Source organism: Dryobates pubescens, chromosome 1 (assembly GCF_014839835.1).
Source record: "Dryobates pubescens isolate bDryPub1 chromosome 1, bDryPub1.pri, whole genome shotgun sequence".
Taxonomy (NCBI): domain Eukaryota; kingdom Metazoa; phylum Chordata; class Aves; order Piciformes; family Picidae; genus Dryobates; species Dryobates pubescens.
Window position 1 is genome coordinate 7,260,378 of NC_071612.1, and position 143,671 is coordinate 7,404,048.

General features: G+C 42.1%; 3 protein-coding genes across 8 annotated transcripts; 1 reads left to right on the forward strand and 2 right to left on the reverse strand.

Moving 5' to 3' along the window:
- Positions 1–483: 483 nt before the first annotated feature.
- Positions 484–11,893, reverse strand: THOC7 (THO complex subunit 7). Of its 2 annotated transcripts, none has more exons than XM_054161106.1 (8): positions 11,742–11,893; positions 11,125–11,242; positions 10,159–10,280; positions 9,176–9,262; positions 7,734–7,791; positions 4,226–4,292; positions 4,044–4,113; positions 484–2,833 (listed from the first exon to the last, which is right to left on the reverse strand). In XM_054161106.1, the coding sequence occupies exons 1-8, from the start codon at positions 11,758–11,760 to the stop codon at positions 2,760–2,762; spliced, it is 615 nt and encodes a 204-aa protein (XP_054017081.1). In that variant the 5' UTR covers positions 11,761–11,893; the 3' UTR covers positions 484–2,759. The 2 variants fall into 2 exon arrangements, with proteins under 2 accessions (XP_054017081.1, XP_054017073.1); XM_054161098.1 differs by having other exon boundaries at positions 10,159–10,286.
- ATXN7 (ataxin 7) lies at positions 11,886–99,093 on the forward strand. 5 transcript variants are annotated; one of them, XM_054161069.1, is made up of 14 exons: positions 11,923–11,997; positions 20,560–20,647; positions 29,906–29,998; positions 38,047–38,307; positions 38,964–39,032; positions 61,883–61,987; positions 89,188–89,443; positions 90,086–90,348; positions 91,091–91,173; positions 92,885–93,150; positions 93,569–93,767; positions 94,690–94,811; positions 95,836–96,793; positions 98,420–99,093. In XM_054161069.1, the coding sequence occupies exons 4-14, from the start codon at positions 38,058–38,060 to the stop codon at positions 98,435–98,437; spliced, it is 2,589 nt and encodes an 862-aa protein (XP_054017044.1). In that variant the 5' UTR covers positions 11,923–11,997; positions 20,560–20,647; positions 29,906–29,998; positions 38,047–38,057; the 3' UTR covers positions 98,438–99,093. The 5 variants fall into 5 exon arrangements, with proteins under 5 accessions (XP_054017023.1, XP_054017036.1, XP_054017051.1 ...); XM_054161048.1 differs by lacking the exon at positions 20,560–20,647 and having other exon boundaries at positions 11,886–11,997; XM_054161061.1 differs by lacking the exon at positions 20,560–20,647 and having other exon boundaries at positions 11,886–11,997; positions 38,050–38,307.
- An 8,967-nt stretch (positions 99,094–108,060) lies between these two features.
- Positions 108,061–115,543, reverse strand: PSMD6 (proteasome 26S subunit, non-ATPase 6). The gene is made up of 8 exons (XM_054161086.1): positions 115,355–115,543; positions 114,448–114,653; positions 113,638–113,783; positions 111,447–111,666; positions 111,241–111,349; positions 109,940–110,108; positions 108,529–108,606; positions 108,061–108,375 (listed from the first exon to the last, which is right to left on the reverse strand). Exons 1-8 carry the CDS (start codon positions 115,497–115,499, stop codon positions 108,279–108,281), a joined length of 1,170 nt encoding a protein of 389 aa, XP_054017061.1. The 5' UTR covers positions 115,500–115,543; the 3' UTR covers positions 108,061–108,278.
- Between the last annotated feature and the right edge of the window lie 28,128 nt (positions 115,544–143,671).

Here is a 143,671-nt window from a genome sequence, read left to right on the forward strand (position 1 = left end):
AGCATGGTTGTTGACATCCTGAGTTTATATGTGTACTGACTTTTACATATTTTAGAGTTAGATCAGGTAAGCAGCATCATAGCAGGACAGCTTTCCAGGCAGGGATGAAAGAGTGACTATCATATATGCCTCGGAAATATGACGCAGGAAAAACTTCAAGAGAAGAATCAAGGAGATGCAGACAGCTATTTAACATACACAGAGCAGTCTGGAACCTGGAACATAGAGTTTAGTAACAGAGCAGGTTAAAGATTGCCCAGTTTTAAGAGTTTCATTTGATTTTGTTTCTGTTTTGGCACAAAACTAATCCTCAAGAGGTTAGAGGTATAAATACTGAAAAAAATAGGAGCAAAAATTTCTGGATGTCCTACCAAGCTGCGTTTGCTAGGAACTGACATTGGGGTTTTCTGGCACTCTCCAAAATGATGTGACGACATCACCCTCTTGCTGCCACACTGCACAAGGGCAGCTTGGTTCTCTAGGGCAGCAATTGCTTTTCAAGATTGCATCACTGTAATTTCAAACAGGAATACATCCCTTACTTTGCTGCATGTTTCTATAGCTTCTCTCCTGTACAACTTTTGTTTCTATGTATGCATTCCTCACCAGCAGGACAGGCTCAGGCATTGGCATATTTCCAGTCAGGTTCTGTATGGAGCAGCACAAGTTCTGAGAGAAGATATTTGAGTGATCCAAGTAAAATTCCAAAGTACTGGGTTAAAAAAAAAAAAAAAGGAAAAATCTGAGGTTTTCATGGCAGTGCTGTTACCATTTTTAGCTTGTAAATGTCATCCACCTCTGCACCAATATATAATCCAGGTAGCTCAGGAAGAGCTCTGCATCTAGATAAAATGCTACTATGCTTTAAAAGTGTCTTGAGACTTTGTCATTTATGATTTTCATAATTCAAATATTCATGAAAGTGACTCCTCCCAGATTTGGCAATTTAGTGTTGCTGCTTCACAACATTTTTTACTATTGACTGTTGTTAGGAGGGTTAAAAACATAGAACAATAAATGTTCTTATTTGGACTGCATTTTTTTGTATTCAATCCCTTTTGTTTACTTATTCCACACAATCACAGAAACATTCAGGTTGGAAAAGACCCTCAGGATCACCAAGTCCAACCAATAAACCTTCTCTGCAAAGTTCACCCCTAAACCATATCCCCAAGCACCACATCTAAAAGACCTTTAACTAATCCACCCCACTGTCTGCAAAATTTGAAGTGCACAAGAAGCACTGCATGTCTACACAGACTCAAACCTGAGCTTCCCCTGTGTTCTGAGTTGACCAGCTGTGAACTAGAAACCTTTTGACAGTTTATTAGTCTGGGGCTGCACTGCACTACTGAAGCTGTGCGAGTCCTTGGTCAGTTGGCTTGCCTTCAGCGAACTTTGAATGTGAGCTAAACAAGCTCAGATATGCCTGTTCAACCCAATGAAAACAGATACACAGCCACTGAAGAGTGGGAATTATATGGCATTTAGACTGCAAAAGTCCAAAGTCACAATCCTGGAAAACCCCCTCAGCTGTCACCTAGTTTGAGGAGGTGGCACTATTCTGTGTAGTATCATTATTTTACTTCAACCACGTACACCTATGACTCAGTCTGAGTGAGATCCAAAACATGTTCCTTTACGCAAGCCAGTGGAAGGCCTCATTTAGGAGGTGTTTTAGAACATGGCTAAGAGGTAGTGACAGGACCCACTAGTGCCCCTTTTTCCTTCCCCCTCCTGCCTTACAAAAGCTTAGAGCATACTCCATTCTTTTCTTTTGTTGGGAAGGTTGAAACCTGTATTTCCTAACTCCAAACACTGTTCAGTCTGCAGGATGATCCAGGTGGATAGATTACACTCTCCCTATTAAAATATCTGAGATTCTTTGCTGCTGTACTCCTTCAGTTTGTCATCATGAGAAAGGGAGGCTTCCACTACCTGGTTCAGGAGCTACAATGTATTCCTAATAGTCACTTGAAAGATAAAATCCAAAAGTAGATTACAAATGGTTACAAGGTTACATTCCTACTTCTCCAAGTACAAAGCTTTTAAATCATAGTTTTAAAAGTGTCATTTCAAAATGTGACTTTTGATGTGGCCACACAGAACACAGCATAGCAAGGGTCACATCACTGCAATTATTTGCATGACCTTAAGGAAAAAAAAGTAAAGCTAGTCCAGTAAGATTTTTTTATTGTTTTCCACATCTTGACAAGCACAAATTGTATAGAAGCAATTTGTTTTGTATGAAAGTAGAAATTCTAGTCTAGTCACAGGTAACTTCTAAAATGGCAGCTACTTTGAAAAATTAAGACCCTACTTAGTTTAGTTTTAGGTCCCATCTGGACTTGGGTATGGAAACTGGAACTTACACAAAGATGCACTGCCTGCAGTCCAGTGTCAAGTAAGGGGAGCCCATACCGTTAGGCTCAATGCCTACTGAAAAGGGGAAACTATTTGTAAACGCCTTTTATTGACTATGTTTTGCAAACACGAGTTCACAAGTACTGTGCAGAAGCTTCATCCCTTGTAAAACAAAATCTTTGTCACAAATTAGGAAGTTGGTGGATTAACAGAAAGTGCCTGTCTGCACAGATCTGTAACTGGTTTCCCCTGAAGCATAAACAAAACAACTATCTTTGTAAAACAATTCACAGATGCAGCAGAAAACTATTTTTCAGCTCCATCTCTCTTACTGTTGGTTTCAGTACAAGTGAAGACACTTGGATATTCTTAATAGCGTGATCAGTAGTCTTCTATTACATCTGCTGTTTGGTCTCTGTTTCCATCTGTGTTTCTTGAGATTCTTCAGCTTCTGAAAGCTTTTCATCATCTAAAAAGTCAATATTACTGTTGGTCAAACATTCTTGGTTATATTTCCAGACTATTTTGCAGAGCCCTATCTCAAGTTTAAGTACTTTACACTGATTGCCTCAGCAGCATAGTTGGGTACCTCATTATATAAAATCCTATGTTCAAACGAACTAAAAAAAAAAAACAACAAAAAAAATCAAAGTTTTTAAGGCTGATACCTTGTAACAGCTGATCCAGGAAACAGGGGGTACATCCTACAGTATCAATTCAAGCAAACAGTTATCAGGTTGCTTCAAATGAACATGCCTTCTCTCTGTTAATGGTTAATTTCAAGCCTGTGCTTTCCACTACAGTGTTACTTCACAAAATTTTAGAAGGTAAAAGGTGATCTATACATTAATGTGAGACTAATACTTAAGCAAGTGTTAGTAACACATAGTAACAATAACTTCCTGCTAAAATGCAGCTAGTATTAACTGTTCGCTCTGCTGATCGAGATGCCATTAGAGAATGAAAGACATCTGCTCTTATGGACATCTCTGTGTGCCCACCAGGTCATGCTCAAAGGCTATGCCGCTGTTCAGTCTTGGAATGACAGAATATATTCTTAAAAATGTGTTTTAGATATTATCCATATTAAAGTGTGAAAAGTTAGCACTGATTTGAATATAGTAAGTATTTGTATGACAAAAAATGAGCACGAATGTGACTGACTCTAGCTAAATTCCATGAATTTAGAGTGCGACAGTTTTAGTCCCTGCTCTATTACAGGCTCACTGTCTGAGCAGGTAAATCACTTAGCTTTCCTCTAGTCCAATTTCTTTTTAGTGAAACCTCAAATGATGCCCTGATGGCAGTGACATGTTCAAAACTACTGAAACAGGAATTACACAAATCAGTTTGGAAACTATCCACAAGAGTACTTTTCTGTAAGAAATACTTTTTGTGTTTATAAAACCCAACCTTATATTGCTGTCCTCCATACCTACATTTTAGAGGTCCATTGACTACAGATTAATCTGAAGCTAATTAGGAAATGACACAGTAACTATCTTGTAGAAAATAAAACTCAAGCGACTATGAACAGTCTCAGGCTTATGATTAATAGTGGAAAAAAAGTGCTGCTAAGGCCACCAGTCTCAATTGCACACAGCTGGCCCACTGCTGGAAGCTGTGAGTCCCTTGGACCTGCTGAAACCCAACCCAGGTTACCCAAGAAGAGCACTTACTTTCTAAGGTTTGCTGAAGTTCATGGATAGTGCTCAGGAGAACGTGGAACTGCTTTCTTCTCAGCTCCAACTGGAATAATAAAATATCTGTTTTAGGAAACAGCACGTACAGCCAAACAACACATAACAGATTCTCCATTAATTATGTTCCTATTACATAAAAACATCTAAGGAAAGCCTACCTTATCCTCAACATTTTCTTTAATGTGAGAAAGATGTTGCAGTTCTTTCCCCAAAGCTTCTAGCTGCCTGAAAGGAAATTGTCATAATATTTTAAGAGTTCTGTAAAATTCTTGCTAAATAGATTTGAATCAAGTAGACAAAAAAACAACCACTAAATAAATAGTACAAGTAAACAAAGCATAGCAAATGAAATGACATAGAGACATACATGTTAAATTTTTATGTCATGAACTTGTAATTTCAGGCCTTTTATAGAAAACAAAGCCTGCAGGCTTGCATATACTTGACTACAATTGTACACTGGGCATGTGAATTGTAGCAGTTCGGTCCTGCCACTAACACTTTATTTGGCCATGCAATGAAAGTTGGAAAAAGTAGGTAATACCAAACACCAATGGCATTTTCATAGGCTTTGCTACTTCACAGGTTTCTTTATTTTGACATGAGCAAGATTAAATAAAAACACAGCATCAGCAAGGAGAACATATGTGATAAACCTACATCCCCAACATGGAAACACAATTCCCAGACACAACTGACCAAGCAGTCAACTAGTTGCCCAGACAGCGAACTAGGGAACACATGGGCCTTACAGTAGATAAGTAGAATAATCCATGGTTTTAGTGAAACTATATGATTTAGTTCATGACATAGCTTCAACATACAGAATTTAACACTGTGATCCATATAAAGACTCATTTCCTTCTCAAATGTCATCTTTTATTTTAACTGATTGCCTCTGGTGCTAAGAGATAAAGGAAACACGCAACACCTATAATCCTCATTATTATTAACACCCTTTTGAAATACATCATCTTTCAACAACTCTTTGGGATCTTCCTGCAAGCACATGGCTTTTCTGTTCTCACTTGGAGCCACCACAGACCACCACACTCCTTTCTGAGGTAGGGCAAAGAATGACAAGTATACTAGCTTTAAAATGAGGGTGGAACATCAACTCTTATACTCCAACCTCCAATTTGGCCCTTCTACATTTCCTCAAATACCTACCATAATTTATGCTCCATGTAAGAAGAACAATCTATTTCTTTAAAGGTGAAGTGAACTGAGGCTGACCATCCCTGATTAATTAGCAGACAGAGCCATATAAAGGTCAGCAAGGAAATAAAACTTTTATTTCCTGAAGAACTGGCAACTGCTGCAACTACTCTAGGCAGAGAACCATGAAAAGGCCTCTAGTCCTAAGTAACTCACAATGGCTGGGAAAAAGGTCTGGTTTAGTGCTACCTGAGGGTGTTGTCTTTTTTGGAGCCAGTATGCTTGGTACCTTGAAGAGAATGCCTGAAGAGGGGTTGGCTGTGTGACATTATTATTCCTTTAATTGAAGCAGGTTAACAGCTTGCAAGCTTGTACAGTGATTTTGCAAGTATTTGGTTTCTAGTTTCTGACAGACTTGTTTGCCTAAACCTTGCTGTTTACACCGTGCTGTCAGGTATAAATGGACTGTGAAGACATGCAATTTCCTTCTAGGAATCTGAAATGTTACTTCTTTTACTTTCCACTCTAGAGAACCTTTGCCTAGCCTTCTCATTTTTGTATTCCTTTTGTAAGAGCTGGTGTCATTTCTTGGTCCTCTTAACAGCTCTTCTGATACTGTACCTAATTACACTGTGGGCACTGCCCTTTAGTAGTTCAGTTCCTGTCACTTTCTGAATTGGCTCCTGTGCATTACTTGTGACTAAGCTGGTAACAGCTTTTTCTTTTGTGCTCTATGATTAGTTGTTCCAAGAAAAGCATAAAGAAAGTATTTTTCTGAACTTTGTCCTATTGTGCCATATGATCTGCAGAAGCTATAAATGTAACTGTTGCAGTAAGCCATTACATTTCTCCCCACAAGAAGTTTTCTCAAGTGTTTTAAGCGATTAAGGGTTCCACAAAAAGCTTGACATTGTTAGAGAGATTCCATTCTGCTTTAAGAGTGGCCCTTCTTGGTTCATAGTATGACTTTCTTTATACTTTCCACAAACTGGGGAGAAAAGAAACCTTGTAATTAAAACACCAGACGAAAACTTCTGCTAGTTCTTATATTTGAAGTTTGTTCATTTGGAGAGGCCAGTTAGAGCTAAAATACCTATGAACCAAGCTCCCTTTAAAAAAATGTTCCATTCTGTTACCATGTCCTATTTTCTCATCTGTAAAACAGAGGATCACAGCTCAAGTCTGTGTCTTAGGCTAGAGATGATAGAAAGAACTACGGACAAATGGGCATTCTTTGTAGCCATTCTTCCAGCAGATGAACACACTGGTATTTAAAAGTGCAATCTACTCTCCTAAAGAGATTATAAAATTAAGAAAAGACAAAATGCCAAATTTACTAACTGTCACTTACTACTATTTCTAGCTTTGCTGAAAAAAATGTATACTTGGATATGTTAACAACCATGAGAATAAGCCCTCCAAGCCTAAACACCTGGCATTCCCTAAGAAAAGCAGTATTATTGTTTAGTTGTTTCCATTCTTAATGAATTGACTTAACTGAAAAGCTTCACTTTTGATAACTTTATTATGAAGCCCCCCTTGAAAAATGGCACAAGCTGACTTATGAAATAACATGTAGTCAAGCCTCACGAGAATTGCCTGTAATAAAGCTGTGGTAATGAAATCAAGGCACAGAAAAACAACACACAAGAAAGAAATGTGTGAAATATTCCCAGTGGCTTATGGCTATGAAAATGTTATTATTAGGGTAATAATATAATAAAAAAATCCTCCTTTGGCTGTGAAAGACTATGGAATATGAAGAGAACCTCCCCCTGCAATTTCACTTAAACTGGGCAACAAGACTGGCACAAGCTACACTTAAATGAGAACAGTAATCCTGCAATACATCCTTCATCAGGTTAAGAACAAACTGGTAGAAGCAACTTAGAATGTTCCTTTGGCTTGATGAGGTTAAAAAAGATGATCTTCCTACAAGTGCCTAAAATGACTCAAAAGCACAGCTCCAACAATGACACAAGCACTACTCTAAGTTATGTGCAAGATGAGTTGGCTAACAGGTAGGTCTATCCTGCATGTCAGGGCAGGTTACACAGTGGGTCCACAATGTAGTAATTTATAACTGGGCATGCAGGAACAACTACTACAAGGAAAACATAAAAACCCTTAAGACCTTTCTCCTCCTTTCTCTTATTCCACCTTACTTGCTTGTGTGTTATTTTGTGTGACTACTGGATACTTTGCTGGTGCACTTCACAGCACTTCCCCACTATCTTTCTCATATTTCTGGTAAACTGCCCTTAGATGTGCACTTACAGCTGAGTTCACTTCATTCACCCTAAAAATGGAAAGATTTCAAATATAAAACTAGTAGCAATAGTCCTGAACCCGTAAGAAAGTTGCTAAGGGCACAATTTTAAAATGAGACCCACCCAAGATACCCAAGTTTTTCATGTGTCTAAAAGTGAGGAGAGGTCAAACTGAAATAAAAACAAGTGTCAAGTCTGGTCACTTTTAGCTGCTATTTTAATGTAGTCCCATACTTACTTCAGTGTTTCGTGTCTGTCTGGATGCTGCTGTATGACTTTGGCCAATGCATCATATTCTGAAAGAAATTTAAATAGTCTAAGTAATTCTGAAAGTCTAGATTCAAGAAACAAAATTCAGATACCATAGAATGGTACAGATTCTTCCTCCTTCCTGAAAGAAGAAATGTTTTAACACTTTTCTAATTCATATATACATATATAAAAAAAAGTAGCTGCAAAATACCTGTATAAAAATGTATGCAATTTATACCATGCTGTAACACTTCAAAGGAGATTATTAGATGAAAAGAGATTTAAAATAAACTATAGTTGACTGTAGGCCATTATCTACTCAAACTTAACCAATGCCAGTGATTTGTAAAGGATGGAGCAAGAAAACCTTTAGGTAGCTCTGCATGCTTGGTCTGTTGTGCATGATTCAGAAGCATTAGTTTTAGATACGGTGTAATGCCTACACACAGAAAACAGTGCTGATAAGATGATACCTATTTAAGATTTACTCTTTTTTCCAAGTGTAAAATGCTGCAAATGAAAAAACAAAGATTTGTTTTTTAAACTGTATTACACAGTAACAACAATATTATGGTTGTACTGGCAACTAACTTAGCCATTTCCTGATAAGAAGATTGTATACATGCCAACTGCTCCATAAACATGGGGAAATCTGTGCTGCAGGCAGGACGGAAAGATCAAAAAGCAAACACTTGACACAGCTTGTCAAGATGCAAGAACTCCACATTCCTATTGGTTAAAGTTCTTTTAATTCCTGAAGTTATCCACGAAATGGATCAGTTATACTTTTAAAATATTTTCTTCTTTCATTTCATTTATCAAGAAGAAAACCAAATTCTTCCTTTTCTTCAACTGCTCATCATTTGATCATAGTGTTACAGGGAAAGCTTTAAGTTTCAATGAAATTATCAGCACATGCTTTCAAGAGCAGGTTAAAAATACAGCTCTCCTAAAAGGTATTCAGTAAGAGTTGTTGAGTAACTGGCACTGCTGTCTCTGCATAAGACAAGACATTACCTTCCCTTAAGAGCTGAAGGGATACACTTGCATGATTTTCAGTGCTGGGTGTAAGTCTGTCCAACTCTTGTCTCAGTTAATACTGTGCTTTAGTTCTTGTGAAACCACCTGAATTGTGATAGGATGCTTTGGGTTTTTTTCTTTGGCCTGAAATATCTCTCTGATCTACTCTTTTAGGTTTTCCTGATGTTGCATGTCATTGAGATCTACTGGTTCAGCCCTGCCTGCCTCATCCACCAAAAACTTTCAGCAGTTGAGTGTGGAACCCATTAGACTAAATACACTATTCTTGATCCCACTATATTCCCTAGCACTTTAAAACATTTGGAATCTGCTTTCCAATACAACAGCATTTTAAAAGACAACAAAACAATGAAACTGACCAGTGTAAATACAGATACTGCTCCTTACCCTGGCGATTCTTCCGAATCCTTTTTGCTTGCAGGATTTGCTTTTTGCATTCAGAAATCTTCTCATGTGCTGCAGCGATACTGTTTTCTTTAAAACAAAACAAGAGTATAGAGAGTTATGCTGAACTCAAATACATGTAAACAGGATCTGCTAAAATATAAAAGGAGCTGCTTGTGATATGGTGGCCAGCAGGAGCAGGGAAGTCATTGTACCCCTGTACTCTGCACTGGTTAGGCCACACCTTGAGTACTGTGTATAGTTCTGGGCCCCTCAGTTTAAGAAGGACATCGAGACACTTGAACGTGTCCAGAGAAGGGCAACAAGGCTGGGGAGAGGCTTTGAGCACAAGCCCTATGAGGAGAGGCTGAGGGAGCTGGGATTGTTTAGCCTGGAGAAGAGGAGGCTCAGGGGAGACCTCATTGCTGTCTACAACGACCTGAAGGGGGGTTGTAGCCGGGAGGAAGTTGGTCTCCTCTCTCAAGCAACCAGCACCAGAACAAGAGGACACAGTCTCAAGCTGCACCAGGGGAAGTTTAGGCTCGAGGTGAGGAGAAACTTCTTCACTGAGAGAGTCATTCGCCATTGGAATGTGCTGCCCAGGGAGGTGGTGGAGTCACCGTCCCTGGAGGGGTTCAAGAGGGGATTGGATGTGGCACTTGGTGCCATAAGTCTAGTCATGAGGTCTGTGATGACGGGTTGGACTTGATCTTTGAGATCTCTTCCAACCTTGGTGACACTGTGGCCTGCTAGCTCCATCAGCTTCAAAACTTCACGCACTTTAACACAGTAAAATGCTTTTATTTGTATGTATTTTATACACTGATAAGATGCTTACAGGGTATGGCTGAATGCTGCCTATTAAGAAAAGAAACTACCCAAACCACTCATCATCTGTATATATTATGCCCAGCACAAGTGGCTCAAGCTTGTTCATAAAAGAGAAATTGTCAAACTGAAACCAGGAATAATTTTATCATCTTTACCTATATCCTTGTAGATTTTTTCATAGTTTTCCATCTCTCTCAGGTTCATGTCGTACACCAGCAGAGTTTTTCCCATTGAAAATTCACACTGGGATAAAGTGCTCAGCATTCGTTGGTACTGACTGTAACTGAAAGCAGACAGGATTATTTATTCCTAAGCAGGATAAAAATACTCCCTGCATTTACAAAATAAGAATGCTGCACCAAGGAACAGCTGAATAACAATTACCAAATAAACAAAAGAGTTTAAAGACTGAGTGTCTAACTTTTTTGACAACACAGTTAGAAACACTGTACCCATTAATTCTGCCATCATGTCCTTAGAGGTGTAAAGTGAGTATTAAAGCAAGGGGCAGACTGATACAGGGTTTATAAACCTCCCAGCTAGGGCTGTCTCTGTGACCATGGGCATTAGTATTTTAATACTGCGGTGCTGTATTAAACTACAGAATCACCATTATTGTGACCTCTGGGAATTCATATCCAGTACTACAACACACCTCATAGCAGAACACCACGTTGTCTTTCATCCCTTACTACTTTAGCCTGGTTTTATTTATATAAAAAAAACCGAACAGCAGCAGCAGGAACCTCAGCAGTACTACTCTTTCCTAACAGAAAAACTGCAGAACTAAAATATTCAAGCCACGATCCTGTCAGAATAGCAGGAATCCCGACTGGATCAGGCAGCAGCACGACAATCCCGAGGGCATTTGGGCGGCGCTGACACATTTCGTGATAGTGCCTGCAGCCTTCGCTAACTTCTGACCTGTCTCTAGTCCTCATCTCCTGTCGCTGTGCTCGGCGTTTGTACTGGAAATACCACAGAGCCAGACTGAAAGGCAGATGTATACATTTTAACATGCATCTTTTGAAAAACTGATCAAGCCCAGTCCTCCACTGAAATGTCAGCTGCACAGTTCCAAGACTGAAAAAAACCCACCCAAACAAACAGAAAACAAATACCCTTCCTCTTGAGATCCAGAATTACACCACTTAATAAAACTCTTCACTAGCAGATTGATCCGTCTGTCGTCACCAGCACCATCGCCATCGATCAGAAGTCGCTTGCGGATAACTTCATCTGAGGAAAAACTCCTCGTTAATGGCAGCCGCAGCCCAGAGCGGAGCGCGGGTGTCACCCCAGGCCTTCAGGGAACGATTCCCGGGGCTAAACCGGGAGGATCTGTTGAACACGAGAAGTCCTAGGGCCCTGGGCCGGAGGGCCCCTGGGGCCCGGGAGAGGGAGGTCGAGGGGCGGGGGGCGCCCAAAGGCCCGGGCGTGAGCCGGCATGAAGGGCCCGGGAGCGGGGCCGCGGGGTCGGGGCCAGGATGGAGGCCGGTCTGCGGGTAAGAGGCCTGGGATCGAGCTCGTAGAGAGGACAAGGGAGGCCTGGGGCCGGAGGCGCGGGGAGCTCTTCCTTGGAGGGAGGCTACAACCGTGCGGCGGACAGCGCCGCGGCGGGCGGGAGACGAGGCGGGCCCGGCGCCGAGGGGAGCATAGCGGGCCGGGCAGGGGTCGGGGCGCGGGGCGGCAAGCGCGGCGAGGGAGGGAAGGAAGGAAGGAAGGAGGGAGGTCTCACCGTCGGTCACGGCCCCCATGGCGGCGAGTGCCGGAGCCGGCGGGGCGGTGGCAGCAGCGAGTGAGGTCAGCTTCCCACAATGCAGCCGGCGAGAGCGGCGGCCATGGAGGGGGAGGCGGCGGCGGCGGCAGCTGGGGCCTGAGCCGGCTGGCGGCGGACGCACGGCCCGGCGGCGGCTGCTGCGGCGGGGAGGGCCGGCGGGCGAGGCCTGCGCCCCGCGTGGAACCGGCCCCCTGGCGAGGGGCGGCCCCGCCAGGTGAGGGGCCGACGGGGGAGGGAAGCGGCGGTCCCCGCGCCCGCAGCCAGGCTCCACCTCCCCGCCCCCGCCACCGCGCCCCCAGCCCCGCCGCCCCTCGCCCGGGCCGCCCTGCCATGCCCCCGGCACATGCTCCATTGCCCTCGACACGACGCGACGGGGAGGCCAACGGGCCGGGGCAGCCCTCAACTGCCCCCGTGCCACCCCTCAACTGCCCCCGTGCCACCCGCCTGTCTCAGAGTGTCCTCCTGGGACCACCATCACCCTTGGTGGTCCTGTCCTGCCCTCACAGAGGGTGCTGTATGGCCTCACGCTGCAGTGATGGCGGGACAGCACAGGAGCAGGTGGACGGTCCCTCCATGGTGCCCAGCACCAAGGCAATGCTGCCACGAGCATAGTGGGACTCACGGTGGTGGCTGGCTGATCTGTGTGGTTGGAGGGAGCGGGACTGACGGCACTTTGGTGCTTGCTCCCTGGCAAGGGTGTGTAGGACAAGCCAATGGTAAAGGATCCAGGCTGGTCTCCTTGTGCCACCCCTGGGCACATTACCACTCGATGCTGGGAAGACAAGAAGCAGGGCCCAGGGTGTGCAAAGAATCATTACACATCCATCTGGATGTATTCCTCTGTGACCTGAGCTAGACGGTATGGTCCTGCTCTGGCAGGGGGGTTGGACTCAATGATCTCTTTGGGTCCCTTCCAACCCCTGACATCCTGTGATCCTGTGATTACTCCAATATGTTGCCTAGTGAGTTTGGCTGTCAGCGGTGAATAGGAACAAAAGTTGTGTCTTCCTATCCAGAGAAACTAAGCTAGCACTGGGGAGAAAAAAAAAAAGACTAGAGGTGACTAGGGCAAAAATAAGATGTTAGCGATACTGAGTGTTGAGCTTTAGATATTGACACTTGGGCAGTGATAAAGCTGGCATTGTCATTGTAGTGGATGTCATGGTAGATGAGATGTAAGTCCTGGCAACCTCCCATCCCCTCTTAATTTTGGTTTGGACACTTAAGTGGTTTATGGACTTGTTCTGCTCAGCACTTTGAACCGACAGTTTTAGTGTGGGAAAAATCAGGGTAAGAGCACAAAGAGAATGTGTGTTTTAATCTGTGCTTTCCTGGTTTTAGAGCTGTGAGTGATTATGAGGCACTTTTTTTGTTCTGGATACTGGCATTTAACAGCTATTTATAGATTTGTAAATTTTTTCAAGCTGGTACTTTGTCTTCAATGGGCAGATTCTTTGGAAGGTGCTATTGGGAAAGCATTACATGGCATGGCCATTAAAACTCAGCCATAACTTGTAGGGTATAAGGATTCCAACATAGAAAATGTGGATAAGTTATTTCTGTTCTTGAAGTTTTTATCTATTATTGTGTGATTTGTGAGTTTTATAATTTATATGAAAACCCAGCTATTCAGTTATACAAAGTTTTGGCCAAAGAACCCGCTATGAATTCATGTAAGTGCTATTAAAAACTCTGAATTTGTTGATTTGATAAAACCCTTTGTTTTTACTAAGGCTTTGCTCACTGCGGTATAGCCCCAGTATTTTACCAAATGGGAGAAGAAGAGCTAGCTGAAATTCTCTACACAGATTTTATTCAGTGTGTTTTGTTGCTGCTGTTCGCTCTTTGCCTAGTGATCACCTTTTGGAAGCCTTAAGCATCTTGACACGTCCAGTTTTATCAAGATATAGTGTTCTTCTTGCCCTTCTCTGAGCTTTTTCCATTTTCTGAGCCTTTTCTGTTTCTGCTACAGAGAGAAGTTGATCTGAAGACTATTGTAGGTGAAAAATCCCCAATTATTTATTTAATCATGCTTGAATACTCTTGTGTTATTTTCTGTCATTTAATCCAATATCACATTTTCTCACTTCTTGTTCATCATTCTAGTATTGGTCACAGTCTTACTAAACTCTCCAGAACGGCAAATAGACAGTCTTTGAGTCATTCATTTAGAATAGAGCAGCCCATATGATTAGTTAATAATATTTAATGACTTTTGTGCTATTCTTGTCTTCATATGTGTTACTGATTACAGGATTCTTACAAATTCTCTGGTCTGGGTCTTAGGCCCATAAGAACAATTTTGAGAACAAAGCCATTATTATTCTTTTTCTTGATAAGATAGGACTTTCAGGCATTATCAATGTTCATTACCTTTTTCTCTTTCAGAAAGGGAAGTAGAACTTGGTAAATGCATCATCATAAATCTCAGTAAGGTTATGTATCAATGTAATAGCATGTTCTCTTTCCTGCACTATTTTGCCACTTTAAACATTCTTGAGATTTTTTTTGCTAAGGGAGCCAGTTCCAGCTTGCTGGGTTTCTGTATGCACTTGAGTATTCAGTATGCCTCTGGAGTCTTTTTTTGACTTGCTCGATTTCCAAGCAGAGTTTCTCATCTTGAAAGTAGGAAACAATCCTTGCTTCACATACATGGAGTGTGTGTTGCACTGGGATGTGTACAGATACTTTTTTTTTCCATTAATCCTGTGTCGTGTAGATCTCTGGAGCAGGGTTGACCTACTCTTATTTGTCCTTCACCGGTTCTTGTATTCAGTGCAGATTCTATCAGCTACAGTCTTTTATATAATCCTTCAACTGACTGACAGAAATAGTGAATGGCATTGGGCCTTCCTTAATGCATCAGCATTGGAGATTGATGCAACAGGGAAAAAATGCCTTGCACAGGGCACCCTACTCTGTGCCAGGTATTTTGGAATAAGTACCTGTGTGTGCAAGCTCCCAACCAAGCTAAACATGATGGCTGTTTTCTCTCTTCTGATGAGTTCCTTTATGTGTGCCATATGGTAAGGCCCTGAAACAGCTTATACATAATAATTTGTTGCACACCTGTCCTTGTCAAAAGTGTTCAATGATCCCTTGTAATGTTTCCAGGTGACTCAATACAGGAAGTAGAAGCTGGGTAGATTTAGTAGTGCAAGATGTTACACGTGTGTGGAACTGGCTCAGATTTTTCATGAGTATCCTTTCTTTGCTGAAAAATGGCTTTTCAATACATCAGTTGTTTTGGGGGTTGTTTTGGGGTTTGGGGTTTTTTTTGTTTGTTTGCCTTTTTTATATATATTATTGAGGAAATCTGTCAGTGTAAATTTTCTTTCCTGGAAAAAAAAATAATCTATGAAAGACAAGTTTAAAGTGACTTTATACCTCTTCTACCTCTTCTACCTCTTCCCCTTTTCTTTAACTGTGAATTTTTTTATTATTTTTTTTTCAACTGAAGAAAAAAGTTAAAAGGGAAGAAGCTTTTTGTAGTGTTTCAGGCTATAATGAGCTATGATTTTTAGAGCTAAGAAACAGCTTTAACTATTGATGAGGTGGATTTAAAATATTTTTCCTACGCCTCCCTAATAATTTATGAGGTGGTTTTAGATTCCAGGTTTTCTTCGTGTTGAATAACTTCTAAATCAGACTGTTGTGTGGCACTAAATCTTACAGAGATCTAAGTATAGTAGGTCAGAAACTACAAGGTATTTTTATCCAGTTCAACCTATATTCTTGTCAGAAAGCCATACGAAATTTATTTAGCCAGACCTATTTTCTGTCAGCCTGTGTTTAGCATTACTTTTTACCACTGTTCTTTATTTCTTTCTTGATTATGTTCCATGATTTTGTGCAAGACTGATATCCAGCTAACCTACTGGTCTCACTCTATTTTCTTGTGGTAAATTATATTGGGCTATTCTATTTTCTTTGCAGTCTTCTTTAGCCTCGGTGCTTACTAAAAATGAGCATCAGTGTTTCAAGTGCTTGTCATCTTGTTCCGTACAAATTCTTAGACTCTGGTTGTCTAGTTCTGCACCTATTAAAATACTTGCTTTTTTGATGAGAAACCTGAAATATTTCAATCCAGTGATAGGGGTAAAAATGTAGTAGGACTTTTTTTCCCCCCCTCCTTTAGATGCTAAGCAGTGTGGTTCTCAGCCTTGTAAAAAGCTTTCCTAACATGGACCCTTGTGTTTCTGCAGAGCTAGCACATTTTCACAGAATTACAACATAACAAGAGAAGGGAGAGTGAAAATACTTCTTGCTACTGTAGTGACAACAGCAATCATTTTAAAATGTAACATTTTATTATCCAAACAGCAGTCAATTTTGCTGTCCACTGCCTGCGTTACCAAGATTGATTACATGTACTGTTAATACTATACTTTAAAACCCAGACTCCTATCAGAAAGTAAGGTAACCACCAGTTGTGGTCTGCAGGATTGGTTTTGCTTCATGTTTTTCACATTGTGACTGAAAGAAGCATGTAAACTTCCAGAGTTTTTGACAGAAGCAGTTTGAAAAATGCAAGTACTAGAAATACTGTGTTTGTTATACAGGTGGCATTCTGATACTGCCCTTTTTACAGAGATCTTCACAGGAATTATGTAACAGCTTTCTTCATGTCCTGAATATTTATGAAGCTTGAAGATCAATTATTGTACATTTTAAGGTGATCTGTCACTAATTTGTTAAAGATTGTCAAACTGCAAGTTATTGCTGAGGTGAAATGCTACTGGTAATTTAAGGTATTCAGTGTAGAAAACAGTTTACAGCTGCAGGGAGGCACCCAGCAAATGAAAGCATGCCTCACACATCTGTCAAAAGGGGGTTTAATTGAGGCAGTGGAATTACCAGCAGTTAGAACTGATACACTAGGTCGTGATACCAATTCCCAGTCACTTGGCAAGAAAGTCAAGGTGTTGTAACAGGTATCTCACAAAACTTGGTGTGAAAGCATTGCAAGACAGATTAGACAGTTGGATTTTTCTTTTCATCGTAAAACCATTAACAGCACAGACTTCAGCTGCCTGTGCAACGCCTCAGAGCTCCCACAGCAAGTCTGCGTTCTGTGATGTAAAAGGCCTGTCAGGTAATTTTAGGGTGGTGTTTTGTTTGTTTTGTAAGGAAATGGCCATTTATTATTTCAGAATTATTTTTGGCAGGATTAGGCAGTTTCCTAGTAGCCTCTTAGATTGCTGGCAGGATGTTTTTAGTGTGGCTTTCTTTATTTGATTTTTCTAATTAAAAAAAACCCCATAGCATGTTTTTATTTTTCCTTACCCAAGCTTCCAATTCATAGGGTTGGTAGCATTTACATTGTGCCCTGAAGATCATCAGTGGCGTGCCAGAGTTTTCAGAGGAAGAGGTAGATGTTGAATGCAGTTCTAACGCTGACGGAGAAGAAGACTTTGTCTTTGTGGGCATTGAGCCAACTTGTAAATGTTTGCATTTAACTGTGGCTTGAAACATTGGATGAACAATATTAGAATTGTGACTATCATATTTACTTGTTCCATGTTTAAACAAATGTCAGTGCTACTGAGGAAATTTTCCACAGAGTTTAAAAGGGAAAACAGGCATTTCCTCCTTTGGAAAGCAGCTCTTGCCCGACTTCAGAGTGGTGTTTTCTGAATCACGTGGCCAGATGCTTTGACTCTGCTAAGAAAGCTGAATCAGAGCTATTGCGCAGCTTCTGAGTCAGCTTTTCAAAGTTTAATAAAAGTTAGTTGGTTTGGTTTGGTTGATTTTTGTTTGTTTGTTTTTTTTTAAAAAGCAATCCAAATCTGTGACAGAAGACCTAGAAATTGCACCAGGCTTTTTGCTTGGCCACATCATGGAGAGATGTTAGAAGAAATGCTTCTGTTTCAGGAGATGAAGAAAGAGGGTATCAGGTCTCTATTGATAAACATTGGCATCTCATTTTAAATTCGATACAGATTTTACTTTGGATTAATTTATGGTTTGTTTTCTTTTGATAGAATAACTCTGCCAGCGGGTAGTGCTTAAGTGCTGCTAAAATGTACGTGTCCCCTGAAACGTGATACACTTAAAGCATGTTCTCACCCACTGATTTCTGAGAGTTAGTTACAAGCCTGAGCAGACAAACAGAAATAATTGGAGGCATGGTTTCAAGCTTTGGTGATGCTTGCTTGGGTTAAGTATGTTGACTGAAAACACTGAACTTTGTTTCTGACTATTATCCTACCAGTAATGACTGGAAGAAGGGTGGCCTTCTGAGATAGAAGGCATTCTCTCCTCAGGTTCTTTTTCTGAGAGGGCCAAATGTGGCTTCTAGCTGTAGCTTCAGTTGCCATCTGATGGTCTGAAGTATTTCAAGAAATGTATGATGAGAAGATAACTGGTCTTTTCCAGTAGACACTCTCAGATCCAGAAGAGAGAGGTCTAGGTTATGGCATTTCCTTGCCTTTACTTAGGCTGGCTGTACCAAAGGGAAGGTTGATCTGGCTGAGGCCTGATGGATCATGTTTCTGTGAAGGTGGAGAGGGTCAAATGCTTTAGTGTATGCTGATGTTTCATTAAAATTATACCAACCACATCAGCTTGAAAGAGATGATGGTGTATCTGCACATTTTCAATGCAGTAGCTGAAGTAGGAATGTGCTTAAATCCAAGGCTAAGCACCTTTCTCTAGGGAGCATTTTGGAATCACGCTCTCTTCAAATTAGGATCATAAGCCCTTACTTTCAAGAAGAGAGCAAAGGTCAATCTTTGCTTTCAAAGCCCAGGAGGTGGCTATGGTTCTGGTTCCCTTTCTGTCATTAGCAGAGCTGTTATCCGCTAGACTGCTCACCACGTGTGGGAGACTTCAACCCAGCTGTCCTCCTTCCTGAGGGGATTAATGCCCATAATTCTTTCAATCAGAGTGAATTTTGTAATCATCAAGCTGTTGACTAGTGTGAGGTGGTGTTGCTGCAGAAAGATAGACTAAACATGATAGTATAGCCCAACACAGGAAGTACTGGATGACCGAGGTCTAAGGTGTTTAAGGAAATAATTCCCAAAAGTGAAATAGTAATTTCAGAAGTACAAGAGAAGTACATGCAAGATAATTTTTGCACTGCAGATCAGAATCTGTTCAAAGATGTGCCCTCCTGGCAATTTCCAAATATTACTTGCAAACAGATACAGAATTTAGACTGGGAAAGGATGGCAAACAGAAAAACACACAGTTTGGAATGAGATAACGTGCTTCATGAAATGTTTTGGCAAGTTGCTAAAAGTAGATAGAAAAATTAATATCAAACATTGGGGAAAAAGAGAAATTGAACAGAAAATACAGTGTCTATAAAGTATGTGTGCACGCATATGTATGTATATATAGATGTACATTTTCAGTTGAGATGCTAAATGGTTGCATATATCATAGAATCATTAGGGTTGGAAGGGACCAAGGGTCATTTAGTTCCAACCCCTCTGCCCTGGGCAGGGAGCCCTCACACTAGATCAGGTTGCTCAGAGACACATCCAGCCTGGCCTTAAAAACCTCCAGGGATGGGGCTTCTACCACCTCCCTGGGCAACCTGTTCCAGTGTCTCACCACCCTCATGGTGAAGAACTTCTTCCTAACATCCAATCTGAATCTACCCATTTCTACTTTTTTTTCCATTCCCCCTAGTCCTATTGGTTGGACTTGATGATCTCTGAGGTCTTTTCCAGCCTTACCGATTCTATGAAACACGTCATTACCTGACACCCTAAAAAGACCCTCACCAGAACATAAATGCCCCGAACATTAAGCCTCAAAAGTTATTTCTCTGAACAGTATTTACAAAACTTCCCAGGTAACTTTTCTTATAATAATATCTTAGTGGAGACTTGGTATAAACAAACAATGAGGATTGCTTGTGCTTTCTTTTGCAAGACATTAGTGCAGAGCCCTTGAAACCCACAAGCGAGTTTGCTTTGGTTCTCTGCCTTTTGCTTTTATTTTAATAAAAATGTAAATGCTGGTTATACATGGGGAGAATTGAACTAATAAAAGAGGCAAGGCAGATCAATTGGATTTTATAAATTAGATGAATAAAGATTGGCTTGTAAGGGATGAGTGTAAAACGAAGCCGTGCTAATAATAGCTGCAAGTCTGCACCTGGGATTGTGTGGTTTGTTGTAAACATTTTCACTTCAGTTTCACTCCAGTGTCTCTTCAGCAGTTAGGGGTTGGATGTTGGTTTGTTTGGGTTTGTTTTTTAGATTTTTTTTTGGAGACCTGCTTGTGGTTTTTGGAATGTGTGTAGATGTATATGTAAAGTTAGGATGGTGTTAAACAGTAACATATCCTGAAATAAAATTGGGGATGTGTGTATTAAAATAAGGCATATAGGAAGATTGTTTTAGAGATGTCATTGATTTGAAATTTGATTTTAAAAGTACCTACACTGCACTTGAGCTGCAGCCACTTTGCCCAGATTGAGATAGGAGGATATTTACTGTCAGGTTTTCTGGTAAAGCTTTTCTTTCCTGTAGTTAGGTAAAAGACTTGCATAAACAGGAGCATCTGTAGTTTATGTCATCAAACAAATGGAAGGAAGTAGCTGAAGAGCTGCTGCTTTCCAATGTTTATGTGAAAGAAGTCTGTTCTGGTCTTGCAAGCTCTTGAAGGAATTTTTAACTTTACTAGTCCTCTCAAATGTCATCGTAGGCTTGTAATGTGCTGATAAAACAGGTAACAAGTTTCCTAATGACTGGATTATTCTTATCAAATCTTTGTAATTACATCTTTATAGAGTCTGTTCCCCATCATGTCTTTCTAGGACTGGCCTACTAGATTTGGCACAGAGAGTTACACCTCTAAGACTGCCATTTTGCAACCTACAGTTCCTTCTCTTTCTGCTTGTATCAGTGAGTATAATTGCTATTCCATATCTTTTTCTGGTGATGGTTCTCCTTGTTGCTCTTCTGTGGAGATGGATGCTGTCAGAATGTGCTGCTCCCTCAGAGAGGCGTTATTGGGCAAGTATAGTCATCTTCAAGTAAGCAGCTGTTCTCTGCTGGCTTCTGTGCAGGTGGCATCTTCTAAGCAGCTGCAATACTATCATTGCTTGGGCAAAAATAAGTAACAGGTAGCTCCAGCACAAAACAGCTTTTAGTAGGTATGAGTAGCTGAGTAGGGTACAGGGCTGTTGAGTAATATGTTGCAAAAATTTCTGCCAAATATGTTAAGGTTTTTTGCTTGTTTGTTTGTTTTGGGGTTTGGGATTTGTTTGGGGTTTTTTTTGACAGAGCTGTAGAAATAGGAAAACACTACCTGAACTGTGTGTCAGTGTAGTTAAGGAAGAATGATTTCTTCTAATCCAGCTGTCAGCAGGGCCCAGGTTTTGCCAGGCTCCATTAACCTTTTTGTTGAGATCAGAGGAAAAGAGTAATTGAAAATTCCAGGATCTCTTTTGCCAAAATCACCTGATGTCAAGTCAAAGATCTTCCCAAGCAAGGGTCTTCATCAAGAGGAGTGTTGAGACTGTGATATAGTTGTCCATTACTCTCACAGAGTTTAAAGGTTAAGAGTAAAATTTACTCTAGAAATGCTTCAAAACCAAAAAATGTAACTATTGGGAGTTTATGGACAGAAATGCAATACTGAAAAATACAGACAAGGAAAAAAAGCACTTTTGTATGATCTTATTTTGTGAAGATTTACTTTGAAGTGATTTATAAACTTTTTATTTCCATTTGATGAGTATTTTTCTGTATTTCTGCTACATGACCAGTGCTTCTTTGTATACCACATGTGACATCAGCAGGAAAAGGCATAGTTTTGCTGCAAGACAGTGGGGTCAACCTAATTTTTGTATTTGTGCTCACATCATACATAATAAGGACGTTTTATTGTCTCAGGAACGTGACCTGAATTTTTAAGGTGATAGAGTAGCATGTGCACTTTTACTTGGTTTATTTGTAAGTACAAACCACTGCATATGGGTGGAGTGCCAGTGGTGTTCCATCTGAGCTTCCTAAACTTTGTCAGCTGGAAAGTTGCATACATTAATAAGAATCCTGAGTTTTTGCAAATTGGACTGCTCTGTCTCCATTTGTTTTGAAGTAAAGTGTTAATTAACTGCACACAGGCAGGGCAACAACAGGGCCTGTGTTGTTGAATGAAATTAGGAAAGAAGAGGTATGGAGACACCTGTGCAATTGGTTAAATATCTGAAAATTTGATGCATAAACAAGTGTCAAAAGAAAGCAATTCCTTAAGAGGGCACAGAGACTGAGAAGACAGATCTATTGAAGAGCATTGCAAAGGAGGGAGGCTTATGGCAGGTAGGAGAAGGAATAAATCACGTTTCAGCAACTAAGTTTCATCTTTGACAAACAGTTTTCTAGTGGGAGTACTGAAAGGTTGGAATAATTGCCTGTGGTGATAATGGCACCTCCATTGCCCGAGGTCTTTAAGAACAGGTTCGATTGCCTGTATTGTTACTGCCACATAGTTTAGTTATCATGCCCTGGGGCTGAGTAATGGACTGTCTGACCTTTGGAGGTTCCTTCCATCCCTCCTTTGGTTAACAGACCTCTAACTACACATTGCACAGGTTTTAATTGGAGCATGTAACTGATACATGCTGAAACCTATTTTCCACCTCTGTAACCTGTTTAGCACTTCTATTTCAAATGGAATTTGTTATAGCTGTAAGAAAGGCTGTGGTGGTTGCCAAATAAAGATTATGTTCTTCAATGGGTTTGGATTTTGGGGAGTTGTTTCTTGCATATAATCCTCCAGGACAATGCTATAGTGAGTACCTGTCCTCCTCCATTTAAACATACACTCTTCTCTGCATTAATGTTGCAGGCCAGTTACAGAATTATTATTCTGTGTGGTAAAATTAAGAGGATTTGTGGAGTGCCTTGTAGGGAAGAAGTGTGGACCAGAATGAGCAATTGTTCCACCTGGCTGTGTGCATGCATGAGGTGGGAATTACTGATTCAAATAGACTATAGTTTGATGTCTGGTAGCTGTGTTCAACAGCAAGCCTTGTGATCTCACATAATTTCATTTCATCGGTGAATATGTACTCCCTTAGGAAAAATTAGTTTCTTAGTGAGACTAGCAGTAAGAGGAGGCATTCAGTGTGTCCTGCTGGTTGTGTATCTACTGCCAGGACAAATGTGAGAAGAAATCGTGTGTTTTTATCTTGCTTCATTAGCAGTCTTCTTGACCATGATCAGAAGTATTGGGAAACTGGAGAACTGATTAGTTCCCACAACTTTATTAGCCATAGCTAATGAAGTATTGTAATAGCTAAAGAGTGTGCTAGCACTTACTGACACAGCTGTGACTTCATGTCGGTGTGTGGTTTGCAGAGGAGGTGACAGCTACTGGGAATATGTTAAAATGCAAATGACTGTATTCTCCAGGTAAACAATAGCACACCAAAAAAATCCTTCCCTTTCTTAAGTTAAAGAGTATCTGGTGGCTGTTTGATTAATGCTTGAGTATCGAGTGTCCTATTAATAGCAACATGAGTAGTAGCAGTTAGAAAAATACATGATTTTTATATAGTGTAATAAGCAGTTGTGAGTTATATATGGTATATAAATATATGTCAAATTTACAGGGCATAACAAGTGGTGGTGGTGTTTTGTAGGCATTGAGGACATTAGTATATTTGGGCCAGTACAACTGTATTTCTTACAAGGACCAAGTTAAAGCTTGTGAATTGACTTTCTCACCACTAGAAAGGCATTTTTCATCTCATTAGTATCAGTAATGTCATTAAAAGTAAAGCTTAATCAGCATTTTTGCACAGGTAGTCTTTGCAAGGTGACTGTTTCATCTTCAGCTGATTATGAGATGTTGTATTCCATTTCTTAGTAAGGCCTGCCATAATTTTTAGCAACTAATCTGGATTTACCTGAAAAGCAGAGCAGTGCTATTTTATGTGTATTTTCATCACGTACGCAACTTTAGCGCTTATAACAAATGCAGTCGCAGTTTTCCAGCAGAAGTGGGAAGATGTGGGCCAAATGCTCATTACTCAGGAGGCATGCTAAGAGAAGAGACCCAAATAATTTTTTAAAGATAGTTTCCAGAATGTGAGTTCTTGGTTGTTGTTTTTTTTAATTGGGTTAACATTTCTCTCATCAGTCTAACATTTCTCTTCTTGTTACCAGTCCTACTGTGTTGAATGGGAGGCAGTGTCCTCTGACTCTAGATGGCAGTCACTGGTAGGCAAAGGGAAGGATCCTTCTGGGGTGCTTGCTTGGGCCCTGCAAGTGTCTGCATCGGTAGGCTTCTCTAGCTGGAATTTTTATGGTTTTGGATAGCAATAAACGTGTCACTTCAGCTTCTCCCTCTTCCGAATTGCAACAGAGATACTGTGAAAGAAGGAAAGAGAAAACAGGCCAAAAGAATAAGAGAAACAGAAAATGTTGCAGTGAAACATTCACAAAGAGACCTTTAGTAATGTTGACAAGTAGTGAAGAGATTCTTTTATATTGGCAAGACCTTATCCTACATTAACAGAAATAAATTTGTTTATAATGGGAGAAATACCAACTTCCCACTGCATTCAGTTTTGAAGAGAGAAATAGATTGAGTGAGGTACAGCCAGGGGTAATAGGGGTGGAGGAATGTGTGACTGTAATCTCGTCTTAACAAGTGGGGATTTCCTCACAGTCTGATGAGGGCATGTTGTTAGAGAAATAGTTCATTTTGCTTAAGGTGTTGTGTCTCTCCCTACCTTTGCAGTGGCTATCCTCTCTTAATTTCAAAACTCCTTCTCATAATCTTAGAGGCAATTCCTTCATACCTGTTAGCAGTCTGCCTTTCGATTCTCTATTCTGTCTCTTCTCTTTAAAGCAGGATAAGATCTTCCTTTCTTTGTTTGTTTGCCTTCCAAACTTACCACTACTAAACAATTTGATGTAAAGTTGCAGTTAAAAAGGCCACAGCACTCTAGCAAAGGAGCAACAATTTTTCAGTGCTTGCTGTGTGGGCATGATTTCAATTCATGAGGTGAATACTGCTTGATAAGAAAGCTACTTGGTGTAATAAATACAATTCAAAAAACCCAGGAAATAATCTGTAGATTTGATTGTTCTCTGGTTTCCCACACAATGCCAAATTACAGTCTTGTTTACATATGTGCAAATCCCAAGAAACTCTTGGAAAAGCACTGGAGTCATTCTGGATTTACAGAGATATACTTAAGATCACGTTTGGGCCTTCAGTTTCAATAATAAGAAAATGATTTACTGTTGTATTAACTACCAGCATTACTGAAGAGACTGTGATCATATAAGCACTTGGCAAGGATTTGGTAGGATCTTTTTTTGCACTAAAAATGAATAACTGCAAATCAGAAGATCTTGTTCTTTGCTTAATAGAATCCTAGCAACAAGCTTTTAATTTCTTAATGTACTAGTTTAACTGTGGAAAACTGCTGATTTTTGAGAGGAAAGGTGTCTTAGTTGCAGAAGAATGAAAAATCAACCAAAGCTCTAATTAGATCTTTATTTTTACATGTTTGTCATGAAAAATACCACTAGTGTTTTATGCCAAGTTTTGAAATTCAGAGTCAAGTGCATTTTCAGAGCCAGTCTGAGAAATGTGGCATATCACTTGTGAGGGAAAGCTTTCTGAGAGTTAGCAGTAATCCAGTGCAGTTTTCTCTGTGAAATTCATGTGCAAGAAAGACAAGGTAGAGATAATTTTGGTGTTATGTCAAGATTATGTATTAGGATGACAGGTATCAGAGTCCCTAATAGATTGCAGAGTGTAGCAATAATGAAGAGTGATGCTTCCTGTTCCTAGCCCTGCGTTGGGCCTGATAGGTAACTGTGGACAAATCACTCCTCCTTCTTCAATTTCTGTCTGTAAAAATGATGATAATATGTCTATTCTTTTGTGTTTTACTTTGAGATCTAAAGGGAATACATAGAAATGAAGTGGTAGTAACATGATACAAAATCTAAGGAGGTGAAATAAGCATCTGTACTAGAGACAGCTTGGTACTGGCAACTGATTATAAAATTATTGATTCTGCTGTTCTTTCCTATTGAGGGTATTACTATGTACTTGTTCACAGGATTGCAGAAAAAAAATCTTGCAATTTCTTATGCTAGGCTATCTTTCAGCTTCTTATTCAGAAATTGCCATAAGGTTATTCTGCTTTTATTCCTACCCATTACCATCCTTGTGAGGGAGAGTTAAAGCTGTAGCTAATGGAGGATAAGGACAGCAAAGGTCTGTCTGTCTTTTTCTCTGTCTCCTCCCTTTCTATTTCTCTGTCTCTCTTTGGCCATTGAAAATGTAGGTCATACTGCATCACCATAAAATGGAACAGTCAGAAAGGTGTTTGAAAAATGCTGACATCCTTAGCCTGGGGTGCATGGCAGTGTCCTTTGTTTACATTGAGAATAGTGTTGTACCTGTGTAAGAAGCAGCATCTCTGTTAAGGTTAGTGGTATGGTACCTAAATTATGAGTCAGATTTTAAGATGACTTTCATCTGCCTGCAGTAATTTAAAATTAGACAGATAAAATACAACCACTCACAATAATGATATACATGAAGAGCTAATTTGAAATCTTTAATCTGCAATAACCGTGACGGTGTAGTTTGAATAATATTACCTTTAACAGAGAGGCTCAGTAATAAGTCTTGCAAATCATGTTAATCATGTACTCTGCATTGTCTTGATTAGCTGTGCCTTACAGTCTTGAAAAATATGTTTATATGATACAATTGTATATTCTTTTTAACATTACTGTTTTACTTCACGCACCCTGTTGGGGGTGCTGGTGGACGAGAAGCTGGGCATGAGCAGACAGTGTGCGCTTGCAGCCCGGAAGGCAAATCACATCCTGGGCTGCACCAAAGGATGTGTGGCCAGCAGACCGAGTGAGGTGATTCTGCCACTCTGCTCTGGTAAGACTGCACCTGGAGTACTGCACCCAGCTCTGGAGCCCCCAACACAGGAAGGTCATGGACATGATGGAGTGGGTCCAGAGGAGGGCTATGATCAGAGGGCTGGAGCACCTCTGCTACTTAGGGCAGGCTGAGGGAGCTGGGGTTGTTCATCCTGGAGAAGAGAAGGCTCCAGGGAGACCTAGTAGAAGCCTTCCAGTACCCGAAGGGGGCCTGCAAGAAGGCTGGAGAGGGACTATTTACAAAGTGATAGGATGAGGGGCAGTGGTTTTAAATTAGAGAAGAGTAGCTTTAGATTAGATGTTAGGAAAAAGTTCCTTACGCTGAGGGTGGTTGAGCACTGGAACAGCTTGCCCAGAGAGGTGGTTGAGGCTCTGTCCTTAAGAATACTCAAGGTGAGGCTTGTCAGGGCTCTGGGCGACCTGATCTAGTTGAGGATGTCCCTGCTTACTGCAGAGGGGCTTGGACTAGATGACCTTTGGAGGTCCCTTCCAAACTGAGTAATTCTATGAAATGAACTAACCAGGATTTTATTTAATTTTTGAAATGGAAAATCCTAATGTCCAGTATCTTATTGCCTGCTACGAGTCTTTAGTTTGTGTTTCTGATGTAATGCAAGTTGTACTTCCTATGAAATATTCTTACGGCATAGACCACAGAACATAGATTTTTCTTCTCTACAGTTGTATATAAATGCCATTCTAAAAGAAATGCCTAAATATAATTTCCACTGTCCTTATTTGTCTTAGATGCAGTAAGCTAATGTGGTTTATGGATTGAACTTTCAGATGGTGGCATAAATCATGCAGCAAGATGCAGGTGTTTTTGAAATATAAGACAAGATACTCCGTTACAGAATATTTTTCATTATTTCTGAAATCAAGTCCCTTTTTTTTTTTTTTTAACCTGTCTATTCTGTGCTTTATGTGGTTGTGCTTAAACAGTTGAAAGGCAGTATGCAAACGCTTCTTTATGGCTCTGTTAGTTTTACTGCTAGAGAAAACTTCAAATTAAAAGAGAAATTGTTGGGAGATAAAGGTAAAATTAGTGGTAACATGGTTTGGGGGGCATTTCCTTGCCATTAAGGCAAATGACAGTAGTCATAATTAAAACCCCTCAAATGCACTTTGTTGTGCATAACTTTTTGGGCAATTTTTATAAAGTTATTTGGAATTACTCTCAACAAGAGTCATTCCTGGGTTTTGCACCCATTATCCACAGAAAGAGTTCCCTTTAAAGGGTCATTAAGCTGTCACTTTACTCCTTTGAAACTTATTCTCTTGACTTCCTTCAAACTCAACTCCAGATGTAATCCCTACAGCAAAATTCACAGGTGGTGACACAGTATGCTCTGATCTCTTCTGTACAGGAATAAATTTTTTGCTGATCCTTCCTTCACCCTCATTTGGTCCTCTTTTTGTACCTAACACTTCTTGCCCTATTTCTAGATTTGTGAGTCTTTGGAGAAGATTTCTATTGTATAGGTAGTTTTTGTTTTCATTTTTGCATGAAGCAATTAACTTTTGTTTTATATAACAAACAACATTTATGTCAGGATGAAAGAAAGAGCACTTTGCATGCAGAGCCTTCATATCCCCTAAAGAAATTGGGGTGGAGATGAAAGATTAAGTTACTTCCAAAGCGTGGAGGTCATATGCTTGAAATGTTTGGGATCCCTGTGAAGGGGATGGTCTTGTATGAAGTCAGTCTCCTCTCCTAAACAAATGAAGGAGAAAAAAGATTTCTGACAAACACTGCATTGCCTTTCCCAGTCTTGCAGCAACAAGAGCTGAAAAGAAAATTTTTCACTTTAGTGTTCACTGAGCTTTGTATGTGTAAGAAGGAAATAACAATGTTTTCTGAGACATTGACTAGTGCAGAAATTTTTATTAAGCATAAAGCAGCAAAATAATTGCAGAGAAGAGAGAAAAAATTATGCTGGACTTGCTCTCAAGTGTTGTCCACTGAAGACAAGAAAACTTGGGATGTTAGGGAGTAACTAGAATACGGTTAAGCTTGGATGTGCTTCTTAGGATCAAGTATGTCACTGAGCAGAGTAAAACTTAGAAAGAGTAAATATATCTGTAGGTGTTCTCAGACAAGATAGTCTCAGCTAGTAAGCTGGAGGTTAGGAGGGAAAACGACAAAGGGCTGCTATCCTCAGTGCGTAAGAAGGGTTTAAAGACATGAACTCAGTTCACAGGCAGCTTCCCAGAGGAGCTATAGAAGCCAGGAAAAGGTTTGTTCTGCAAGCCTGTGGGATGGCATGGATGCCCTCTTGGACTGCATTCCTCTTGTCTGGACTTTAATCCTTGAGAGGGAAAAAAATAGTTTTCTCTGAAGTGTCATCTGGTCCCAGTGCTAGACTGGCTTATTTTTTTATCTGTCTTCATGACTTTTAGGTAGATGAAAACAACTGACCAGTTTAATTTCAGAGCACTTTAAAAAATCAGTTATTGAATCTTTACTATAACCTGTGCACAAGGATGGTTAAAATGTATGGCTTGGGGGTTTTGAAGTTTTAACAGGGCTTTGACTTAGCTTTAGCTGATTAGACATTGATTTATGCTACACCAAAGCAAACCAGGCTTAAATTTGATTTATATAAACAGTACATTTATAAGTATTGAAAGAAAGGGTTTAAAAAACCTGTGCTTGAGATGACAAAAGTTCCTTTAGTGGGAAAGGCCTCAGTCTGTACATCTCTCTAATTTTTGTTCAGTTCTTCACCAGGGGTACAGCAATAGTCACTAAGGACTGTTACGGGAGGGATCATTTTTAGCTATCCGCGCTCGATGACATGGTGGTAAAAATGTCAATGAGTGTGTACCGAGAGCCCCTCTCGTTGGAGCTGTGCTATAATTCTAGAAAAATCCTCTGCAGAAAATCCAGCACTGTTGTGTTACCAGCTTGTGACACAGACAGAACCGTCTGCTTGGAAATCTGGTCAGTAATAGTCGACGTAAGTGCAGTAACTGGGCTGAAGATTGAGATTTCATCCAATGCATACCTTTCTGGTAATGTCAGGCTGCCATTTAAAGAGCTGCTCTGCACATAAGAGTACATAACAGCTCCCTGCTTACCTTTCAATTTTAAATCCATTGCAGAAACTGCATTTGTAAAATTGACAGAATTCTTTGGATTAGGCTTTAAACAGATACAGTTACTGTTGTGAACCAAAGAGAAGGTTTCAAATGTCTCACTGCTGTCCTCTTTTTGTTTTCTTTCAGAATTAATCAGGTACAAGTTAGAGAAAGCTTCCAACATCTGAACAGATGAAGATCAATTGATAAATCAACCCAGCGATTCACCACACTTTTAAGGTACTGTGACACACTTACCCAAATATTTTCCTTAAGCATAATATTCACATACTTTAGATGTGAGAAGCGTGGAGAACAGGATATTAGCAGGGTTGCAAAGCAAGTCTGAAGTGTTACCAGATGCAGCAGGGAGTCCTTTTTTTTTTTTTCTTTAAGAAGCACAGGTGTTTAATATATATTTCAGTGGGAAATAAAGTGACCTTACAATCAACCTAAAAGGAGTTCAATGCATGGAACAGTCAGACCTAAAAAGATAAAAGTAAGGTGGGTTATATCTCTCAGTCACTAATATGAGGTGATTTGTACAAATAAGATGTGATAGACAGTAAAGATTTTCAATTATTTTTTTACATTTTAGAAGTGAACTACTTTTCCAAGAATAATTATTTTTGTCTACTTCTGTGTTTCCATGATATTTTAAAGCATCTGAAGACAGTTAGGCTCTGCTGTATAAGCCACAGCCTACCAGCTGCATCAGTTCTGTTATCTGACAAGTTCAGAAAGTAAAATTGTAAACTGAGGCAAAGACTGTACAGTTGCCTGGCACAGTGGGGTAATTCTTTATGACTAGTGCACCTGGCAGAATGTTAGGAAAAAGAGAAAATGATGACAATAAATGGAAACTTTTGGCTAAAAAGGTGCTAGTGCAGATTATTTTATCAGGTGCTGCTAATACATTGAAATAATATCTGGTCCTTTCTCTATTTCCCTTATGTTCATCTCTGTTCTTTGTCATCACATGCATTCCACCTTTTTATATATTTTTTGCTTGAAGTCACAAAAGAAAAGACTTTGCTCTAAGACTGCATTTTTCTTAGGCACAGACTTGAAGAATCCAGTCTGTTACAGCCTGCATAGCTAGTATTTGCTGTGCAAATCACCTTTAATGTGCTTTAAAATAGCTTACAGCAGCAAGGGCCATTTCAGTTAGCATGGAGCTGGTCTGCAGAACTTATTTCAGTGGTAGAGTTAACTTCGGCTCAAGAAAAGCCCGGAACATTTCTCATGATGTGGCTCCTGCAGTGTGTAATATTGGAAGCTCTAATATCTGAAGTTTCTGTAACAAAATGCTTCCCTGGATTTTTCAGCAGCCTGAGAAGTGGATTTTCCAGCAGCTATATCAGTGAGAGTACCTGGGGTTGCAAAATTTTGCCTTACTATCTACTCCCTTGCTCCTTGTCACTAAATAAGGGTCACAACATCTATCAGATTTTCACATAGCCATAGGAAGGTCTAGATTGGAAGAAATCTCAGGACATCATCTGACCAACCTTCTGTTGAAAGCAGGTTATCTGAGGCTTGGTCAAGCCAAGTGTTAAATATTTCCTGCAAGGAAAAGTCCACCACTTCTCTGGGCAACCTGTGCCAGTGTCTAATTGTTCTCACAGTGAATATTTTTTTCTTGTATCCAACAGAATTTCTGAAGCAGCTTGTGCCTGTTGCCTCTTGCCTTGTGTTTCTTGTGAAGAAATCACCTCCATCTTCTCTATAATTACCTTTTATTTATTGGAAAACTATGATTACAACCAACCTGATCCTTCTCTCTAGGCAGAACAATTCCTTCTTATTTCTTCTGTAAGTTTTCCCTTCTATCGCTTTGCTGGCCCTCTATTGGACCCTGTCCAGTTTTGTAACGTGTCTCTTGAACTGGCCCAGTCTTCCAGCCTGCCACAGTCTCTGTACATAGTAGCACTTCTTTCAGGTGTATCTATTTGTCTTCCAAGTTTTGTATCATCTGCAGACTTCATGAGGACAAATTTACTCCCATCATCCAGAAAATTTTAAAAGATACTGAATAAGACTGAGCACAGTATTGACCCACAGGAAACACCATTTGTATCTGATTGCCAGTTTGATATTGAGCTACTACCACCCTTTGAACACAGTAGTTTAGCCAGTTTATCAGCAGTCTCATGGTCCACATCCATGACCTTTCACACTAGCTCTCATAGCACCTTTGCATGCGTCCTGTCAAGTCCCATACACCTGTCCGTATCCAAATTGTATAGTGTTTTATTATTAACTTTGTGTGTCATCAGTGCAGCAAACAGTAATCAAATGTGAGAAGAATGGCATAAATTTAAATTTCCTTGTGCCAGGGTTCTCAGGATCCTCAATTTGATGTTAATCAGCATGTGAGACTTCTGAGGGTATGAGGACTTGGGCACCTTTGCATCATAGGTAGGCATAATTGTGGTCTCAAGGAACTCTTGAGTCTTGTGCCAGAGTCTTCTGCCTCAATGAATTGCCATGGAGCAATGTAGACAAGCTGGCAAGAAACCAGGAAGGGTTATGAAACCTTGTATGGTAGTTAGGTTCCACTGGAAGATCACTGATGTCAGACTGTTCCCATTAAGTGCTTTGGTTTCAATAAGTGGGAAGTCAGCGCTAATGTTGTGTTACAGCTGGCCTGAATAGCTGCACATTTTAATAATTCCAAATTGTAATATTGTATTCTCTGTGTGTAAATGAGAACTTAAAAGGTCATACCCATTTCTGATTCCTCTGATGGAAATAATTCATCTGCATAGTTAGGTTGCCAAAGTTGTTTTAGCATTTCCAAATTCAAAAGGTGATTTCAATGCCTTATGTAAAATTAATAAACATTTAGTTTGATTTAATAGTAATTAACTGGATGGACTTTGCATAGTTTTACCTGTTTAACACTTGAAAACTTTGTGTTTTCATTGCAATATTCTCTTCAAAGATTGACCATGTTTAGTGATATCCAAACAAGGCAAAAATATCTGTGTTCCTGTGTTCCTTGTGCTCCTTACTCTGCTTTAGATCTCCAAGCCATCAGTCCTTGCAGAAATTTGACTTGCATTTAAGACATATTTGATAGTTAAGAAAGAAGTGGCCGAAATGTTTTTCTAGATACTGTGTATTTTGTTAACACATGGCAGTGACACTGGCTTATAATTTGGGTGTTATAGTGTACTATCTTCAGTGTACTCATTGTGATGTTTGGATAAACATCTATTGAATTCTTATCCTAATGCAGAATTCTTTGCAGGTTTACATTTATTACCCTCCATTTCCCCATCCCTCCTCAGAAAATGGTACTTTAAGTTAGTCTGCTAATCTTAACAGTATTCTTCTTCTCCTTGATACAGGTGGTTTATAGTAGTTATACAAACTAATTTCATATTCCAGTATGTAAAGTGCTACCTTCCAGCACTTATGAGCATCTCCAACTCCCCCTTTGAAGTGTTACTCATAAATAAAATTATACACATCAACCTGTTCCCAGGATCTGGGGGAAAAAAGGATAATAGACTGGCATGGTTGATTGTATGATTTATTTTTTTTTATTGTGTGCTGCTCATGATTATTATTCTGTGATGTCAGAATACCTAGTCCTGTGTATAGTTATAAAGGGAGTTACAAAGGCGGAAGTTGCTTGATTTCACTGGAGGTGAGAGCCAGCTACAGATTACCATAATGCATTTGTCTTAATGTATTAATATTTTTCTGTGGTGGGGCTGAAATGAAATGGTCTGGTTTGTTATGGCCCAATAGTTCTGTCATCTGCTGGACGACCTGATACATACAACCTTTTTCTCTCTTCCCTACTTGCCCAATTACATTCTCATACTTCTCATATTGGAGACATATTTTGAAATGCACAAAATGTACTCACAGTTCCACTGCTGTCAGCAGGACCGGATAGGAGGGTCAGGACTTCACTTCAGCATATCAACTACTGGAGTTACAATTTCATCCTGAATCACATCTACCAAGTCTTTGCTAATTATATTTGTTCTTAGTTTTTGAGCCCTTCTTGATCATTCCTTCTCTTCTAGCTGAAAATAACTTTAGTTGATTTCCTTTAATGCTGTGATACCACTCAGATCTTTTCCTTGACAGACTTTTTAATGAATTCACTATTTTTCTTTCTTCTGAGCACTGATAAAGTGACATCCTTGTAGGTTCTCCCTCCCTGTCTCTGCCTTTGCGCTTCAGTTGTTGCATCCTTTCACTTCCATTGTGGAAAATCCTTGGTGAATTGTGTCATTGTACTTCTGTTCTTAAAAGAGTTCAGCAGCAGATTCATCCTTCCGTTTTCATTCGAGTTCAGAGTTATATCTCAGGTCCTGTGTGGAGGCTGTCTTACAGATTCTAACTGAGCAGCTGAAGTAGGTGTTCCCAGTTTGAATGGCTTTCCCAGACCACCTAGTGAAAGAATGAAACCTGCCAGTGCAGGTGAAAACACCTGCAGTGTCATGCCGCAAAATAACCACCCTTGGCACTTCTGAGCAGTTGCATGCTGTAGTATGATCAAACATATTCAATATGTTAATCTATTTAGTGAGCTGTAAAGTTGTGAGGTTTTGATATTTTTTTTGGTATGTTTTTTCCTCTTCTTGATGCCTTTTGCAGGCTGCTACATTTTTGGTTTGGTTATTTATGCTTTCTTCACCCTGTTATCTGTCTGGTTTCTCTCCATCTTCTACTATTTTCTGCTGTTTTCTTGCCTTTCATTTTTTGTTCTCCACTTTCTACCTGTGCTTAATTCCTCTTTGCTTGTCCCTCCCCTGAATAGTGGTTCACATCCACACAGATGAGCAGTCTGATTTTTCACACACTGCTACTTCTTGGCGTATTTTATTGCCTCATTCAAGCCCTTTGAACTAGTAGCATTGCTGGGACCCCTTTTTGTTCTCTTAAAGGTGCACTGGCTTCTGGACAGTGCTTGGCACACCTGAGTGTTCTGTGCAGTCCTGATCATATTCATTCTATGTTATTTGCAGTGCTCAATTTATGTCCATGGTCATTCTTGAGTGCTTCTGTGGTCAGTGGGAGGAGAAGGGCCTCTTCAAAAAGTCCTTTGGACCCGAGGGGACCAAACTGACCCCAAAAGCATCCACGTCTCTCTGCTGATTCCCAAGGGAGCATTGGATGACTGCCCTCCTAATCAAGATATCTCTGATTCGTAATAGTCACCTCTGTTCAAAATCTGTGGCTTGTCAATGTGTTCTCAACTCTGATTTCCTTCTAACAGGATGCATTTTCAGGATTTTCCCTATTTCCCTTGAAATCATCAATGCAGCCATATATAGCACTATGGAAACAGCTTAGGAGAGTTGCACTTGCATGCTTAAAATAAACCTAAACACATATTCAGCCTATTGACTTTGCAGGGAAACAAATTTTCTCCACCTCCAATCTTTGTAAAATTAGTTTTTAGTCAGAGAACAGGAATATGGGCAGATTGATCAGTGTTGTGCATCGGAGAGGTGAATCTTCCTGCTGTTGCTTTCCTCCCTCTGCTGGAATCCTGGTGTATTCACAACATAGTGGGAAAATGTTTTAGTAGCAGGTTTCCTAAAGGACAGCCTCGGGCCCGGACTACATAATTAGATCTTGAGTGGGTATGCAGAGGGGAAAAAAGAAAAGGTGTGAAAGAGGGAGGGGTAAAAAATGCAACAAGCAGTTTGAAAGAGAAAAAAACAACAACAAACAAAGAGCAAGAAAAAGGATTATCAAAGTTGTATGAAATAGCAGTGGTGTGTGCCTGACCTCTTTGGCTGGCACTTTTAATGCAAAGAGGCACTTTTGAGTAACTTGATGAGTGTCAGCATCAGAAACTGAAAAGTTGATAATATAGTGGCTTGTTAAAGTAGTTAGGTAATCAGTGTAATTTTGCCAAATTGAGCCATTTTACTTTTGTGTACTTTGGCATACATACATCGGTAATGTTTTTGAAAAAGAATCATGTGATGCGTGAACATTAAATTGATATGCTGGGGTAAAATCTGTCACTATTAAAAGGTAGATGATGGTGCTCTGTGGCTCTCTTTGGTCACCCATCACTGTATTTGCTTGATGGTCTATGTAAAATAAGTAATAGAAAAAGCCTCTATGAATTTGATGGATACTTGGATGTATTGAGGTTTCTTTGTCAAACTGCAGCTGAGCAGCTTTCTGCCAGCTTTCTGCAGAACAAAGGAGAGCTCTATGAGTGACGTTTATAGTAATAACCAGAATATTTGACACAGAGAAGGTAATTCTGTCCATAAGTTGCCTTATCCTATGTCTGGAGTCTGAATTCAGCTACAGGTGTTACGTTGGACTCCATTTATGCAGAGCTTGAAAGAGATCTGTCGTAGATTGTGGGGTTTTTTTCCCTGTCAGACTTTTATACTACAAAAGAGCTTGAGTTCTGTTGAGAAAGTGTTTTTTACCTTACTACACATTTTTCTTCCAGTGATGTTCTTAGTTTTAATATGTCGTTTTCTATGCTATAAAGAATACTGTTTGATAGTGAATCAAACAATAATGCCCTCCATTTCAGCATCTGTCTTTAGACTGTGGTTCCATAAACACCTTCACTCACACTCAGACTAAGATGAATGGTTATTTCACTGTTTTGGGAAGCTGCAGTTAGAGTTAAGAGCAAATGTACCTGCCAGAAAGATCAGGACCCAGCTCAAGAACTTGCTACTCATTGTTGATTAATCCTGTCACAGATGCTGCAGTAGAAGTCATTGTTGTTCTCTTTGTCTAAATCTCCTGGTATTTGCCTTTAGTTAAGTTAGACTTGCACGGATCAAGAGGACAGATAAGTCCCACTAGCTCTTCTGTATTGGATCTACAATTTTACCAGATACCTAATGAGTGTGACATAAGTTATCAGCTGGGTGTAACACTGAAACTATTATAATTACACCCTGTCCCCTCCCGTATGACAATTGTCTGATGAGCTTGTATTTGTACATCTTTTATAGGCATAAATGTGGAAAGAAGCATCTACAGCTTGCATAGTTCCATACTTTAAACAGAAGTAGCAAAGCTTTTGCTAAGTCTGCATGTAAATACAGCTCTGCAGGACTGGGACTGCAGAGTCTAAACAAATTTATTTACAGTTTTGATTTCTGCTGTCTAGTTTTGTGAATACATCTCTGGGGTCCATGAGCAGTTCCACTGAGGGCATGAGTCCCACGAGTGGGCTGAGCATCTATAAGGGAGAAACAGATCAGCTTTATATACTTTTTTGGCCTGTCACTGAAGGTGGCATCAAGTGTGGCCAGAAACACTTGGAAGATTGTGGCCCGAGAGATTGATATTAATGCTAGAATATTTTGGTTGATGGGAGATAATACCGTGTAAGAAATGTATTTCAAACCCACATAGTTTATTTTTTAATTTTAATCAAAGAACTTGATTTTGCAAAGTTTAAACTTTGTTACTAAGAGTTTGCAAGCAGGAGAGCATCCTTTAATCCTAGCTTTTAACACCGTTCAACGTCATCCCAAAGTTTAGGAAAAATAAAAAGGCTGTTGTTTAAAAAGCAATGAGCAATAATAATGACCAGACACCCCCACAGCCACCCCGAGAGACAGGTTAGGAGTATAGCGAAGGCAACAGCGAGCAGGAAACTCGCTCCGAGCGGGCGGCGCCTTTCCCCCCGCCTCCTTCGCCGAAGCGACGCCGCCCGCTCGGAGCGAGTTTCCTGCTCGCCGATGCCTTTAAGGAGGCTCCGGGTTTAAGGTGGACCGGCCAGAAGGGGCGGGGCGCGCAAATTCGACTCCTCCCCTCAGCGTCGCGTCGCTGGTCCACCCCCCCACCACCCCCCCCCCCGGCCTTCCCGGGGCAGCGGGTGCCAGGCGGGGTTGTGATGCGGCCGTTGTTTTTGTAGGGTCGTGGGGCCGTGGTGCGGAGGGAGAGAGAGAGAGAAAGGCGATCCATGGAGCTGGGGAGCGCCTGGCGAGCGGCATAGTCCTGTTCTTACCCCCTCACACCCGACCCCCCCCCCCCCCCCCCCCCCCATCCTCGCTCCCTTCCGCTGCTTTGTTAGCGCAAACACACAAACGAGCCTCACCTACACGGTGAAGAGGAAGGGAGTGCTTCCCCCTACAATAATGGGCACCCGGTTCCTGCCCCCCGGGCTGCCACAGAGGTGAGTGGTCGGCGGCGCAGGGCCGCAGGTTGCCCGCGGGGAGGAGGGAGAGCCAGCGGGCGGGCGGGCTGACAGCGCCGCGGCGCTTCCTTAAAATCGCGGCGCCACCTTAACCGCCCGATGACTTGTTCTCGTTACATTCTAGCAGCGGAAAGAATGTCGGTCCGGGCCGCGGGTGACGTCAGAAGGGAGCAGCGCAGCGCGGCGGCGGCCAGGCAGCGGCAGCGGCGGCCCCGCCACGGCGAAGGAGGCGGAGGCGGAGGAGGCGGGAGCGGCGCCGGCCCCGCCGCCACCGCAGCGGCAATGGCGGCTGTCGGGGAGCGCAGGTCCCTGCCCAGCCCCGAGGCGATGCTGGGGCAGCCCTGGAGCCATTGGGTCGATGCTGCTAAACTTCACGGGAACGACGGTGAGCGGCGGCCCTCCCCCTCCCTTCCCCCCCTTCCGTCTCTACCGGCCCGGCCCCCACTCCCTCGGGGCTGGGGGTGCCCTGCTCACGGCCCCGCCGAGGGAGGGACCATGGGGCGCCGATACAACACGGCAGGGTGCCCGGCACGGGGGCGTCCTGCGTCCGGGGTGGCGGTTGGGTCCGTTTCCACCACCACCACCCCCAACGTCGCGGCCGAGTTCGTTGTCCGGTACGCGGTTGCCGAGGTGGCGGCGCCCCCCGGCCGGGGAGTCGGATGCGGCGCGGAGCGGGCAGTGCTTGCCCCAGTTCCTGTAATCCGGGACATGGTGCGGGGAGGTCTGAGCCAGTCGTCGGAGGCCGGCACCTCCTGCCCTCGATTCAGCCTGGGCTCGGGCCCGGGGAGCTCTAGCTTCAGGTGAGGCATCCCCCGCCGCTGTCAGCGTCTCGGGCAGCACCGGCTCCCCTCTCTGGGACGGGACGGGACGGCAGGTCTCGGTCCGTCTGAAGCTGTATTTACTGCCGCAGCGGTGGGAGCGCATATCCCTGATGTGGTGGTCTGTTCCCTTAGAGGAAAGGCTACAGGTCAGTAGCGGAGGGGAGTCAGCCCAGCTCTCGGCTTATGCATGAATCAAGATCTTGTGACTTTTTGGTTTTAGGAACAGCATTAGAAGAAAGTTTCAAGGAATATGGAAGAAACCGAGATGCAATGCGACTTTGCCGAGAAGGTGAGTGCAATTCATTCCTGAAGAAAAGTGCACCGAGAAGTTTTCCTGATCATAACTATTTAGAGGACGTGCATGGGAATGAGAAGGGAAACATCAATTTTTTGGATTTGGGACTTAGAATTTGTCAGTGGTATTAGTAATATTATTAAATTAACATATAATCTCAAAACTATAAGGTAGGGCATAGGTTACTTATTGCCTTTGCTGCATTTCTAGCTGGATTTTTTTCTTTCTTTTTTACTATAAATAGTGCCAAGGAAGCTGTGTGACCAGGACTGATATATCTTGAGCTGAAATGTTTTGGTCCTTAATATAATCCATGTCAATATTTGAACACTGATTTCTTCCTCTGTCATGTCATTGTGTTCTGTTTATTTCTTAGTGTACTGCTAAATGAGAGTGACCTTTCACCTGTGATTAGCAAAAGCCCATTAACAGCCCAGTTTGTTTCAAGAGTAACAGATGCTGAATGGAAGCTCTAGATTATTGGTAACTTTGTAACAGGGAGTGGAAAAAAAACAGTGAGGAGTCTGATTTGTGATGTTCACTTTTTTTTTAGTGTTTATTTTTCCAGTTTAACAATTGTTGTGTTGCAGAGAAATGTTCTAAAACTTCCTTGGCACTAGCTCGGTTCCATTGAGCTTTCTGAGAAGTGCCACAGGATAGGCCTCCTCCTTCTAAATACTTGATCAGATAGACTTGGGTCATTTACTTGATGCTGTTAGAAATGGATGACTGAGTTTGTAAATGTGGTTTACAATCACAGAAGGCAAAATCTACGAGGGAGATGATCCATTTCAGCACTTGTGAACTTCAAACAGCAAAGGAAGCTTAAAGCAAGGTGTTATGGGCTAGTTAGGCTGGGAGGTGCTGAGGCTGAATCAAAATGCCTGTTTATTGTAGAATTCCCAGTGTTTATAAAATCACAGAAAAAAAAAATCAATTGCTAGAACCAGTCAGTGGTCACTGACCTGTGAGACAGATGTAATAGACAGCTATGCTGCGGCATTCAGAATTGTGGGTGCCATTTTGTCATCTTCTAAGTGTATGTGTAAGTTCTTAGCCATTTGAACAATCACTTTATCACTTCATTGCTGAGGTCCAGGCTAGCAGTTGGGTATTTATTTTTCTGAACAGGCAAATCATTCAACCAGCATTTATAACAAGAAGCATAGATGCTATCCTAGTAAAGATTTTACTAAGGATTTTCAAATATTCTTTCTTATTTCTATCTCTTGAAATGCATGCATCTAAGGTTTATAGATTTTAAAGATTACCTAACAGGGTGAAAAATACTTTTTTCTTTTCTTCCCCTCCTCCTGTCTGGAGAGAGATCATGAAACTGTTTTTGCATAGACTGACCACTAAGACACAGCTTCTCTGCACTGACTCCAACCATGTGAACAATTTGTAGGGTTATGAGTTGAAGGAAGTTCATAAAGCACTTGGAGAGTTAAAAGTGAAACTCAGTAACTCTGTGAGGCTTCCAGAAGTCTATTTATTTTGGTCGCTTTATGACATATGAATGAGAGACTGACTTAGTGTGGATTTGTAGCTGGTCTGAAGGGAGTTCAGACTACTGCAAAACAGAGCAAAAGAAAAAGTAGTATTAATAAAATCTGCAGTTAAAGAACTAGGGGAGCAGCAAAGCATGTCAGCATGTGTATATGTTGTGTCATCAACTAAAGTTTGGAGAACACTACAAATGATTTCCTTTTCCCAAGAAGAATTTTGCATTCAAAACTCAGGAAAAAACATTTATTAAATGATTGGACTACATAAACCATGGACCTTTATACAGAAAGGTGAACCAAAGGTATAAATTGTGCCAAATCAACTCTAACCAAGGTTTTGGTTGTGATACCACACAGTATTTTAAATCTGGCTAACAAAAGAACTCGTTGTGTAAGAAAGTTCTTTCTCTATGGATTGGGAGTTGACTCAGAGGCCTAACTTCACAAAAGGGTTTCAAGGTTATTTAGGCTAATTTAACCTTGCATTGCAACTCTTCCAGTTTGCATAAAAGAATTAAATATTCATGGCCTAGAGAGGGCATGAAGGAGAGAGCTTGACTTTTACAGCCCACTTACTAGAATTGGGTGCAAAACCAAGAACTGTTTTCTCTGTTTAACAGTTGTCACCTTTCATGTCAGGCTCCCACTGGCCAGTGTACACACTGGGTTGCAGGTTGTAGTTGTTTCCTTTCCCACATGCCATTTCTTCTAGTGGGAGCAGCTTCCTCATCAGCCTGCCTGGTGGCAAGAGATGGATTTAGGGCTCACAGGCAGTAGAGTCCGGGTCTCCTGAATTAGGAGTGAGAGTTCCTGTTGTTGTAACACCGTGTTAAAAAACGGCTTAACATTGCTAGCTTATCCTTTTGTTGCTTTGAAGGAAAAGAACGATGCCTGTTACTCTTTTAAAGGACTAAAGGACCTACCTCTGTAATTTCAAGATATTTGCAAGCTGTGGAGAGAGGCAGGATTTCAGACACACCTTTTGTTGCTGGCATTTCTTATTTGCTGATCAGGCAGCTCCTCTCTCAGCATGCTGGTGGTTGTGAAGCTTGATGAGTCCTTAATACCTGTCAGTGATGCTAGTTCCACGTAGGGATCAGGAAACTAAAATTAGTTCATAGTCTCAAACACTTTTTTTTTTTTTCCAATCTAACCCTGCTTGACGTAACCAAGCTCACACAATTTGGGCTTCCCAAATTCCAAATGTTTGTGTCTCACATTTCCCTGTTTCTTTTTCACTGCTTTTACATGTTCTCTATTCTGCTACTCCTTAATATGCAGTCATTCCTACTGGGATTGTCACAGACCTTAACCAAAGTGAGCAGCTCGCTGAACGCTTTCCTACATGTTGCTTCTTAAGGCAGTTATAGTGCATGGTGAGCTTCAACATGGAAATTAGAACTGTGGGAATAAGGGATGGGACAATGAACTTGGCTTGCTTTTGGTATGGAAAAATCCCTAACAGGTAGAAATAAGAAAGGAGCATCTATAACTGGGGGGAAAATTTTACTCTAAAGTACCCTTTACAATTTACTCTGACTTTATATGCTTTGGCTTCTTGTGATGAGCAATACTACCAATGTAATAGCATGTTAGAAGCAATTCCGTTATTTCCACATGTAGTTCACATGACAATCTTTTAGCTCATACACTCACTTAATTACTGACTGCTTGTGAACCAACTCAAGGTGTTATTCCCCTGCCACACAGCTTTTGCTCTGATGCAGTGAGTGTAGCAGAGCATGATGCATTATAATCTGTGAATGCGTTCTAAAACAGTGTCAGACAATCTAGTCCTTTTCTTACATTTTTTTAAATGGAGCTTTGCTGAAGTGCAGCTTTCAATCTTGTCTGATACTGGGAGCACATGCCATCAGATGCAGCTAATGTGCTCACATCACACAGTTCATCTTGGGAGATGTAGCAGGTCTCAAAAGGAGGTTGATGTGTCTACTCTCTGATCTGAAGAAATGATTCTTAACGTCAGGCTTTGTAATTAGTGTTTGAAATGTGGGCAAAGAAGTTGATTTCTTTCAGGAGATTCTTGCTAACTTGTATTGAATTTGGTTTGATTTTAAAAAAAAAATTATCTAGCCCATTATTGTTGTGAAGATGATCTCAAAATAGATCTCTTTTCACTCTGCTGGAAGAGTAGGGAAGCTCTGAGTAGAAACAATGACACCTAAAGGGACTGGGGACTTAACCCTTCCTCACTCCCTGAGACCCTCTGACTCTCCCCACAGTAAATTTCCATTTGCTGACAGTTATCTTGTTTTAAATAAAACCAAAAAACACCAAACCACCACCTCCAGGGCTATCTTGGAGAGAGAGAAAGAACCTATCTGATTTTAACAGAGATCATGATGATTTACAGTAGTAGTTGTTAATGTGTGAAATCCTTTCAAAGTGGTTGGGGTGAAAGTCTCTTAGATTCTTACACTGGCTCATGAAATAATTTTGAGGTATGTGTAATACCAAAGATTTGAAGGAAATTACAGCATCTCAGAATGGAAAATAAGTGTGGAGAGTTGTGGTCAAACAATTTAAAATTGTTTGTGTTTAATAAGGTATTCAGCCCAAGCTTAAGCATCTTGTTCTTTGTTACATATACACACCCTTTTTTAGTTTTGTACATTACAATCCTTCAAGAGGTGACTCCCTTGGTACTGCCTGTTTGAAGCACTTTGCTGGTACTGTCACCATAGTTCATAGCTAACTGGCCACAAGGTATAGGAGGAGGACAGAACCTTTGTCACTTGGATCTTGAGCTCAACCTAATCAATTGCAACTGAGCAAGATTGTTGAACCTTGACTAAAAAGAGATCTTTTCCACCCTTACAGCATCCATACAGTCTGCCAGTGATTTGTTCTAACTATTTGTACTTGGTGCTTCTGAGAATCCTGAAGAGGTTTCTGATTATGCTCTGTACCTAACTGAGCTCTTTTGGATGAGGTGGTCCTTGTGATAGTCATGTAGGGATATGCAAAGGAGGCAGTTACTTCATCATAGATTGAGGTTAGTTGAGGGATGCAGAGGTATCACAGGTCAGAACTGATACTGGCTGCATGGTGATGTATCATAGCACCAGTCATACAGTTTTTAGACTCTACTGGTCTTAGTAAAGCAACTGCTGAATTTTCTGTGGGAATGCAGATAGTTAGTTCTTGGTAGGCATCTTTAGAAGACGCTCAGATGACTTGGTGACTGTAGCAATCTATCAGGGGAGCAGGTGGGAGCAAATTCTGTTCTGCATCCTGTCGTCTGACAACAGTTTAACTTGAAGAGTTAATATATCCTGGGGAGATGGGAAGAGACTCTATGAACCTCGAGGGAATTCAGCAGAAGCCTTGAGATTTGGTTATATTAATTGTTATTAATGCAAGTTACTATTGCTGAGAGCTGTGCAGTGAACCTGTTGTTCTAATTGAGTGTGCTGGGCAGTGTTGAGCAGTGAATTCCAGGATCAGGCCAGGAGGGCTTACCAGAAGCATCTTTATCACATAGACCCAAGGTCTAGAATTTTCCCAGCAGCCGGTTCGATAAATAATTAAAGCATTGGTGAAACTTATTCCAATATTAAGTTGTAAATACAAGTAAGAGACAGCATCTCATTTCAAATTTAAATTTGTTTTTATTCAGTCTTGGGAGGTGCTCAATTGAGTTGATTTTTATTGTGTTAAATCATGTCAAAGATGCTTAGAGGACTCTATAGTCCTTGACTGTCTGCAAATACACTGTGAGAATTTTTAATGGATTGAAATAAATATTTTAAGGTAGCAGTACAAAGTGCCATGCTTCTTTTTTGACATTCTTCATAGCTGTTCTCGGTCTGTAATCAGATAAATCTCCTCTTCATTTCATAGCATTTTAATTGACTATTTACACTGAGTGTTTTAAGGATTTGTGGACTGGTTATTGTAAAACAATTACAGAGAGAATTTAAACATGCATTGAACTGTTCCAAGAAAACTGTAGAGATTTTGTGACATAGCTTGAAAAGCATGCAATGTGAAAGGATGCTACTTGTGAGATTATCTGCAGTGATTGGCCCTCGTTTTCTTCTTGTTATTCCCCCCCCCCCCTTTAAATCCAAGTTCTGTTTACAATATTTAATTATTTCTGGTGAGATGAGTCACATGCTATAAATAGAATATTGTGATGTTAGACTGCAAGTTAGAACTGTGTCATCTTTTATGCTTTAAAGATACTTTGCAGGGTTTAGATATTACCATAATGTTAGTGCGATATTGCGAATTCTTGGGAATTTTGGCTGGAACTGCAGCCACAAACCTGCCTCAATCTATCCATAACATGTGAGGAAGTAGGAGTTTTTTAAACATTTTAAGAACCCTTGAATAGTTGTCTATATGTAACAGTCAGGAATTCACTGTTGTAACACTTCTTAAGTGGTATGTACACTTAGCTAGGTTATCTCTATGCAGAGGAGAAGCTGTCTTGATAACCCTTGATTAAACATTGCTTTTTGTATAGTTTCTGTTCTATACTTCAACAGGAAATGCTAAGTAGAAGAACAATGCAATAAATATTGTGTAGAAATATGACTTTCACATGAGTTGATAATGCTATTGTCTAAGTAGAGCGGGGAAGACAAAAAGGCTTAGTGAAGGGTACTTTTAAATAAATTGGGTTAAGAGGATGCAGATTACTCTAAGGTAACTCTTTTATAGATCCACTGTGATGGAAGAAACAGCTTCTAAAATAAAAAGCAAATGGTTCTTACACCTTTTCTGATTATGCCTTAGCTATGGCTGTAACTGCCAAAGACTGGCCAGGGAGACCTGTGATCTCTTATCACTTCCAAGACAGGAACAGTTTCATCTTTCACAAGTGATTGTAGTATCTGATTTGTAATTAAATATTCTATATAGTCTATAAGTTGCTTAAAATTTTTTCTCTTCCCTTTTAATAAAGAAGGAAAAAAAAAAAAGAATCACTGCTGTTGGAGTTGTGTGATACTCAATGTTACTTCTTAGACTTTCTACCCATGTAGGTGACAGCGCAGAGCTGAATACAGCTTTGTACTTACACTTTCAGTTTTCAGCAGCGTTAAAATCTGGCCAAGGGAATTCAAAGTGTAATGGAGCAGAGTAGCACGACTGCAGAAGCAGTTGTGAAAGGCAATAGATTTATTGTAATTGGTGTTCCTGTTGCTAGAAGGCTTTGCACAGTCAAAAGCTCTCCCTGTCTGTGCAGGCTGCGTTCAGCTGTGAGCTGGGATGGGTGGTGTGGTTGCTCTCTCAAGCCGATTCTTGTGGTAACCCCAGATACTACAGGGTATGACTTCATCAAAGTAAACTGCACATGGAGCTGCTCCCACATCACTTGGAGTCATTATCACTAGCTTTGGTAATGGTCACTGTGATGGGAAATGTTCTAAATGATTGGCTCAAGGAGATTAGAAATACACCAGTGCTCGGTTATTTGTGTGTAAATGTTGCTTGTCAGCCCTTGTGGAATAAGCTATTTTGTGGTAACCTGTTTTCCCATGAGAAAGATCGTCTATTTGCAAGCTCACCTCCACCCTGATTTCAACTTTTGATAGCTTCAGTGTAGCCCATAGACAAACTTCACTGATAATAAAAGGTGAATAGGATAATTCCCTTCTCATCTCGTGGGATTATAACAGCCAAAAAATTTAGCATAGTGTTCTTGATCTGTTTTTCTGTGGTTATGCAGAACTTCTATCTTTCATCAACTGTTTGTAGTGGAATAGAAAATGCAATGTTCTGTGCTGGCACTGAAAAAATGTCTACAAAGCAGCAAAAGGCCTAAATTCCAATAGGCAGCAGCCTTGAGGTTGTAAGTTTGTGATGTGCACTTCTGTTCTGAAATTTAGAGCTCTCACATTTTATTTGAGATGAAGTTTATTGGATAATTTCACGCTGTTAGAGTTGCCTGAAAGTCTTAGAGCAGCTTGCATTGAAATCAAATGTAGAAGGTTTAACGAGTTAAATGTGAGAAGCAGTAACATGCTGAACACACAGTAAATTGGATGTTTGTTTTCCTTTGACATATTCTGTTGTATTTTTCCTTTAATAAATTCAGTATTCTGTCTATAGGGTTTTTTTCATTGACAGAATAAACAACGTAGCAGATAATGTCAGTGGGAGAATTGGAGTTCTGTTAAGTAGTATCTGGGGATGTGAGGTCGTACTGTGATCCACTGAAGTCAAAAAGAAAGGGTTTGCTTGTGATGGAGGGAGGATGTAGGACCAGGTTATGGGGAAAGTTTGGGTATGAGGCAGACACGCTGACCTTGTGATCCGTCAGAGATCACAAGGCAGAGATCACCTTGTGAGAAGGTACTTGGCTATGCAAACATTTTAATTGTCGGTCCCTAGATATTGTAGCCATTGCTTTGTCAAGGTGTGTATAGCCTAAATGACACCCTCTGGCTATTGTTTTAGGCTAAAATACAGAAGAAAATCTGTATCCATTTACATCTAGGGTGTGGTTCTACAGTGGTGGGTTTTTTCCTCCCAGTAATACTGGATTAAGCAGCTCCTCCATCTCTTGAGTGAAACATTTGTAAAACAGTGGTTGCATTCTAACTTTAAAATTGCTTCCAAAGCAAGATGATGGTTGCTTAAAGAAGGTACCAACTTTTCTATCATGTTTGGTCTGATAATCTTAGAATCTGTTGGACTGTGCTTGATTCTGAATCTTTTCAGAGTGAATCTGATTGGATTTTTGCATGGCTACCAATGTGATTGTGTAGCATAGCAGATCTTTTATCTTGGTTATCTTTTAGAGTGTTAGAGAGGCTGTATCAGTGAATAACTGCAATGTGAGTTAGGGTCAGATATAAGTAGAATATGGAGAAAACTAATCAGTGAGTAAGAATTAGATTATATCACTTGACATATTTGTTACTGGGTTTTTTGGTAGTTAATATGTCAGAAAGCCAGGTAATAGAGATCAAAAGTTTCTTTGACTGAAATTCTTGAGACAGTTTCCAATCACTTTGTGAACTGGAGAGAATACCCTTTGAATCTGGGTTATTCTGCTGAGGAAGTCGTTTATTTTTATCTCTTATTGGAGGTCTGTTGCAAAGGCTGCCAAAAGGGGAAAGAGACATCACCTATACAGTATATGTAAATGTGAACCATACCAAATACTCCTTTTATCACTTCAGAACAAATCTGTAGTAGTGTAGCATATCCAGAGGCCTCAAACTCTACCAAGGTTTGGGTTAACTGGCTTTAGTTCTGATGGATATGCCAAAGGAACAAGAATTTTTTTCTGTAGTCAGGGTGTAGGTGCTGAATTATGGAGACAACCATGTAAAATTGTTTGGAAAGCAGCTTCCAAAATAATGAATTTTCCCAGGAAATGTTAACATTGTCCATTTCCCTCCTGTTCACTTTGAATGATTTCAGAAATGTGTTAAAGGAGTTTACCTTGCCTCTGACGACTGGAAGGCTCTGGTGGGCTTTGATTTGTAAGGAATATAATTTGGGGGGTTTGATGATTTCTTTAGATAATTTGCTTGTTGGTTTTTCCTCCTTTTTTCAATGTGTAATCTATGTTTGAATGTGTCTGTTCTGATCTTCGAAGAGATGGCAGTCATCATGCTTCCACTGCTAGTAAAAGGAAGTGAGAGGAAAGGCTTAAATGACTTTCCTGATAGGCAGCATTTGCATTTCAGAAAGCAATTTTGTTTTCTTTTTCTGTGTCAGCTGTTTTACCCAAAGCACCTGTCCAGAAATCACACTTGAGGAGCTCCTGTTCCATGTTGTAGTTTGTAATTTACAGAAGAGAGGGTTTGAACAAAATTCACTATCTCTGTTGCCTACCAAAGATAGCGTAATACCTGCTTATGTAATCAATGGCCAGGTTTTGTCCTAAATATTATTTTTCTGTTCTTTTACTGCCAGTTCTGTTAAGAGATTCTTGGGGAAATGCTGTTGTCTGAACTATGCCTGTAAGAGTATGATAATGCTTTGTATCTAGGCTAGGCAGAGCCCTCTCCATGTCTGTTCCTGAACCTACTTTAATAGCCAGCTGACTTGCTTTGCTTTACTTAGCTGTTTCAACACCACTATTTCCATGGGTTGTTTGAAGAAGTCCAAAACACATCAACTTGTGTTTGGGAAATTTCATAATGGTTCTGCCTGAATCAGCTTATGCCCTGAAATGCAGGACTGTGGACCACTACATCATTTGCTGGAATAAAACTTGCAAGTCTCTTCTGTTGTTTTTGTGGCCTTAATTTAATGATCTGAAGTGTTAGCTTGATAGCCTTGGAGATAAGAATGCTATTTTTATCCATGGAGTAGGTAGAGCACAGGAGTAAAATCTTCAGTGCACTGTTAGTGTCTCTTATCTGAGGCTTGTTTACAACTGCTTGGGATGCAAAAGGGTTCTATGTGCAACACTGCAATTCTCTGTTCTCCTGCTGACACCACTGAGAGTTGATAACCACAAAGATGTGAAGGAAGGACCCTGTCCTGGGCAAGGTACAAAATCAGTCTGGATAGATGGTGTTCTTCATTGTAAAATGGGAGGATGTGATGGTAAGGTGCAGCATCAGCAGTGTTATTTATGATTTAATCACACTAAGAGTTGTCCTGTGAGTAATGTTGTGAGATCGAGGGTTCACAGGAAGTGCGCTGTTGTTTGTCATCACAGTGATTCAAGGTGATGTCACCAACTGACAGGAGCATTTGGGGTGTCTGTACAGTTATGGTGGCTCTGCAATACCCTTTCTTGGACTCCTTTGGCGTCTTTCCCCAAGTGCTCAGCACTGTTGCTGGAAGCAAAAGCTTTTGAGCAATTTCCAAACACAAAGTGGTGCATTGTGGGCCAGCACAGGGAAGACTGGCTCAACAAGTTTGGCAGCAGTGGCTTTGGCTTCCTGCCTACCCTGGATAGGTACCAGTAGAGGCTGCCGCAGTCTCCAAGCAGGTTTGAGCTGAAGACCTCAAGCCTAGGTCCTGAAATCCATGTGCGTGCAAATGCTGTCTGGCAAAGGATCTGCTTCTGTTGTAAACCACAATTTGGTTATCCTAGATATGTTTGCTGTAGTTATCTTTTGTCTGCTGTAGAAAGGTGGATGTGTTGCTTCGTGTCAGTGTACTGGAGGGTGGTAAACTCTATAAATTTGGTATAATATCAAAGGTTCCTGTTTACCTCTCAATTTTCTCTTGTCTATTTGATCTTACTTCTTGTCATTCTGAGTCATCTAGGGGCAGTTGCCTGCGCTATGCAATGTTCTTTTCTGTGCCTTTTTAGAAATACCAACTCTCTGTTCTTTGCTGTGCCTCTTGCTTAATCCTGACTCCATGTGTCTTCTGTGACATCTCTACAGACCTTTGCAAACACTCTTAGTCTTGTGTCACACTCCTACAGGACCACTGCCTGAGATCTGTGGAGTTCATGGGGGTGCAAGACACTGTTGCCTCTGTCTCATTGCATGGTCATACACCAAAAATGTCTAGTTTTCTGTCTGCATAAGGATAGCTTTGTCTTGCTGCTTGTATAATCAGGTTTATTGTTTTTGTGTCCTTTTTGATGTGAGGTGTCTAAAAATGTAAACATGTTTTGCTTCCTACCTGGCCTAGAAAAGGAGAGAATTTTATTTTTTTTACCACCTCCTGTGTATTTAGGTCCATTCATATGTATCCATTTACCTTCTTCCCAAGTGTTAACAAGAGCACTGTCAGATGTGGAAGGACCAGACAAGAGCAGGACTACTTGCTCAGTAGTCTGAGGAAGTTATTCTCCCTTTTCTTTTTATTTTGCTGAAGGTATTACCTTCTAATGCCTATCACGAGTTGGGTGATGTTCTGGTTGTCTTACAGAGGTCTAGATCATGAAAGAACAGAAAAGTTATTTAAAGCATGTTAGCCCTTTCAGACCCTCTGCATGTACAATATGATCTAAATCATCTTCTTTTTATATATATATATATATCAAAATTTTAAAATATTACAAGTTGCAGTCCTTCCCAACCTGTTTCTATTTAAGAGTGAAACTGATGATTTCAGTAGCAGGGCACAAGTGCCAGATACGAGAGAATAACACCTCGTACAGATTTGTTCTCCCAGTGTTTTCAAAGTCTTTTTTTATTCTGCAACAGGTATGATGTATTTTGTGTGTACTGTTTGGAGACGGAATTCTGGAAAATTTTGTGAAGACAGGCTTCTAAACCAAGGAGAATCACTCTTAACACTAAAGAAATGCATGTTGAAATAAGGATAGTGATGGGGTTATTCTAAAAGAGAGATGATGTGCAGAGGCAAACCCTACATTTCTTACTTAGAATAATTTGAAATTCCCTAACAAAAAAAATAATACTCACTTCCATAAAGTGTCTTCAGGTTGAACTGGATTTGTGTTGTCATAAACACCCAGCAGTGGAGTTACTGACCTTATACTGTGAACAGGTAGCCTGCTTAGCTATTTAGTTGCTATAACTAGGTGTCAGAGGACAACTAGCACTGATTTAAAGCCTGGCACTTCTGAAGGTATAGATCTCCTCTTGGAAGGGAAGCTCTGACAGCTCTCTATGTGCTGGAATATATCAATTGTTGGAAATAAAGATTTAGGGCTTACCAGTTCCTCAGCTAGATAGCTGAAATGGTCATATTTCTTTTTCTAAGGTATGCAGTAGTCAAGTTTAAAAGGCTTTGTACCATTATGTGTGTTCAGATACAGAAGTGAGTTAGCTCTTACACTGTGCTTTAACAACAAACCCCGTTGTTTTATTTTCCACTTTATATTTTAATCTTCTGAAGTATCACAGTGTTATTGGCTTCTTCTTCTAGGCTATAGCACATTGACAGGTCTGTTGCTGTGCAAACTGCGTTTATTTATTTTTATTAATTGTAGCAAATCAACTGCTAATAAATCTGGAAAGCAAAGGAAGTAAATTTTAATGGAAAAACTAATTGTGCCTGCCAAGTGGAGAGGGGTGTGGAGATTTAAGTTGGTATGTGAACATTGACAGGCACCAGTTTCCCTATAGCTATGAGAGATGTGATTGAAACACTCGTATTTCTGAAGTGGATGTTCCTGTGCGTGGAGGATGGGAGTGGCAGGGGTGGGGTGGTGTTAGGTAGTTGGGTTGCATAATAAAATGCTGAAATACAGTTTAGTTAGCAGGTCATTTGTATTATTTTCCTGACCTTTAAACATTTATTTTTATATATATATATATATATGTTGATTTGCTCCCTCAGGTATCAGGTGCAGGATGTAAAATGTACAGAGAATATTCTTTGCGTGAAGATGCTTTGTCTTTGAGCAATTAAAGAGTAGTGCCATGCTGCTGTCACACAGGGATTTGGGCCATGGTCAGGAAGGAAGAAGAGGGTGAAAGATGAGCAGTATCAGTTTCACATGTAGCAGGGAAAATAATGTATTACCTGATGATGTTTTTAATAGGAAGATTGCAATAATGCCATCGTACAAGCAATGCCTAACTGTCTCTAGTTCTTATTTTTATTGGTTGGAATGGATTTCTCTTTATAAGGACTATTCAAATGGATGTTTCTGATGTCACTTTTTGGTTTGTGGGGTTTTTTTATTACTGAATTTTGTTCTTTTCTCCTATCACAAAAGATATAGTCATGGGTACAAGGTATTCCTCTAGTTCTCAGTTAGTAGGAAAATGTGTAAACCTGTAAGTGACTGGTTGTCATTGCTCTACTTCCTTAATTGCTGGGCAGCCAGTACCCAGTTGTGTTGCTGTTATATGGACAGTTACATAGAAAAATGTGGCAAAAATCCCACATCAACTTCTTTTTTTTTTTTTCTCAAAAGCGTGTCTAGGTAGGAGATGGAAGAGGGTGAGGAGCTTGGAACACTTCCACCATTTCCAGCCATGATGTGCCAAAATATTCCTGCTGCAATAAGCAGTATTATGTAAATTATGGTTTCAGGTATAAATAAAACAAGCTTCCTATTTCCAACTACAAAAGTACAGCTGCTGCAGAATAGAATAGAGCAGAATAGAATTAACCAGGTTGGAAAAGACCTTTGAGATCGAGTCCAACCTATCATCCAACACTATCTAATCAACTAAACCATGGCACCAAGTGCCCCATCCAGTCTCTTCCTAAACACCTCCAGGGATGGGGACTCCACCACCTCCCTGGGCAGCACATTCCGATGGCCAGTCACTCTTTCTGTGAAGAACCAAACCTGTATAGAATAGAATAGATATTAAAAGTAGTAGCATGCTTTAGGGTATATGACTTGTAAGACACTATTTGGGCTGGTCTATGGATGATTTATTTAATTTGAATTAATGCTATGTTTTATGACTAGTTAGTTACTTATCCCAAACTTTTCTCCCTCATAACAGACCCTGGTTTTCTGCATAATGAGGGAATTGTGTCTGTGTGCACTTTTCATATTACATTAGCCCTGATTTTAATTTTGCTATGTAAACTTCCTTTTTTTTTAATTTTATTTTCCTTTTCCTGAATTCTATTTAATTTTGGTGTCATAATTTCAAAATTAAAATTCAACTTTGAGGCTTCCTTAAGCAGTTTTAGTTTGGATGTGTGACAAACGGGTGTTTATTTTGACACAAACCCATAAATAATAGTTTATTGGCTTCCCTGAAATACAGCAGTGGCACAATGAGATCATGTCACCTAAAAATAATGCATGACTTTGAAGACTTTTTTTTTACATGACAAATTGTGTTCAGCATTTCTGTAGTATTGATACAAATTGGCTGGAGAATTTAAAATATCTTCAACTTTGAAAACTCATTAAGGAGGAAATGGGAATAGTTTTTGCAGATGACTGACTTCATTCAAATTGCTGATGAAAACCTGATGTAACAGAATATACAGTGTGTGGGGGGAGACTTTCATATGCTGCAAAGCTTTAAATACTCCTTGTGTTTCATTGAGAAATGTATTAACCTTTCTACAGACAATCTGCTGTAAAGTGGCTCGCTGAAATTTTGTATTATTCTGTATAATAAACTTAGAAAACCTGTTTATTAGCTTTGAATGAACAATCTGACATATGTTTTGTGTTAGTTTTTCCAAAAGATTAATTGGCTGTAGCTGAATTTGTATACAAAGAATTTAACTAAATACTTAGATGTCTGCTTTAGTATGTGTTTTATATGTAATTACAGGAACATTCAAATCTTAGGAGCCTAAAATTAGAACTCCCAGCTGCACGCTAGGCTGCAGGTGCACGTGTGCATGACACACTTCGCTCTGGTATCTGCTGCTCAGTTTTTATCGGTGGGCATGATACAGAAATTTTCCAAGACTGTTACATTTGAGAGAACAGAGACTTAGCAACTGTCAGTGCTGCATTCTGCACCCTCGCAGGGGGAGGGAGGGAAGGCTGAAGGATCCTTGCAGTGATTGTGTGCTGCTAGCCTTGCAAAATGGGTTTGGATTTGCCACTTGGCTGTGCATGGAGGAGTGTTACTGCCTGCGGCGTGGGGCAAACCTTTTTGCTGGAGGTGAAGCTGGAGGGGTCTTTGCAGGGGATGGGATTTTGAAATGTGTCGTGGCTGGACCCATGGAAAACATAAGCTGGGAGAGGTAGGTCCTCCTCCTTCACCCCTTCAGGTTTCACTGGTTAAGATTCTGCCTTGAATTTGGGAAAGTGCAGTACTTGCATTCTATTAATACCTAAGTGAAAACTACAGAACCATAGCTTTGGAAAAATACAGTCTTGAATTTTGAAAGGACAGAGGACTGGGCAGACAAGACTCTGCTTTTGTTAAAGCATTCGAACACTAGTGAAGATTTATGACAGCGATCAAATCTTGTAGTGCAGCTCCTGTGCCTAGTTAAACTAGATTGTGGGGTTTTGGGTCTTGGAGTGAAAGTAGTTTCTCTGAGTCAAAACTTTGAGGTTTTGGTATTCTTGAGACTTCAATAAAATGCTGTGCAATTGCTCTCTTTGCCAAAGTGGAAAATGCAGTAAAAACATTTAATCAAGTCTTCAGCTGTTCCTTCCTTCATCTGATCAATCAGCAACTGCACGGTGAAACAAAGTTCATGCACTTGTGCTCAGAACCCAAGGAGAGCTGTGCCTTTTCCAACGTCTCAAATAGCTGGGCTTTCAAAGCTGCATGTGCACAAATGTAAGTTACTTAATCTATAGAGCAGAGTTGGCAAGGAATTTAAAAAATAGGTAACCTTGCCGAAAATGCTTTAGCCATGCTTCCCTCTGAACCTAATTGAAACAGCTTTGGGTATGAGAGCATCCATTTGTTTTCCTTTCTTTTGTATTAAAGAGGTTCTCCTGTATGTGAAGCAACACGAGCACAAACCTCATGGGACAGGTTTTTAGTTGATTTTATTTTTTGAAGTGTTTCTGTATATAAACTTGATTCGTGTTTGGTTGTGCGTATGCTCTTTGCAGGCACGCTTTCGTTATGCCGGCACATATGGTTCATAAAATACTTGCATTCTATTCATACCTAAGTGTTCATTAATTGAAATTTTGCAGGGAAGTATGTATATTTTACTAAAATCTGTTGTTTTGGTTTAAAACTCGTGTAAAGCAGAGCACTCTGCATATCATACAACTGGAGTTATTTTTATGTGCAGCATCTTTTTAGGAATATTTTTTTGTTGTTGTCATCTTGCCTAGCGATGTGCTTTCACATCTAGCACAGTGAAAAATTGGCCAGTAGTTTAGTGTCATTTCACACAGAATCACCAAGGTTGGAAGAGACCTCAAAGATCATCAAGTCCAACCTGTCACCACAGACCTCATGACTACTAAACCATGGCACAGAGTGCCACATCCAGTCCCCTCTTGAACGCCTCCAGGGGTGGTGACTCCACCACCTCCCTGGGCAGCCCATTCCAATGGCTAACGACTCTCTCAGTGAAGAACTTTCTCCTCACCTCGAGCCTAAACTTTCCCTGGTGCAGCTTGAGACTGTGTCCTCTGTGTCCTCTTCAGCATGGATAAGTATGGAGGGCCGTGCGTGTTCCCCCCAGGGCCGCACGTGTTCATGAATGATAAGCACTTGATATTTCTGGAAAAGAGCTTGGGGGGAAAAAACCTGATGCTTCAGTTGCAGAAAGTGAAGTGTTTGTGTATGATAGGTAAGTTTTGAGGTGCTAACTTCAATAACTTTTTTTTTTTTAACATTAATATAAATTAAGGAAATCTATGACTTGGAATTGATGGGAGCTTTGCTTGAGAGAACTGAGTTAGTTAAGATACTTTTGTGTTGCTGTTTGTGCAGGAAGCTGGGTGCCTCAGGCTTACACCTGATGATCCTCCTTGCACCTGAAGATTAGTTGTTATTGACAACTGGTGTTGGCAAGAGCTCTGGCAGGACTCACTTGGTGTGCAGATTTCCTGGCAGAACTTCAGCTTTTTGGGCTGACCTGGCTGTTAGTTGGGTCGTAACTAAGCACAGCTTTCTGTCTGAAATCTGCCCTGGGTTGGTGAAGGCTGTTTCAGGTGGTCCTCGATGCTTGTTAGTCAACTTCCTTCTCCCTCCTTTTGTCTCTCCCCCAAATCACAAGCTGTTAAGAACAGCAATTTGTCTGCTTTCAGATTTTAAAATGACGTTCATGTTCTCTACAACCATAAAGGGTAAAACAATGGAAGCATTTTTATTATTTTAACAGGATATGATAATACCTGGGACAAGTGTTTTAAGGGAGGTACTGGAGGTGGCACAAAACTTCCTTCAAGGCAACAACTAGTTATAAGTGACTACAGACATGGTGGGGGTTTCTCCCCCTATTTGAATTTTCTTCAGATACTAGTGAAAAATTGTGTTATCTTAAAGAAATGCTCTAATGAAAGCATGCCTTTAGAGAAGAGATTTACCGGTGAGCTCAACTTAAAATGAGATGTACTCACATGTGTTTTTTTTACCTTGGTATGATCAAGGCTAATTCTCCTCTAATGAGAAGAGAAAACACAGCTAGCACACAGCAAATGTGTTCAAGATAGCTGTTGTGGACATTGTTTGAACTTACTTGGTCCATGAAGTTCAAACAATTCAGGTTTGGCAACATTTCAAAACAATGGGATATATTTACAATTTCCTTATATAGTACCTCCAGAATAATTCCCTGATGTCTTAGCAGAGAGCCCAGGGAATCAATATAAGTTGGTACATTTGCTTAGGGTGGTTTTGGATCAGACCCCAGTAAAAAGAAAAATAAATTCCATGTTTGGGGAGTTATAAAGATAACAGAGGGGTATATCTGTTGTGGGTGTAAAGTTAATAGTCTTAGGCACCATGTTTTTATTGCATCTAATATCAGCTATAGTGATTAAAATATTCTGGAGGTACAGCCAGGTTGGTGTTGTGCCGAAGGCATTATGCTATGCTCTGGCTATCTTTGTAGTCAAAACATTTCACTGTTTGCATCAAGTATCAGCATGAAATGTCCATTGTCACACTGCACTAAATGGCAAGCAGTACATATGTATTTGTGATAAATCAGACCCAGCCTTTTGAAAATAATCTTAAGAAGCAGATGTTCATGCTGGGCATAGATAGGGAAGAAGTGAGCAATAGCAGTGTTCTGGCTTAAAAATATTTCTGCAGTACTTTTATATATTCTTGTCACTTTTTTTCCATCAAGTTTTCTATTCTTGTGCCCGAACTCTGATAGAGTTTGTTCTTTGCCCTTTCGCTTCTGCCCTTGCTGGTTTTGCTTTCTCTTCCTCTCAGTTTTCATTCTCCTTGTTTTTTCAGTCATGGTGAGCAGGCTTCTGCAAAAGAGGCATCTTGTGTTTTGCTCTCTGCAAACAGCCAGGATTAAGGCTTCTTTTACCTTATTCCTCTAGAGTTTGCTGTCCTGTAGGAGATCTTGAACTCTCTTTTTTTGAGGGTTTTCATTTAATTTATAGAAGGGATGTTGTCTTATTAGATGTCAGGATAGATGGACTGTGCAGTAGTCCCAGACTGAAAAGAGGACAAGGAGATTTGTAGGAAATCTGATGTTTTGGGGGCTTTAAAAAGAAGTTCAATAAAAATACACAGTGGAACTGCAGACCTTATCTGTGGTGGGTTTAGCCTGCTTTATTTGCTCTGTTGTCTGTAATGTGAAGTAATAGAATTGGAAGTACACAGACACAGTTACTTTTGATGGTCACAAGCCTGAGTTTCTGTAGTGTAACTGTTCTGAAAGAGAATGCTGGAAATACTTAGAGTTACTAGATAATGTACGTGTTTCTGTGTCCCTCCACAGAAGAGGAGATGATGGGTCAGTTTAAGGAAGTGTTTCAGAGCAGACATGCTGAGCTCCATGTTAGTTGAAGTGCAGTATGCCAGATTGTCCACTATTGTTTGGGTTTTTTTTTTCTTTTATTAGAAAAGATGCAATATTGACCTTTTTTCTAAATAAGGAAGGTTTTCCTTATTACATGCTCAACAAAGAATGCATTGAAGGTATCTCAGAATTGCCTATGGCATGGACTTGTTATAGTCTTGGTAAAGAATACAGCAATACATCATTTCAAATTGCCTTTTAAAAACCACTGTAACTAAGTTGCATTTGAAAGGAGAAGTGAATTCTGGAGGTCACAACATTCAGAGGTTTCACATTATGAGGGTAAATGAAGTTGGTTTTCTTTATGATGTTAAATAATGTAACTAGCAGCTCCTACAACAGTATTTGTATGTTGATTCTGTGTAAATACTGCATTTATGGAGAAATAACTTGAAAGCTCGAGGTCTCCGTTTAAATTTTTAGTTTGACCTTGAAAAACAGTCCCAGATGGAGAGAGTTAAATGAACCCAGCTTTGAAAGAGGAACATATGAATCATGGTTGCTAGGCTCTTCCTTGAGAGGCCCAGGCTTTACATTTACAGTGAAGTATTTCAAAAAGTAATCTTTAAACTCGGAGGAACAGTGCGTTTGAAATGACACTGGTGAAATACTATAAACTTCATTAGACTTTTAAATGGAGAATTTGCATGTCATTAAATGAAATGGGTATAAAGTATTAGACGTTAGAATATCATTTGCAAGACTTGTGAACTTTCAGAAGTGGTTCAGGGGGGAATAGAAAGAATAGACATCCATCTCCTACTTTTGGAATGTACTTCGTCCGTAAGTCTCATTGAAGTGTGCTGTATATTCTTCTCTAAAATTCACGTGCTTTGATTTGCCATTCTCATAACAGTACCATGCAGGTGTTTGTCTCATTGGAGCACAGAAACAGAAATAAGAGTTCCCTGAAACCTTCTCTAGCTCTGCTCAACTTAACTGACGGTGAAGCATGTTAAATACATGGGATCTTTTTACATACTTAACCCTGAGGTTCCTGGGATGGGATGTGTGGATTTGCATCTCTTCCAGTTGTTTTAACTGAGCTTAGTTGGGTCACAGCATCAAACCCATTGATAAAAATAATGTTTAGGACTCAGAGGCATCAATACTACTTTTTGCCCTCTTGTGTCTAGGCTGTAGGACTTAGGGGTTGATCTCCTGTGTTCATGATGTGCTCAGCATAGGCAGGTTCCAGTGGTATCGGGGGCCCGGTGGGTTTCTCTGATAAAAGTATTTGTTTTAAATAAAAGCTTTGATAATAAAAAACTATAGTTCATCTTATCTTGTATGAGGAAAAAAAAGGAACAGCATTTAGGACTCTAACCTTGACTACTCTCTCACTGGTTACATTTAGATGCTGCTCTATTATCAGCACTGCAGGAGAGTACTGCAGGGGTAGAAGATCTTTTCCATTGATTTGTGTGACCTGGATGTAATAGGGCACATGTCTTCCTTTGAAATCACAGTTTGCTTTTGGGTGTGCGGCAAATCCTCTTTGCTGTGTTACATGATTTTACTTTTAGAGTGGCACTTAAAGGGTTTGAGTATTTTCTAGTATTTTGGCATTGTTTTCTGTCCCTTAGAGCTTTCATTTTTTAAAACTCTGAGGATGTGCTTCACAGCGTAAAGGAGGCTTGCAAATTATTCCAGTGTCTTGGGATACCCAAAGTGAGATAGGGAAAACATTTTTGCTTGCATCAGTTTCTGCCAATTTGTTTCACTTGTTCAAAATTGCAGTTCTGTATTGCCAGCAAGCATAAAAGGGTGCTTACATAGAGTGAGTGTGATGGCTCAGACTGGTGTCAAGGAGGGCTTTATCTTGCAAGGGACACAGAAGTAGGCAATTCTTCACCGGCACTCATGGTTTCCCCCCACACACATTCTGTGCAAGCTGGTGTAAAGTCTGCAAATGCAGCGTTGTCTACAAGGTATGCTTATGAGAGCAGGTTAAAGGGTGTGGATTTACAGTTGGTTAGACATTATACAGTAGTAGCTTGTCTGTGTGCTATTAACAATGTAAATATCAGGCAGTGCACGCTGTTATTGTCCCATTCATCACCGTGTGTTAGTAGTCAAATGGAAGTGACCCCAGAGTATTTGCTTGCTGTGTGGAAATCCTTTTGTGCAGGCATACCCAAAGAACTGTTGAATGAAATATGAACAATGACATTTAAGTTTGTACACCTCCCCCCCCACCCCCCATATAGCTTAATAGTATGTCACAGAAAGTAGATATTGAAAACCAGAAGTTTGTTTTTCCTGTTTGTTTTTTTCCCCAGCACACATTTACTAGTTTTGCCTAATTTGCAGTAAATCAGGTGTGCTTGTGGTGTTAATACTTCTTAAAAAATAAGTATTATATTAAAAAAAAACAAGCAAGAGTTTCTGCTTTTTGAAGAACAAATCAGATGGCTATGTATTAATGTACCCTCAGTTGCAAAAAGCTGCCTGTGACTTATCTAAGGGTAGCTCTGATCTATCACAGCCATGTCGGGTTGCCCATGGTCATTGTATTTGCATCCAACTGTCAAATCCAGTTGCAGCTATTATTGCAGGTACCATGCTTAATTTTAATGTAGCACTAATGAGGGTTTTGGAAAACCTGGGACAGCCTTTTGAAAGTAATTAATATTTTACGTTGAGGATCTGTGCTACAAAGGGAGCCCCTAATTCTGGAAGCCCTTTGGTGTGGATGCCACCTTCTGTCTGTGAAGAACAAAGTGGAGTCTGTGGGGCTCTTGCAGGGCTGACAGCATCGTTCTGCCAGTGGTTACCTGGTGTGGCAGCATGTTCACTCTTACCATGAAGCCCACTCAATTTATCAGTATCAGTATCAGTATCAGTATCACTAAGGTTGGAAGAGACCTCAAAGATCATCGAGTCCAACCTGTCACCACAGACCTCATGACTAGAGTAGGGAGGACACTAGTGCCCACTGCAGGCTTGAACTCACGACCTTCCCCATTAAAGGTCTTATGTGCTACCAACTGATCTCATAGGTGGGGTTCTAGCATTGAACAGAAATGTGGATATTGAAAATACACATAGACAAATTAATAGCTTTAAACTAAAACTCTGAGGTCACTCCCAGCACAGAGGTAAATAAGTTTAACTTAATTTCTGAGTTACTGTTAAGATAAATTGCTTGAGCATTTTTTTAAGACGTTAAGCGTTCTTATAGAAGTTCTAAACCTTTAAATAGTGTTATGGATCTCTTAGCCACATGGTTGGCAGTAATGAATTTATGCTACTATGTCACAGTTTCCTATTTTTTTGTTGTCTGACAATTAACACTTTTAGTTGTATAAGTGCATATACCTTTGTGTAGAAATTGCTGTATTTAATGCTCCAGTGGTCTCTGAATGCAGTTTTAGCTGTTAAACTGTATTCATAAAAGAGCCCCAACTTGTAGAAACTAATTTTCTTAGTAAAAGTCTGCAAGTATGTGTGTTATCTCTGAAATCCACACATGCTCTGACATACTGTTATCTCTATTTCTCTCTCTCATGTAGCTGTTACACAGATCTCTGGCAGCAGATGGCTGGACTATAATGCACTGTTAAACAAATAAAACCATTAGGCATGTAATACTGCCTGGTAAAAGACTGCATGTTTCAAATGATTTTTAAAAGAATTAAATAGAAAATAAAGTTCATTTTTTTGAGTTCATTTAATGGAATTGGAGTAGATGTGCAAACCCCTTTCAGAACACATGAAACATCCCCTGTTATGTTGTGGTCGTCATTTGAAGTCAGTCTGGTTTTTTTGTTGCATTCTTGCATCTGGCATAAGATAATCAGTCCTAAATCAGTTTCCTAATAGATGTTTTCTACAAGCAATCACTCATTTTACATTTATCTTTGTAGGAAGATTTTATTTTTTTTGTTGCTTTTGTAATGCCCCAGCACAAAATTAGCTATTGCATTATGTTATTTTTTGCCTCATTTTCAAAATTGATACGAATGTATTGAAATTATGATTCAACACTAGTGTCATGGCTCTGTAATTAAACTGTTTTTCAATAACTGTCAGCAGCTGAGAGATGCCATTTTGTCTTTTTGTTTTTAGATATGCCAATATTTGGTCTTTGCCCGGCTCATGATGATTTCTATTTGGTGATGTGTAACCACTGTAATCAGGTCGTAAAACCACAGGCATTTCAATCACATTATGGTAAGTGCTTAACTATTTTTAATAATTAAGGGTGAGGTTAAATCAGGATTAAGCCTGGCAATTTCTTTTTTTTTCCTTTTTAATTGATGGTACATAGATCATTACATTATTTATAATGCCAAAGAACTTAACCTATGTTTAATCATTTTGTATGCATTGTGATGCAGTTATGTATGGAACTTGTTCCTTTTAATCTTTTTAATAGCTTCTTGAAATGCTGCTATGAGGACAGACTGAAGGAGTTGGGGCTGTTCAGTCTGGAGAAGAGAAGGTGACCTAATTGTGGCCTTCCAGTATCTGAAGGGGGCCTACAAGAAGGCTGGGGAGGGGCTTCTCAGGATATCAGGTAGTGATAGGACTAGGGGGAATGGAATGAAGCTGAAGGTGGGGAGATTCAGGCTGGATGTGAAGAGGAAGTTCTTCACCATGAGAGTGGTGAAGCCCTGGAATGGGTTGTCCAGGGTGGTGGTTGAGGCACCGTCCCTGGAGGTGTTTAAGCCAAGGCTGGATGAGACTCTGGCCAGCCTGATCTAGTGTGGGGTGTCCCTGCCCATGGCAGGGGGGTTGGAACTAGATGATCCTTGTGGTCCTTTCCAACCCTAACTGATACTATGATACTACATAGAGTTCAGTTTTGAAATGACCTATATATTGAGTGTATATATTTCACAGAGAGGATGGGTAGTGTGTTTGAGTCTCTGTGTGCTGTTTCTCCTTGTGTATTTATACAGATTATTTTTACATGGGTTCTGTTACAGCATGAACAGTGAACTTGAGCTAAAAGCTAATCTCACAGACTCTGTGGTAAAACATGGTATGCTTCCAATGGCCAGTAAGCTTGCTTATTTTCAGAAGTATCAATTTGTATTTGTTTTACTGCTCTGATGGTTTTGTATATAAACTATGCTAGGAAGCTCTTGTTGCGTTGGTTGGTGTTAGCCAGGGTTTATAGAGACCTGAGAAAATTAATTGCTAAACAAGTTCAAGTGCTCAATTACTACTATAAACCTCATCACTGGAGGGGACTGGAAGTTCATCTTTTCCACACTCCTCTGAAGTCTAGATATTAACCTTGAATATTTTCATGCCAGTTTTTGCACAGGAGGCTTTCCGTATTAATTTTTTTGTTTCTGGAGACATTTAGAAGCTGATTACTGCCCAAGTGCCAGTAAAAAAAGATGGACAGAGCATCTTCTTCCCCCTGTGTGGATTTGTATGCATTCCCTTTTTTTCCAGGCTAGTGCACCTGCTGATTGATTGCTTTGGTGTTAGAAGGGTAGAAGATGGTGAATGTGCTTAGAGAAGATCTTCCCCCTACCCTGAGAATAACGGCTAACTTTTCTTGCATCTTCAATAATCAAGCCCTTTGGCAAGAAAAGATGTATTTACTTCTGTTGTTTCCCAGAGACCTGGAAGAGGTCTTTGTATGCTGTACAGACGTCAAACTTATCTGTGACACCTTGTGTTTGGTTTCATGTTGTACTGCCTCACTGATGCCTAGTACCCCCTTATCCTTGCTGCTGGATTCTGCAGTAGTGTCACAGAGTGACTCACATAGTTGGGTCCACACAGAGAAGGATATGTATTTCAGACATAATAGTTTGTTATTCTGTGGATGGCAATGCTAATAAAAGTTTGGGGGCTTTTTTTGGTGTGCTTCGTGTTTGTTTGTTATGTTTGTGTGTGTGTTTGTTTTAATCCACAATTTTGTGGGCATAGGTCTCCAGACCTTTAGGGAGACGGAAGAAAAGGGCATCAGCTTTTCTTCCTCTCATTGCTATAAGCCTTTTTATCAGTTAAGAGCAAGTCCACCTCTTGTGAGTGTGATTCCTCACCTGTCAGTGTTATCAGTTTGGGATGTCTAAGAAATCCATCTAAAATATCCTATTCAATGGATTCTGACAGTTAAAATTAAATATATGTGGGAAGACTGGACAGTGCCCAGTTCAGACTGTTGGTATTTTGAATCTTCCATTTTGAGGTTAGTAATAATTGAAATGGCTCAGATTGGTAGTGGTGGAGAGCTGTGGGTATCTGCAGACACTTCAGGTTGTCTTTCTGAAATGATCAGGGGATCTTCAAATACTGTCTGAAAAACAGGTATCTGTAACTCTATGAGCCAATATCATAGCTGTTGGCATGACAGCTGCATGGGCAGACTGAAGAAGCAGTTCAGGAACTGCAGAAGTAGGGTGTTGCTTCTTGGCCATGGACGAGAAAACCTGGGGTGTTGTAATGCTGCTTGTACCAGTGTTTATCTTGTTCTGCGAAGCTAATTCAAACTCTTCTGTAAGCACTGCTTACAGTTTAAATGGGACAGAGTGAAGAGAGAAGTGCAAAATGAAGATATGGAAAATATTTTTTTTAAAAAGAGAAGAAGAAATACTATAACAGGATGTTCCCTTTCTGTACCACATCCTAGGAGCGTGATCTCTAGACGTGAAGCTTTCGTTAATGTAAACCTTCCATCAGCGGCACGTTAATACTTTGAGAGAAGGGTAGAAGGAGGGGATGGAAATGATGAGGTTATTCTTAGTATTTCTTAAGCCCATTCTGAACAATGAAGACGCTGCGGCACACAGAGGAAACAGGCGGGGTCAATCTGATGAGAAAAACAGGCTTGGGTGGGGTGAACATCATTAAAGGACCTCAGTTTGCCAGCTAATAGGCTCAGAAAGGTAAGGAGGCTGACTTAGTGATTTTTATGTAGCATTGCCCTCATTGTTTTTTATCAGCCTTTCAGATTCATGAAATCCTTACAAAGTTTTCCCTTGTTTTAACAAATTGAATGTGAAAGCTGATAAATGTGGCGAGTGATTACCAGGCGGTGTTGTATCTTATCTTTTTAATTGTTTTTAAACACTTCAGTGGTGGGTTTTTTTTAAGCATTTCTGAAGTGTACTTCAGGCAAAGGAAATTGCTGAAGCCCTCAAAACACACACAATGCCTTTAAAACAAAAAGGAGGCTATTGTGATAATAAGAAAGTAAAACACTTCTTGGATTCATCACAGTCAGTTAGCTCTGAGTTAGGTCTTTTATTTGTGGCATTGTTTCAGGCACTGAATAAAGAGAGATTACTGCAAATTCTGGAAAAGTGCAGGGCATCAGTGAAGCTCTACCTTTTTGGTGATGTTCTTAAGGTCTTCTAAAGTTATTTTTAATCATTTCCAGAGGAATAGTAATCTCCTCCCTCTACGACCCCTGGTGGTATGTGTCACTTGTACTTTGTGTTCTTTGGAACTTGTCACGTGGGATTTTGTTTTCCAAAGCAGTGGAATATGCTCCTTTTCTATGTCACATTTGTCACAGGAAGGTGAAACAAACTCTTAACTAAACCTAATGAGCTACTTAATTTCTTCCAAGGCATGTTTGTGATAAATGACATAACTAGGTAGGCTGAAAGCCCATTGCAGGATATTTAGTGGCTTTTTGTCTTGGACCACAAGTAGTCAGGAATAATTTAACTGTAAGTTTATTCCTCAGTGTATTTGACCTTTTTAGTAAAATACTTCATTGATCCAAATCAGACTTTTGTGTAACTGCTACTTCATATTTCATAGGTTTGACTATAGGAGATAAAAATTAAGTTACACTTCTTGAGACAATTTAGATATGCATTTGGGGTGTGGATTGCCTTTTTAATGATTTATTCTATATGTGCTATCATTGTTTTGTAAAATTTTAAGTCCTTTAGTGCTAGTATTCTTGATACTGCTTTTGGAATAGCTACATGTTCATGGTCTCAGCATCTTCCTTGGATAGCTCAAGATCAAGTCAAAGGTGAATGATAGAGGGGGAAAAAAGTATAGTGATCAGGCTTTCAGTTTCCCAGGTGAAGCACCTAAGATTGTTTATCATGATGACATGCTCTCAGAAGACAGTGTTTTCCTTCAGATGGAGTGTTTTTCTACACTCTTCATGACCATATGCCAGCCTCTCCAACTTATGTGCCCTCTCCATTTTGATCAAGAATATTTCTGAAGTCCTTGAATGGTTTCCTCTCAACTTATAAATTCTTACAGTAGAAATGACTTTGCTGTCTAACTGTGAACTGTCTCGCTCCTCAAGACAGTGGGATGTCCCTTCTATGTCCCCTCTCTCCTTTCCACAAAACCATGCTGGATACAGTTCCTGTGCTGAAAGGTTGCTCTTTGAGGAAGCCATCATGATAGTTATTTTGTGGAAACCTTGAAGTGGCATGGGTTTTGGGTTGAATGACCTTTTGTTGGCATTTTCTGTTCCATGGGCTTATCGCATCTCTCTGTGGTTATCAGTCTCCTGTCTGAGGAGAGCTGCTTCTCTCAACTGTGTGGACTGCTCAGAGAGAGGAGATTGCTCAGCAGTGTGGAAGTAGCGTCAAGTGTAGAGATGTGGGATTTTTTCCTTCTAATTTTGCCTAGTTTTTTTTCCAGAGTTCTTTCTTTTCTCTGTGCCTTGGTTTCTGTAAATGCAAAGTGGGGTTCAACTCTCAGCAGTAATAATAAGGGCTACCTGTGAAACTTAAATTTGGAGTGCCCATGAGTCACGGTAGTGATTGTGAAAACCATTAATACAGTACATACTGGAAAGAGAGGATGATAGTGTGTTGGGCTGTTGAGTCATTAAAAGGCTATGTCTAATGTTTTGATTAACTTCCATAGGTTTGGCATGCATTGGCAAAGGTGAGCCACTACTGTGAGCTTTGCTTGCTCTGAGCTGGTGGGGAATCACTTAAGCGTTTTGTTTTCCAATTGGTGCATGCTTAAACCTGAGGCATAGGATTCAGAAGTAGGATAATACAGATTTGCCCACCTTTTGTGATTTCTAGGAGGTTGTGAGACTGTACTAGGCAAGGTCATTGCATAGCCTTATGCTCAGCCTGGAGAGACTCAGAAGGCAGATCCTGCCAGCAGAGAAAGAGATGTTTGCTTGTGTCCATCCTGCAAGTCAGTGTAAGGGCTTGTGAGTCTCCTTCATCTAATGCTATAACCATACTTCTTCCTCGCTCAGCCTGTTCTCACAGCCACCTTTAGTTAGCAGGTTTACTACTTTGGATAGTCATAAATAGTCATAAAGGTGTTTTGTTTTGGTGTAGGTGTGAATAGAATAGAGTAGAATAGAATAGAATGTTAGAGTGCTTGGATTCAGAGAGAACTTGTTGTATTTATTGTGATATTAATTGGTGTAAATGATCTATTAACATGCCAAGATAATCTTGGATTTTGGCTATTATATGGAATTTAAGTGTTACAGTCCCTGCAGCGTTACATATTTGGGTTCTGATATGCTGTGAATAGAATATGTTTTCTTACCCTCTTTCTGTTGCCACAGGTTTGGCAGCAGCTAAGTGTTCTGAAAACATCTGACATGGGCATTAATATTTTTGAGTTTTAGCTTTCAAAGTTGTGCAGATGTTGCAAGTTTAGGATAGAGCAGAGAAACTGTTTAGCATGGATCACAAAGTCAAAGACCGTGTCTGTACAAGGTAGCATTTGAAGCAGATAGGAAAAGAAAGGAACGTACTCCATCTTGTTCCAAAACCACTGGACCTGAGGACTGGAAGGGGGGGTGGTGTTTGGTGTTTCTTTTATTTTGCTTTATTTTGTGAGGGGGGTTGTGTATGTGTTTTTTGCCTTCTTTTATTTTTTTTTCTTGTTGAGCAGGAGATTGCCTGAGCTCATCCGCATTTTGAAGGGATAAGCCTTCATTATGGCCTGCATGCTTTTGGCAGCCAGCAATTTGTTTCAGTCATTAAGTGTCCACTGTTCACTAATGTCTCTTTAAAGCAGTAATGAAAACGTTTTACGGAAATCATGAGAATTTTCTTGGGTATCAGTGGTCTTCTGGAGTAGCCTAATACTCAAAATAAAACTCAAATATTATGTGGTGTCTCACAGATGTGCTGGAGTAATCTGCCAAGCATATTGCCAAATGTGCACAGGTGGCATTTGGCATATTATGGCTTGAGTTAATGTATATGATTTAACAAATTGTCATTGGCAGCTTTCAACAGCTTCTGTTTAAATACACTCTTCTCTCACAGTAGTTCGCACAGTCTAGATTCCAGCAGTTGGATCTTAGTCTCTGGGTCCAGCAGCAGCTAGTTTAATTTCTTGGCAGAGATCTGTGAAATTCTGTAGCTTTTGCAAGAATCATCTTGGCATATTCCCAGAAGGGAATGGACTCAGAGGTCGGCACAGGATTCGTTTAAAAAACCCCAACAACCCATGCTTCAGTTAGTTTAGTTAGTTCTTGCATTATTAAATAAGAAAGTATCACCACCTGGCAGGAAACTCTGTACATATGTTTTGGGCTTTGAAATGTGTACCCCAAAGCCTTTAGCTGAATACCAAGAGTGCCATGCAGGTTTAAGGATGTTAGATGCTGTGGTCAAATCCTAACATTGCAAACGGTCCACATGCAGAGGCTTATTTTTGTGAGTGTAATGGCTGTGGTCTTTGTTTATTACATGAAAACACAAGGGAGTGTGTTTGAGAAGTTGATGGCAGTTTTCTAGTAAAACTTCCTCCTTTTTTGTGGGTACATGGATTTGTCAAGCTCTTTGTTTAAGACACAAAGTAATTGTACGTATCAGCTAGCAAAAAAAAAAAAAAGGAGTGGTGTTCCGCTTCAGATTTAAAAAAGAACTTGGTTGCTCAGTTACTGCTTACCATGTAACTCATGTTAATTTACCCACAGCACTGTGCATGCTAAAATAATACAAACTTAAAGTGCTTTGGTGTGCTTTTGGCTTTTCTTACCCTCGGTTAGCATCAATCAAAATTCCTGCAGTTCTGCCGTAGCAGAAGGCCTGCATGCAGAAATCCTTGTGGTCCAGTGTAAAAAAATATGCACAGGTTCTGTGAAAACCCTGCCCTGTCATAATGATCTCCTTGCTGGGCAGGTGAAAACTGGGCCCAAGTGTTCCCTTTTCCAGGCACACATTGATGGGGAAGAGCAAGTGGAAAGAAAGGACGACAAATATTTTTGTGGGAAAAGGGGAATTAGTGCTGCTTTCGCTGTCGCTTATAGAAACAGCTGTTCAGCAAGAGGGAGAAAGCTGATATTTGGATCAATAGATTGGAGTAAAATCTGAAGAAAACATGTAGTTCCAATAAAAAGTAGCTGTTGAGTGTATTAGACTACAGCTTCACTTTGGAAGAAGCCAGCTGAGGTAGTCATATCAGGTCTATAATTAAAAATGATTGACAATGAGAGAGTTAACCAATTGAAAAGTCAATGTTAAGTTTCATCATTCAGAACTCATTTTGGATGATGAAACGGCACGTGGAGCAGAACACAGATCTCATAACCAGCGTTTCAGATTTCCTGCAGGTTCAGGGAAGGCCGTTCTGCATCAGCTTACGTGCTCTACATCCTTGGAAGGTTTCCTTCACAGCTAAAAGGGCCCTTTCTAACGCCTAAGCCACTCCTTCAAGCTGGAGCTCAGCCAGAGGAGGTGGCATGCATTGCGAGGGCAGGCCATGGGCACGCAGGGTTTGGCGCACATCCCAAAGCTGAGCGCAGAAGAATGAAGCTGCAACCTGTTTAAAAGCCAGGGAGGTGGAAGAAGTCTGAATCTGAATAAAAAGGGGCAGGATTTCTGCTGTTGTGGAGGAGAGTTGGGAATGTCAGCTTGGTATTGGAGGGTGGAGTTGAAAATAGTTTAATTTCAAAAGCTAACCGCATGCAAATCAATTATTTGTAAGGACTTCCTAATTTATTTCTGGGGGAGAACTGCATGTTCTCATGAACTGTATAGATTATTCCAGGAACTGCAAACCTCAGATGAGCGCCACAGTGCTTGGTGATTCCAGGGAGAAATATTCTTGGAAGCTTGTAAAACAATGTTCAGTATTGAACTGTCACGAAGAAATTAGTTTGGGTTGTGTTTTGTTTGTTTGGTGGGTTTTTGTTGCTGGTTTGTTTTTTGGGTTTTTTTTGTGGAAGCACATAGTTTCAAGTTGCACAGACTGTACCATCTCATCCCTCCAGCCAACTCTTGAACAACTGTTGTATTTGGAAGAGAGAGAATTTGCACATAGTCTTTTTTTTCCCTGCAAGCACAGCTACAAAGGTCAGATAGGAAATCTCATCACTAACCATCATTATTTTTTTTTGGCCAAGATAGCACTGTTCCCAGCACAGAGCTGTGCAGCATGTGGCTGGGGCAGCAGTGCCCAGCTAGCACAGGCAGAAGGCTGGCAGCTTTGGCAGGGCTGGTTCAGCACAGCTAGAATTAAGTGGTTTGCAGTCTGAGTGGGTGTGTGTCCAAGGAGGGGAAAGAGAGGACATGAGGGAATAGCTGAAAAGGGAAATGGAAAACAAAGAACAGAAGTAAAATACATATAAAAAGAAATAGATGAAGACAATAAGGAGGAAGCTAAGTAAGGAAGGTAGGAGAAAATGACCTTGCAAGAGGGAGAATGAAGTAGGTCTGATGCTGGTTTTATTACTCTGTATTGAGGGAGGAAAAGTGGAAGAAAGGAGGAAAGGTTTAACAGGGCAAAACAAACAAAAGCTTTTTCACTGTTTTCTCCTCTATGTGTTTTGGCAGCAGTGCTATTAGTGTGCCTTGTGTAGGGTCATGACATTCTTGGATTTTGCACATTTGATGGGGGTTGGGAGGAACAACAGTGTGTCCTACTTGAGACATGTCTCCTGGCTTGAGACATTGACCATTCAGTAAAGAGCTAGATACATACATGCATGTGCACTTATTAGTAGCTTATGTTTGGTTTGTTTTCTTACACATCTCTTCTTCTTTTTCCTCCTTCTTGTTTTTCTGGACTTGTTAAAATTCTAGTTTTCAGTACTCTAATATTTTATTTTGTTACAGAGAGTAGGATGTATGTTTAGCTTACAGCACCTTTTGTAATTAAAAGAATGCCCACCAGATTTCTACAGGTGAAGAGCAGGCAGTATTATAGAAGATGCAAGAAAGCTACCTGTGCTGGACCTACTTAACAGCTGTGTTTTGTAGGAGCGCCTGCATCTGCTGCTTCAGGAAAAGGAGGCATTATTCTGAAAGCCATATCCTCACCTACAGCAATAGTGCACCACACAGAACCAGGCATGCATGTGAGGGTCAGGCTATGGGAAAAACTTAAGACAATGTTATTCTTGCCAGATTAAATGAACAACATTTCATTTTTAGCCACAGCTACAAAGTAGTTGTTACCTTATTTACTCAGGTGTAATGTCAAGTAATTTTCACCTGCTGTTTACTCATTTTTGATCATCAGTTTGGCATCTTTTTAAAAACAAACTGGCAGGTATTGACATGATACTGCTTTGGGTTTGTTGGTTGGGTATTTTTTACCCTCCAGGAAATATGATACACATAAATCTGACACATGATACACATAGTCTAGAAACTGTGTTTTTAAGGTATTACCAGAAGAGGGAGTGTATAACAATATACAAATACAATTAAACCTGTAAGTTTACTGATGAATAGCAGTCAATAACCATATGATTTATGTAATAAATGAAAATAAAAAGTGCAGATTGAAATTCACTTTCAAAAGAGTGCAATTGATGCCAACTTTGTAAGTCCCTTGTTAGGCTTAATTCAGTTTCACACTAAATCATCATATCCAAGCAATGTCAGCAGCCTTGAAGTAAATTCAGATTCCTAAATGTTTGGGTTATATCTGCCTGTAACAAAGATCCAGACAGCTTTTCAATTGCAGTCTTGGGTTAGCTCTTGCAATGCCTATCTCTTAAGAGCTTCATAACAATGTGAATCTCAGAAACAATTACAAACACATTGTTATATTTTAAAAAAAAGTAATAACAGAAATGTATAAATAGGGCATGACATTTTACCTAAGTCTGTGATGCTGTTATTGCCTAAATAGGCCATTATTAGCTATCACAGCCAGTAACAGCAAAAATACTTCCACACTTTATTTAGAATAGACTAGAATTAACCAGGTTGGAAGAGACCTTCGAGATTGACTCCAACCTATCATCCAACACTATCTAATCAGCTAAACCATGGCACCAAGCACCCCATCAAGTCTCCTCCTAAACACCTCCAGTACTGGATGGCGACTCTACCACCTCCCCAGGCAACCCATTCCAATGGCCAATCACTCTTTCCATGAAGAACTACTTCGCAACATCCAACCTAAACCTCCCCTGGCACAGCTTGAGACTGTGTCCTCTTGTTCTGGTGCTGGTTGCCTGGGAGAAGAGACCAGTCCCCACCTGGCTACAACCTCCCTTCAGGTAGTTGTAGAGAGCAATAAGGTGTCCCCTGAGCCCTCTTCTCCAGGCTAAATTTTCTGCTGTTGATGAAGCAAAACCATAATGTAGTGCTTGTATAGAATATCTTTTTACTCTATGCAGATGTCCCTCTGTTTCTTATGTAGCAAGGCAACAGGTTAATTGTTTGAAGAGTAACAAATGGATGTAGGAGGAAAGCCATCAGTGTCTGATACATAAACTGCCAACAATCTTTGCCTATTCTGCTGCCTCATACAAATTCTGCAATGTCCAAGAGTGCTGCTGACCACAAAAATTGCAATTATATTTTGTTTCCCCAGGTTATGTTGGAGAATAAAAGAGCCATCATCGAGAGAATCCTGTTCTCTTTTCTGTTCTCAGTTCCCCAGATAATGAGTTGCCTATGTTAGTATGAAGCTCTCACGCTTTACACTGCTTTGTAAAGGATGCAATTAGACCAGGCTCCTGGAGAGTTGAAGCAGGTCCTACATAACTGAGTTTTGGCTTGGTATTTTTTGGGTTTGGGGTGTTCTTGGTGGGGTTTTTTTGGCAAGGTTGTCAGAAAATCTTTAGCTCTCAATTCCATTCCGAGTAGCTTACAGACAGGAAGTGTTTTTTTTAGCCAGATCACCTTCTTATATTTTCACCCCACAGGATTTTCTTCCTTCACCAGGCAGAAGCTGTATTGTGCCATGTCCTCTATGTGTGACCCTGCCAGCTGCAAAGAACCTGTTTGTCATGTCTGGCAGTAGTAAAAGCCCCAGTTTCTGCCCTGCATTGCAGCTAATTCTGTGGGTTAGGCAAGTGTACCCCTTTTCACCTTAGAGCCTGAAAATTCCTGATTTTTTTCAAATTACTTGTAAAGCTGGATTTGAGCTGATCAGAAGTTTTGCATGGTATACTTTGATAGTTTTAAGAGCTGCTGTAGGTATTCATGTGGAATTAGCTGTGTCTCCTCTCTTATTACAGGGATGAAGTATTCATTTGAGTTTGTAGGCTGAGCATTTTGATGTCCTGCTGTGTTAGGGTGGACTTAGTACATGTTTTCATTTCTTTCACTTTTCTGGATCATATTGTTCAGATCAGAGTGCTGTAAGGCTTTGGCCCTTCTCATCATTGACACCAGACTAGCTAGCACTCATTTCTTCAGTTTCATTTTGGCTTAGAGCCTCTGAGGAGCCACACGTACCCATGTGTATGCCTGAAAGCATGCCATGTTGCCATCTCCTGGCCTCTAAGGTCAAAGGAAAGGCCTTAAGGTGCCACAGTTCAGTCATCCCTCTGTCATAGTGCCTTGTACTTTATGACCAAAGGTCATAATGTCGGTCACAAAGCTATCCACTGGCCAGCTTCTAAAAATACTTGTGACTGCTTTGATAGCTGTGGAAGTAATATAAACTTATACACATGCCTAGTGTACTGCAAGGCTTGATGCTGATGTCTTTTTTGTCAGGGCTCGAGAATTGCATCTAGTGTCACTTAAAGTTGGTAGTGACCAGTTTCTTTTGCATTCCAACTCTGCATAGGTTCAGCGGTCTGCATGAGGATGGGTACTGACCTTTAGGATCGTATCCATTACCTTTTTCTGACAAGAAGAACGTACCCAAAGGGGCTGGAGGCCTGGCACATGGGACATGCTGAAAGCCCTGATGAGCTCCTGGGCTGCTTGCTATTTCCTCTGCCATGTCCCAGTTGTTGAGTTGGCAGTGCTTCACAATAGCTGTGGCTGTATGCTTGAAATCTAGCATACTAAATGTCGTCTTCTGCTTTAGTCCCTGAAAAATGACAGAAGTCTAAGGAGGAGCCTTTGCTCTCTGTGTGTACATGTGTGCTGTATGGGTAGCAGTTATGTTTTGTATTTCTGGTATAAACAAGCGTGTTGTGCAAGTGGAGTTGATACTAAAGCATAAAATGCTGTCACTTGATTGTGCACCAACAAGCCTGTCAAGTTGTTCCTCTGCACTTAGTCATCCGTTTTATTTTGGTCATGCTCCACTTTTCTGAAACCCGAGGAACTTCTTAGCATGCCCACTTGGAAAAGAAAAGACCAAACCCAGAAATCTTGCTTGATACATTTATGCTTTTTGTAGCATGTATGACACACTCCAAAATGACAGCTGCTAGAGAGAGGAAGCCACCAATTTCAAAATCCACTGCCCCATGGTTCTGGAGGTTCTGGCCATGATAGGAGCACACATTTTCAGGGGGAAAAAAAAAAAAGACAGACAAGGCCTTAAGTACAAGTCAGTAGCACTAGTTTTTACATGATACTCCTGCTCCCTTCGCTAAGGCTGATTTCATGGTGTCACAGAACAAGGCAGGGTTCTTTCCATGCACCCCACATAGCAGCAAAGTTGATTTTTCTGAGTAACCACGCTGGAGTTCTCAATTGATCAGAAGTTTGGTATTGGCTCAAGGCCCATCATTCTCTTTCTTCCAGGAAGAATAATGTTAGTAGCCAGTCACTAAACAATCTCTTCAAAGCAAAATATTTACGACAAAACCATTTTGGACAGTACTAAATGTAAGCAGGCTGCAGTATAAGCAAGCCCAGCCTTCATTCTTTGACCTTTCTTTCTTTCTTTCTTTCTGTTTTTATGTACCCCTGAAAACTTCTAGGAACTGGCAAACTAATCATTACTGCAGTGCACATCCCAGTTCTTTTGTCACCCCCAGTTGCTTAGGCCTCCAGCCTGTTCCCTGGGATCAGGTCACACTTTAATTCTTGCTGGTCCCTGCTCTGTTAATTGCTAGCTTTGGCACAAGAAGGCTTGAGGTTTGTGAGGCTGTCAGGTCTTTGAACGGATGGGTTTGCTCTTTGTTACTGAGAGAGCAGATGGTGGAAAGGCTTGAACTGAACAGTCAGGATTGGGGGAGAGGGCAGGAGCACTCTTTGCTGTGGCAGTATTAGTTCACACCAGCCAGCTTAAAGTGATTGTGAAATCGGTGCTTGGGATTGCTGAATTTTGAGAAAGGATAAATGAGTTGTTTCATGTGCAGTGAAGATAATGAAGTCTGGTTGTCTGTGGCTTTGTCCTGTGTGTTTTGCCATCATTCTCCCTCCCATTTCAACACCTGCTCTGTACACATACGTAGCTTCAGGTGTTATGGCATGTTTTGCTTTGGGATTTTTTGTTGCCCACCAGTTTAAGACGTGTATGCCACAGCTAGGCTAGAGTGTGCACGTGCTGACCAGCCAGAGAAGTTCTTTCTACCTTTCTTCCATGAGAACACTGAGAGACCCTTGCTTTGCTGTCTGAACGCTGATGCTAATGCTAAACCCCAGTATCTTTAGAACCTCTCCAGGGGAGTGGGAAGGCACATCCATCTCAAGTCCAGCTCTTCAGTTTTCTTAAAATTAACCTAATTTCAAAATACAGAATGCTAAAATGGAGATAAGTGGAAGGAGACATGGTAAAGCTGCATTTACCTCAAAAAAATATAATGTAAGTGAATGATGGAAAAATTCTCTAGCCAATCATTAAAATGATTCCATAACAATGCAAAATGTGCAGAATACTTCAGGTTGTTGAATGCTTAGAGTTTTTTGGAGTTTGCATTTCTTAACATTCTCCAGTACTCATTCATAGTAGGGAGCTACTGGGTGTCTGTATGTAGTGATAGCATTATAAATGAGATAAATTATCTTTTCATGTGTGTTCAGCAAGGAAACAAAAGAAAGGAGAGGGAGTTGATGCTGCTCTTTCTGTTATCTTGAGTAGTAGGAAGCAAACTTTCTGCCACTGCAATGGTTTCGATAGAGTTCAAGTTGCCCTTCTTGGATGATCTCACAACACGAGAGACCTGGAAATTAGATTCTCTGCAGTGATTCACATTGAACTGCAGCTATCCGTTCTGCCCTGCCTGCGCCGTCCTTCTGACGTTAGAGCCGAAGTTTTGTCACTTCAGCCTTGTTCCCTGGGAGCGAGCGGTGGCGCAGGTGTATGCCCCTTTGCGTATGGATCTGCACAAAGTATTACCACAGATTGCAAGGCTAATTTTAGGCCTCTGAACTCGGGTATTAACTGATGGTGTAAGTGTTTATATTGAGTCTGATGTCGTTGGTGTTTTAAGGATTAATTTTATTTTTTTTTTAATGACTGTAAGTAGTGTTGACAGAAAATAAAACTGAAAAGCTCGTGTGATATTTAGCACCAGAGAAAGAACTTCGTGCTTTCATTGCCTTACATAACGTGTTGTTTTTACTACATAAAGTAAAATTGCTTTTGCATTTGTCAGAGTACGCTTCCAGCGTGTGGTTTAACTGCAGTGCAGGCACAGTCCTTTTCAAGGTGAAACCTCCTGAAGATTCACTGCATAAAGTTACTTAGATGCCTTAGTCACTGGAAAACAGTAAATCAAAACAAACACACAGATTGGAAGAGTTGGCCTATAGGCTGCTACAGTACCATAAGCAGGCATAAAACCCGTTGTATTCTCTGTGCTGTTGTGTGCCTCCCCATGGGCCGGTGCTGTTTTCTCCCCATCTGAATGTACCGTCATGCCTCTCCCTTCCATTCCAGCTCCTGCCTTGATGCCCAGCTGCTGGGTTTCATAGCAGTTGAGCTCTTTGTCCTCACTCTTACTCAGAAGGAAGACAGCTTTCTATATTGTTCCACATGAGAATTAAATTGCCTGATCTTGGTCAGTTTATTTGTGGAACAAGCAACAAAAAGAAATTACTTGCCCTCTTGGTCCTAAACTGAAAGTAGGCCAAATCAAAGAAGGACAAATTCTATTTTTTATGATGACAAATACACCCATGCTGGTTCCCCACATAGTAGTTTAAAGTCAACAATGTTGACCTTACCCAAGTTAATGATGGCTGTCAAATAGAAGAGTGTACAGTAGAAACAAATCTTTTAAATACATGCATGCCTCTGGTAATAATTTTAGTGCTGGAAGGAGATGCATTTTAAAAAGAGCATAATCCAAGGAAATAAATGTCTTTGTATTCCTGAGTTGTCCTTTACAGTTAACAGGTAGGTGATAGGAGCTGTCAGCTTCTCATGAAATTCAGAGCAAAAGAGGATCTTGTTGCTATCTTGTATTCTGAGTGTGTGGGACATGGACAAGTTAGTATTTAGTGTTCGTGGTTTAGGATGTAGTGTTTGTTTCTAAGTTGTAAATGGGAGCAGTAGTCTCCAGATTTCTCCATGTTCCTTTAAAAAAAAAAAAGGAAAGAAAAGAAAACCAAACCCTGACAAAACCCAATCTGCTGAAATGGTGTTCCCTGCTTCTGCTGAACCCTTCTGAATGGAAAGAAAGTACAAGCCACCTGCATTTCTTCTTGGCAAACTTTCTGATTTACTGAAAAAGTGTTTTGGTTTCTTCTTAATGAATTTGAGTGTAATTTGGTAAGTGAGGACAAATCCAGTGATTTCAGATTTAATGATGGTAATTCAAAATGAGCAAAAGTCACAAGCGGTTTCTGCCCATTCTTTTTATTTATTTATTTTTCTTCAGCTACCGGTACCCTGTAATGCTTACAAGTGATTACTTTAGGAAATGGTCCAGAAATTAGTAGCTTGGTAAAAATTATAATTTAGTATCCATGCACTGAGTTTGGGTGGAAATTAGAGCTTGACCTTCAAACCTCAGAGTCTAGAAATTTGGGATGTTGAGAGACATACCTGCAAGTTCTGGACAGTGAATATTGCTGCTGGAGAAGTACCCTCGGACCATCCTTGAGCGCTCGACTGGGGTGACAGGGGCCATGTCCTCTTGGGCCACCAACAGCACAGAGAGCTGCAGCCCTGGAGGTGCTGAGTGCCCCTAGGCTAGGAGCTTCAGGGAAAACATTGTAATGTGGATGTGTCATAGCCATGCCTGACCAGTGCCAGTGCCACCTCCATGACTCCATTGTCCTTTGTTGGCAGCAGTTTTGTAGGTAAACCAGAGGCTGGCCAGAGGCCTGGGGAACAGCCGTTTGCTGCATAGTGCCTTGAGGCCAGCCTGGAGCCCCAGCACAAGGACCAGGTAGCCTGGTGCAGATGGCAGCAATGCTTGTGGGTATCACGAGGTCTCCCCAGCACGGGTGGTCAGGTGGCCTGGTGTGGACAGCAGCATCACCTGTGGGTGTCGCAAGTTCTGTCACGGGTGGCCTGGTGTGGACGGCAGCGTTGCCTGTGGGCGTCACGAGGTCTCCGCAGCACGGGTGGCCAGGTGGCCTGGTGCGGATGGCAGCAATGCCCGTGGGTGTTGCGAGGCCTCGGAGCATGCTGAGCGCCGTGGATAATCCCCCAGCGAGGGATTAGGCGCTGCAAGCGGCCCGCGTGAGCCCAGCTGAAATGTCACTGGAGCAGACTGGCCCAGTTCCAAAAGCAGACAGCCGTGTCCGGGGGCAAACCGATGAGCTCTGCTCCACGCCGTGCCCTGCAGCCCCTGCTGAGGCCTGCACTGGAGCCTGCCCTCCAGAGCTCAGGGCTAACTGTATGTATGTGTACCTCTACCTGGGGGTGTTGCAAGAGGAGGCCTCTGTCCCCAGATTGTTTCCCCCAAAATCCCCCAAAAGCACTCTGAAACCACAGCTCTGATGGCAGCAGTGTAAGAGGAGAAAAGAGCAATAAAACCTGAGACAGCTGATTGCAGTCTTGTCAGGCCTGCAGATAAATTGGCAGCTGTTAATCAAAGTGTTAATTAAAGAAAGGAACTATTAGGAGCATGTTCATTTTAGCCTGTTTTCCTGAATGTGCCCATCCATGCAGTTTATAAATCAGAAGGCAACTCCATTCCTTGCTATGGCTCTGGGGATAGCTTGCTCTGGGCAGGATGGTCTGTGCTGTTACATCTGGGCTTCGAAGGAGATGGGAAATGCAGGCACAGCCTGGAGGTGTCAAGTGCAGTTGTGTTTTTACATAAAAAGTTAAACTTGCACAAGCATTTTAGTTAGCACATCCTAATTACAGCATTGCTCCATTCTTTCGAAGTGAAATGTGAAAAGGCTGGTTTGTTTAATCTGAAAGACGTTGTTGTGCAAGCACAGTAGGTTCCTGCCCTCGTTTGGCTGTATTGGTGATTTCTGTGAGACTTTGCTGTGCTAATGCTGCAGTGAATTTTTAATTAGCATATAGTTAACGTTGTCGGTGTTTTGAAAACATGGAAACTGTTGTTTCATGCCAATTGTGATTGACTAGTCTTAAGCTGTAATGATCCTTTTGTATAATTGAAAAATGACTAATGCTTTGAAGTGTTAAATCAGGTTAAGAGAATGTAAAGATCTGACTTAAAACAAGAAACCAAATTGTTTTTTTCTGTTTTCTATTGATATTGCAAATGGGGTGTTTATGTTCCAAAATATTTCAAATCTTGAAGGTTATTTGGCTCTTGAGACGTCTTGTAAAAATATTACCCTTCACCCTGCCACAGATTTGTTCCCATCTTCCTTTTCCATCCAGAAAAGGTTAAAAATGTTGTGTTAAAAACCTCAGAACAGAAAACAGGTTGTTAGCTGTGCAGGCAGAACCACAACCTGGATCTCTCATACTGTTCGCATTTCTCCAGGAGGTTTTCCTTCTAGGTGCTGCCCATAGGTATAGAAGCTTGGTAACATTTTTGTCCCATTTGCCACAAGGAAGAGCATGAGTTGTTGCATCAATAGGTGTATGGGGACAGAAGTGAGAGATGGATGATGTCAGAGACAGCAACAGGACCTTCCTTCACAGCTCCATCAGCCAACACTCCCTCCTATCCACTGTGAGCAGTAATACCTTTGGGAAGAGGAGGGTGTGAAGTGGTTGGCTAGTTCTAAGCAGCCATGTATTTATTTATCTCTTTTAATTTTACAAGGCCTCCATATTGTGTGGCAGTGGATGTCACTAGTTTGTCATGCAGTATGAAAGACAAAATCAAAGAATGTGATTTGCTTAGCTGACACACTACTTTTGTGTTTAGCCTGTGATATTTCCTCTTATTGTCCTGCTCAAAATCAATTCACTCTTCTTGGTCTCTTTCATATGGAGAGCTTCTCATTTCAAGGCCTTTTGGGTTTTTACACCCATCTCCAGAACTTTATTAGTTATCTCATAATACCCTTTTGTATTTTGGTTCATTGACACATTTTAAGCAAGTTTCAGCTGCCTTTTTTCTGGAGCAGGATCTGACCATCCACATACAATGATTGCAGGTTGCTGCATGTAAAGAAATGGCTACAGGGAAAAACATTAAAATTCCCAATTGTGGTGTGAATAGAAGCATTATCAAGATGAAAATTAGACGGGCATTTGGATATGTGAACTTGTCTGAATACCTAAACAATGTTACATGATATGTTAAGGTCTTGTAAGGATTATTGTTGATGCTAAAGGGGATGTTCAAGGTATAAACCTGAGTTCTGGGTAGAAAATGGGCAGAGAGAAAATCAGAAATTCACTGGTGGTTCTTCCTTTATTTCTTTATTTCCCATGCTTTCAGCACACAGTCCTGTTTCTGTGTACTCAACTTTTTTATTAAACTTGGGAATAATGATATTTTTTTAATTGTTATTACTGTTAATTTGCTTTAGGCTTGTTTTGAAAGCCTGAGGTCTTTCTTTACCATGATTGTGGGTAAACATGCATGAGACATCAGTTTTCCAGCTGTATTTTTGACCCATACTGCATGTTGGTACACTGCTGATCTATACTGGTTACCTGTGTCTGTTGACACTTTGGGGTTTCACTGTGGGTTTTCTTAAGTGTATTTCAAATAACTTTTTTTTTTTTTAATAGCCAAAGAATGATTTATTCAGCACTTGCTTTTAATCAGACAGTGCAGGTATTGCATGTCATCAACAGGGTATACAGAGATTAGTGCTCATAATGTGGACATTATAATCTCTCCATGGCCCCATTACTGTCTAAGACACTCTACTGTCCTTCTGTAATAACTTTGCAATATTTATATTCCAGTGCTTGACAGATTTACAAGACATCCACTGGCCAAAACGGCCAGGGCCAGTTCCATGGTGAGAAATCTGTCCTTTCCCTCACTTCTGGGCAAGTTGTTCAAGAAAGCGTATCAGAAGTTTGGCATTGGGTATTACGCCAGAGTCTTTCTGAGATGTTCAAGCCCTTGTATTCGGGGGATGAGGGGAATGCAGAAGAATGGGGAAACATCCTTCTGTGGGTGGTGAAGGGCAACCTCCCAACAGTTGATCTGCTCAGCTGTTTTCTTTCTGGTTCAGCTCCATGAATAACGTCCTGCCTCTCAGTTTTCCAAGTTGCTCATAAGAGTTTTACTGGTCTCCGTGGGGCTCTGAGTGGCTGAAACAAACCTGATGGGAGTGTCCCTGATACCAGTTTGTCACTGCACAACACGGCACAATCCTAGTCAGTCTGCAGGCTTGGGGTGACAGTATTAATTGGTTGATGCTTCACAGGCGATTTTACATCTCTTAGGGCAAGCCTTGTGTATTGTTGAATTTTAAATCCTGGAAAGGAAACTGATTACAGACCTACTCATGAGCTCTGGATACAAGGGTTTTGAAAGGATTCGTAACAAATATGGCACAACTTCCAAACCAGCGATGTACAGAGAGCTGCGGAGAGGCAGCAGTGGAGAAAGGGATGTACATGAAGCTTATTTATTCAAATTCATTGAAGCCTCGCTATTTTTTTACTATGTTCTTAAGTCTTTGCAATCTGCTCCTTACTCAGTCTGGTGGTAATCTTGTTGATCAGAGGAGGTGTGCTGGGTGCGGGCCTGTTTTGCAGCAGTTATTGTAGTGGAGGTGGCCATTCCTGCCCAGTTAGTGTTGTGCTGTTAGAGAGTTGCAACGCTGTCCCGGCTGTGCTCTACTTGTACCATATCTCAATCCATCATTTAAATGCTTTAAATAATAGTTACAGGATTGACCAAAATGTGATTTTGAAGTATTGAAGTTGGTATTCAGAATCCTTAGTAGTGAAAATTACCTTTCTCCACTCCTCCTTTTGTTTTCTTCAATGGCGTCAACAAAGCTGTGACTCTACTTAAGCCGAGTTTCATGCTTCTTTTATCTGAAGTATTCTGCACAGTTAATGCTTGTGAGTGGATTTTGATTCTTGAAAGTAAAACTCTAGGAAAATGATATGCATAGTTAGAAATCAGGAGTTGAGTGATTGGTTTTACCGTTTTAAAAGTAGCCAACGTTCCTCTGTAACAACTGTAATTAAATGAACAAAAATAATAATAGCTAACTGTCACAACGCCTCTTGGGAGCTGAGTAAATAATTTAGCAAATATTCAAATTTAAACATTGGAAAACTTCAGGGGGTTGAAGTGGCAGAACCAGTGTGGTGCAGAGAGGCTGGGGAAGATGAAAGCCAGGACACTTTTTAGAGGATGTTTTCCAATTCCCAACTTTATTCACATTTCCTATATTAAGCATTTTGGTAAACCTGCATTTAAAAGCAAACTCAAGTGAAAGCTGATCTAAAATGTGTCAGTCTAGGAGTCCTGGGCTGATAGGAAGTAGGTTACATGAAACCTTCCATAGTGCAACTGCACTGATTATTTTTAAAGTGAGGAGGTGCAGGATATAAGCTTGTATCAGTATAGCTAACTTGGCCATAGTCTGTATAAACAAAATTATAGCAAGCTCCTTATTAGGTTTAATTTGTATCTATTACTGTTAGTAGTAAAGCCTACTTATTTATAATGCTTAAGAACTCTGATGAAGATACAGAAGACCATTGTGGTAAGTGATACAAATGCACAAAGCAATGTGTTACTTACATGTGGGCCACTGACTTGCATTTGGTATTCTGCAGTATAAATTATACCTCTTTTTCCCCTTCTTCTGCTAAGATGTTATTTCTCTGTGAATGGACTGCCATACATGACTATCAGTCAAATTCTCTTTGTGGTTTTGCTAACACTGGACGATAAACAATAATATCAGCTGCCAGTTGCAGAGCAATGGTTTTACATGAAATAACAAGAAGTCTCTCTAGAGACATGACAGATTGTACTGGTGCCAATCAAGCCTTGGCAATCTGTCATACTGATAGCTTGGACTCCATAAATACTGTTTTCTGAAACTTTTTCTTGCTGGAGTAAAAAATATAACTCATTCTTTAGATGGTGTCTGTTCAGCTAAGAGCGTAAGTTTAAACACCGCACAATGGAAGATGGAGTGACCTCATCTTGATTTAGAGTGCAAACAGAACTGATGGGATGATTAAAGGGACATCAGTGGAAGATTAAGGCAGAATCCTTGGTATCTAGGCCCCGTGATTAGAGGGAGATAATGAAGCAGCAATAAGTGAGTGAGCAGCAGATCAAGGTCCCACACAGGCGATTGCTCCCAAGCAGCTGCACGCTGCCAGAGTGGCATCAAAGGAAGAGTAATTTGCCTGCTATGCCCGTGATTGTTTTATCTCCAGTCTCCCTTGTGAAATCTTCATGGATCTCATTTTTATTTTTTTTTAATCTTTGTCGTGATGAGGTCAGAGAGATGGTGGATCAGAGCCCAACACAGGCACTTGTGGTGAAGCCACAAAAGGGATTTTTAGCTGGTTGCTGAGTAAAATCTGGAGCTGTGATAAGGTGCTCTTCCACAGCAGTCCCCCAGTCCCAGTGCTCTCCTGTCATGTCATAGCTCTGTTTCTCCTAGAGGAATTAGAAGGTCAAGTAAATTATCCCTTCACAATTACTCTAAAAACATAGTAGTTATACTGACAGGAGATAAATTTGTATCCTCAGGTGAAAGATATTTGTTATAATATGGCTGTACTAAATGTCTTAGAAGATAAATCTAACGGTAGCTGAGTATGATGGAAAAAATGTTTAAGTTGTGTTTTAATCATGCTTGTACTTAAGGTGAGACAGATATATGAAGCAATACTTACAAGTTATCTTTATGCTTTGTTTCAATACACACATTTAATTCTGTAGTCTGATGGACAGTCTTACATCTCGACTAACCTATGGTAAAACTCTCTTTATGAATGTTAACTGAAGCTAAACCTTATTTCACTGCACTAAACTTGAATGTGTTCCAATGGGTGTGCTTCATTTTCAGTCACAGCTCTGCTAGCACTCACTCAGGTCAGTTTGACTTTTTGTCCTGTACTTACATAAGAATTCTGTATAAAAAAACAGGGGGTTATGACATTTTATCTGTACATCGTGTAATTGCTGCTTAAAGATATTAATTAATGCCTAGAGAGAATGAACAGCACAAAACACTTCCTAAATATTGGGAGCCAAGTGTAGACTTAGGAGAATACTTGGAAAAATTTAGAGTGTTGTTACTCTTAATTCTATTCTTGTTGATTTTTGTTAAACATACAGCAAAGAAAGTAACATTTTAAAAAATAACAAAAACCCCAAAACAAAAGAATATTTTTCAATATAAAAGGTTATCTTCTGTTATGTTAATATAGAATAGAATCATAAAATCAATAAGGTTGGAAGAGACATCAAAGATCGAGTCCAACCTGTCACCCAAGTCCTCATGACTACTAAATCATGGCACCAAGTGCCACATCCAATCCCCTCTTGAACACCTCCAGGGATTGTGACTCCACCACCTCCCCGGGCAGCACATTCCAATGGCTAACAACTCAAGAACTTTTTCCTCACCCTGAGCCTAAACTTTCCCTGGTGCAACCTGAGACTGTGTCCTCTTGTTCTGGTGCTGGTTGCCTGGGAGAAGAGACCAACCCCCTCCTGGCTACAACCATCCTTCAGGTAGTTGTAGACAGCAATAAGGTCTCCCCTGAGCCTCCACTTCTCCAGGCTAAACAATCCCAGCTTCCTCAGCCTCTCCTTGTAGTGCTTATGCTCGAGGCCTCTCACCAGCCTTGAAGAAACATAAGTACAGAAAAATATGTAAGTCACACTAAACCTAAATGTTTACTTGGAAGAATAAGTGGTAGCCAAAGGTGGTGAGAAGCCTTTTTTTTTTCCTCTTTTTTCCTCCCCCCTCATTCTCCATCCAGGTTACTTTTTCACATTTTGTCAGAAGTTAGTGTGTGTTTCATAGGAAACAATGGAAAATAAAATCCTAAACCAAAGAAAAGTGGTAGTGAGACTGTAGGCCAAGTGAAGTTGTTAAATCTCTTCACGAGCTTTAAGTTCTCAAAATCCATTTTATCAGGGCTCTGTGTACTTTGGCAGTATCCATATAGAATTCTTGCTCAACTGTAAGTCCAGTAGCACACAAAATGTCACTGTATTTTTCCAAATGGATAGCTAACAGATATCCTGGTCACCAAGCAGAGACAAGAAACAGCCTTTGCTGGGATGCTGTCTCATTTCATACCTTTCTACCTCTCTGCACAACCCTTCTCCTTAGGGGTTGTAAAAATGCAAAAATATTTAGAGAAAAGCTTATCACTTAAGGTTTGTTGAACGTGGCTTTCATTTCTAGGTCAGGTTCTCCAAAGTGCAGTGGGACCAAGGAAATCTTTCAAATCTTAGGTGAAAGCCAGATTTGTATCTTCTGTTATTAAAAACAAACAAACAAAGCAGCACACAAAGAGGAGCCAGAAACAACCAACCGAACCCTAAACAAACAATGAAACCCCTCCAAAACCAACCAAAGACAAAATGACAAACACACACACACAAAAAACACAACAAAAAACCCCAACCAAAACCAGCACACCCCACCCCACAAAACCCAACAACACCCACTCTGTCCCCCCCAAAAGATGATCCTCCCCCCCAAGATGATCCTCCCCCCCAAAATAATCCTTCCCCCCAAAAAATAATCCTCCTCCCCTCCAATTTAGATTTTAGAACCATGTTACACAGACACAGTTTGAAACAGCACTTTGTGTTATAAAAGTAATCATGACATTAAAAAATGGTTTGTCTCCTAAAAGTTGTGTGAAGGGGAGGGATGTGAGTGCTAACTTTTAAAATCTGAAAGCTGAACACCTGGAGATAATTATGTTTTTAAATGTTTTCGGGCTGAGTCAGAGTTAATGGCAAATGGAAACCATGTTAGATTGGCAGATGATTAGTATAATTTATCATTATAATATGCTTAGCATAATAAGCATGGTGGTCTTGATTAGTCAGTGACAGTTTGTGTAGTAATTTTTCCATTAAAAAGCTCTGTCAGTCTGTCAATAAATACATTCATTAGATCAAGTATGCCATGCTTCAAACATACTTGGCTTCCAAATTAATATCAGCTTTCTCCGATCAGACAAGGTATCAGTAGTACTCAGGTGGTTTACAAAACAGACCATAAGCAGATTTCACTTAAACCCGTGAATTTAATAAAGAGACTGAAAGGTGACATCCATACAAGTACTAGTACTTGCTCATAAGTCAACACTACCTCTGCTTATATGCAAGTCAACACAAAACAAGTCCAGGCAAGTTATGGAAAATCAGCTGAAAATTCTTGTCATTTTCTTGGTAAATTACACAAGTCTTGCTTACATATGGAAGGGAGTGGGTGAAGGTTGTACAGACTGAAAAGGTAGTAGCTCTCAGAAATTGTCCCAAAACTTTTGTGTGTGTACATTGTAATCTTGGTGTGTAATCAACCATTAGCTTTATCTCTGAGGTCAGCTCTTGATTTCAGCAGTTTAAAACACTTCTAGATATTAACTTGTTTGGTGTCGGTGCGGTGAAACATTCGTGCAAGTAGTAGTCAGTAACGTCTCAGTTTAGTGCGAGAACAGTACCAGCTTAGGTTGCCACAAAAAGTGAATTAATAGCTGAGATTAATATTTTGTTTATCCCTAATAATGGGATAGAAGGAGGTACTCAGTCTTATTGTAGTCCCTTTCTCTTTTCATCTGCCAGGTTTTTTTCCAAGGAAGTAACACCTTCTCTTCCCTCACAAAAAAAATTAATCAAAACAAAGTCCCAAAGATTGCATTAGTCATCCTCTGCCTTATTAGAGACTGTATGTAACTGTGATAAGAACTTGGACTTTGAATTCTCTAAATATACAGAAGGTGGAAGAGTATTGAGCAATTTTTCTCATTATCTCATGGAGTAATCTTACAGGGTGTAACATCACTGAACTAATGGCCCTCAAGTAGGAACTTACCAGAGCTGCTCGGGGATTCTTGCCATTGCTATAAAAAGACATTTAGCAATAAGCAGTTTGTCATATTAGAAACACAGCCATTTACTGGGACATAAATATGCTAACTTGCCTCACTTGCAAACTCTTCAGTGGCACCTGGCTGTAGAAAATAGAGGATGCTGAATATCACAGATAACTAGTTGGTCTAAATACTGTAATTTTAAAGCAGCTGCTTCTTGAGATGGGTAATAAATTACAGCATTTGTTACATATTTCTATTGAGCATTTCACCTGACTTCTCATCCTTTTTGGTATTAAAATTATTTGGTATAATTAAGAAGCAATGACTCTTGCAGAAGGTTCATTAGGTAGTTTGCATTTTGCAATTAAGCAGAGAAACACCTATCACTTGTTTCAGTCTGAGACAGCTTCTTGACTGGGGTTTCCTAGATGTTTCCTAGTTCAAGGTCTGCACTTTTTTCTTTTCCCCTGAGCTAGTGAACATATTTTAAATGCTGGTTTCCCTACCTCTGTAAGAAATTAGCTTGCCAGATGTTACTCCTGCATCCTTGCACTGCTGAAGTGGCTTGAGTTTTTTTCCCCTGGGCCCTTATTGCTCTTGTGCACTGTTAGTCTTGCTTGCAGGAGCCATGCAGACAGTGGTGCACCTGATAATGTTAGTGCTGCATTGTTTGATGGCTTCCAGCTACAAATGGAGTCCTGGTTGGTCACCATCTGAGTGGTGTATGATTGCTGTATTTAGGATTCAGGGGAAAATAGGTCATATAGGCAGAACACAGATGTATTAACTCAACTTTTTCCAGAGTATCAGAGACTTAGAGCTTGCACTGGACTTGGCTTTTACTCTTGGTTGTAGTTGTTCCTTCATGAGAAACCTGCTTCTTTTAGTTTACTTAAACTTAAGTCAAAATCTGTAAACTGATCCTGGGATTTGGATACCTTTACTAATTCTTGGCTGAGGAAGAGATGCTACCGCCATTGAGGAGAAAGGTACCTTTCCACTTCCCTGATAGACCTGCTGATTCTTAGTTCTCTCTCAGAGCTGTGGCTAGCATATACTTGATTGCCAGATACGTCTCTTAAGCAGCTGTTGATTACACAGATCATCAAGGAGTCACAGATGTCCAAGCACCTATTGAGCAAACGGTCAATTACCATAAAGCTGGTACACACTGAAGCTGCCAGGTGTTTTGTGACTGAGAATTTCTTGTTCCCAAGAACTACCCTCATAATGGACATTAGTGTATATAGCTAGCACTATTTCAATTAAAATATGTACATTAATGGTTTAATATTAATTAAATAATTTCTTTCCTGATGAGTTGAACTTGACCACTCTTCCTTCAAGTGTTCAGATTTTTTTGTTTTGTAGAACAGTATCTGTTGCTCCTTTTGTTGTTCCTGAATATAAAACCTCCCTAAACTGATCATACTGTGAAAAAAAATATAATAGAACAAAACAGAAAAACAACCATAACATCCCAAAACCCAGTGTAGGTCAGTATTTGAGCAGCTCATCTCAGGGATGTGCCACAGTGAATATCTAGTGGACCATACCGTGACCTAATGGTCATCATGAAGTGAAAGTTAAAATGTTGGCTCTCCAGCATGATTTTGACCATTTGGAGTCAAACTTTCCTTTGAAGAAATGGATATTTAAGCTTCCTTGGCCTGAGGATAGGGATCTCTTTGCTTTATGCATCTGAGGTCTAAGTTTGGTTCTCACTTGCTGGTCCTTTAAGATGGAGAGAGAGTGGAGGATGTTATCAAAAACTAAGCTTTTGTGGTTGAGGACTCCTAAAGTTAAAAGAGACTTATACAATCAACTGGGACCAGCAATGAGCGGAGCCTCATGGATTACAGCAAGGCTTGAATCCTTTCTGCTCTGTCTGTTGCAGAGACTCTTCCAAGCCAGTAAAGTCTAAATGAAGTGGATGACAACATGAAATATTTAAGAGTTGTTTCTGTATGGGAGCTTAAACCCCCTTTTTTCCCCCACCTTTACAGAAAGAAGACACAGCTCCTCCAGCAAGCCGCCTTTGACTCCTCCCACCTCTTCAGTATTTTCCCTCATTTCATCTTTCCCTTCAAAAAACAAAGGTAGCAGTGGAAGTGGGAGCAATCGTTCATCCAGTGGAGGTACTACTAGTGCATCATCATCAAATTCCAAGTTGTTGAAATCACCCAAAGACAAACTGCAGATCAGCGGAAACAACAGGTTAATGCATTCGGTACAGCACAGCAAAGTTCCCCATGACAAACTGTGAGTATGCCTCTTGACAGAGGATTAAATACTATTTCTTGCATCGACACTGCTGTATTAGTAGGATTTCCTTTCATTTTAGAGGGTTTTTGGTTTGAGAGAGAATCACTTTCAACTCCTCCAGCAGCCCAGTGTGAGATTATAGATAGTACTCATGACTGTTGAGCAAGCACTCCTGCAAAGCTGCATCTTAAATTACTGTAATAAAGGCCATTTTACTAGGGACTCTTAATTCCTTGATCTAACCTGCATACTTTGATCTTAAGGGTGTTTGGGCTCTGATTTAGGTGATTTTTGACCTGCACAAGTAGATTGCAACTGATAATATAAAGTACTGTCACAAAAAAGGGCATTTCTCATTGGCAGAGCTGGCCCATTCCAGTTGCTTTGGTGATGAACTGTACCTGTGAATCCACGTAACAGTTTCTGAAGTCCCTGGTGACTGGTGACTGAAATACTTAGAAGGAAATGTGGGGGGAAATGAGAGATTATGGATGTCGCCAGAAAAAAAGTGAAAATTATAAAAGACAAGGAAAGGACAACTGGAACAGAATAATTTTGAGTGATAACGTAGTAAGTACTTTTTATAGTTTATGACTATAATTTCCAATTTTTCCCTCTTTTGTTTTTCATCAATAATAGTATGACTCCATCTGTCAAAGTGGAAAAGATTCATCCAAAGATAGATGGTGCCCAACTGAAAGCTGCTGTTGGTCCAACTTGTTCTACTACTGTGAGTTCCTCAATAAAGACTGGCCTTAATTGTCCCTCAATACCAAAGCCACCCTTGCCTTCCCCTGGACAGATACTGAATGGTAAAGGTCTTCTCTCTGTGCCTCCATTTTTGGAAAAGAAACCTGAAGAAAACACAAATAACAGGAAATTTTTACATAAAAGATTGTCAGGTAATTGTTCTTATTGTTTGCTGTATTCCTCTTAATGTGTCTATAGATATTTCTCCATGTTCTACATAGGTATAAGTTTCAAAAATAAATTGCACACTCTGACAACACTGTAACTTGCAATTAAGTATGTTTTATTTATTAGAATTTAAGTCTGTAACTTGATACACTCTTACAGTGTCTTGATGTGGCTGTTGCTTTCAGAAACTACAGACTGTCAGTTCTTACAGTTTCAGAATTATGCTCTACTTCTATCTTGAAAGATTTTCTTTTCCTTGTGCCTATATGGAAGGTCCCAAATGTACAAGAATGGCACAACTGGCACCTCAAACTCAAAATGTAAAGCCAGTCTGCTCTTTACACTTTTCAACCACAGTCATTTAGGGTATTAGTAAAATGGTAGAAAAGTTCTTAACACTAAAACCAACAGCAAAAACCCCACCATTTGTTTGTCACAGTTCACACTGATGGCAACCTCTAATGCCAACGTGGACAATCTGCTCCTCCTTTGGGGTCCCTTGCACGAGTGCATTTCTCCCTTCTGTCTGTAGACTACAGATCTGGATTTCAGCACGCCATGAACTTGCCTCAGAGTGTAGGAAAACCTTATTGTGCATTTTCATTGGTACATTTGCCTGTGTTACATTTGAAAACAGTTACCATTATGGTTAATTTTTATGGTGAAAACAAATTATTCTTTCAAAGTGTCTTTTGATAACTTTCCAATACTATGTACCTTTGACAGAGAGAGAATTTGATCCTGATATATACTGTGGTGTCATTGATGTGGAAACCAGGAAACCTTGTACTAGGTCTTTGACATGCAAGGTAGGCTATCTTAATCAGAATAAGATTATGTAAAGTTTTAATTCCATTTCCTGAGGAATATGACAGGAAAATACACATTTTTGCTGTCAGTAATTATCACTGTAAATGGTACAAACTCTCAAACTTGCCTAGCACCAAGGAAGAATTGGTTTTGAAGTTCAGTTAATCATGTATTCAAAAATGTTTTTCTTAAAGTAACCTGGAGATTTGTATTGTTGTCTAAAGCCTTTAATATGGGTGTTGGCATAGGACAGATTGTTACTCCACATGGGGCCAGCATGTTCTGCTTTTTGGGGCTAACCTTTGGGTCATAGAGGATAGATGTTAAAATCCCTCATAAGCATTACAAGTAGTATTTATTCATACAGAATTTAAATAAATCAAGCTCTTTCCTTCTCACATCCTCTCCTTTACCCCCTGCAAAGTCTGCAGCAGGTACCGAGGAGCTATAGGCGTAAATGCTAATGCTACCTCACGTACAGCTACAGCCAACTCAGAAATGAGTCCTCTGAAAAAGCTATGGGGTGTGCCTCGGGGTCAAACTCTAAATGTATACAATCCATAAAAACTCTGTCAGGTGAAACATGTCCTCTGGCTCAAAAATCTTGGGGGATGGAGAGGTATCACTTAGTCCCAAGGACTCAGAAATCCAGATCCCCTGCAACTGTGTAATATTTAGCTACTTTCCTGCAAAGCAGCTAGACTGTCAGTAGGGGAAGCATCTGGTAAATAAACCACCTACAGAACAAAGGTAAGTGAAGCTGGCACTAATGACCCAAAGGAACTGAACTTGAACACATTGCCCTTTTGGAATTACATGGGGGAGGCAATTGTTTTGCTAATAGAGGAGGAAAAAGCTTCAAGATTTTACAAGAGAACTAGGCAAATCAGAACTGTGAAAGAGGAAGTAAAAGTGTTCCTCAGCAATGCCCTGTATTGGGCCTACTCAAAGTATTTTTCAGAATTGCTACTGGTGTCTGAATTATGTAATAATAACTTTTTACTGACTAAAATGAACCCAGTCAAGCCTTTTATGCCTTATGACACTTACAAGGCATTGGATGTGACTGTAACAATTCAGGAAGATAACTTCCATCTATTTCACTTCACCTCCAATTTGTGCCATATGTGCACATACACATCTTCCTATGCGCAGCATTCAGGACACTTAGAGTTCTCTCTGACTGTGCATTCTGTTGTATTTATTTACATTCCTTAATATCTACTTGATTACTTTTCAAGGAATACATTAGTATGGAGAAGGAGGCAAAGTCTTTCTATAAATATTTTTCATGTCTCCCATTAAAAGTCTGGGGTTAAACATTTCTTGTGTTAAATATTTTCATAAGTGAAAGTAAATGTTTAGTATTTCCAGTTGTCTGCTAGTTGGCAATTAAAATATAACTGTAAAGGATTTTCAATTCTGTTCTGAACCTCGTAAGAAACTCTGGCAGCTTCTTTTTTTTAAGAAGAAATGTGAAATCCACCCTTTACCTAATTGCTGGGTTTGTGTTAGCTTGTATCAGACAGGGATACAATGATCCACCAGGCAGTTTAAAGCTTTGTCTTCCTTCTCAGTCATTCTTCCATTTGTTTACTAAACTGAGTGTGGTGATGTTTCCTGTTTCAGGGCTCCAGACACATGTTTTTGAGTGTTTGATTTCCACCAGTCTAATAGCCTGGGATTAATGATTGATTCATGGTTTTGCAGACACATTCCTTAACCCAGCGGAGGGCTGTACAGGGTCGAAGAAAACGATTTGATGTGTTACTAGCCGAGCACAAAAGCAAAACCAGGGAAAAGGAACTTCTTCGACATTCGGATCATCATCAGCAGATGCCCCCTCTCAGGGAACCACATCCCTCACCTACTAAAACTTCCCAGGAGCTGCACCAAAATTCTCATGGAGTTACTCTTACAGAAACAAAGCCTTTATTACCTAACAAACCCAAACCTCACCCCCCCAGTCTTCCAAGGTAAGGAAAATCTGCAGATTCAATGGTATGACTTCTAATACTGGTGGCTTCATCAGGTGGATTTTGAAAGTGATATAGATCTGTTGGACAGGGCAATGTTTTTGCTCTAGGCCTGGTGACTGTCTGCCTGCAGTTAGCAAGTACATGCTGAGCTGTAACTCCTAATGAGAAGGGTTTGGTGTTTGCAATGGTAAAAGCCAGCTTGCATCACTGACAGCAGTTCAACAATGATTGCGCAGTGCTGCTTTTCCAGGGGTACCATTACCTCCTGTCCTTCATCTCAGCAGATGTGTTATAAGACTGGCAAATATCAGAAATATAATACCATGTTTCCTTCTGTCAGTAATGGTAAGGGCTTACGCTTGGCAATTTTAGCTACCCTTGGTTCAATAACACCTTTACCGCTTGCCTTGCCCAGGCCTCCAGGCTGTCCAGCCCAGCACAGTGGAAATGCCCCTAGTGAGTCTCCTTCTGTCCATGAGTCCCCACACCCTCCCTTGCCTGCAGCTGAGCCAGCATCTCGGTTATCCAGTGATGAGGGAGAATGTGATGAAAAAGAAGAGCCTGTTGAAAAACTGGATTGTCATTATTCAGGTCATCATCCTCAACCAGTCGCTGTACGTTTTACGTTAAACTTAGCCTTGGTCTCTCACTTCCTCTGAAATTACACACAAATTACTGTGGGGATTTAAGGGTGGCTTTCTGTTGGGTGTGGGATTTTTTTCCCCCTAGATTTTAAAGAGAATTATTTTGTTGCTTTGAAGGCAGAGAAGGTTTAACTGTAGTTGCAAAGTAGATGTTTTAAAGAAATACATGCTTCCCCAATCTAAAAGAAAGCAAAATACCAAAACACCTAAGAAGAGGTTGGTAACTGCTTTGAAGGGCTGTGGTTTTGGAATAAGGACATGTAAACAGTACCTTTTTTGTAAGATTTTTGTTATCAGACTTTCACACACGCATCTTTTACTCCAGGTAGCAGTAATGTGGTGGTGTTGTAATACTTAAATCGTGACAAAAGCTCGTTAGTTGAACTTAAAGCACAAGTTTTGTTCTCTAGCCTCTATATCAAATTATCTCCTTTTTAAAAACAAAACAAAAAAAGCCACAAAACAAAAACACAAACAGAAAAAACAACCACCACCAAAACCAGACTACAAGCAGATAGGTGATAGCTCCTCATAAGCATACGTTACATATGTACTGGGGTGTGGTTTTTTATACACCCATAGAAACACTTACCACTGTCCTTCCTAGTTTTACCAGAGGGATTCATATTTGACTGCTTCTTGTGGTCAGAAGTATGAGTACCATGTGGGAAGCAAATGATCCCAAGGCCAAAAAATTAAATACTCATTATGCCCTAGAAACAAAAATTCTCTTATTTTTTGGGTTTTGTTTTTTTTTGTCTATTTGAGTTAAATATCTAAAACCACATTAATCTAGCAATACTTATTTATAAACAAGTGGATTGCTGGTCAGAGAGATGTTACTGCAAGTAGGAAACACCAAGAAAAAAAGAAAAAAAATCTGTCTTTTCAGTTTTGCACATTTGGTAGTCGGCAAATTGGAAGAGGCTATTACGTGTTTGACAAGCGGTGGAACCGTGTTCGATGTGCACTTGACACCATGCTGGAGAAGCATCTGAATTCACAGATGTGGAAGTGAGTAACCTTGAAAGGTTTCTTATTATTCTTGGTATTTGTAGAAATACATGAAACCTGTGATTCTAGTCAAAGGATAGTAATCTTGTGGCTAAGTGCCCAGTTGGCCACAACAACCCAATGCAGCGCTACAGGCTGGGGTCATGAGTGGCTGGAGAGCAGCCAGACAGAGAGGGAGATGGGGGTACTGGTTGACAGTAGGCTGAACATGAGCCAGCAGTGTGCCCAGGTGGACAAGAAGGCCAATGGCATCATGGCCTGTATCAGGAATAGTGTGGCCAGCAGGAGCAGGGAAGTCATTCTGCCCCTGTACTCAGCACTGGTTAGGCCACATCTCAAGTATTGTGTCCAGTTCTGGACCCCTCAGTTTAAGAAAGATGTTGAGCTGCTTGAACGTGTCCAGAGAAGGGCAGCGAGGCTGATGAGGGGTCTGGAGCACAGCCCGATGAGGAGCGGCTGAGGGAGCTGTGGTGGTTTAGCCTGGAGAAGAGGAGGCTCAGGGGAGACCTTCTTGCCGTCCACAACTACCTGAAGGGAGCTTGTGGCCAGGTGGGTCTCAGTCTCTTCTCCCAGGCAACCACCAACAGAACAAGAGGACACAGTCTCAAGCTGTGCCAGGGGAGGTTTAGGCTGGATGTTAGGAAGAAATTCTTCACAGAAAGTGATTGGCCGTTGGTATGTGCTGCCCAGGGAGGTAGTAGAGTCACCATCACTGGAGCTGTTTATAAAGAGACTGGATGAGGCACTTAGTGCCATGGTTTAGTTGATGGGATGGTCTTGGGTGATAGGTTGGACTCGATCTCAAAGGTCTTTTCCAACCTGGTTAATTCTGTATTCTGGTGACAGATGAATTGCATCAAAGATTGATTGAGCTATTCAATGATCTGTTATTTTAATGAAATGTTTTAGTGGCATTGATCAACCTCAAGATACAATCTCATTAATGACAGCACTATTGGATTGGGTGTGATTCCAAAGAACAGTAGCTACGTAGGGTTTTATTTGTCGTTCTCTTCACCTGCAGAAAAATTCCTCCAGCGTCTAGCAACACAACATCAGTTCGTGCACCACATCGGACAAACTCGGTGCCTGCTTCACAGTATGGTGTCAGTGCAGCAGGTTTCCTCCTGCCTGCCACGGTGATGTCATCGCCAGCATTGGTATCTCCTTCCTGTGTGTCTCTGAATAACAAATCGGTACCATCACATGGAACGACACTAAATGCCAATCCTGCCACTTTGGGTGCAGTGGATCCTGTCTGCAGTATGCAATCAAGACAAGTGTCTTCGTCCCCTTCAACACCTACAGTGCTTTCCTCTGTACCTTCACCTATGCCCAGCAAACCTCAGAAAATGAAATCCAGCAAATCTTTTAAACCTAAGGAATCTTCTGCTGGCAGTGGCACCTGTAACAGCACCGGCAGCGTCAGTAGCAGCGGCGGCTCAGGAAAGAAGCGTAAAAACAGTTCCGCACTGCTAGCACCTTCTCATTCCACAGAGTCCTTTAGAAAAAACTGTGTGGTTAACTCTGGAAACTCTGGGACCTCTTACCATCCATCGGTGACAGCTTCGTCCCACAGTGTTGGCCTCAACTGTATGACTAGCAAAGCTAACTCTGTTAGTCTCAAACATGACCAATCAGGGAGGGGTCCTCCGACTGGAAGCCCTGCAGAATCGATAAAGAGAATGAGTGTGATGATGAACAGCAGCGACTCCACGCTCTCCTTAGGGCCGTTTGTTCATCAGTCCAGCGAGCTGACTGTCAATTCACACAGCAGTTTTTCCCATTCACATACTTCCCTTGACAAATTAATAGGAAAGAAAAGAAAGTGCTCACCTGGTTCAAGCAGCATAAACAGCAGCAGCAACAGCAGCAAATCAAACAAAGTTGCCAAATTGACATCGGTGAACAATGTTCATGCAAAACACACTGGTGCAATCCCAGGGACACAAGGACTGATGAACAATTCTCTTTTTCATCAGGTAGGAAATTTTGTCTCTAACTAAGCCAGTATGCACATACCCCTTCACATAGAATCATAGGATGGTGCAGGTTGGACTTGACCTCTGGGGATCATCCAGTCCAACCCCCCTGCTAAAGCAGGGTCACCCACAGCAGGTCGCCCAGGATCACAATGTCCAGGCAGGTTTGGAATCTCCAGTGAAGGAGACTCCACAACCTCTCTGGCAGGCTAGGCCAAGGCTTCAGCATGCTCACAGCAGAGCTTTTCTTCAGGTTGAGGCAGCATGTCCTGTGTTCCGGTTTGTATCCATTCCTCCTCATCCTATTGCAGGGACCCACTGAAAAGAGACTAGCACCTTCCTGATGTGCACCAGTTCGATATTGGTAAAAACATGCATTGGTTAATGGCTAACTTCATTTGGAAGCACAGCACCTGCTAAAGTCTGGTGGTCCAGACACTGCGAAGGAAGGAGTCTGAGCCGTTTCAACCAGTCCAGACAGCAGTAGAAGTGACCTACATTGTACCTGCAGGCACCAGAAATTGCTCTCACGTGCCTATATTACATGTGTTCTCCTAATTGCTAGCCAGTCGCACATCTCCTTCAAGTTGTCTTATTTGTCCACTGCTCCACCATTTGGAATGGTTTTATAGAACAATTACACAAGATTTTTATAATCACTCTGCTGAAGCGTAGCTTTTGGTTTTAAACTAACCTTAAATAGGATGTTCTGAGTTCATTAGAAGTTGCCTGCAAATTGCTCTCTGATGAAATTCAGTCCTTGCATTTTAGAAAAAAATACATAATTAAAGTAGTAAATCTTGCCAGCCAGCCAGCCACAGAACTGAGCTGTGTCTCAGCCTGACTTCTCGTTTCTCGGTCGATAATAAACATGCTACAAAGTGGGAAATAACAATGCTGATAGCAGAGCTGTGATACTGTGATAAAATAAGCCTATTATCCCAAGGTGTCATTTACTCACTTCTTAGTAATGACAAGATTAAATGTTATAAATAAGATAGAAACCTTTTTTGTTAGTAAAGCAAACAGGTCTTGGTAAGTTAGGATGAGAGATCGTTTAGAAAGTGGTGACTCAGGCTTAATACTATTCAAATTAACTTGGAGGAGTGAAAATAATTTCACATAGCTGAAGGAGAGCATAGAGGTTGGAACTGGAAACTGAAAACCCTAGAAATCTTCTGTTTCATCTGGTGCTAATAACCTGAAATCTGTCTACCTGGAGAACCTTTTCAGAATGGTTTCTTAATTTTCAGTTTCAGCCATAGAGGAAGATCTTTTGCTGTTCTGTTGTGTTGGCTGCAACAAAAACAAAAAAGCATTCAGATGGCTGAACTTACTTTTGGACTTACCTGATAGTTACTATTTTGGCAGTGCAATATAAATAAAGGAGAAGTGTAACTTGAGTGAATTAAGGAAGGAAGTCATGCCCAAAACCATTATAACTTTAAAGAGCTTTAGCCTGAGGATTGTCAAGTCTCGGAGATTGCAATCACGTGTTAGTGATGTCGCATTGTGCCCTGCTGATTCTCTCTAACATGCTCTCGTTAACCAGAAAATGTCTTTTAAGGGCTTCTGCTGTACCAGCCTGGCTCACTCATCCTTCTCTTTCTTTTGCTTGCTCAAAAGCCAAAGGCACGTCCCTGATAGCTGAATGCACCGTGGTGAGAAACAAACTGGACAATTTTCACTACAAGCAAAACCTCCATCTGGATTTCTGGACTCCAAGATGCCTTGAGTTTTCCCAACTTCCCATGGTCCTCAGGTGTGGAAATCTACTGGACTGTCACTTAAACAAGGAATTTCCCTGAAGCCATGTCTGTAGCAGCGACTATATTAGAAATGGACACTGGATGAAGTTCAGCCACATAATTGCTCTTATCAGTGTTAACGGTGGTCTGGACTGTTTGCTACGAATCTGTGAGATTTTACTTACAGGAGTACATCATCTTGCCACTATTTGACATAGATTGGCTGGGCAAAGGAATGTTTTCTGGGGGAAAATAAACGTTACTGTGGACTTATTTTTATACTGATGGTGTCTTTTATAGGTGATAGCTAACCAGACAGACACCCTCAATGGAGAGGACCCCGCGACAAGGGGGAAAAACAAATAAATGTGAGGCACAATGGAAAGAAGCCCTCAAGAAGGGAATATGGCTTTAGTGTTTTTATAGCAAACGTTCCTTTAATGGAATATAAAAATAGCACAATTCAAAAAAATAGTTTGTGTTTTGCCCAGCCTTTTGCAAGTAATTTGGGATAAGAAGCTATCAGGAGTTTAAAACAACAACAACAACAACAACCAAACCCAACAAAACCCAGGAAAGGTTATCTGAGGCTATTGCTCGGCAAACAAGTATCCAAATGCCATACTTGCATGGCACAAAACCTGTTTTCTGTTCTTTGGGGTGAGATTTGATTGCAGAAGAAAAAAGTTCATTTTGTTTTTAAAACAAAGATCCAAACCCATCAAACAGACAAAGGCAAATGACCTCTAAATCTCTATGCCCAAAGAAGGTATTTATTGACCTATACTGTATACCATAGGCCTTTGTTATTTAAAATGACAGCTATATGGGTTAAATTAGGCTGGATTTGCCTTCCAGCTGGTAAAACCAGCCCTTCTAAAACTATTTAAAGTATTTAAATATTTTCTATGAGAGGCAGAAGTCAGTTTCTTTATGCCTTGTTTGTATACCTAAATTGTTACCGCGCTATGCTCTCGACCAGTCAGTAAGATAGTTTTATTTTTTCACACTTCTGGAATAAAGGCCAGTTTGACAGCAGAGCTCAGTGGGGAGCACAGATGTGTGCAGCAGTCATGCCCCACCTGCCCAGGCTCTGTGGCTAAAGGGGGCTTTACACAGGTTTGTACAGTCCAGTCAATTTTTAGGAAGTGGTTTTTTTTCTGGCTTCAAAACACCTCAAAAATGAATTCTGCTAAAGGGCTTGTTGTATTGATTTGATTTGTCTGGATGTTTTTGTTAAGTTTCTTTTTTTTAATGTCAGATGAAGTCTCAAAACTGATTAAACTCTTAAGGAGTTAAAGCAAAGGAAAACAAATTACTGACCAAGAAGATAAGTTTTTTTTCCTGCCTTAAAGGGGCACCAGCTATTGCTGAGAAGAGACAATCTGAGCCTGTCCAGTTGTTTGCATAGCCCAGCCTTCTCCCCAGTTCTGGTGGCAAGCAGTACATCAGGGAATCCAAAGCCACTCTGAGTAGCAGTTGCTTAGTTGTTTACTTAAGGATGCTTTCAGTTTAGCCTGAACTTGCTACAAAATCAACACAAACAACAAGAAGCCTCTATGCAGACACTTTAGCTTGGAAGTGATACGAAAGATCCCACTGAGAAAGCAACGTACTAGAGACGCTTATTATGCAAACTTTAAAAATAGACAACTTTTCAGGAACAAAAGGATTTGTACTTAGTGAGATGCCCTGTTGAAAGGATTGGTAGAATTGCAGTTGGTTTGATGCAAACCAAAGTGATATGCCACAAAGAGAAAGCAAAATGTATTTTGGAGTGAAATCTACGCTCTGATGAAGTCTCTGGGGCAGAGCTTCCACTTCAGGATAGTGTAAGTCACAAGTGCAATTTGACTCTTGATAGTAGACACAAAGGCAAAGGAAACAAAAATTTGGCAAGATTGAACACTAGTGAATTTGTGATCGAACTCTCCTCTGTCTTCTCTAAGGTTCTGTTGGTCTGAAAGCATAATGGCAAATTGGTGTCGCTCTGATAGCGCGCAGACGTGCCGGACAGTGAATTCCTGATCGCTGCTCGTGCAGGGCTGGTGTCTGCAGCCACCTCTGTCGTGTGGGTTTAAGCCATTGGGACTAAAGAGTTAGAACATGGTAAATTCTGTCTGCCCTTGAGCATAGACATGCTTAAATCTCGTGTTTTAGATCTTGGTTACAAGCAGAACATTGTTCCTGAAGCTTTTATTGTCACATAGTTCTTATTGTAAATAGTTAAGGGAGCTTAAAATTAATTTTCCTTGCAAAATGGAATTTGCAGTGGCTGGGTTGTTTCTAGACAGATTTTGGTATTAATTTAAGAGATACAGTTTTTATAGTCTTTCCAACTTCTCGTTATGACTCCTGCAGTTTTCTTAACCTTAAAAAAAAAAACAACAAAAAAACAAAAATTGCTGCAACGATGAACAAAGAATTACACAAGGAAAAACAAAACAAACAAACCCACAAAAAAAACCCCACAAAACAACAGGAAAAAAAAAACAAAAAAAAACCAACAAAAAAACAAAACAACATACTTTTGTATCTTTATTTTGGAATTTCTTGTTCTATTATAAATATTGAAGTATCCCTATTTCAGAAGACATATTTTGTTAATTGATTGTACATATTTAAATATGTATTTTTGCACAGGTCTTTTTTTCTTATATCCAGTTTTGGTACAATTGAGATCATCTAGTATTTATTTATTAATTAATTAAAAAGCTTAAAAAAAAGAGGGGGGGTGGGGGGGGAAAAGGCAAATACCTTTTTATAATTTGAAGTGGTTCACTGCCAAGCCAATAGTTAAACATTGCCTACTTTTGCAACTTAAGGGATGCCTCCGTGTCGTGAAAGCTGTGTCCCTTTTCGTGTCGGGGGAACGGATACAGGCGAGCTGCGGCCCGCAGCCGGGTTCTGAGGTGGGAACCCGAGCGCAGGCTTGGAGCCCCACACGGTCCCGATGGCATTGCTTATCAAGTTGCCTGATTCCCAGAAGACTACATTTAGTGAAGTGACTACACTGCTTCTCTTTTTTTAGTGTTCGTGTGCGTGTGTGTGCGTGCGCATTCGTGTGGGTCTCATGTGGTTTAAAAACTAACGGAAAAACTGAAAGTGCCTGATCTAACTAGTTTTAAGCTTGGACTGTTTAGACAGCTTCTCCTTAAAAGACTTGAATGTTCAGTTGAAATTTTATGGAGCTTGCTTTTTCCACCTATAAATAATACATGTGTGCATACATCTATATGTGTGAGTGTATGTGTGTGTGTGTGTATATATGCACACCCAGACACCCATAACATATATATGTATTCTCTGAGGTTATTGAGAGGGGTTGACAAAAGGAAGTGGATGATCCTGGTAACTTTTTATTCCTAAATATAAATCTTTTAATTGGAACACCTCGTGTTGGAACAATCCCGTGGACAAAACCTGTGTTTAATGTAACGCCAAGGGTTTCAAATATGGTTTTAACCAGCAGTTTAACTGCCTCGTTTCGGGAAGGGATTGTTGCGGGTGTGGGGAAGGTATTGCTAAATGAAATGAATGATTTAGGGAATGTTCCAGATAGTTGGTATTGCAGGAAAGCAAACAAACAAAAAGTAAGTACCTCTTAAAACCATTAGAAAATAAAGATGTGATTTCCAAGTGACATTTCTAAGGCAGTCGTCTTCCTGTAAGAGTTCTCTTGCCAAGGAATCTCTCTCTCGTCTTTCACTCGTTCTTGTTCCGGAGGAGGGAATTGGGCTTAGAAAGATTCTTAAATGTTTCACTGTTCAGCAGAAAATAATTTTTACCTTTTGTGCAAGATATTTTAGGTTTTAAAAGAGAATTTTAAAATGAGCACTACATAATGTCAATGTGAATGTAGGCCTTGAAAGCATCTTGCTTGGTGTTGAGCCTGGTTCTAAAAGCAATCTCCTGTGTAAAATGTGTGAATAGTTTGATAATTTGTATACATAATCAACAGCATCCGATCAGCTGAACTCTGTGTTGGCTGCTGTATAGTACATGAACAAATGTCATGGGATAGAAAAATTACTTTGGATATTTAAAAAGAAAAAATAAATATATAGTCTATTTGTTTTGTAACAAGTTTCTGTAAATAAAATAATTTATACTATTTATAAGAAAAAGTTGTGCTTTGCTTCATGAAAAAAAAAGAAAAGAGAAGATTAGTTTGTTGAACAAACATGTTACTAAACAAGGCAATAAAAATAGGACTTTTCAATAAATGAGGTTGGTTGCATGGAATACATTATATGTTTCTGCTTCATTATAAAGCCATTCACCATTAAAGGAAAACATGACCTGTGTTGGTGCCTATGTGAACTGATTTCACACGACTGGATGTGCTCAAATTCTGTCGCTGAACCTCAGCAGCACAGGAGCAGCTACAGAGCCAGCCTGGCAGGGTTGGTCCTGTACATCCTGCAGGGTTTAGGTACCTGGTTTTGGGAGGTGCCTATATCAGCTCCATGGGGTTTTTCCTGTGCAAAGGGTATTCTGTTACTTAAGGTTCCTTCTTTATTGTTTTCTAAGAGCAGCAGCTCTTACAGCCCCAAATGTGGTATGCTGAATGGTCCCAACAATTGTGATTCTTCTTTCATTTCCCTTCCAAAAATGTGTCTTCTGTGTTTCCACAGTTTAAAGCTCCAGTGTGTGAATTCAACAGGTTAAATACAAGAGGCTTCTCTCTGCGTGTGACTTGGGGCCCATGTGCAGTGGACAGCTGCTGAGGAGGGGTTTGTAAAAGTGGTAAAACTCCTTATAGTGGGATAAGAATTCATAGATATTCCATGGCAAATCTATATGATAACATCCTGGGTCAATACAGCCCACTCTCACAAGCCCCCCCCCTCTTTCTGCACACAGATGGGAGGGAAAGTAACAACAAAAAACCATGCTACAAAACCCAAACCAAAGCAAAAAACCAAAACCCAACCTTTAGGCTGGGAAAGAGTTGAGCTAGAGTTGTACTGGAATTGCTACAGTGCACAGTTACCTGAGCCTATTTGACTGCAAAGTGCAGCAAGATGCAGAAGCAGCAGCAGAAGCCAGTGATAAAACAGTTCCCCCCACCCATGCATATAACCCAGCCCAGCAGAAAAGACCAACACCCCAAAAATTGGAATCTGGAAGCAGCAACCAAAACAGGAAGCCTCTCATGTTACAATCTGAACTTCAAGCCCCACAATACTTTGCTCCCACCAGCACTTCCACTTTGAAGCTGGCGTGATGGTGGAGTGGTATTGAATATCAACAGCAGATTCAACTCAACCCACGACAAAGTGTTTTGTTTGTTCTTTTCCCTTTATAACAAGTTTTCCTTAGTATTTAGAACAAATGCTGCAAGATATAAACAGGGGTCAGGCAACAAGGTAGGTTCTGCTTTGCTTTTTTATGAGTACATCTAGTATTTATCCATTAACTTTCTGTGTTGTCTCAAGGTTTTTGTATGTTTCTTGTCTTATCTTCCTGAAAACATCTTTCTTTTCTGGTAGGAATTTCTAAGTTCTGCTCCACCCTATAAGCTGTTGGCCCTGAAGGTGGTTGTGCTGGGCTGCGTGAGTGACAGCAGCAAGAAGCGTGCAGGAGCTGAGCTTGCAGAGCTGAACAGAGCTCTCAGCCTGGCATCTCATTCAGGCAAGTTTGTGACTGCGCTGTCTGTGTCTGCCTCAGAACTGAAGGATTAACTATTTAACTGTATTTGAAGTAGGCTTTGGTGTCCTCTAAAACTGGGAAGGTGAAGACATAGGAAAAAGGTACATTTGTCTTGTATAACTCAAAGCTCTCCGAGGTATCTTGGAGCTGTGTGGGTTTGCAGTGTCTCCCCTCTCTCTCTTTGCTGCTTTAGGCACTGCTGCCAGCACTCTGCAGTGCAGTGCCAGGGAGCCCTGACCCCAGGACAGAGCGGAGCTGCTCAGTGAGTCATTGCTTTTCCCTGTGACTCAATCAGCTCAGTAAAGGGGTTTGTCATGCAAATTGCCTTCTGATCAGGTGCTGGAGTGGAAGCCAGTGAGCCAGTGACGTGCGTCGGAAGCCGTTTCTCTTCTGTCACTGATAGTGTTGTATGAAAATACTCTGGTTTATATCCAGGAAGAGTCACTTGGTGATGGAGTTTGAGCCCAATAACGTGTGCAACGCAAATCCAAATGTCAGAGCTTCTCTGTGTGTATGGGTTTGTGCTCGTGCATGTTGTCAATGCCTTTTGCATTTAAAATGGCAGCTGGTGGCATGTCCTCTGAACCTGAAGGTGTCAGCCTTCTCCTAATGGAGATACTGGGCTCAAAGGCTACAACCCGACTTTGGCAGAAAAGCCTCCCGAATCCTGGTCCCGCGCCCGCAGCATGTGCGGCTCTGAGGCAGGGATGTGAAGCTGGCACAGCGCCCTTGCTGCGTACAGCCCAGCCGGCAGTGAGCAGCCCTGGCACCCGCTGCCTTTGTAAACTGAAGCTCTCTGTGGCCGCTGTTACTTAATGCCAGCTACCGAAACAACCAATACAAGGGTTCGCCATTGGCTTTATTGAAATGCAAATTCCTGTTGGGTCATTATTACCGTGTTCTGCTGCAACAAATAATCAAACACACGTGGCTTGTAGGATCCACCATGGGACTCTTAATTTGACTGAATGCTTTTCTCAGGGCTTTGGCTCAGAGCTGTGTTAGCTGCTGGATTTGTTCCTAACAAGCAGCATGGGATCTTTGTCACCAAAAAGCTACATATGCTTGGTTTGTATTGGTTTGGGGTGTTGGTGGTTTTTTTTGTTCTCCCTGGCCCACCACATTTCAGGGCAATCTTGAAAACCCTTTCTGAAGTTGCACAAACTAACCTAGATTCAAACTTTATTACAAAGGATGAAAACCGGCCTGAGAAATGGAGTCATAAAGTTTTGTCCAAGCCCACAAGAAATGTCTGGAGTTGACATCTGCACCCATATTGTTACAAAAGCTTTTCCTCAGCAGCAGGAGGGACAGTGTGTTGCTGCTTGGTCTAGGTGCTCTCTGACACTGCTGGAAGTTTTCTTTGTCCATTTTGCAGCTGAGCTCCCTTTACCTGCATCCCTTCCATCCAAAACTGGCAACTTCTTCCAAAAGCAAGTTCCTTGCTTCTTGTCTGCAAGGCTAGACCTTAACCTCAGGAGCCCAGTGTTCAGTGAGAGGAAAGGGAGCTGCTGGCAGGTCAGCAGAGGCAATTGAACCAAAGAATGTTTGCACACAAACTAGATTTTAACTACTTTGTAGCAGAGCTTCACTGGCAAACCCTCCAACATCTTATCTCCTGTCTTTCCTTCCTGCCATCCCCCACTGCAGGGCCACTGAATGTGTTGCAGAGCAAGGCTTGAAGTCTGTGTCTGAGTCTGGCTACCTTGTTGCGAGTGTGAAGTCAGCCTTCCAAAGAGAAATTGGAGAGTGCTCTCAGGTCAAGGAACTGCAGGAGCTTAAATTACAAGAGAGAATGTACAACTTTGGCATGTGGACTATAAATCCGTGGAAAGCTGTCAAGACTGAGGCATGAACGGGTGTGTGTAGAGTGCCACTCACAATCAGCGTTAAATAAATGGAACTCATGGGATGAAATAAACCAAAGGTTAAACTGACAACTACAGGACAGTTATCACAAAGGTAACTTCAGGTTACTTCAGGGTTTAAAGGAAGCAGAAATCCTATTGCTTCTGATTTGACATAGAAATTGAAGTAGGCAGTTAAAAAAACTGGGTCAGCTCAAAGCCTGACCACCCTGGACCCCTCAACAGTCCTACTCTATGGAAAAGAACTATGCACAGATTGCATTTTCTTGTTTCCAGGAGAGCAATGTAAATCACTACTGTGGCTACACTTTGTGCACCTGGCTGTGGATGTGAGGAGCTACAACTGTCTGGAATTTTATCCTGTTTATTACCATGATTTTCTTGCCAGGCCTTGGCTTAAAAAGCTTTGTCAAGAATCCCTGCAGGGTTCTCCCAGATCCTCCTATACAGGATGGAGGCCGAGATCAGAAAATGAGCAAGGTAAGCCAGGATCTTTAAAGGGCATCTTTGCTCTCTGGTAGGGCAAGAGCACTTCTACTTTGAGCATTGATTTTTCACCCACCTCAGCAGAGAACACCAGATCCTGCAATACTTGGTCCCCATGGGATGGTAGGGTTGGTTACAATAAAATTTTAGAAGCTGAAAGCTCTGCAAATACCTTACAGCACACTGAGGATCTTTCTTTTCCTCAGAGCATGGGCATTTCTGGTTGGTTGGCTGTTTGGTTTTTCCCATTGCTCTTACCTACACTAAAATACCAGCAAGAGTTTTTTGGAGTGAATAAAGCCTGTTTCCCCTTGGTTTTCTTAAGTCTCTATTCCCTTTAACTTACAGTTAACATATATATATGGTAATACTTAAGCTGAATGGAGAGCCTAAGATTTGTTTTGTGGATCTTTGCTGTAGGTAAAGCCAGGACTCCGTTGCTAAGTGCAGTGGCATCAAACAACTAACAGAACCAAGTCACAGACTTTCTTTGGGAGGGAAGAAGAAACCTTGAGCTGTGCCAAGCCAGCAGGGTAAACAGCTGCTGCTGTAGGCTCTGCCAGGGCCAGAAACCATGTGTCATCAGTATAGCAGCAGCCCACTTGGAACATTGATTCCTCAGCAGCTGTGAAGAAATCGTAACCCCCTAACCGTATCTATCAGCTGTATCTCTGCAGTGGGATCTTCCACTGTTCCTCCTCTCATTCTGACATCTGCAGGTCTAACAGAGGGAGTTAGGCTTTGCTAATGTGCTGCCCTTCTTTTAAACAGCTGGCAAAAATCATCCTTTAATGGAGAGGCTACTTAGTTAAACCTGTTCCCAAAGATGGAGTCCACACATACAGAATCACAGCCTGGTGGGGGTTAGAAGGAACCACTGGAGATGATCTAGTCCAACCCCACTGCTAAATCAGGGTCATCCAGAGCACTGGATGAGATCACATCCAGGTAGGTTTGGAATCTCTCCAGAGGAGATTCCACAGTCTCTCTGGGCAGCCTGGTCCATGACCCCCACAAGCAAGAAGCTTTTCCTTATGTTTAGATGGAACTTCCTGTGCTCTGTTTTGTGCCTGCTGTCACTTGTCCTGACACTGTGCACCACTGAAAAGTGCCTGTCCTCATCCTCTTGACACCCACCCTTTAGATACCGATATCCCTCAGTCTCAACAGCCTCAGGTGTCTCAGCCTTTCTTCCTCAGAGATGCTCCAGTCCTCAGTCTTGGTGGTCATATTACTGCTTCACCACAGTAATTTCCATCCTTATTTCTTCTCTCTTAAGCTGCAGTCCTCTTGTAAAAACAGTTTGTCCTGTCTGGGCAGCTAAGGCTTTTATCTACTTTACTATTATGCTGCTGATTCTTTTCCTCTTTGATTGAAATACAGAAGTGTTAAAAAAGCAAGCACAGGATCACCATTAGTTCTCTGTTCACAGATCCTACCCCTGCTTTGCTGTTAAAAGCTGAACACTGTATACGTAGCCAAGTAAAGGAACAAAGGAGATTACAGGAGATCACCAACTGTATCATACATTTAATAAATGAACTGGGCTCCATACACCAAAACAGAACATTGGTTACATAATGAAGTGGAAAGTAAAAACACTACCTCTCCCACTAGCATTGTTTTAACCTACAGTATACCAAGTTATACAATATATATATAGGTTACCTCCAAAATGTTTGAAACACCTAAAGTTTGCATTCCCTTGCATTAAAAGAAAAAAAAAAGTTACATATTAATTACTCTGGAAAGTTTCTGAACTCTGTTTAGCAGCAGATCTCCTTTCTTGATGGTTTCTTGGTACTGCCAATTCTTGCTGTCGGGCCTAGGAGTTGTGGGGAACAAAAAAAGACAAGGAAGTTGAAAAGTAAGGGCATGTTTTACACCAAGCAGCTTTACATTTCTGTAGCAAGTGTCACCAAAATACACAGAACTCAACTGGTCTGTCAAAGCCTGTTTCTGGGAACCGATTCCATACCTGTTTGTTTCTACAATCTCGTTGACTTTGTCTATTTTGCAGTGCAACCGCCCAGCTGCAATAAATCTTGAGAGCTCCCTAAGCACAGAAAAAGAAAAGCTGGTCAAATCACACTTCACTAAGGACCTGCAGACCCAGCAGCACTGAGCCTGCTATTACAACAGTACACACTACTCCTGAAGCCTGTATCTTACACATCCTCCTCTTATGAAAGCTTGGACATTACACATCAGAATGATCATTCTAGCACTGTGAATACAAAACTTTCTTGTCAGGCCGAAGCGTCACACTTGAGTTAGTGAAATTTATCACTCAGCAATGTATGTAAAGGTAGCAGTCATGTAGTGTGCCTGTTTGGAATTTATCCTGAGGTAAGTAGCTTCCTGCCAGTTGACTCATTAGAAAAGTCTCTTAATAGTTCCCAGCTCTCCAGTAGCTCTAAATATGCTGATGTTTTTTAATTACTGGTTTGCCTAATCTGATTATTTGCAGCACTTTACTGATGGTAAAAGAAAACGTTCTTGTGATCAAGAGTAAGACAAGTTCTAACTAGTAATAAATTACTGGCAAGCATAAGAACTGGTATTACTTTAAAACATTTACCTTTGAATTGAATGGTGTGTGGTTTCTCTTGAAACACCTATTAATTACTTTCTGAATATTTCCAGCAGATTTCATATTTCTGTAACACTTTTCTGTTAGAAAATCTGAAGCTTCTTTGTAAAAGAAGAATGGCTTGTGAGGGCACCTGGAGCAATGCATCTCATGTATGTAGAGTAAAAGTCAGTTTCTCATTTCCCATGAGTTCTTATCATGACCTAAATCTGCTGCTTTTATGCTAGAAAAGAACTGCAAATTGAGACTGCAGGCTGTTTGATTTAAGTGAAACCCATCGGATTCTGCCCACAAACCAGAATGCAAAACCAGATAAAGACTTGCAGAGTAGGTAAAATGTGTGTATCTCCAAAGGTAAGTTTCAGGTGTTCAAGAGGGGATTGGACGTGGCACTTGGTGCCATGGTTTAGTAGTCATGAGTAGACAGGTTGGACTTGATGATCTTTGAGGGCTTTTCCAACCTAATATTGATTCATATGGTTGTGAAAAAAGTCATCCTCTACCATCTCAAGTTCCATGGTATGTGGAGGTCAATAGAGCAGTATGAAGAACAAAGTTCTTATTAAAAGACTAGTTTCTCATACAGCACTTGGAGTGGAAGAGTCATGAGAGACTGCAAACGGATTACTTTCTTTTCCTAAGGTGCAATTAAATTTAGCCAGGCTCTTCCACAGAAACGTAACTTTGCACGTTTAGAATCAAAGCAGAACAAAGATTTTTTATTCTTAATAAGATTATAAATAGTTAAAAATCATAATGTGAGATCTTTATGAATATGTAAAAGCAATTAACTTACTGATCTATGAATTCTACACTGACTCCAAATGCTTCTGCCATGTATCCTAATGTCAGTGACCGGTAGGACTCTAGGAGCTGGCTGTAGGCATGAATTCTCATTTCCCGCACGTAGTATCGGTAGTGAGGTGCAAACAGCCAATCTTTCTTCATCTCTTGCTCTACAATAGCTGAAAAGAACAAAAAGTCAGTAATCTCTCAGAAATGTAAAATATCATTTAAGTAAATAAAACCCATAGCACCAGTTAATAAGTAATCAGTGTGAATATAACCCTGCGGTGTTCTTGTGTACTTCAGGATATGGAAGGTATTTGACATTATACAGAAGGAAGTCAGTACAACCTGTATCAGCTCTCGAGCCAGAAGCAGCAACAATGTGCAAACAGAATTGTGGCAAAGCTAGTAAGACCCTCTCTGTCAGCAGGGACTCCTTCTTTCAGGGTGTGAAGGAGGCCCTCCTAGTAGCAGGACTGTCTGGGGGATCTGCAGTCACCAGGGGAGCAGCGTGGTGCTGGGAACAGCAGTGCTATGTACGTGACCACTCACAGAAACATTGTTGTGCAAAGCTGGGTAAGGAAACAACATGAACTTTCTGGAACTGCCTCTTCTGGCGTTAGTTACAAGGATTTACAGGCTTTTTCTCCTGACAGTTTCAGTTCAGCTAGTGATAAAGCCAGCACTAGAAAAATGTTGCCCTTAGCTCTTAATCTCAGCAGACCTAGACCTCTGCAAAACAAAGGGATCTCTTTGGTTTATTTTAAATACCTCATTGTCTTGCATTCTAAGTATCACAGATTTAGACAAGCATTCTGAGAACTGGCAAGAATGAGTTTTCTGAAGTTTTTTTCAGTGTCACCCTTCAACTTAGAAAGCAGAGCAGAAAGCCAATGGTGACAACAATGAAAACTGTCTATGTGTTTTCTCTCAGAGGTTGAGATTTCCAGGCCTTCAGGCTCCAAGTGCCATAACTTCTTTCAAAGATAAAAACCTTTCAGAGCTTTCCCACCTGACCTGCCTCTTCAGGTAAGACAGTGCTCTACAGACATTTTGTACCTAATCAGATGTGATTGTACATAAAGCTTACTGTATGTGAAACTTTGTTTCAAAACCCAAAACAGCCACAAATTTGAGGTCATTGTTGAAAAACCAAAACCAACAACAAGGCAACAAATTTTTTTTCTTTTTTTTACAACTAGTAGTGCTAAATCTATAGACTGCAGCTACTCAACAAAAGCTGTGTATGATCTGAAACAATTAACTAAAGCACCTGGAGTAGTGTTGCAGGACAAAGCACAGCCTTACCTAATGACTGGAAAAAGGCTGCGTAACGGCACTCGTAAAGAGAGAAGAGATACTGCCGTACAGCTGGCAAACTGTGCAGCACTTCCAGAATCTCTGCTCCCTTAATCACCTGAAAGCAAACAAACTTGTTTGAGTACCATCACTTTCAGCCTGGAGATAAAAAGAGTTTAAAGTGTCTGAGGTGTGTTTCCATCTGCTTTGCTTACCTTTTCCCGAAGGTCAGGCCTGTCCAGCGCAATCATGCTGACATAGACAGTGTATGTTACAAATGTTTTGTAATCCATGAGTTCGTAGGATGTAAATGTTGAAACTGTATCAAGGAAGAGCTCTGCTGCTTGCTTGAAATCTCGAATTGCTACACAGTAAAGGCCTTGGTACACTTTGAGTCTATTTCTCCTGTCCCAGTCTCCTCCTTCTTCTATTAGACTTAAAATAGAACAAAAAGAAATGTTTGCTTATCGCAATGGATTATCTAGTAACTTATAGGAAAGTAGTGCAGTCAATCAACCATGTAATTAAAGAATGACAGAATCATTAAGGTTGGCAAAAATCTCTGAGATCTGAAGTTGTTCAGTGGGCAGAAGAGAAGGCTGAGGGAAGACCTTATCACTCTCTACAACTACCTGAAGGGACGCTGGAGTTGAAGAGGGAGCCAACCTCTTCTCCTCCTTGATGGTAAGCAACAGGACTAGAGGAAATGGTTTCAAGCTGTGCCAGTGGAGGTTTAGGCTGGATATTAGGAAGTATTTCTTCACTGAATGGGTTCTCTAACATTGGGATGGTCTACTCAGGGCAGTGGTGGAGTCACCATCCCTGGAGGTGTTTAAGCTGTGTGTAGACCTAGCATAGGGATGTGGTTTAGTGCTGACCTTTCAGTGCTGGGTCAAAGGTTGGACTGGATGGTCTGGAGGTCTCTTCCAACCAGATATATTGTGATTCTGTGATCATCAAGTTCAACAGCCAGCCCAACACTATCATGACCACTAAGCCATGTCCTGAAGTGCTGTGTCAGGAAAGAATAACTTGTTTTATGTTGCAGCCTGTTGAGACAGTTCAGGCACTGCATGCCTGTCAGGGACAGGAAAGGGGCTTCTTTGGGACACGAGAGGCCAGATGCTTTTACACACTGCAAATTTCAACTGAAAGGAAAAGTTTACAGCCTCTGAAGTTGTGGCAACAATCTTTTGAGATGTGCAGGTAACAGTACCATCAGCCTTAGCTGTAGCAACGTATTTCCCCTGCCTGTGATGCTGAAATAGGAGCAGTCCTACTAACAGCACAGAAAAGTTTCAAAGTTGCCCCTTTTCAAGAATCACAGTAACACAAAATTGATGTGGCTGTAGGCAGAAGCATAGGGCAAAGTCTGCTTAGAAGGCAACACAAAAAAATCACTGCCCAAAGAACACAGTAACTGGGAGAACCTTGGTGTCTCATGGCACCAGAAAAAGAGACTGGAAATCACAGCTTGCTACAGGAACCACTGGAGTTCAGCATGTTGGGAGCACAGACACTGAAGCCAGCAGTGGAAACTGAAGGACAGCTGCACCGAAGCACACTGTGCTCACACAGTTCTTGCTTCCAGGGCAAATGCTGCCACTTCACAGAGCCATGTATGTGGCATTGCTGGATGCACCTGGCAATCCTGTGCTGCACTTTATTGTATTATCCCTTCACACCCTAAACTGTCTTCCAACAGTGACAGAATAGAAAGTGGGAGAAAAGGGGAGCAAGGGGTAGGCTACAATATTAAATCAGGTCAGCTGCTAGAAAATTAGCCTGGAGAAGAGAAGGATCAGGGGAGACCTTATTGCTGTCTGCAACAACCTGAAAGGTGGCTGTAGCCAGGAGGGGATTGGTCTCTTCTCCCAAGCAACCAGCACCAGAACAAGAGGACACAGTCTCAAGCTGCACCAGGGGAAGTTTAGGCTTGAGGTGAGGAGGAAGTTCTTCACAGAGAGAGTTGTTAGCCATTAGAATGTGCTGCCCAGGGAGGAGGTGCAGTCACCATCCCTGGTGGTGTTCAAGAGGGGCTTGGATGTGGCACTTGGTGCCATGGTTTAGTAGTCATGAGGTGTTGGGTGACAGGTTGGACTTGATGATCTTTGAGGTCTTTTCTAACCTTATTGATTCTATGATTCTATGAAAATAGCTGGCACAAAATATTAACTTCTTTTTTTCTCTTCCCAATGTCAGCCCCTACCATTTCTGTGATTCCTCCTTAAAAAAGAACCTGGACTATGAAGCCCTCTAGTACAAGGTAACACCCACCCACCCCTCTGTGATTCTGTCTTGCAATCAAGTCTCAGTAATTCCTTGACATCAAGGTATTTATCTTCCATTTCTTTTGTTATGGCTTGTCTGCAAAGTGCTTTAACTTGCACTCAGTCCAAGCAGTACCTTTTTGCCTTCTCAATGTTCCGTGTGATGAGGTCATTATCCATATAAAACAAGCCAATCCTCAGAAGATAGAAGACAATATCCAGACGATGTCCCAGCGCCACGGTTTTGTCGTAAGTCTTGCGGAAGGCAGTCAGAGCTCCCTCCTAAAGAAGACAGGAGTTTTCTACTGTGAGAACATGAAAAGCACCAGGAATATTTACAGAATGTCTGCTGTAAATACATTTATCTTCTTCTGATAATCTTGACTTTGGCACTTTCCCCCAGAACTTTAACATGATGCATTCTGAACAGTCTTAAAGAATCAAAGTTTAAAGCAAGGCAAAAGCTGATCCTCCAATTTGCTACAAAATCTAAGGGCTCTGACAATCTATTCTGTAACTTGAAGTTGGACTAGGTAGAATAGAATACATAGAATAAACCAGGTTGGAAGAGACCTTCAAGATCACCGCGTCCAACCCATCAACCAATCAAACACCACCCAAACAACTAACCCACGGCACCAAGAAACACCTTAGAAAAGTCTAAAGAGGTAATGAAAGTGAAAAATAACATCTGCAAATGTTATGAAAAACAAATGGGAAAGAACTTTTTTCCTTTTCAAGGAAAAAAAAATGTTTCATTTCAAGGGCGACATGTTTTGCTTTTTCTCAACAATCTGAACTTCAGTAACACCTTCCTCTATCTCCCATCCATCTCCAAGTTGTGCCATAGAGAAAATCCACTGCAAGTTGCCTGGTGCTCACTGGAACCTGCCAGTGGAGGTCCCAGTGTTTTTAATGAGAGTCCATACAGCCTCTGCCAACCCACCTTGTCCCCAATCCTGCACAGGTACTCAGCTTTGGCCATCATTGCATCTCGGATTTCGCTCTCCCCCAGGATCTTTTCCGCATCCTCTAACTCATTGTCAAGTCGTTTCAATTCCTCCTCATTGGCTTTCTTCATTTTGTTCAGCAGATCTGTGTCTATTTGCCACTCCAGAGACTTGCAGAGCGCTTCATAATATGGAGCCATATCTGAAAGAAAAGCAGAAAGGCTTCTGCTGCTAATTGCTGCGACAAGAGTGTACATGTTTCTAGAGCAGAGTGCTGAAGGACCGCACCACTGATTGGCACGGACAGCTACATCCTTTCTACAGACAGGTACCTATTAACTCCAAACATGACAGAGGCAGTGATTTTGGCTTCTTTTTGCTGGCTCTTTCCTATCACTGCTCTCTTTACACCTCTCACACTTGGGCTTGCCTTACTATTTACCTGACCCCAAGCACAATGGGCCTGAGTACTCAACTAATGTCTTTTAAAACACCAGCACGTAGCCAAAGCTGGGGACAGGGCACCACACCCGAGGTCCAAAGCCCCATTCCTCCTCCCCAATTCCCCCACCCCTGCTTCTCTCACACTGCTCATGCCCCAGGGACCGATTAGGAGCATGATCTAGTTGGAGATGTCCCTGCTCACTGCAGGGAGCGTTGGCTTAGATGACCTTTAGAGGTCCCTTCCAACTCAAAACATTCTATGGTTTTATGACTGATGTTCTCCAGCTGGGAAACGTGTCAACACCCCCCACACCCACCCTGGGATAAAAGCAGAGACAGTCAGACTGGCTCCTCGCCTACGCACGCACGCCTCTGGACAGACGCGGAGACCGACAAACAGAGCCGCCCCAGCTCCACGGGGGGAGGAGAAGGCGGCTGCCCACACCAGGCCGCACTCACTGTGGAGCCGGACGGCCGCCATCAGCTCGTCGCGCGCGGCGGGGTCGGGTGCGCGGGGCCGGAGGCTGAGGAGGAAGCGGAGCTGGGCGATGCGGAGGTCGGGGTTCTTGGGCAGCCCCTCCTCCTCCAGGTTCTCCAGCGGCATGGCGGCGAGACAGGACGGGACGGCTCGGCTCCGGGCGGCAGCGAGCAGACGGCTGCGAGCAGGCGGCGCGGCCCTGTGACTCAGCCGCGACGGGCGGAAACCGCGGCGCACTTCCGCCTGACAGCGCCCCCTGCCGAAGCGGAGGCCCGCGAGGGTGGGAGGATATGCGCATGCGCAGGCCGGTACCCTCGCGTCTGTGCAGGGGGCAGAGCGCGGGGCTGTGCCTGGAGGGTGCGCGTACCCTATAGGCTGTAGGGGCGTCCGGTGCTGGGCAGGAGCAGGCTGCAGGGCTTGCGGCTGCACGGTGTGACCTGCAGGGGCTGGGCGTGCGCCGGCTGTAGGGGAGGCGCAGCAGCGCTTGTGCGAGCTGCGGGCGCCCGGTGCTGGGCAGGAGCAGGCTGCAGGGCTTGCGGCTGCACGGTGTGACCTGCAGGGGCTGGGCGTGCGCCGGCTGTAGGGGAGGCGCAGCAGCGCTTGTGCGAGCTGCGGGCGCCCGGTGCTGGGCGGGAGCAGGCTGCAGGGCTTGCGGCTGCACGGTGTGACCTGCAGGGGCTGGGTGTGCGCCGGCTGTAGGGGAGGCGCAGCAGCGCTTGTGCGAGCTGCGGGCGCCCGGTGCTGGGCAGGAGCAGGCTGCACGGTTTGCAGGCGGTCGGCGTTGTAAGCGGCCGGTGTGATCTACAGGGGATGCAATGGCCCTGGCCGCAGGCAGTGCATAAGGGCTATGCTGTAGGGGCGGTGGCCACGTCTGTAGGGGGTGCCAATGCACGGTGGGCAGGGCAGCACTGCGGTGCCTGCGCTGCGTACCGCCCCCGTGCCCCACCGCCCTCCCTCGGCCCCGGTTTGCTTTGCTCAGCTCCTGCTGAATGGCTTCCCCAGTGCTCGGTGCTCTGGGCACAAGGAGAGAGGGACTTGAAAAGGGGTCTCGGCATTTGGTGTGGGGAAAACAAAATTGAAGGAGGTGTGTAGCCCTTGTAGTTGCCGAAAGAAGCTGGAATGTGTTACCCAAAAGCATCCCTGTGGCTCAAAAAAAAAGCAGAAGGTAAATAGAAGGAACTTTAAACCTTCATGTTTTGGTTGTACCTAACTCAGAATCACAGAATATATTTGGTTGGAAGAGACTTCAAGATCTTCCAGTTCAGCTTTTGACCCAGCACTGAAAGGTCAGCACTAAACCATGTATGTAAGCACTAGGTCCACACATTGTTTGAACACTTTCAGGGATGATGACTGCACCACTGCCCTGGGCAGACCATTCCAATGTTTGATAACCCTTTCAGTGAAGAAACATTTCTTAATATCCAGCCTGAACCTCTCCTGGTGCAGCTTTTACCCATTTCTTCTAGTCCTGTTGCCACCAAAGAGAAGAGATTGGCAATGATAACATTGCCTGGGCAGTCTGTTGCAGGGTTTAATAATGCTTTTGGTGAAGAAATTTTTCCTGACATCCAGCCTAAACCTTCCCTGGTGCAACTCCAGGCTGTTTCCTCTTGTCATATTGCTTGTTATTTGAGTGAACATACTGACTCCAACCTGCCTCTGATCTCCTTTCAGGTAGTTGAAGAGAGCAAGAAGGTCTCCCCTTGAGCCTCTCTGCTGGCACTAGTGGATGGAATGTATTTCAGGAAAGTGCCCTCCCTCTCCTTTGGTGAAGGTGAGCCAGGACGGCTGGCACTGATGTTGAGTGGCCCCTGTGGGTCACTCTACCCCAGCAGTCCTGCTCCTGCCTCACTGTGCCCACCTGCCTGAAGATTGTCTGTGCCAAATCTGATAGATGTGACATATGGGCACAGCATCATGTGTGTTTTCATGAATATCCAGATGCTTCTGATTTTAAATTATGTCTTCTGCTGGAACTGGGTTTTAAACTTAATGCTTCTTGCCTGTGCCTCATATTTTGGGGTTGGATGTTTTTGCCTGGTTCATAGAAGAAACTGTTCCCCTGACTGCTTTGGCACAGTATATTCTTAAGTTTGGCTTCTTGATATTGGGTGTGAATTATTTAGAAGTTTGCTGGAAGGAACTGTCCTCTGCTGCATTCTTGATATGTGCTAATATTTTTGATTCTGACTGGTTGGTTTTGCTTTGTTTGGGTTTTTTTTCTTCACTTAAGCCATTGCCTTGTAGTTCTAATGTCTGAGAGTAAAATAAGGGAGAATCTGAGTTTTAACTTGGGCAGCTCCTTTGTTTCTTTGTGAGCAGGGATATTTTTTTTCCCCCCTCTGTTCCAGTTTTTCCTTTGCAGTCACAATCACTTTTGTATCGATTGCGCAACAAGGAATTGCTTTGATGCTTTGCAGAGAACTGCACGTAGGTCTTTTGCAGCAGTGTTTATGTTATTTGCCTGTTGGCCTTTGCATTTGCTCAGAGGCCTATTAATTAGGGGGGGGGTTTCTTATGATGGACACTTTTAGGCCTCTTGCATATTTTTCGTTTGAATCTTGTCCCCAGCTGTGTTTCCTGGGCAGTGTGCTCGGGGCTGCGGTATGCTGTTTATTCGTAGTGTGCCTTGTTTAGGATGAAAAAGGATGGTTGGTTTTGTTTCTGCTAAGTAAGGCTGATCTTTCACACACTGAGGCACTGCACACACGGGTGAGAGTTAATCCTGTCAGCAGCCAAGCTAGGATTAGCTCACAAAAACTGAAGAAGGAAAAAAAATTCAATACCCAGTTATTGCAGCCGGTGCTGGCAGGAAGGTGGAAAGTGTGTGTGGCTCCCTTGTAAGCAGATAACCTGGCTGTCACCTTAGCTTTTTTTTCTTAATCCCTGATAAAGATTAGTTTGCAACCACAGCTGGAGATCTGCCTCCCTTCCAAAATTCATGTCATTCAGAACTATTATGTCTCTGGCCGTTCTCACTGTTCACAGAAGTACCCACGCCCTGTCAATGTCACTGTGTTTTTGGCCTCCACAGTTCACTGGGGCAGAGAAAGCCACAGTTTCATTGTGCACTGTGGGAGAAAAAGGTTTTCATTCTCCCATTTCTGGAGTTGCCACATTTTAATTGGCCCCAAAATAAATTATAAGGTGTGAGAAGAGTAAAGGAGACGAGTTTTAATTTTCCTGGGTTTAGTGAGTGCTAAAGTGTTGTGTTTTGCTTTGTAACCGTATGAAACACTAGTTAATTAAACAAAACCCCCAGCATTTATTGTCTGTAAACATTTGTCTGCATTTTCATATTTATGTATATTTAAGCAATAACTGGGAGCAGTGGATCTGGCTATGTGCATGTAACATTCACTGCTAAACATGACAGGAAATTTCAGACAGAGTATTTGTATCTTAAATATTTATATGAAGAAAGAGAGCCTGTGGTGACTGTAATTCTCATGTGGCCTTAGAGAATTCAAAGGGATCCAAGCTAATAAACACTTTTTTTTTTTTCTTCCCCAAAGTGGACCTCAAATGATAATTTCCTTCTGTGCAAGATGCAGCAGGGCTGCAAGGAGCCATGTGGTGGCCCACTAGTCACTCTAGCAATGCTCTTCCTTAAAGACTGACAGTATGGAGATGCTGCAGGCTGTTTAAATAACATAACCCTGGTTATCCAGCTGAAAGCAGGAGCCAGCCCCTTTTGCAGGAGCTCCCCAGCATCTCCCTATGGCTCTGCACTTGCAAGGCGCTAATCCTCCCTACCTTCTTGCTTGTACCAATCCCAGGAGTGACTCTGGTGGCATTCAGGGCATCCAAGGAGGTGTCTTCTGCTTGGTGGAGGTTTGGAATAGGACAGGTTTGTCAGCCCCTTTACCTGTGCAGTTAAGCTTAAAAATAGCAAAATATAGTGATATTTGCCACTGACTTCTGATTTGGTATAGTATTTGCCAATGAATGCTGCCTGTTGGGCAGCTGATGGCTCAGCTCCTTTCATAGGTAGTGGAGATCTGCCATCCACTCCTTAAATTAAGGGATATAGTAGCACTCTGATGTCTAAGAGGAACAGACATGGTGATTTTCCTCCCTGTGGCAGAGGTCTGCCTCTCCCTAGGTGTTACAGAGGATGGTGAGGACTTTGCCCTCGTGATGCTCGTACACATCAAGAGGTTTGCTTCCTCTGTGCGGTTCTTGGGTGGACACATCTTGCGTGGTCATTACCCCATACAGCTGGGGGGGGGCACAGACAGAGCTGAAGTGCAAATACAGATCTGTTCCTTCCTCAGCTCTTAATAAATGCTACCCAAAGCAAGGCAGCTCCTCCTGCACTCTGTGAGGCTGCTTCTTATGTCCTGGCCAGCCTCAGAGCCTGTCAGCTGCAGCGTGTCTGGCTGGGGCTGAGCTACCACAAGGTGACAGTGTTTCAGAGCAATAACTGTGCTGAGTCTTTGCCTTCTATGTGCTTGCTTTGCTGGTTTTGATTTGCTTGGGGGGTTTTGTGTGCCCAACCTACAAAGTGAAGCCCCACTGTCACTAAATGCCCATTGAAAGCTCTGGGGACTACCAGCTTTCTGCATGGGCACAGCTGAAACCTGCTTGTCCCACTCACCAGCCGCTACCTGGTGTACAGGCTTTTGTGTCCAGGTGGACAACGACTTGCTGCCTGCAGGGAGCCACCCATTGTGGCAGTGTTAGGATTTGGGCATTTTGCTCACAAGTGTTGTCAGTGCAGCCAGGGACCCCAGCTGTCACTGCTGCCTCTGCTCATCCAGCCCCTCTGGGTGTGGGGGCCCCCATCTCTCCCTGCAAAAGGAAAAGCTCGTATCACCTCAGGCTACAGCATTGCTCTGCTTTCCTCTCCAAAGAGGTCCTATGGCACCACCTGGCTTTCCCGGGCTTCGGAAACAAGGACCATTCTGGCACTGTGAGCAACCTCTGCTAGCAGATCTGGATCCATGCCAGACTCCTGGATTAGACCCAGGTGTTGCTGAATGTCTTTGCTTTCGCATCATGAAAGATATGGGAAGGGTCTTGGAAGCTGTTTGACATGTCCACGCTGTAATGAAGAGCTCTGTGCACAGCCATCACACCAGGAGTTGCAGGCTCACCTCAGTGATACCAATTATGCTTTCATAGCTTGCTGTGATCTTCAGACACCTTCAAGGCTAACTCATTCATTTCATTTGCAGGGCTGTTTTAACTTAATTTTGGGAAAGATGGCACTTGAGACACCTCTAGCTTCATTCTTCATCCTTCAGTAGTGGAAGTGTTGACAGCAATACTCACAGCTGCACTATACAGACCTACAGGTGTTAGGCACAGATTTCTTCTGAATAAGCCCCTAGAAGTTATCTGTTTTCATAAGTAATTACTGTTGGCATAGATATGGCTCTCATCTCTGTGAGTCTGGCTCTCAGAAACCACAGCCTGTATGAGCAAGGAGTGAAAGGCACAGGGTCAAGCCCTCTGCCAGCACAGCTCTGCTGGCTGGCAATAGGCAAGTCCTGGCACAAGTGTAAGAACACTTAGAAAATGCCCTTGGAGTGGGATTTTGCATCTCTTTATTTCCTTGAAGTTATTTTGTCACCCTCTCTGGATTACTAATTGCCTCTGCTCAGCCAAGTATCTGTTTCACAGCAGTTAGTGTATTTTATCTATTTATCTGCATGTTATCAAATCCATACATTCTTCCCCATCATGCTTTGAAGGACAACATTTCACACAGTCCCCAAATTAAGTCTTTCACGGCGTTAAAGTCTGTTGTCAGGGTGTTCCAACAAGCAGCCATGTTAAGGGGAGTTTATTACCCTGGGAAGACAGGATGAAACCACATCATTAATTAGAGACCTAAAAAGCCATTAATATCTAATGGCCATGAGAAATCAAACTGGCAGGTGGGAAGGAGATGGTGAGGGAGCCTCTTTCTTCATTCCATACCTGTGGCAGCACTAGGCACAGGGGAGGGTGATGGCATGCTGATACCTAGGGCTGTGTTGATTTAGTGCTGCAGCTTCAGGAGGTCTTGGGAGGAAAGATCTTTCTGACCAGATGAGACCCCATGTATTTGGTGCCATGAAAACATACAGGGAGAGACAGCTCCTGGTGACATGGCTATAATGGGGAGTGGGAGAGAGCACCCCTGGCCTGAGAAAGCAAAGTTCTGTACCACATCGTTCCCATTATTGACTGGTCTCTTCTCCCAGGCAACCAGCACCAGAACAAGAGGACACAGTCTCAAGCTGCACCAGGGGAGGTTTAGGCTGGATGTTAGGAGAGTGATTGGCCAGTGGAATGGGCTGCCCAGGGAGGTGGTGGAGTCTCCATCACTGGAAGTGTTTAGGAAAAGACTGGATGGGGTGCTTGATGCCATGGTTTAGTTGATTAGATAGTGTTGGTTAATTCTGGTTAATTCTGTTCTGTTCTTTCTATTTTGTTCTATTCTATTCTGTTCTGTTCTCAAGCAAAGATGTTTGTGGTGATGTGTGAATATACACACACACACAAATGATTTGTGCTCGAAGCTGTTGTTGTAGGTCCTGTTTTCCAGCCTGCCTGTTTTTAATGCAGACTGATGGATGCAGACATTGAATGTTCTGTACAAAATGGTAGCCTGCAAGGCTGAATTGCAGTGTGAGGTCTGTTTAATGTGTCTTTTCTTCTAAGTACAGATTTACTTTCAGAAAATGAGTACTCTAGACCAACTCACTGGTGTAATTGTTTAATAAACAGCAGCAGCACCCAGGTGTGATTATTGACACAGACTGGTGTGGGATCTGGCTCTTGCTTCCCCACACGCAGCACAAATACTGCTAAGTCCTCTGCACTGACCTGACAGTTCTGGGGGATATCATCCATGGGGTAAGGTTTGCTGCTTTTTAAGGTGTCCTGTTGCAGGTAGAAATCCACAAACCTGTATTAATATTTGCCAGCTCCAGCTGCGTGTCTCTCTGCCTTTGTTCCTAAGGTAATTTCTGCTGTGCACTTTCACCACATGATTGCTTTCATTGTACGTGGTTCCTTCTGTTGGGCACTTCTCTGTTGACTGTGATTACTACCACATCGACTGAAAATGCTCTTGTACTGTATAATTAACTTTATCTGCTTTGCTACAATGCCTCTTACTGGTAATTACACACACTTCAGCTCTTTCACTGTGTTTCTAAGACTTTAAGAAGTGCTGATTATTCTGGCCCAGTCTCTGTCCAAACTGGAGGTGTTTTTTTTAATGTCTACAATTAACATCTTTTTCCTTGCAACAGCTCTGCTGTAATCTGGATATTGATTATAGTGCATATGATGTGATCTTTAAATAAATCATCTCTTTGGAACTCATTGGGGTTTACATGTGCTGGTAGCAAAAGCTTATTTAAATCTTCAGGTTGCTATCAGGTTGATATGATAGTTAAGAGTTCATTGAGATCATTTGAAATGGAGAGCAAGGATTTTGAAGCCTTTCAGTCCTCTGGGGAGTTACTCCATTTTCCTTCTCCTTAGCTCAGCCTTGTCAGCTTTCCTTGCAGTGTCTTGGTGACTTTTGTCCTTTGATGATTCTTTTAAGCCTCTTTTTTGAAGGCAGTAGTCTCATGCAATTATACCCTCTGCCCATCAGTCTGTGCTTCTGTGCTCTAATGTGTTTGAACCCCTGGGTCAACTTGAACAAATTTGATAGCTATCAGGAGCTCTCAGTGATGTCAGATTCCTTGAAGTTAGGTGGAGCAGATCAGGTAAGGTGTGCTGGTTGACGGTAGACTGAACATGAGCCTGCAGTGTGCCCAGGCAGCCAAGAGGGCCAATGGCATCCTGGCCTGCATCAGGAACAGTGTGGCCAGCAGGAGCAGGGAGGTCATTCTGCCCCTGTACACTGCACTGGTTAGGCCACACCTCGAGTACTGTGTCCAGTTCTGGGCCCCTCAGTTTAGGAAGGAGGTTGACTTGCTGGAACGAGTCCAGAGAAGAGCAACAAAGTTGGTGAGGGGTTTGGAACACAAGCCCTACGAGGAGAGGCTGAGGGAGCTGGGGTTGCTTAGCCTGGAGAAGAGGAGACTCAGGGGTGACCTTATTACTCTCTACAACTACCTGAAGGGAGGTTGTAGACAGACGGATGTTAGTCTCTTCTCCCAGGTGGCCAGTACCAGAACAAGAGGACACAGTCTCAGGCTGCGCCAGGGGAGGGTCAGGCTAGATGTTAGGAAAAAGTTCTATACAGAAAGAGTGATTGCACATTGGAATGGGCTGCCTGGGGAGGTGGTGGAGTCGCCATCACTGGAGGTTTTTAGGAGAAGACTTGACGGGGTACTTGGTGCCGTGGGTTAGTTGTTTGGGCGGTGTTGGATTGGTTGATGGGTTGGACGCGATGATCTTGAAGGTCTCTTCCAACCTGGTTTATTCTATGTATGTATTCTATGTATTCAAACTGGCAAGGATCAGACATTCTAACTCACACTGTCCTGCCCTGTGCTGCCTGTCCTCCAGTACCCCAAGGTAGCAGTGCCTTTTGCTTAGCTGGTGTTCAGGGAACGTGGCCAGCCACAAGGACCAATGTATGCCCATCACAGGGTTCATGGGAAATATATAGATGCGAGGCACATAGGAAGGAAGAGCTGGGAGTGTTCCCATTGGTGGGGTTGGGGGAGAAGAGGAGAGAAGGGGTATGGGGTCTGTGGGAAAGTAGCCTTCACCCCTGACTGCTCACAGAGCAGCTACTGTCGCTGAAATTACAAATATTGATGTATTTTCCACAGCTTCTTTTCAAACACTCAGCCTCATTTATTTCATTTTTTTTCCCCCCAGTCTGTATAATGACAAGTCATTTTCACATCACCCAAAGAAAAGTGCTTGGCAGAGAAGCATTGCATGAGTTCTACTGAGATCTTGTAGCAAACATTTATTAATCAGGGGAAGTGGTGTTTGATGCAAACATCAGTGTGAGGATTTAATACTTAATTAATATTAGTGTACTTTTAAAATAAACCCTGTGATGGAGTGGAAGCAGTCTGAAATCCTGCTAAGTTCACAGGGCAAGGTACTTCTCTAAAACATATGGGAATTTGGTCCTGGCCATCATTGCAGGCTATTAGTGTACCTGGAGAGCACCTACCAAATGCATATTGACTTGAACATCAATTTAACTGAAGAAGGTGCTCTTGTTTCCTGCTCCTGAGTGCACTATGAGTCCCAGAGCAAGTGGGATGTGAGGAACAGGCCCAGAGAGCCTGTGCTGCCCTGGCACCAGTCACCCTCAGTGTTGTACTTTTGCTAATGGACAAGTTGCCAGCCTGAGAAACTTCAGTTTGGGTGAAAATAGCTGAACTGCTGCTTGAGGGGGTTTGTGTCAGTTTTGATATGTGCAGAAAATTCAAACCATCTGGAACTGAGAGTCCATCTCTGCGTGCAGTGCTGGAGGGTGCTTCTTGGCTGATGGAACCTGGTTTGCCATTGCACAGGGGGAAGCAGAGAGCTCAGCTGCACAAGTACCTCCAATATCTTCCTTTCTTTTATTTGGAAGGCTAAGCCTGCTTCCCCAGAACAGAATTATCCTTCATCTGGTAGAGGTGAGGAAAATTCTCCAGATGATTTTCATCATGTCTTGAGATCAGACCTTCAAAGGTCAGAGAGAGAGGCATTAGGCAAGGAAAGTATGGTTTAGCTTTTTAAATGCAGGTGTTGATAGTGGCATTGTGGCAATGTAGGTAACTATTTTTTTTTGTCATGTATTTAACCTTCAGTTAAAAACCCTGAGTGATTAGTTCCTTTCGATGTCTTTCCATGTTGCTACCACTCAGAGGTAAAGAAACCTGTGCTTCAGTGGTACTTTGGAAATACCTGGTTAGTGCCCTGTGAAGCCCTGGATGACTGCAACACCCTGCCCTTGCTGCCATGGCAGTTAGCTAGCCATCTCCACAGCATGCTGCTCTGCAGCTGGGGCTGCATTTAACTCTCAATTTGGAGCTGGTTAGAATTGTCTCTCAGGTGGGGTTATTTTTATCTCAGTTCTTCTCCATTTTCTTTTCATCTCTCCTCTGCCTTTCCTCTCCTCATCTCTTGCTCTCTGGGCCTGTTCCTGGCTTTTCCTGGTAGCAATCATCTCCTCTGGTAAATGAAATGCTTCTCTAGCTGTTACCTCCTTTTGGGGTGCAGTTTGAGTTTCTGATCATTATATTTTACATGGTATGGGTATGACCAGCTTCTAAAACTCCTTCCACAACTCACATAAACCTGGTGCAAAGCAAGCGCTTCTCAGGTACTCGCCCTTGAACCAGCCTCTTTTCATCTTGCCTGCTGAGACAAACCACTTGGCAGACACTACTTGCAGAGACACCATTTGCTGTCACAGGATTATTCCCATTTATTCACTGCTTATCCCAATGTGGCATAAAAAATGGAGTGGGATTATCCTGGCCCCAGCCAGCAGCGTGTGCTGGTGAGTGATGTAACAAACGTTCTGTTTCTTGCATCCTTTAGTTAACATTTTTGCCTGTTACAACTCAATTCTTTCCTCTCTAAGTACATAAATTGCCCTTTAATGTTTTCCTAGTGTGACCTGCATGACAGTGCTTTCACATCTCATCTATTTTCCTCCATGTCCAAATTGAGTCCTGCCTCGCTGTTCCCAGCACCATCCCACAGAGGCTGTACCATGCTGCTCTGCTTTTCCAGCTGGCACCCCATGGTCCGTTCCCCTGCACTTGCAGCTTGCATGCATCAGCCTACCAGCAATTTTGGCTGGAAGAATAACCATCATCAGTCTGGTGTGGGGAGGTGTTCCTCACAGCAAAGAAAAGGCACTTTGTGAAATGCAGTTTGCTGCTCTCTTGAGCAGAGACAAAGGTGTCCTGGGTTGCGGTCATCAAATGCTTGCTGTTAATTGCAGCAAACCTCCTCATCCACTGTACCCCCATTTCGTGCCCATCAGCAGGGCTCTCTGCAGACGTGCTGAGCTCCCTGTTTCATGCATTTGCTGATTATGCCAGCTCTTTGGCACCCATCCATTCTGCTGTTGGGTGGCTGGATCTCACCCTTGCTGTGTATTTTCTGGTCATAGCCATCTTTGGTCAGATGCCATTTAGACACCGGTCCAACTCATCAAACAACTTGTTCTCCTGCTGAAGGCCTTGGACTTCAGTCAAGTTAATCTCTGAGAAACCCCCTCGTCTTCAGTTTGCTGCAGGAAGTATTTGGTTTGTGCTGGCTTCGTTTTTTCAGTCTTATTTTTCACTGGTGTATATTTATAGCCTCTCTTTCTATATATATATACACACTCTATATAGTTAAATATATTGCTCTATATATGCACACTATACTGTGTATTTGTAACCACACACACATGCATGAGCTCATCTATCTATCTAAATAGGTATGCATATAATAAAGCTTGCAGAAGTCTTGCTTGCATTCATTTTCCTCTCAGAGCTTTTTCCTTCTGGAGTTTTGCCTGAGACATAATTTTCTGGTTTGCTTCATTTTGCCTTTAAAATCTATTCTCCAAGAACATCTAAAATTACTAAACTGTTTATTCCATTGACTTTTAATGTCTAGAACCTTTGCAAAGAAGCATTCTTGGAGCAGCTATTTTCAGCTACCTTTTTTATACCTACTTGTGTTTTGTGCTACTTTACTTGTAGTTTCCATGACAATTATCCCCAGAGTTAAAGGCAGCCTTGCCCTTGGTTGCTGTTTTGCAAAGCTGCCCTCACTCCTGGCCATCTGAGAATCTGACTGCAGAAGTTCATGCTGGATTCTGTTGGTTTATTTCATGTCTCTTGTATGTCCCACTAGCACTATACAGGTGCTGCAGGCTGCTGTAATATATAATATATATATTGCATTTCACATATTGCTATGGAAATGGTTTGGAGGGCAGAGCTGTCTCATCCTCGAAAGGAGCGGCATATTGTGACTGGTGGAAGAGGACAGATTGCCCACAGAAGGATTTGTACCACGGATTACCAAGGTAACCCACTGCCTAACGTGGATTCCCACCAGTACAGTGAAGCTAGGTTTGGCACATAATAGAATAAAAGAGAAATGTGAAAAGAACAGGTTTGGGCTGTGTGTGGGTGCCAGTTGTGCAGACCCTGAGCCCTGGCTGGCTTCTGCCCCACTGTACTTCAGCACCAGCTCCCCTGGGCACAGCCTCTGCCCTCTACAGTGCTTAAATGCTACTCTCATACTGCAGAGCTCTCCAAACATGATAAAAAATAGGGTATTTTGGCTGTTTGGAAGCATATATTGAATATTTTGAACCATATATTGACTACTTCAACATCTTTTAACATTTGTAGCATATTCTTGGTCTTTTCCTATTGCTCATTCCTCCTTTCCTGTTTTCTCCATCCAACATCTAGTGACTCACAGCCATTCCTGAAGTGCCAAGCAGCAATCCTTTGATAAATTATATTTATGTATTTCCTTATTATTCTTATTTATCCCACCTGGTACATACAGAATCACAGAAACATTCAGGTTGGAAAAGACCCTCAGGATCACCAAGTCCAACCAATAACCCTACTCTACAAAGTTCACCCCTAAGCCATATCCCCAAGCACCACATCCAAATGACCTTTAAACACATCCAGGGTTGGTGACTCAACCACCTCCCTGGGCAGCTTTCTGTATGATCTACTCTCAACCCTTCCAGTACCTCCTCACCCTTTCTGTGTATCGTTTTTCCCCCTTAGTAGACCATTTCCTTCCATTTTTCCATGTGCTGCCTCCTTTCATTTGTTACCTACTCATGTCCTTCCCTCTCACCACCCCCAGCTTCCTCTCCTGAATCCACTTAAGTGTAATCTAAAACATGCTGCATGGAAGTGGAAGCCCAGAGAAATATTTGCTCTGGCTCTCACTCACACCTCACGATGCCAGTGAGCTCTGAGACAGTGGATTCTCAGCCCTGCAGTAAAATGAGCCTTTCCTGTAAGCTGAAAATCTGAGTCTTTCTCACAAACTGCAGTCAAGATGATTGTCAGCTCCAAAAGTGTCTTTTAACTCAAATCAAAGCAGAGCATTCAGAGCAGATTTTTGAATTTCCACCATGATAAAACTAATTACAATTACCAGCCTGCTACTGAAACAGAAAGCATCCAGAATGTCACAACACTTGAGGTTATATTTTAAGGAGCAAACATACCAGATCAGAGAGGAAAAAAGCTTCAAAAGTCCAAAGTGACTGTCTTCTTAAACAGCCTTAGTTGCCTGTAGCACAAATGGGAATGAAGGGAAGTAGAGAGCCTTGCAGATAATCCACATGGAGAATGTGACCTGCAAATTGGTCATGTGTGATCCAGTAGTAAATTGTCCCCAATTACCAACTTACCTGCCCAACTGCCACCACCTATCAACTGACTAACTCAGTTCCCAGTGTGTGAGGGAGAGCAAGAGGTCCCATTTAAGGTGGTTATGGGATAATGGATGCCGCTAGCTGGATGCCAAGAGCAGCTCTTCAAAGCTCTTTAAGCGTTTATTCATCCTTGTAGTTGCTCTTACTCATCCCATCCTTAGTCAGATGAAATGCAGAGTTTTGCAGCCATGCTGGGTGAATCACCCTGCCCTTTGGGAACAAATTATCCCAGTCTGGGAAAACCTTTGGGTGCCTGCCAGCAGTATGTGACCCTGCTTGTGTGGGGAGGGACATCTGGGGAATGGAGCTAAACTAGAAGTGGGTAGATTCACATTGGATGTTAGGAAGAAGTTCTTCCTCCTGTAGGTGGTGAGACACTGAAACAGGTTGCCCAGGGAGGTGGTAGAAGCTCCATTCCTGGAGGTTTTTAAGGCTAGGCTGGATGTGGCTCTGGGCAACCTGATCTGGTGTGAGGTGTCTTACTGGGACCCAGAGGCTGCCTGTTGTGGGTAGCTCCAGCACTGTGAAGTTAACCTCACTTTCCTGAGGGTTGTTAGTGTTTGATCCTCTCCTATCCTTATGCTCTGCTGTGTTTCCAGCCCCAACAGCTTGGAAGAAACTGTGGTAAGGGCTGTATTTACAAAATGCCATGTGCTTAGGGCTATACTCAGCCAGTTGTGCTGAGATGCCCAGCTGGGCTTCTCCAAGTTGCCTGATCTGTACAGTGCCTATCTGCACCTCTTCCTGGGCCAGGTTGGGTAATGACATGGCTATGAAGAAGTCCAAGAGGTGGCAGAGAAATTAAAGGAAAGGCCAGCCCAGGTAGTGGAATGGACTATGAGGATGCCCAAGTGATGGTAGAACAAATCAGAGGAAAAGAGGCAGTTTAGGACCAACCCCCTACCTCCATACCCTACCATGCACCACAGCTTTGTCTCAAAGTAGTAGCCAGGCTAGAGCTGGAGCTCCCAAACAGTATCTTTCCCTGTGTGGCTGAACTTGCCATGGTGCCCCAGGGATGTGGATTTTGGGAACGGTCATGGCTCACTTCTCGATCTGTAGTGTTTATGACCAGCTGTGGTTTTGGCATATAGTTCCTGTTTCAGCTTCTCCCCAGATGCATGGTTTGGGTATGGCCATTCCCTGCAGCACAGAGATCTGCTCCCAAGGTCTCACACTGGGAGGGTGTTGTTGTTTGTGGCTTTCCCAGCATCACTTTTTGATGATGATGGAGCCAGGGAGTGGCTGCTCAGTGGTCCCCTTCTGTCGTTACAGGGCAGATGATATTTTCTTCCACGTTAGACAGACCATGAAAATGTACTGGACACTGGAAAGAGATGTCTTGAGCACACAAAGCAGCTTACAAGCCTGAGAGGAGGGGTGGGGGAGAATTTTTCATTTGGCAGAATGACATGCATAGCGAGCACTCTTGTTTTTAATAAGCTCACAAAGCTTTCTTGAAAGCCAGGGATTCAGTTCGTTATTTATTTATTTTTCCATCCTGAACACATGAGGTATTTTCATTTCATCATGAATGCATGTGATGTCCAACTTCCAGAAAGCCTTTTACATGAAGGGGAGAGGGGGGAGGAAAGCAAAGACTTTTTCAGATGCTGAAGTGAACAGGGTGGAAGCAATCATGAAAGAAACCGCTGGAGTATTCGCTCCGTGCTCAGAGATTGTGTGGCATCTTGCATTGTCTGAAACTGCACCAGAGAATAATTGTACGTGCAAATCTCTCAGGCTGGGGCAACAGGGAGAGGAGCCAAGCTCTGTGTCTCCATAGAGCTGGAAGAAATCTCTGATATTTCTGTTTGTCTGTGGAACAGCTGGGGGCTTCTCAGACCTGAATCTAATTAAGCATATTCCTTGCCACAAACACTCCAAGTCCTGTTTCTCAGAGCCGACCCATCTTTCCTTTCCAAAAGGAAGCTTTTGGAAGATTGCTCTCATGCAGAATGCTTTTTGGGTTTTTGTTGTGGTCTGGGCAAAAGCAAATTATAGTTATTTGCTCGGTGCAAAATTTACTGCAGTCAATAATATTGGCTGGTATCTGGGTATCAGCAGAATGTCATGCATTAATGACAGCTGAGTTTAATCCACAGGCCCAAGAGGGCTCCCGGCAGTGGTGTGAGTATTGGAACTGGCCAGGCTGGGGTGACATTTGAAATCACTGCTCCTCTCTCCCACAGGTACTGGAGCTCTGTCCCTGTCTTCTGCCCTGCCTGAGGTCTGCAGATAGTCAGGTTATCACCAAAATTCAAATACTGAGAGGTGGGTTTTTTGTGTCTCTGCTCATCATATCCCAAGCTTTAAAACAGAGGATTTTTATTCCTGATAGATAAAAGGATTTGAGTCAGCAAGGGACTAAACTTGAGCCTTTTTTTTCTGCCCAAGATGTGGAGCAGTACAAACCTCACTGCCTGGGTGCAGGGTGAGCAGCCCCAGCTGCAGCCCACATCACATCCCTGCTCCCTCAGTCACCGGGCACACTGAGCTCCTTCAGCTGTTTTTGTGGCATGAATCCCTTCTGCATGGCTCTGTGGGCTGGCTCCAAGTGGGCAACCATATCGTAGGCAGATCTGTTACCCCCTCGCCAAGACCCTGTGGTAGCCCCAGCCTCACCACAGCTCTGCAAGCCACTAATTTCCAGTCTCACAGCCACTTTGTTTTGAATCTTGGGTTTCAAATCATCCCAGACCAGAAGGAATATTGTTTCTTGCTTCATTCTGCTTGTTTTGTCTTGTGGCATAAGATTGGCACTGACCTCTCTGCTGCATGTGAAAACTCTCTCTGGATTTCTTGTATATTTGGAGGAATCTTCTCTTGTTGATATTCCAAGGAATAAATTAATTGGAGGAAAATCCCAGTATTGATGCACTATAGTTTTCATCCATCTGCCTTTTTTTCCCCAGCTCTCTTTAATTCTGTTCTTAATTCATCTGATGCCAAGCACAAGGCGTGCAGGAAGCTGGTCCTAGGCTTCATGTCCTGCTCTCTGGTGCAGTTAAAGTACAGCCGTGGCCAGGCTTGTCAGCAAAGCCCTCAGACCACCTAATGCAACTGGGAAAAGCAGATAAGCTTTGGGTCACGTAAGCTCTTCCTTGGGTCTCTTCTATGCAAAGTTATTTGTCTGTGCTCCTCAGATAGCTGATTTGTGTTCATTTGCATAAACCAAGTACAGCGAAACCCAGTGAAGTCTGCTGATCTGTTTTCACCCGTGCAAGAAACATGATGGGAAGTGGAAGATATGATCATCTCTCTCCCTAGTGGCATCAGTAAGTATCACACATATCAGATTAAACCCTTGACATTTTTCCAACAGTGTGAAATTTGCTTGAAGATGTTGGAAAATGAGTTATAGATGTGGAAGCAGGGCTTGCAATATGAGTGCAAACACATTAACCCTAAACCCAATGTCATTTGTTTTCCCTGATAGCCTGGTGTGTGGAGCTGCAGTGGGAGAGCTCCCACCACGGCAGCAGAGCCTAGGGGTGAGTAGGATGTGAGCTGTGAGACAGAAATGCCTTTTGGCTCTTGAATAGTAATGGATGGATAAATCTTGTCCATTGATCTACAGGGATGCATCCCAGCAGTGAGGTGAGTCATCACCTGCTCCTGCAGGTGTCAGACTAGGTATAAGGAAGATCTTTTTTTACGCTGGAAGTGGTGAGACACTGATCCAGGTTGCTCAGAGTGGTGGTAGAAGCCCCATTCCTAGAAAAATTCAAGATCAGACTGGCTGGGGCTCTGACCAACCTGATCTATTTGAAGATGTCCCTGCTCACTGCAGGGGATTTGGACTAGGTGACTTTTAAAGGTTCCTACCAACCCAAAGCATTCTGTGATTCCAGGTCTGCCAAGGTCAGAGTGCAAACCTCTCCCACAGCTGTGTGGCCCTCAGGGATTGCTGCCTAGCAACTTGTGCATGAAAAATAAGGTTTTTCACTTAATCTGAAAGACAAAATCCCTCAGGGGTTACTACATCATGGTTACCCACAGGTAAATGACTTCGAGAAAGCTGAAGGTTGGAGATTTGAAGGTGCTGTGGGCAGGACTGAGTCTTTGACCTAGAAGTTAAGGTCAGGACCCTCATATGTCTTGTAATGAAGCTGGTTTTAGTTTTTTGCTGCAAAAACTCTCCAGCAGGTTTTCAGGTGCTTCTCCCTCCAGTATGCCACAGTCAGAAGGTGCACTAGGTTAACAATGTTGGATTTTCCATGCTGTCATTCAAGGTCTTTCACATCCTGCTGGTGAAACCTAGTCCTGGTACAGCGGGCCCATCTGAGCGCAGCATATCCTGCTTGGTACCTCTCAGCCCCTTCACGTGCAGAGCATCAATGAGCAGCCAAGGCAGAGCAGAAGCGGAGACAGGAGAAATATTGAGTGTTGTAAGAACAGGCTGATTTTATTCCATGGGTATTGTTATGGCAATTATGCTGTTCAAAGCAGTTTTGTTGCCTCTTACTAATTTCTTTTGCATTATCCTCTTGCCTTCTTGGAGATGACCAAGACAGAGCTTGATTGCAGCTGCTGTTTGTGAGTGCAGCAGTTCCTTAGGAGCCATCAGGAGTGCAGCATCCGCTGGAGTTGCCATGGAGATGCCCAGGCTGGTTATAAGGCAGGTGAACCGCTCTGGCTTCTGCTGCTGGCTCTTCCCTCCTGGGGGACGTGACTGCACAGCCTGACACTTGAGCAGGAGGGGAAAACAGCCCCACACTAGGCAATATTGCTGCTCAGAAAGATGCTTGTTGAAGTCAGAGTGTGGACGAGGTGCTGGACAGCTTGATAAGGACCCACATGCCAGAGTGGTGAAACTGTTGGAAGTAATAGAGCTGAGCCTGAGACCTACATCTAGTGAGACCTGATCTAGCGTGAGGTGTCCCTGCCCATGGCAGGGGGGTTGGAACTAGATCATCCTTGAGGTCTCTTCCTACCTTAACAATTCTATGATTCTATGATCTGCACATGGAGATGGGCTGACAGGGGGAGGCAAACCTCTGTCCCAAATATCCCGAGCGCAATCTTTTGCAGATGCAGGCTGGCCTCACTGTCGTGGCTGGGAGCTCCTCCAGCCATTGCTGGGTGTTTAGGTCCCCAACAGAGGAGGAGGTAGCTCTTTCTAGGGTTGTGCTGTAGCACTGAGAAATCTGGCCTTTCAAAATTTGGCAAGCTTGGTGTAGCTTGAAGTAGAGTATTAGCATAAATTAGCTGAGAACACATTTATCTGTGGCAGAGTGAAGGTTGCTGTTTGGCAGCAGGTGGCTTCCTTTTATGCAACAGTTACTCTGTCTTCACTTAATAAACATCTATCAGATAAAAAGGTGATGCTGTTGACATGCAGCTCGTCTATTCTTAGATTTGGCATTTGGGAACATAGTTTCACTGCTCAGATCTGACTGGAGGCATGCATTTCCCAGGCAGGAAGGCTCCTCACTGTTAATAAATGCTGACTCTGATGTAAATGCAAGATGAGCATACATCCTCCTTGCCCTGGAAGGGCACCTGCATTTTTTATGCTGAAGTTTGTCCCCAAAAATCAAACTTCTTGCACCTAGTTCTGCTCTGGAGTGTGGGGAGCCCTTTCCTCTCACAGTCCAATTATGTGAGAGACTGCCAGGCAACTGACTGAGGTCTACCTGCTCTATAGATTCCGTTATTTTATCTACCTACCTACCTATTTACCTCTCTACCTATTTCCCTCCCTCCCTCCCTCCCTCCCTTCCTCTCTACCTCCCTCCCTCCCTCCCTCTCTATCTACCTATCTATCTACCTACCTACCTCTCTACCTACTTCCCTGCCTACCTCCCTATCTCCCTACCTCCCTCTCCCCCTATCTATCTATCTATCTATCTATCTATCTCCTACTTTATAGATAGCCTACTTTATAGGCTATCTATAAAGTAGGAGACATATATATATATGTATATAGATGACATATGATCATCTCCCTCAAAATACAAAGTTAGAGCAGTTTTTACAGGTTTCTGTCATCTGAGTGAAGGTCAAGAATCCTTTATCTTTCTTCTTTTGAGAACAGTAATGGAAAAAAAAGTATTGCCAGATATGGAAACAGGGTCAGAAAGCTGCAGATAAATGGGGCAGAGCACTGAATGAAGTGACAGGAGACCTAATTATGGGATTGAAGTTATGGGATGAAATAGGTAAAAATCTCACAGGAGCTTGTATCTCCTTGTACCTTTTTGCAAGAACTCAAAATGCTCTTTCCTCTTCTTACCTAAACCTTTCAGAAATCAGTACATTTTTAGCTGAAAGTTGGAGGCAAGGACCAAATGACCTTGCCATTAACCAGCACATTTTAATGGTCCAAGAACAGCTGGAGAGATGTTGACAGTTCCTTCCTTGTGTTCAGGTTTGGGTGGCTGACCTTAGGAACGTGGGTGAAGTCAAGGGAAACAGTTAGGGCTTTTCCCCCACTTCTTCAAAGCAGAATTTGTACTCACCACCACCACATGACCAATTGTGCTTTCTACCGTCTACCCACTTCATGTGCCTAATTTAGAAGGACAAAATTATGTAGTACCAAGACATTATATCATGACTGCAGCAGTCAGTTCATCCTACCTGCTTGCCCTGCCTGGGTGGGACGGGGCACATTTGCAGGCAAGTTTGCACACATAGGAGTGAGCGTTCACATTCCCACTGAAGTACTTGCACATCCCAGAGTTCAGGCTTGCTTGTGCAGATGGCATTTGGCAGGACAGATGGGTCAGCCAGCCATAAAGCTCAGAAATTCAGGCTGCTGAAATCCTGAAATATAGGGAATTTTAGTCTGAAGGAAGAAATCTGGACATGTTGACGTTGTATTGAGAAAACCACCCCATGCGTGGGTGAAGAACGAGGAGCATGTGCTCTGCAGGTGGGCAGCGTGCTGGGGATGCTGCTAGCGTGCTTGGCATGCTGCTGGGCAGTGTGCTGCTGCTGCTGGGCAGCAAGTCATTTGCTCAGTCCTTTGCTGGGGAAGTTATGGTAATGCATGGGTGAAAGGAACATTCTCGCTTGGGGGTGTGTATCTCACTCCCACTGCTCGTGAGGCTCTTCCATTCCCAAGGCTCTATGAATAAATAATGTGGTATGAAAATGAAGGCAATGTGGTTATCAGGGCTATTAGACAAAAAAATATACTGGGAGCTGATTTAGATCTGGATATTCTGCTCGTTTAATGTTGTGGCTATTGGAGAAATCACTTCTCTGGAAGGCCACATGTGCTGGTGGGGTAAGGGTATGACACTGGTCCTGGGACAAGCTTATCTTTAGGAAAGAGCATTGTGGAATCTGGCTCCACATCGGTGAAACTTGATTACTGCCTTATCATTCAGAGCTCAAGGGATATATTCATGCTGTTATTAGAATATGTTCTTTCCACATGGCTCCTCATATAAATGATGGAGGCTGTGCTGCAGAACTCGGTGCATCTGTGTGTGTGTGCACAGGAGAGGGAGAGCTTCAGTAAATGAAAATCTATCTGCTTTCTGTGCTGGAGATGGATGCTCAGTGCAGAGAAAAGGCAGCTTGATTTGGCATTTGCAGTGAGCACTGGTCGATGGAGGGGTACAAACTCCATGCACCAGGAATGGAAGCTTGCTGTAACTGATTGAGGACAGAGATGTGGCTCCTCTGGAAGCCCCTCAGATCTTAAAGCTGCCCAAAGCAGCAGCTCAGAGTCCTCAGGATATTCTCCCCATCTCTGCAGCAGTGTTTGTTGCTGATTCTGTGGAGAGAGTACCCAAGTGGAAACAAACCAGAGCTGTGCTGGAGTGTTCACACCACCTGGCTATTCCTGGTCCACAAGCTAGGACTGCCAGCACACTGCTTCCCACCAGCTAATGGAAGGGCACTGGTCCCAGGCCAAACCCTTACAGCAGCTATTTTATTGCCAGCAAACCCAGGGACTTGAACCTTGCTTTGATGCAAACAGCTGGGAACTTGCTCATGATGCTGGGGGAAATCCCAAGCAGTGCTGGCACATCCCATAGAATCATGGAATGTTTTAGATTGGAAGGGACTGCTAAAGGTCATCTAGTCCAACTGCAATGAGCAGGGACATCTTCAACTAGATCAGGTTGCTCAGAGACCCATCCAAACTAACCTTGAATGTTTCCAGGGACTGGGCTTGTACCATTGCTCTGGGCAGCCTGGGCCAGTGTTTCATCACCCTCAGCACAAACTATTTCTTCCTTATATTCAGTTTAATTGCTCCTCTTTAAACCCATTAGCCCTTGTCCTGTCACAATAGGTCCTGCTAAAAAGACTGTCCCCATCTTTTTTAAAGCCCCCATTTAAGTACTGAAAAGCTGCAAGGTTTCCCCATGGCCTTCTCTTCTCCAGGATAAGCAACATCAACTCTCTCAGCTTCTCCTCATAGGGGAGCTGTTCCAGCCCTCAGATAATTTTGGTGGCACCCTTCTGGACCTGCTCCAACAGCTCCACGTCTTTCTTGGGCTGAGGGCTCCAGAACTGGAGGCAGATTAGAAGAGGAGAATAACCTCCCTCAACCTGCTGGCCACAGTCCTCCTAGTCCTTGGCTGAGTGCAGAACACAATGCTGGAGCTGCACTTTTGGTTGGTAGTTTTGCTAAAGCTGTTCAGTCTTCAGCTGTGTCATCAGTGACAAATGGGTGAGGGGAGATTTACTGGGAGAGCATTTTGCCTTCTCTGCCAAAAGCAGAGTAAGAACCCCCTCCCAGAGACCCGGGGGAACGTTGTGAGCTCTCCAGCAGGTTGTTAAAACATCATTTTCATTAGGAAGTAGGACTCCCACTGCTAAGAAAGATTGCCTCAAGTAAGCAGATTGGGGCTTGCTACCCAGCATTTTCATGGAGGATGCTCTGGTTTTCTTGCCAAAAGATGAGTCCAGGCCACAGCAAGGGAAAAGTGTTCCCGTGGGCAACAGCATGAATGAAAGAAACTTCAGACCTCTGGTGTCTGTGTGTGCAGGGACAATGGCATTGTTTTCTCTCTAGAGAGTGGGCTTACCTCCTGGAGAGGACCTTGTGCCTGAGCACTTGGCAAAACACCCCTGCAAGTGTTTGATATAGGAGGCTCGCTCATTGTCCCCAAGCTTTGGCTTAGAAACATAGAATCATAGAATCAACAAGGTTGGAAAAGACCTCAAAGATCATCAAATCCAACCTGTCACCCAAGACCTCATGATTACGAGACCAGGGCACCAAGTGCCACATCCAATCCCCTCTTGAACACCTCCAGGGACAGCAACTCCACCACCTCCCTGGGCAGCACATTCCAACGGCTAACAACTCTCTCTGTGAAGAACTTTCTCCTCACCTCGAGCCTTAACTTCCCCTGGTGCAGCTTGAGACTGTGTCCTCTTGTTCAGGTTGCCTGGGAGAAGAGACCAACCCCTTCCTGGCTACAACCTCCCTTCAGGTAGTTGTAGAGAGCAATAAGGTCTCCCCTGAGCCTCCTCTTCTCCAGGCTAAACAATCCCTACTTAATTTTCTATTACTTTTTTGCCCATTTTTTAGCTTATTTCATTGCTCATCCCCATTTCCTCTTGTACACATGATTGAAACCAGTACTGCTCACTGCCCAGTTACAGAGAATTGGAATCCTTGCACTGAAGTATTTGATTTTAAAACCTTCTCACCTGTGGGAAAAAAAAATAATTGTTTTGCATGTGGAAGGAAAATAAAAATTAAAACTGCATTGAAGGGAAAATGGCTTTGAACAATTCTGGAGCAGGGAGGTCGTTCTGCCCCTGTACTCAGCACTGGTTAGGCCACACCTTGAGTCCTGTGTCCAGTTCTGGGCCCCTCAGTTTAGGAAAGATGTTGAGTTGTCCAGAGAAGGGCAACAAAACTGGGGAGGGCTCTGGAGCACAGCCCTATGAAGAGAGGCTGAGAGAGCTGGGATTGCTTAGCCTGGAGAAGAGGAGGCTCAGGGGAGACCTTATTGCTCTCTACAACTACCTGAAGGGAGGTTGTAGCCAGGAGGGGGTTGGTCTCTTCTCCCAGGCAACCATCACCAGAACAAGAGGACACAGTCTCAAGCTGTGCCAGGGGAGGTTTAGGCTGGATGTTAGGAAGAAATTCTTCATAGAGAGAGCGATTGGCCATTGGAATGTGCTGCCTGGGGTAGGTGGTGGAGTCGTCATCAGTGGAGGTGTTTACAGGGAGACTGGATGGGGTGCTTTGTGCCATGGTTTAGTTGATTAGATGGTGTTGGATGATAGGTTGGACGTGATGATCTTGAAGGTCTCTTCCAACCTGGTCTGGTCTGGTCTATTCTAATGCTATTCTTATTTCTATTCTATTCTATTCTATTCTATTCTATTCTATTCTATTCTATATTTGAGTTTTCATGTCTTTAAACTGCCTTAATGTTCTAGTAACAATTTTGGGTTGTTTTGACCTGAAAGAATCAAAGTATTTCTTTTATGACAAGGCTGACAGATGCTTTGACTAGTGGAACTGAAAATCAGGACTTTCAGCCTAAGAAATGTTGCAATATCATTTGCATACAAACAGGGACTTAGACGAGCACTTGGAGATTTCTTGCACTTGCAAATCCTGACACTTGAGATGAATAAAAGGAACTCTACTCCCTAAGCCCAGTGGATGCTCAGCAATAATGACATTCTCGTCAACGTTCGTTTGAAACTCCAAACTGTGAAAGTGATGCTGGGAGATTTTTTGACTTTCTTCCATACCAGTCGGGCTCTCCTGATACTCTCCTGGCTGTTAACAAGCAAGGAGCATTAAAGGCAGCGGTCTCTGGGGCTGCAGTAAAGCCTCCGTGGGGAGCAATGCTTGCTTGCTTCAGTTCTCTGTGCATCCAAAATCAACTTCCTCTCTTTGCATCTTTTGCCATATAAACGATTATGTTCATAAATATGCAAAGAGTTGCTTCCTCTGAGCAAAAGCCTCCACCATCCCAACTGGGCCAGGTGGTGAAGTCAGGCACGCTTACTCCTAATCATTGCAGATTCCAAAATAAGCTGCTGGAAGCCCGTGTGGCAGGAGGAGGCTGCCGACCAGGGCATGCGTCTGCTGTGGGAGATGCTCTGATGTCCCTGCCTCAGGGGGCTGCCCACCGTGTTGCCGGGTACCCATTGTGAAAAACAGCTTCCCCTTCCCCTTCTTTCCTTTTTCTTCTTATTTCCCCTTTCTCCTTCTCCTCCTCCTTTACCTCCTCTTTTCCCCTCCTTCTCTTTCTTTCTCCTTCTCTTTCTTTCTTTCTCCTTCTCTTTCTTTCTCCTTCTCTTTCTTTCTCCTTCTCTTTCTTTCTCCTTCTCTTTCTTTCTCCTTCTCTTTCTTTCTCCTTCTCTTTCTTTCTCCTACTAATTCTCCTCTTTTTTCCTCCTCTTTTCTCTCCACTTTCCCCTCCTTTTTTCCATCCTCCTCTCTTTCTCCTTCTCCTCCTTTTTTCCCCTTTCCCTTTTTTTCACTTCCCTTTCCTTGTTCCCTCTCCCTTTTCCCCAGTGTGACACATAAGTATTTCACTATTTTGCAGAGCCACCACATAAATTATTCTGCAGCCCTAATCTGACCAGCTGTATTTACTGTCCTGGGCCAAGAGCTCCAAAGTCTGCTGCCTCTTGACACTGATGGGATTTTTTTTTCTGTTTCAGATTTGGCAGTGTGTCAAGGTGAGATCTGACCCAAGCAGATGGGATGGGCTCATCTTGAAGCATCCAGGCTAACACAAAAAAATTCTCAATCAGGCCAATATCTGAATGGCCTTTCCACCAGGCACTCTGTGGAGCCCTGGTGCCTTGTGAATGAGCAGCAATAATTACAGAACTGCAGCATCTCCAGATGTTTTGTATATGTTTCAGTGTTCATTTATTTGTTTTGTGTGCTGGGTTACTTGGGATACTGAAAAATGTAACTAATGAGTATGTGATGAGCAGCAAGAAAGGATCTCTGCCCTGCCTTGCTCTTCCAAAAAAAGCTAATTGAGTACCAAAATAAAAACTGCTTGAGTCTGCTTCAGCATCAGCCATCAAAGCTGAGCAAATAATTGACAATTAAAGTCTGACTTCTTAAAAGAATTTTAAAAATACCCCCCCCCCCCTTGTATACAGCTTAACTGAGCTCTTTGGAGCAGTGAGGATCTTAACAAGGTTTTTGTTGATAGAAATGAGGTATGGCTGGGGTGGGGGCCTGAGTGCGCTCGCACCCAGCTGCCAACAAAACTGCCTCCAACCCTGAGCCAGAGCCGCTGGTTTACATTAAAACTGTTTTCCTTCATCTGAGGTTTTGAAGCTCCTTGTTGGTAAAACCATTCTTGTGGTGGAGGCTTGGAGACGGGGAAAGCGGTATGGAGAAGCAGCAGGAGTGAGAGAGTGGAGGGATCACTGCAGCTGGGGTGGGAGCTGGGCTGGGTTTGTTACAAATCCAGGCGTATGCTAACATACACATTGCCTAATATACACAGAGCCTGGCTCAGGGCTAGCTTTCTGCTGGGGGTGATGTTTGTATGGGATGGCAGTCTGTGGGACTGTGTATTTGATTGTATGAATTGTGTGTGTGTATATATATTTATGTATATATCTGTATATACACACACATATGTATGTGTATGCATGTATATACTGTGATCTGATGTGTGCTCTTCAGAGCTTAATGCTTTATTTAGGCTGAATTAACTTGCTTCACAGGGCTTTGTTTATCCATTTTAATAAATCAGCTCTTTCAGATTAATCTTGCCTTAAGAGTTGATCATATCCAGAGCCTCCAAGAGAGCAGCAGATATAAATATTTGCTCTTACAACAGGAAAACTCTCCTGAGACTGCTTTAGCAAATGACTGGGTTTGTCTAAAACAGAGAAGCTGGTAATTTGCTGAGTTATTAATAAGAAGAGAAGAAGCAGAAAGGTGGAGCTGTAGATAAGGGGTCTTAGGTCCCTGAGGTAAGGGACAGTGTGCCATCAAGCAGGTTATGTCTACAAACTGCCTTCCTCTGCTCTCCCAGGTGAGGATGGAGGCAGATGAAGCTGATGCTCTTACGTGACTGGAGGCACGTCTAGCACAGTGCTGGAGTCCAGTGCCAGTGGACAGAAGCAGCAGACTCAATTCATTTAAATGTTCTCTTTTTTCCCCTTTTTTCTTTTCCTACTCAGAGGTCCATACAGGCATTCTTGGCACTAGAAGTGATTACAATAGTGTCTTGCTGTCTTAGCATATGAAATGTCAACCCCCAGCAGTAGCTACCTGGTCATAAAAGCTTTGCATTTATTTATTCATTTGCATTTATTTATTAATTTGTATTTATTAATTAATTTGCATTCATTTCAACATTGTAAAGTGCTGAAATAGCTGTGGAATAGGCAGATAGCAGTGGGACTGTCCAAAGCAAAGGACCTGGATGGGGAGCCAACACCCTTCAGCTGGTCGGTGCTTGTCTGCAACCAATTTAACCACAGGAATGGAAAGGTGCAATCTCACCCTCAGCAAAGTGAAGGGAGCTGATTGAGCCATGCTGGTATAACCCAGGGAATGGATACTGAAGGTGAGCTCATATGCAGTGATGACAGTGGGAAAAGGTCAGTTCTCAGCTGCAGTTGCTCTAGCTGTCCCCGAAGGGTGGTGGCTTCCTCATGGGAGATGAAGAGGTAAAATCTGGCTGACAAGACTCCCACTTTGTGGGCTGATGTAAATCCAGTTGCTACAAGAAATATTATTGCTGGGCACAGTTTATAAATGCACCAATATGTCACGACTTGGGGATGTTTTTGGAAATGGGACCCTGTTCTCTCATTAATGGCCCTTTGCACTCAAACAGGAGCTGAATTACTGAAGAGTTTTAAGGATCTAGGCTGAGGATGTGTTGCATAAAAGCAAAATCTTTAAAATGAAGCCCTCTGAAATTGCTTTCAGCTAATGAGCTTCCCCTGGCCATGTAGGATGGTGATCTAATAGGTGACAGATAATCTCCAGGAGAATGAGGCCAGCCTAGAGTTCAAGAATAGCACAACTGTATGTAAATATAAAAGGCACAGACAGCTTTTATTTATTTATTTAAGCCTGAAAGTTCATCAGATAACATGGCAGCTCCCAGCTCAGGAGGCCAGATTAGCTGGAAGCTAGAAGGGCAAAAGCAAGCAGGGGCAGTAGTGCCAGCGCAGTGCCAGGGGTCGGGTTCAGTCAGCCCTGTGCTGCTGTTTGGGGTATTAAATTGTAGTGCTAAATGCATGCCTGTTTCTCAGCAGCCTTTTCTCTAGCTGCTGCCTTTAATTAAACCACCACTCAATGCTGCTGTCTTTAAGCTCTGCACACACACCTGTCTCTTCAGAAGCAGGTGGCTTTTCCAAGCTTTCTCCCTGAATTTTCCAAGTTTTTCTCCTTTGAGCTTGGCAGCAGCTGTGTAGCCAGAGCCAACAGGCCCTTTGCAGGTAGAGGATTATCTGCCTACAACAGTTTCCAAATCAGGGTGCTTATAATTCTTTCTAACCTCATACTTCCTATCTCTGCATCTTTCTGCAGCTGATTATAATTTATCTGCATGGGTTCAGGGCTGTGTGGCTTTCAGCTTCCCAAAATACCAGCCTCAATGTGCTGGAAGCTTCACCTGCACGGCTCCAGTGGTTTTTGGGCCAGCATGCTGCCCATGTCAGGGCATTTTGGGTGTTGCAGAGACCCTGCTGAGTCACCCCAGCCTGCTGGGGAGAATGGACATGAAGGATGCCGCACTTCTGCTGGTGCCTGGGCTGCAGCCAAGCGTGCAGCGCAGACATTGGCTTTGCAACAAGGGAACAGCTGCTGAGGGGTTGTGTGGCTGCCTACTGGGGACCAGCATGAGGGACATGATGCATGCTCCGAGCCCAATTCCTAAAGGCAGCCTAATCCCCTGGCCATGGTCAGCATTGCATGGCTATTGCATGGGTCACAAGGTCTTTTTCGGGTGGGGGGGGGGGAGAAAAAGAAGGGTAGGGGGAGAAATAATAAAAACAATTTTAATGGAAGAAAATTGTGGCAGCAACA

Bases quoted from the DNA above. Each gene is read 5' to 3' on its own strand.
- ATXN7 (XM_054161048.1), top strand. From the start codon at position 38,058: ATGTCGGTCCGGGCCGCGGGTGACGTCAGAAGGGAGCAGCGCAGCGCG. The intron at 38,308-38,963 runs GTGAGCGGCGGC...TTTTGGTTTTAG, and splicing joins TAAACTTCACGGGAACGACG to GAACAGCATTAGAAGAAAGT. The intron at 89,444-90,085 runs GTGAGTATGCCT...CATCAATAATAG, and splicing joins AAAGTTCCCCATGACAAACT to TATGACTCCATCTGTCAAAG.
- THOC7 (XM_054161098.1), bottom strand. The intron at 9,263-10,158 runs GTAAAGATGATA...TTTGTTTTAAAG, and splicing joins AAAAATCTACAAGGATATAG to AAAACAGTATCGCTGCAGCA. The intron at 4,114-4,225 runs GTAGGCTTTCCT...TTATTATTCCAG, and splicing joins AAGAAAATGTTGAGGATAAG to TTGGAGCTGAGAAGAAAGCA.
- PSMD6 (XM_054161086.1), bottom strand. From the start codon at position 115,499: ATGCCGCTGGAGAACCTGGAGGAGGAGGGGCTGCCCAAGAACCCCGAC. The intron at 114,654-115,354 runs GTGAGTGCGGCC...CTTTTCTTTCAG, and splicing joins GGCGGCCGTCCGGCTCCACA to ATATGGCTCCATATTATGAA. The intron at 113,784-114,447 runs GTGGGTTGGCAG...TGTCTTCTTTAG, and splicing joins TGTGCAGGATTGGGGACAAG to GAGGGAGCTCTGACTGCCTT.